The sequence below is a fragment of the Engystomops pustulosus genome, chromosome 4, assembly GCF_040894005.1.
Source record: "Engystomops pustulosus chromosome 4, aEngPut4.maternal, whole genome shotgun sequence".
Taxonomy (NCBI): domain Eukaryota; kingdom Metazoa; phylum Chordata; class Amphibia; order Anura; family Leptodactylidae; genus Engystomops; species Engystomops pustulosus.
In genome coordinates, this window is record NC_092414.1 from 144,883,065 (window position 1) to 145,027,243 (window position 144,179).

Below are 144,179 nucleotides of genomic sequence, written 5' to 3' on the forward strand. Positions count from 1 at the left end.
GCAGAAGGTTGTTTTGATGTAAGTAGAGAGTTAATGACAAAGGAAAGTGGATGGGGTTGATTACTGGAGACTTAGACCAGTGACTACGGACGGACGGACCAGGGCAGAGGGACAGGAATCCTAAAGAGTGCTCATTAAAAAAAAAAAAAAAATCTTTTGGAATGCAACCAGCACCCTCTTAGACTCCACCCCCGTATCTGGGGGGTTAGAGAAGATGACACGCCCTACCATCTTTTAGTGGTGGCCATCTTAAGACAGTATATTCTTTTCAAGTCCCTGAAAGTTAATTGCCTATAACTCTACACTGTAGGCTGGTTGTAGGATAGCAGCCGAGTCACCCTTGAGGCGTCCTGGCGGACGTTTGAAATATAAATAAAATGCCGGCAGGTAAATATTTTTACCAATTTCAAACATTTGCTAAGGGTCTTGAGTGTGCAACGCTGTTTGTTTATTTTGTTTATTTTATTTTTAAACTTATTTGATCTTGACAATTGCAGAAAAATTAGTAGAAAAAGTGTTGCAATGTCTCTGGTACCTGCTTTCTGGAGTTGAAAGAGTTAATCAGGGGGAGATCTCTGTGCAGCTGGGCTTTGTCTGAGCTGCCTTATCTATGTCTGTGAGAAGTGGCCTTGAAGCGCACAGAAAGCATCTGTGTTGAGTGGGGGAAACAGAGCTGACAATCTAAAAGACGTAAAGGAATTTGCTTGTGATAAGAATACAAAGAGACACAGTCTAGGAAACGTAGACGGCCCCAACAGGGCGGGACAAAGGGGGTGGTAATGGACAAGGATGTCAGCAAGAACAGTCCCCCTCTTCTGAAAGCCCCCCCAAATAGAGTTAGTGCCTTTCATTGTAGAACTCTTCCCTGTTGGCAAATGTTTTCCTCTCTGTGCCCCTACATGAGGATTACCAGGACCTATTTGCCTTTACCAGTGTAGTATTCCAGTATACCTGATGCAGATTCCCACAAGGGGGGTAAAACTCCCCCAGCCAGTACTCCATACAACACGGCCCTACAGGGAGTAGACTGGCAGACTAGCCCCTTACTGGATGTTCTCCTTTTCAGTATGCGGAGGACCTACTGTTGTTGTTTGCCAGGTTGCATTTATTGACCTTATGTGTTTTCTGTTCCAGAAGGGTTGCAAAGTTTCCTGAGACAAACTCCGGTACTGCCAGGAGAAGGTGGTCTTCCTAGGCCACTGCTTCTCAGCCACAGGCAAACACCAGAAAGAAAGCTGGCAGTCCAGAATGTGCCCCTGCCCCGAGGCCCTAAGCCTCTTCACATGTTTCTAGGACTGGCCAGCTCCTGCAGCCTGGGATAAGGTCTGCTGCCCCCAGCCTGATGTTGCCCCTTGATAATTGAATTGCCTCTTCCCCAATTGCCCTTAGTCAGGAGGCAATTGATGCATTCTATAGCCTTAAGCTGACAAATTCTGTGTGCACTGGCCCTAGGCACATCCCATTGGATCACATTGAGTATCTAGGGCACGCCACAGGTGTCGAGTCCAGGAACGTGGTGGCCTCCCCAGTGGCCCACTATTAGGCCCGGTTAGACTCAGTCGTGAGGGGAGCCCCTCATGTGTCAGTAGCTGCAGCCAGCAATCTGCTCAGCAAGACCAGTGAGCTGATCCTAGACCCTAGATCACTCAGTTACTGTGCAAACCCCACATACCTTGCACAGTGTCCTCACCCAAGTACAGCCCAAGCATCTGAGCAAAGGAATCACAGCTCAGACTCCAGTGTGCACTCCTGATGCCCCAGGATACACTGATAAGGTGCACAGCTCTGAATCCTTCATTCTATCGCCAGTCTTTCAGGATTCAGAGAGGGGGGAGAGAAGGGTGATTAACAGATGTTGAGTTTTTTCTCATAGATGGCTCCAGGTCTGCAGGAGAAGACAGACGGTTCTACACTGGATATACAGTGGTCAGTGGCGCACATGAGGTAGTACAAGCAGAACCACTCCCTCCACACAGGTCAGCGCTGGAGGTGAAGTGACGGCACTCAGGGAAGCGCTACAGCTGGTGGAAGGTAAAAGGGCAAACATCTATACTCAAGGTATAGGTCTGGGGTCTAAACACGACTATGAACCCTTATGGAAGGCTAGAGATTTCCTCACCTCTGCAGGGAACCCCTTTAAGCATGGCAAGCTGGGTATAGAGCTCATGGATGCTCTCTTACTTCCATAAGAGGTGAGGATAATAAAAGTTGAACCACACACAATTTGGTAACTCCACAAGCCAAGGGCAAGTATGTGGCTGACGGGATGGCGAAGGCAGCTGCACAGATGGAGCCCGGAGACTGTCCTGAAGTCTCAGCAGTGAGTTCTGAGCTAAAAGTTTGATCCACAGGTGTTCCAGTCCCTGGTGGCCCGAGAGTCGTCAGAAGTGAAGGAAGTGTGGAGGAAAGCTGGAGCCCAGATACCGATGGGACCTGGATGCTGGGAGAGAGGGTGTGCCTGCCCAGAGCCCTGCACCCGACAGTAAGTCAAGTAGCCCACGGACACACACATATCCAAAATGGCCATGCTAGTGCTCATAAACCGCAAGTGGTTTGCCCCGGGCGTTACTACCACTGTCACTAGACTAGTGAAAGCCTTTATAGTCTGTGCCTGCCACAACCCGGGTAAGGTGGTAAAGACCCCACAGAAGGTGACACCCAAGCCGCTGTATCCCTTCCAGAGACTGCAGATGGATTTTATCCAGCTACCAAAAAGTGGTACGTAGGAATACGTGCCTGTGTGCATTGATCTCTTTCCAGGGTGGCCAGAAGCTTCTCCCATGACCAAGGCTACTGCCAGAGCTGCAGCCAAGAAGTTGGTGAGTGAGATTTTTCTGCAGGTTTGGACTTCCAGAGACCAAAGAGTCCGGTCGCAGAACCCACTTCACTGGACAGGTAAAGACCTGAAACCTTGTCCCTCCTGGGTGTAGAAGAGGCCCTGCACACCCCTTCCCGAATTAGTTGTCGGTTTGAGAGACTAAACGGCACTCTTAAGTTAAAGATCCGGGAGGCCATGGAAGTAACAGGGAAACCATGGTGCGAGTGCTTTCCTGTTGCCCACCATTCAGTTAGGACCACACCCACCAGAAAGATGGGATTGTTCCCCTTTGAAGTATTTTTTTTGGCTGTGCACCCAGACTAGGCCCCTACTAGGAAACCAAGTGGAACATGCCATACAGTTGAGCCAGGCCTTGGAAAAGGTCCGCAAAGTGTTTCTGATTACTTTTTCAGATCCAGACAGAGACCTCAGGACGCATAACCTGAAGCCTGGAGACTACGTGGTGGTAAAGAGACCAGAGAGAGTCTGGAGCCTCGCTAAGATGGTCCTTTCCAAGTCCTGCTGACCAGTGCCACGTCTGTGCAGCTAGAGGGAAGTCAGCACGCTTCCCACACTTACTATTGCAAACTTATTCTTCTTGCTAGCTGGTCTCTTCTGAGTGACTGTATGCTCAGGGACACCCCAACCATGACTATCACTGTATCTATAGGGCTGACCAGGATGCCCCCAGGGTAGGAGACTTTACCTACGGTTGGTGCAACAAGACAATGACCTTCTATAACACTGACAGCACAGGCAACCCTGTATTAGCAGTGTCTGATGTGTACTGTATTTGTGGGGATAGGAGAGTCAGGTCAGGCCGAGAGGCTGGGAAGGTGAGTGTACGGTGATAAGATTTGTGCATTCCTTCCTCGTGATCCCCAGGGATAAGGTTGATCAGACACATAAGAAAAGGTAGAGAATCCCAAAGGATTCTGGAGGTCTGGGAGGAGCACCTAGATGACAACGTTTATATGGATACAGTGGGAGCACCAAGGGGGGTCCCAGATGAGTACAAGGCCCACAATCAGATATGGGCAGGTCTAGAGTCCATTATTCCCCAGAGAGCTATGAGCAAAGATGTTGGTTGGGTTAACTGGTTTTATTGTAATCAACAGAGATTTATGAATTATATCGGAGATGCTTCCCAGAACCGCACGGCTTTGGACATGATCCTTGCTGAGAAGGGAGGAGTCTGTAAGATGGTGGGAGTGGCTTGTTGCATGTACATCCCGGATGACATCGCTCCCTATGGATCCATTACCCATGCACTTGAAGAGATTGAAGGACTGTCCAGGGAACTCAAGAGAAACTCTGGGGTGGACACTTTGTCCTTCACTTTGTAGTTGGGGGATTGGAAGGGTTTCCTTTAAGTGGGGGTGATATTGGGGATTGTGATTTTTGCTCTCGTCACTTATTGCGTGTTGTGTGGTCCCCCTCATCAAGTCCACCATGTCCCAGATGGCCGTCCAGGTGGTAAGAACCACGACAGGAGAAGTGCCCGGAGCGGAGGATACCGTCTTGTTGAAGAACCAGCCTGTTAATAAACCCATAAACTATGGAAACACAATGATGTAATTTGAGTATGCAGGCCTGTAACCCCCGAGTGACTGGCCTCCAGGGGATCTGGTGAAGAGTTAACAAAGTCCAGCAGGTAAGGGCTTAGCCTACCTGTATGTACCTGGAGTTTGAGGAGGTCACTCTGGACAACAGTTACAGGCCATTCAAAGCTCAAAAGGGGGGAAATGTTAAAGATATTACACTGGACTCAGACGCCATCTTACATACTGTCGGACATTTTAAAGATTCAGCATTATTTCACATAACTTTGTGTACTGATAACTGAAGTTTGGGTGGGTTTCATTTCTCAGCAAGCAAACAAAGACTTAGTGTTCGCTAGCACCACCTAGTGGAAGGTATCCAGGTGAACACCTGGGAAGTTTCAGTATTTGCATGTAGCCAATAGTATCAGACTCCTTTGTGTGCTTACATCCAATAGTGTTACATTTCCTGGGTGAGAACATCCAATTATAGTTGTTGCTTTCCTAATTACACGCCTTATGTAAAGTACCTTATGGTTTTCTATAAATGTGTCAGTCCCACAATAAAGTAGTGGTCTTGTTGCTAACTTCCTGCAAGGACAGGTCTTGTCTTTTCATTCAAGTTAGTCAATTCCAGCGCTGGACACAGACTCATTTAATTTGAAAGTCACCTTACAATGATTAGGGGTTTGAGCCCCAGATATAAATCTATAAGACTAGTTGCATATTTTAATTAAATGTAGATCACCCAACTACAGGACGTTTTATGCAAATAGACATTGGGGCACAATTACCTACTCGTCCTGACGCGTTACCTGAAAGTGCATTGTGTGTCCGGAATGCACTCTGCCGAGCTTCACTAAGATCATGCGTCCCATATCCTGCATGTGTGGCTTCCCCGCTCAGGTCCGCCGGAGTTCACCTTTTTCTTCCTGGTGCATGTAAGTGCTTGGTCTTGCGACACAATTTGAAAATTAAATCCTGCGCTCAGTCGGATTGTCTGACGGCATGGCCCCCATTTCTGACGCATGAAAGCCAGAGCAGCTGCACCACAATCCGATCGCGTGCAACACAATCCCCAGTTAAATACCTGTCAAAGCGGCGCAAATCCCAAAAACGTAGGAACAACCGTCGAGAGTGCAGCCTCGGACCCTTAGTAAATAAACCCCATTGTTCCTCAAAAATGTGATCTCATTTGGATGAGATGGTGTGAAACTCTGCTGACCGCTGCCAAATAACTTTCATGCAGGCCCTTTAGCTTATGCCATTACAATTGGAACCACAGTTAAAGCACACATCACACTAATGCAGAACACTTTATTCATAAAAGTTATTACTATTCTTAAAGAAACTATGGAAATTTGCTTGAATTCCTACTGAATTAAACTTACTTTCATAAAAAAAAATCAGAAAGGGTATTTAACTGCATAAAACAGCATCTATAGCTAAAGGCACAACACGTGTATCTGTTCTAAGACTACAATTCTTTGTGCGCTCGTATATTTGAAATTTGTATGTAGTAGATCCTTTAGATTTACCATTTTTGAGGGTATATCACTAATGATTCTGGACTGCTGTTGGTTTCCCTTTCAGAAGGTTCTGTGCTCCTGTTTGTTGGTTGATGTATATCAGAATTACTGTTTTCAGATTCCAGATATGACACATCCCGGCTGCTATAGAAACTTTGCCTACTGGAAACTTCCAGTCCATGGAAAAAGGTTACTGGAGTTTCCGGGTGCTTTATTGAGGTTTGGCTTGTACTTGATTCCTGAGATGACGGGTCATGGCCCCTGTATACATTATGTATACATGAAATCTTAGACTTGCGTGAGGACCCTAATGGCCTCTCCAAACTTCTTAGAGAATTTGAGCTATTTATTGTTGGTTTTAGGTTGATGCTTAAACTTGAGGATGTTTCTGAAATTGAAGACTTGGAAGAAGATGGAGAATATCTCTCTTCAGAACCTTGAAATGAATAACAAGAACTGACATCGGATTCCTCCTGGGAACTATCAAAGGTTTCATCTGAACCTTCATAGGAAATAGGTTTTCTTGCATTTTTCAATTTTGTTCCACGATCATTATCCGGCTGAGATCTTTCGCTCATGCACTCTTCTTGAGAACTGTCCTTTCTTTCTCTAATATCATCTTGTTCGCCTCCTTCATTATTCACTTCAGAAACACAATTTTTGGATTTACCAAAATGTATCTGCTCTGCAACAGAATTCCCCTTGTTTTTACACTTTGTTTTCTCCGATGTTGCACTCATGGCTGTTTCTCTCTTACAGTAGATGTAAGTAGACCCCTGACCTGTGAAGCACTGGACTTTATCTTCAGTCTCTGTCTCAACAACTTTTTTAGCTTGAATTGGTGACAGTTTTCTTTTTTCTGTGTGATTTAATTGTTGATTTTTTCTGATATATACTGCTCTATTTGGGACAATGTCAACTTTCCTTGTAGATCCTAAAATGGAAAAAAGAGTTGATTATGTTTGATAAGAAAGCATTCAGAAACATACGTTCTACAGCGATGCCAATATATTGATGCTACACATAACTGTTGCCCCTATTTTACAAAAGATTTCAATTTAATATATCAAGAACACAATAAAGGATGTGCTTTAGATTTGTTTAGTGAAAATCTTGCTTAAAAGGAAACAACATTTTTGTCACAACTGTGGTCTGATCTACAGGCCGCTTGCTATGGAGCAGGAAGCACTGAGCAAATGTGCATATAGGATTGTATAATAAAATTCTGAATAAAGTATTTTTTTTAATTGAGACCTCTGTTTTTAGCCTTTGTGAAGCACTGTGCTCCCCCATCAACCCTGATCTGTAAGTAAACAGAGATAACAGAAGTGACGTCACCACCACAGCAACCCCTGTGCAGCCTCTGCCTGCAGCCTTTGTAAGTGTTAAAGGAAACCTACCACTTGAAGTGGCAGGTATAAGAAGGAAATACCAAGCACCAGCTCAGGGTGAGCTGGTGCCGGAGCTCATTTTTGTTAGTGTTTTAAACCGCTGTATAGCGGTTTAAAACACTTTTTAAACTGTATGGCCGAAGCTGCTTCGGCGCAGAGAGGTACGCGCTCGGCGCTTACCATGCGCGTGACCGTGCGCGTGGCTACATAGGAAGTGAAGGAGAGCCGCGCGCATGGTAAGCGCCGAGCGCATACTTCCCTGCGCCGAACCAGCTTCAGCCATAAAGTTTAAAAAGTGTTTTAAACCGCTATACTGCGGTTTAAAACACTAACAAAAATAAACTCCGGCACAAGCTCACCCTGAGCTAGTGCTCGGTATTTCCTTCTTATACCTGCCACTTCGAGTGGTAGGTTTCCTTTAAACTGACCCTGCTCTGGTTGTGATGTTGCTGCTGCGCCTCTCTATACATACAGACCAGGGGTGAATAAGGGCACAGTGCAGGACCGCAGCACCAGAGGGGGGGTGTACAAACTCTGTCTTGTTTTTACAGCCTCCTTGCTCCACTAGTAAAGAAAAAAAATACAAGCCTGGACAACCCTTTAATCGTTTAATCATGAAGGCTTTGTATGTGTATATATTGGGGCACATTTACTATGTTAAGGAGGTCGCACTGGTTTCGGACGCCATCTTGACTACTGTCCGCCATCTTAGATACAGCGGCCATGTTCCCTGACCATTGTCCAGTTAATGTCATGATTCAAACTTCATTCTATGTAACCTGTTTGCTCGTCTGTCAGCAAATACCCTTTGACATTTAATAAGAAGCCAGTCTGTCCCTGATTATATTATGATTCTGGAGCCACTTATCTTCTTCTTAGTATAAACAATATCTGTGTACAAGGTCTCTGAGAACTGAGCACAATTAATTAACTTTTTTCCCCAGAATGTGCTGATGTCCAATGGAATCGAAGTGCCTTATCTCCTTTCATACAACACCCAAAATGTTGATTTCTCTGTATTAAAATACAGCTGGGGTTTTTTGAAATAAACAGTGTGATTTGAGTGCATCGGAAGACCGGACTGTGTCTTTCATTTACTCTGTCATCTCGCTGCCGGCAGCTATCTCATCCTCCCTCAAAGGGTTAATTAGGACTCACCTTACAAAAGTCAAGAGGGCTGTTGGGGCCCTGCATAAAAATCCCTATCAACTAAGAAAGTAGGAAACTGCACTAAAAGTGCTCTTTCTGTGTATAATGCTGTGTGCAACCGATTAATTAAGATTGTGTGCCAGAAATCAGGAATCTGTCGCTTCAACGCACAGGCCCAACAGAGTTCACCAACTTTTTTGTGGTGCACCTTTAACATAGGGCATGCAACACAATTTGCATGTTAAAAACTGTGCTCAGACGGAGCACCTGCACGTCCGCTAATTTATGTCATATGGAGGCTGTGCCACGTGTGCGACACAATAGCAGTGCAGACACTTCTTAAATATCTGTGCAAGCCGTTTTAGCGTACAAGAACGTGCAAAGTCCGACAGAAGTGTGGGGTAAAGCCCTTAGTAAATGTGCCCCATTATATATATGGGGCATGTAACTTTATTTTCATCTGTTTCTCTTTTTTGCAGGTTTTTTTGATATTTTGGAACTATTTTAGGTGCATTTTTGCGACTTTTGCAACCAAGGTTTTAAGAAGTTAGCGAGAGGGAGTGGGACGATTGTTTCCTGATCACAAGTGTTTCACTGTAATGCAGATGTAATCTGGAGAAACTCCCCCGCGCTGTGCTAGAAATGTCTTTGTAAATGTAATTCAAGCCGAGTGTGAACACAGCTGGAGGCCACATTCTGATAATGTGTTTGCAATTCAAATGCCTTGGGCAATGCATATGTGTTATGTCTTTTAACATTAAAGGGTTTGTCGGATAGGGCCAAATTTGCTGATTTTTGGGGTCACCGTGATGGGACGCCCATGGATCATGAGAACAGGGGTCTGATATACATCCGTCAGTCCCCAAGAATTCTAGTAACGTGCTGGGGGTTATGGGCAGTAGTGTTAGCTTGACGGCTCCGATTGGGGGTGTAAGCACTGAGAGTGCCTAGGGCAGCACCTACACTAAATACGGCCCTGAGCAGGACTCAGTACTTCTGGTAATGTCCTAGGCCTGATCAAGGAAGCCGTGCACTCATCAGTGTATACACACCCCTCTTGTGAACAACACTCATATGTCAGTGGTTGGTGGTGTGTGTGGAAGTCCTGTGTTCATCTGAACTATAGTTTATTACGCTCTATTAAAAATAATAGAAAAAGTTGTTGGTCAGCTGTGATTGTACATATAAATATTGTATATGTACATTAAAGGAAGAACATAACCTCCATACAGCAGAACCTATGAATTTATATCATTCATCTCACCATGTGACCAGTAAATCATACATCTTCTGATAAAAAATCAGGTATTTGCACCTGACACAAACCATTGAGTTTTTTTTTTACCTTATCTGTATAATCATTTATGTAGTTACTCACTGCTTATTGTGCTGTCTGTCTCACTTCCCTCAAATAAATTCTGGATGTCTGTATTACTTTCATTGTCCTGAAACGTGACTCTGTGCTGTCCTGACTGGAAAATCAAAGTATATTTATTTTTTACACAAATAAAAACCACCTAAGAAATCAATTACAAAAAATAACAAACATACTACTAAGCAGCAACAATACATGTGTGCCTGGCATATAAGCATTCAATCTAAGCAAAGAAACAAAGCAAAAAAAAGAAAGAAAGGTCCTTATGGACAATAATAATACCACCACACTACCATTGTCCTTATTGACCAGTGATTTTGAGTTCCCTAAATATAAGTATTATTAATGTATTACAGTAACAAAACTGGGCAAGAGGCTTTGGTCGAATCGAGGATACTATGGACATTAATTCCTGTGTCGACAATGGGGCACATTTACTAAAAGAAGTGCAGTTTGCACTATGTGCAGTTTGCCTGTGTATAGTTCAGAGTGTGCCAGATGCATGAATCTGGCACCCTCTGCACTGCTCCGTCAGAGTGCATCAACAGTGTTTGGGTGCACCTTTAATGTGGGGCGTGCAACACACTTCTGTCAAACTTTTTGTATATCAAATGTTGCCCATGGTCCAACTGTGCACCGGGACGGCCATTTCAGTGACGAAATTTGTGCTGCGTGAAGAATAGTGCAGCTGTGACACAAAAAAGGTCTGCATGCGCCACATATATAGTGCAGACACTTCTTAAATACATGTTCAAGCTATTTGCAAATGAAAGAAAACTGGCGCAAGGTCCTAAGTAAATATGCCCCGATGTGTGCTTCTCCATCTGCAGATGCCAAGAGCATCCGGTGAGTTTCCTCTTTTTATATTTTAATATAAACCCAAGCAATGTTGGAATGACCTACCGGAGACCTGCAGAATCCTCATGCTAATATTGGAACCAAGAAACAACTTTATCTGGAGGTCAGTGGGTCTAATGTTTGGTTTGTTTTTGTTATGTATGTACACCATCTGTACTCTAGACTATGGGGCACGTGTATCATAGTTTTTCGGCTGCCACTTTTTCAAGTTTCCTGAAGTTGACCTACTTTATAATTGCAATGTATCTTAAGTTTTTCCCCTTTGTGATACATGTGATGAGTTGCCTGTTTATTCTCACTTTTGGGACTTTTTGTAGTTTGGGGCTAGCATGCTCTGTTCTGGGAATTATTAAGTGTAAGAATGGGACAATTTCAGAGCCCAAAAGTCTAACAAGTTGAAGAAACATCTGGGCTACAAAGATAAATATGGCACACTGCATGAAATCCTAGAGGCAGCTAACTTTGGTACGTTGTTTGATTCTGCACCCAAAAAGTCTCACAAAATAAAGGGAAAAAAAAATATAAAATATGTTGGAAATAACATTTTCAAAATGGGAAAAACGACTCACTAGTGTAGGCTATGATTTGAGTCAAAATTGCTTTTATATGTTTACTAGCTGAAGCCCCCAGCGTTGCCTGGGATAGTAAATTAACCCCCTCTTCTTGCCCCTCTCTAGCTCTTCATATCTATCATATTACCTTACACTTAAGATGCCTTATACTCATGGCAAAATAGAAACTGAGCTGTGATTGGTTGCTCACTACCACAACAGCCAGCAGACAAAGGCTCCTGTAGTTGGTGAACAAAGCTACGCAAGGTCAGACCTAGCATAGTTTTGCGTAAAAGACAGCGAACAAAAGTTCTCTGGTTCTGCAAAAGAATGTAGGCATGGGGCGGAATGGCTGTGCCCTGAGGATTGCCCCCTCCATGCCCACTTGGTGTGCAGGTGGCTTCTAGCGCAGAAACAGTGAAAAATCTCCTGCAAAGTGTCTTTTGCATTGGATTGAGGTAAAGCATTTCTTATAAAAACATGAACCCTGTTTAAGTGTTTCTGTCACAACAATTTACCCTAACAACATGCATTCACCTCTTACCCAGGTCACTTGTGGATATCGAGATATATTTGCTTGAATCTTCTTCACCTTTTCCCACTCCGACTCCCACCGTCCATATTCAGATTCTCTTCTTAGGATCCGTTCTAATATTTTGCCATTCTCATAGGAAATTTTATTTAAATTTAGACGCTGTTGCACTGCATTGAGGCTGCTCATTCATAAATATAAAAGACAAAATTTATTAAATCTGACTGACTTAAGGAACCTAATCCTTTTATACAACATTCAGATTGATAGGAACCTGGGTTACAGAGAGTAGTGTAATCCAGCACTTTAGGCATATGGAGAGAGACGGGGTTCAACCGGAACACACACATTAAAGGGTTTCAATGACAATAAGACATTTATAACAGGTGCTCTGTCCTAAGCTCAAAAGAATCCTGTGGGACTTCTGGAACACTACAACGGGAAAGTCAGGGAAGTCTGGACTCCACTTTGAATGGAGCAGATAAGGGTACATTGTGGTTCCTTTGTTCACCACTTGTAATGGAAATCTGAATTCCAGTGATAAAACTTATGCCCCCTAACTGGTAGATAGGGGGATACAGGAATCTAATAATACAATTGTACAAGAAGGTATGATGCTCTGTAATACACTTTTCTCTACACCAAGGCCTGAAAAAGTTTATACCCCGCTATATTTTTTCAGCAATCCGCAATTTGCTTTGCTATCTCAGGCCATGGTCATGGTCTGCATTTGAATAGCGTTTTGATATACATTTCAAAGTCGTCAGGGGGTAGCTAGCAATGTAAACACATATGCAATCTGGAATGTAGACCACTTCACATTGTTTATATGCAAAACACATGCCGTTTGTTCCCTATAACGAGTGTTTCAGTGTAAACACATATGTGACTGGCCAAGCTCCTCTCAGGGTGCAGTCACACGTTGCAGTTAAAACTGCATCGCAATCAGTTTTGAGGTGGTTTTAGGTGCAGTTTTGTCAATTTCACAGGTGAAAGACATGAACAGAATGGGTGAATTTGATTTTGGAGGAGAAAGTTGTTCCACAAATGTCATTCACCTGTTGATTTGATGTCTTTCACCTGTTAAAATAAGTTATACCACCTAAAACCAACCCAAAACTAATTGCTATGCAGTTTTAACTGCAACGATTGACAGCACCCTCACAGAGTAGGAACGCAACATCAATGAGAAAGAGCTGCACGTAATTATTCTGATTTGGACAACCACCACCCCGTTCTGTACTACTGAGGGCAAAAACACTGAAGTACTACTGATATAACACAGTATCTATGTCCAGGGCCGCATCTGCCATGAGGCGAGATCAAAATCTCACCTCAGCCGGCAGAATGCAGATCCCTGAAAAGGGCGGCGCTCGCTCTAAAGTGGGTGATTCGGGGGCCCGTTAACGCCCGAATCGCCCATCAGCTAAATAAATCGCACCTGTCTCTTTAAGACACAGGCGCAATTTATATGCGGAGCGACACAGCGCCTTTCCGGCTGCTGCGTTGCTCTGTTCTAAGCAGTGACACAGGCGTCATGACGTCATGCAGCCTGTGTCACTGTGTGAAGACCAGAGCCGCGCGCCGAGGGAGCAGCTACCTGCAGGTGAGTATTATTTTTATTATTTTTAATGCACCTTCATTAAATCTATGTGGGTAATAAGGGAGAGTGGGGAGGTGTCATGTTATCGTGGGGGGGGGGGTACTGTATATATTATATGGGGCCATAATTGTTTTATACTGTGGGGGGGGGTGTATATATTATATGGGGCCGCCATAATTGTTTTATACTGTGGGGGGGGGGGGGTGTATATATTATATGGGTCCATAATTGTTTTATACTGTGGGGGTGTGTATATATTATATGGGGCCATAATTGTTCTATACTGGGGGGTGCTGTATACATTATATGTGGCCATATTTGTTTTATACTGTTGTGGAGGGTGTATATATTATATGGGGCCATACTTGTTTTATACTGGGGGGGGGGGGGGTATATATTATATGGGGCCATAATTGTTTTATACTGTGGGGGGGTGTATATATTATATGGGGCCATAATTGTTCTATACTGGGGGTACATTATATGTGGCCAAACTTGTTTTATACTGTGGGGGTGTGTGTGTGTATATATTATATGGGGCCGTAATTGTTTGATACTGTGGTGGTGGGGGGGGGGGGTGTATATATTATATGGGGCCATACTTGTTTTATACTGTGGGGGGGAGGGTATATATATTATATGGGGCCATAATTGTTTTATACTGTGGGGTGTATACATAGCTCCCAACCGTTTTTCTTACCTCTGCCCTGCGTCCAGGGCAGCTATGAGATTGTCACGGATTTTCTCCCCAGGTCCCGCTGTGTCCCGGCGCTGTGTCCGCATAGTAAATACTTTGAAAGCCTGAACTCACAGTACAGAATGGCTTCTACAGACATCGGGAGGGAATCCTTTTCAGAGAAGTGTCGGGCTTAGCGGAGAGCAGGGATCACGTCATCAGCATCTGTCCATATATGGTCACTGCATCTCCTAGGGTTCCCCAGAGCAGACGGTCTCCAGGGCTTCCCCAGACACAAGCTGTTTATTTAATTAAATTACATAAAGTTTTGCCCAGGCTGAGATTTGAACCTGGGACCCTCTGCACTGCAGACAGGAGCCTTAACTAACTGAGCTATAAGCCCAGTGATACAGAGCTGAGGATTTCTGGTAACTAAGAAGTGTTATCTGCCACTGTTACATTGTGACACAGACTTACTGCCCTGATTATATAGAGAGGAATCTTCTCAGAGATTATTTATGTTAATTATTGAAACTATTATTATTATTATAAATTGTATTATTTTTATTATGGAGACGATTATTAATAATAGTAAAAATAATAATAATCATCTCAATAATAATAATAATAATCTCCATAATAATAATAATAGTCTCAATAATTACAATAATCTCTGAGAAGATCCTTCCCTATATACCAAAGCATTAAATCTGTCTCACAGTGTAACAGTAGTCATAGTTCTTAGTTACCAAAATTCTACACCTAGATAATCTGAGGTTATAGCTCAGTTGGTTGAGGCACTATGTCATTATTGTACATGGACACTGCAGGTTCTGGGTTCAAATCCCAATGAGGATAATTTTTTTTTTTTATTGAGATGATTTTTATTATTATAATATGGCTAAAATTTGGGGCGTGGCCAGGGAGTGATTGGGGGTGTGGCTTAGGGGGATCGCCGCGGCACGTTACGAGTGCCGCCATTTTGTCCCTCTTTCCCTTTCACAAATGTTGGGAGGTATGCAGTTGTGTTGTGAGGGGTATAAATTATTTAGGAGCACAGTGTTGTTATCCAGGAGACTTCATACTGTAAGTGACTGTGGTATTTTTAGGGACCCCGGGTGGAGATGTGCTGCATGGAGCTGAAGATATCTGGCCGTGAATTCAGCAGTGATACGTCATGGATTGGAGAACCTGGAATAAAGTCCTCCTGATGGAAGAGATTGTCATCTATAAGGTACTAGATGCCACCAATGCCTCTCAGATCCTGTAGTCAGTCACACAGTGTCAGTGCGCTGCCTGTGGGGATGTTAATTGTTAATAAAGTTTTCAGCATTTACTTAACAGGGAGCGGGCAATGGAACAGGAGTGGGGGGGGGGGCAGCATTTTAATATTCGCCTCAGGCAGCAAATATGCTAGAATTGGCCCTGTCTATGTCCAAACTTTCTCTTTACTCACTATCTGCTTTCTCTCTTTATAATTGCACAGTAGTCACCATCTATTAACACGTACCTCTACTGAATTTGACTCTTAGTTACCTGCGCTGGGGGTAAAAGTTCCAGTTGTCTAGTCTTCCATGAGATTGACGTATAGCGCTCAGTTTGTTGGAATGGATGAGGTTTTGCTTTTGTATGACGGTTTGTAATTCTTTGTTCATCTAGGTTGTAATCAAACATGATTGGTATTGTAAATTATGTATTCCTGATTATAAAAAATGAACTAGTCATTAAGGGGATAATGACCAGACATTGTGCACATTTGTTAAAACATTCTAAATTGGTTGCTCTTTTTTTTTACCTACATGAAGCAATTTTTGTGATAACAGCCCCTCTTACCATTTCAGGAGTTGTCTAATTTCACCAAATAATTGCGATGGTTGGTGTAATGAAAAGTTATACAATTTTCCAATATACTTTGTATATCAATAACTCTCAGTTTTCTAAATATCTGCTTGCTGTCCTTCTACAGAAAGCTTCTATGTTTACTTCCAGTGGATAGAAATCTGTGGTGTCACACAGGTGCACAAGACGTTATTATCACACAACTCTGATTTCTCTCTCTTTGAGGGGGCGGGATTTATCAAACTTGATGTTATCCCCACCCCTCCGGATATATCTAGAGGCTCCAGCCTCTACACGAGACAGGACCTGCTACAGCCTAGTGATGTGTCCTTTGCAATCGAGCCAGCTCTTTAGATTGAACGATGGGAGTTCTCTCCTGAGAACCGATTGCTCAGTTAAAGGGGTTGGCCACTTTTCAATAAATATGTTCCATTAGACATGTCTCTGCATGTATATGTGCCTGCTTCCTTGCCTGCCTGGATCACTTGATGAAGAATCAGGGATTATTATTAAGGCGGTAAAGGCACATGGCTAACTTATGTAACAGACTCAACCCCTTTAACCACACCGCTAATCGACCAACTATGCCTCTTTTTAAAATCTGGTTAAAAGTGGAGCAGGGATGTGTGGATAACCACATACTGATCCAACTCTCTAAGAGACGGACTTCCCATCACTACTATAGTTTGCACCAAGAATGGAGGTAAGCTATAACTAATGCACCAGCGTAGGAATGGCCCAGTCTACAGTTGGGCAGGGCCCACTCAATGTCCCGCCATGCCAACCATGCAGGTGGTGTTTGGGAGAAAAAAGGGGAAAGTCAGAATTCCAGGTCTTGCACCAGGAATTGTGACTTTATTAAGGGTTGTATGCCAGCACAAACCTTGATTCATTCCCCCTAGGCTTTTGTTTCCCTTTTTTCTCTTTTCATAATTTAAACAATAACATTTATTTGCTGAAATGGGATTACCCATTTAATATTTTATAGTTTTTTGCTTTTCTGTACACCTTACTGAGCTAAGCAACTAAACCAAATAAGCTGGAATTGAACTTAGGGTACATTCACACGGCGGTATGCCGTGACCCCTCCCCCCTCCATATAAAACAGCGGCGCACGGCCGCACACAGGAAATAGCACGCTCTATTCACATCTGATATTCTTTTCCATTGTTAAATAAACAAACTAGAGATATCGAATACTGATGGTAAACTGAAGCAGCCTACATATTTTTCAGCTTTAACAAATTGATGACAGAAGGTACCCTTTTATACATTCAAGTCAATGGTAAAAGGACCTGGGTATTTAACCCCTTAGACCAGGGGTAGGGAACCTGTGGCCCAGGAGCCAGATCTGGCTCTCAGACAGATCTTTAATAAATAGTGATGGCTGCTGTGTGTCTCTTAGACTGATCAGCAATGTTACCGCTGCCTACGTCCTTTGTACGACCCAGGCGCCGTCGTCTAAGTCTGAGTCAAAGAAGAGAGTGGGAGCAATGAGGAGCTGGCTGCAAGGAGCGCTGGCATGTGAATATTCTTTTTTTTTTTTTTTTTTGCTGTGACTACCTATCTACTGTGGGACATGTGCTGTGGCTACCTATCTACTTGGGGGCATGTGCTGTGGCTACCGATCAACCTGGAGTATGTGCTGAACCTTTCTACTGGGAGTATGTGCTGTGGCTACCTATCTACTGGGAGTGTGTGCTGTGGCTATTTATCTAATGGGAGTATGTGTTGCGGATACCTATATACCAAGGGCATGTGCTGTGGCTACCTGTCTACTTGGGGGCATGTGCTGTGGCTACCTATCTTTATAGGAACCCAGAAAGTGGGCAGTGCCCCTTTAAAGCCGCAAATGCAGGTGCACGCGCTGGCCAGCTGGGACGGGAGACGGAAAGTGGTGAGTTGAGTGAGCTCAGAAAGGGGCGCCGCCACAGAGAGGGGCACAGGTGTGCCTGCGATCCTAGATTGCAGGGGCACCCGTAACACTGGCACTACCTATCTACTGGGGGGCATATGCATATGGTACGGCTCTTCCGGAATAACATTTTAAAATATGTGGCGTTCATGGCTCTCTCAGCCAAAAAGGTTCCTGACCCCTGCCTTGGACGATGCAATCACCTATGGAATCAAATTGGTTTCAAAGGAAGGTGTCAGTAAAGCCAGGTAGAAGAAGTTAATCAAAGAGCTTCCATTTACAATCTGTACTCTGATTATATTGGTTTAAGGAAATGTTTTGTCTTAACTTTGGGAGAATTGCATAAAATATATGATACCTGGTTCACCTACTACATCTTACCTGTAATTTCTTTGTATTGACAAGGAGATGTGTGGGTGTCTCAGGGCCTTTAGTAACTACTGCAGGAATAGCCAATGCTACCTATTAACAAGAAGCAACAATTAAAAATCTTAGCATTTTCCATAACGGTTTATCAATTTGTGCACATTCTGAGATCCATGATTGTCTTTAATCCAAAAACGGCTTTAGATGGGTCTCCAAGCTTCATAGTTATATATTATGCAAGAAGTCCTTTCTTTGGCCTCATGCACATGAAGGTATGCTTGCTCAGGCTGTAGCCAGGGTGAGCATTGAAAGCAGAGGAGCTCGGACACAGTGCTTACGGCACTGTGACCAGGTGCCATAGACCTCCACCCTAGGGTGCAGAAACACACAAAGTTGTGAAGTCTCATGGATTGGGATGAAGGTCCTGAAGGGTACAGGGGAGCCGCCACACTTCATTTTTGCAGGAGACCTCTGCATCTATATTTAAGGCTATCCTGCTGGGTACACAGAGCAACATCACATGATGGTCTCCTGCTACAGACCTAGCAGGGAGCAGCAGCTCCTCCCCAACTCCAGAGTCTTGTGTAAATTCTTCTGATTAACTTATAAAAATGTAGAGTAAGGAGATAAGAAACCACATGATCCTGCTTTGATGGGCTAAATTGAGGCCGATAACAAAGAAACTGTTAGAAATAAATAATGAAAGTATTGATATAAAAATAAATAGGAAGATGCTTTAGAGTGCAGCCACATCTTCAGTTTTTCAGATTTTTTTAAGCCAAAAGCAAGTGTGGATCATATTGGGTGATGACTTATCATTAAGAAGAGCTACTGCTCCTTTATTTTCACTCCACTCCTGGTTTGGGCATCAAAAACTGCATCTGAAAAACTGAATGTCTGGACACACCCTCAAAGGCTTTATATTATTTTACTGGATCACTTGCATTCTCTAATTCATGTTTTGCATGCAATGTTAGAAGCCAAAACCAGTGTTTGTTAAACCAGATAGCAACAACCAACTGTATTGATGGTGCAGGTTTCCACACTCCATGGATCACTGGAGCCCCTTAGAGAGGGGCTCTATGTAGTGAATAGAGGCAGTGGTTTTCACTGTGCACTAACATTGATCATTATCCCCCACAGACTTATACAATTAAATCATATTTTGTTTAAATGATTGCATTGTGGCCATTTTACATGTTAATTCTAACAAACACAACTTCTTACCTTTTTTCGGTGTGTCTCATATCTATTTCTGTCCCACTTATCTTGCAAATAAAGGTTTGCTGTAGGCAAAATGGGCTGATATGCTCTGTACATTGCGGCCATACAAGAAGCAACTGCAAAGGTTGGGAAAAATATTCAATAAACCCTTTGCTCCTATGACAGAGGTTAGGATTATATGTCACTAAACAAAGATATTACTGCATGGAAGAAACTGAGTACTCAAGAGTAGGTCATCTGATATTCTGCAGATGCACTTCGTGTAACCTCCTAACATTACCTCTTGCTAAATAGTTAACTAGCTCCTGAGCAGTGGTTACCTACTATAGAGTAAACATGTTTTTACCAATGCAAACAAGGCACAAAGAGGGAATTTTGCATCAGTAAAGAAACTGTTCTCTAAAAATTATATACTGAATAGTTACTATTTGCCATCTATGGGGACAACACTCACAGGCAGAGATGATGTGGGTCCCCCATGCTGAGGGCACAGGATAGGGCCTAACTTGCTGATCAGTGGGGGTCTCAGTGATGAGACCCCCACAGATCCCAAAAACTCTACAAAGTCTGATGCCCAATTTCTCCCAAGTAGGACAATACCATGCGAATGGTGTTAACCTGCTGTATGGGCTCACGGCAGTGCATAGAATGGAAGGAACACCATTAAAAGGGGTTTGCCCGCAAATACAAGTTAGGCCGGTGGCACATGTGGCGGTTTGAACCCATTTTTTGGGCCGTTTTTAATCAGTCCGTTAAAAAACGCATGCGTTTTTAAAAAATGAGTTTTTTGAAAACGCATCCGTTTTTGACCGTTTTAATTAAGATAATTGGTAAAACCGGTCAAAAACAGATGCGTTTAAAAAAAACACATGCATTTTTTAACGGACTGCTTAAAAACAGCCCAAAAACGGGTTCAAAACGCCATGTGTGTTGCCGGCTTTAGGCCCTATCACAGGATAGTGATGAGACCGCACAGATCGTAAAAACGAGGGTTCCGATGGGGTCCCATGTACCTCAGTCGGACCCCTCGTTGCTCCATGAGAGTAATGGAGAAGACGCCCACACATGACCTTTCTGCTCCATACATCTCCCTTAGGGTGGTGGCACACGTGCCATCTTGGCTGCGTTTGCAAATGCAAGGCGATCAAGATGCAATCGGGCCACGGCCCGCCCCGGTGGGTGCGGCTTGGTCCGCGTTTGCGTCACCTTAGGGTGATGTCACACATGGCGTTTTTAGGCCATTTTTGGGCCGTTTTTACCTTCTGGCGTTCTCAGATCATAAACAATGCATGCGTTAAAAAAACATCCATTTTTAAAAACTGCGTGCGTTTTTTGAAAACACATGCGTTTTGTCAGTTTTTATTTGTGCAAATTTGGAAAACTGGACAAAAACTGCATGTTTTTTTAAAAACGGATGTGTTTTTTTAACGATCTGAAAACGCATTAACTAAAATCGGACCAAAAACGGCCATGTGTGACATCACCTTATGGTAACACATATGGTAACTCATAAAATTTGTACGCATAAAAAGGCTAGTAAGGCTCTGACTGATTCACTGAATAGGGTCGCTATTATGACAGAACAAATTAATCTCTCAGACCTGACAGGTGACAATGAGCAAACATGGCTTTCTGTACAAGTTCAGTACACAGATCACATTCAGTATATTTCAGAAAATAAGCACTTCTTTACCAAGCAGAGGTATTTTTTATCGAAGGGGAGAGCACAGGGCACCTGTTAGAGACTATTATCAGGTCTCAATCAGGCCCCTCCTATATAACGGGTTTACAGGACGCAGAATACTTTAAATGCAGATGAAGAAATCATCATGCATAGGTTATATGTTTTCTTTAAAGACCTCTATGGGTTACAACTAGTTGCTACAAGGGAAAACTTAGATGACTATATATCAGCAATCTCCCTTGCAGCATTTGCTACAGAAGATCGATATAAGCTAGAGCGGCAGATTACAATAGAGGAGTTGGAGGATATGGCAAATGATAAGGCACCGGGGTAGCGATGGATTGCCTGTGGAGCTATATAAAATACATAAGGAACACATGCTCCTCCATCTTTTAAAGGTGTTCCAGGAAGCCTTAGATGAGGGCAGTCTACCGCAGTCTATGAGTGAAGCTAATATATTCATGATTCCGAAGCCAGGTAAAGACCTGACAGATCCTGATGCATACCGCCCAATATCACTACTCCGTATAGATGTCAAATTACTGGTAAGGTGATGGTCTGCCGCCTCCTCTTGGTGATCTCTATTTTGATCCGTCTGGATCAGTCAGGCTTTATGCCAAATAGGTCCACTGCAATCAATTTACGATGGTTATACTTAAACCTTTGCTTTTGACAGCATTGAGTTGGAATACTTGTGGACAGTTATGAGAAATATGGGGTTTCCACAATTTATGGCCTGGACGAGGCTACTTTATACTGTGCGTCAGCATCAGGGGCAAATGCAGGTCTATTGGAAGTGTCTATCGGTCTGTGGGGAGAGGCACACATCAGGGTTGCCCCGTTTCCCCTCCTCTCCGTGATCGCTATGGAACCTTTGGCGTGTCTATTAAATGCTTCACCAGAGATTAGGGGTTTCCCCTGGGGGATGCGGAGGAGAGAATGCCCCTATACGCAGAAGACATGCTTGTATATTTAGGAGACGTCAGTGCATCCATGGGCCTGGTCAGGGATCTAATTCAGGCATTTGGGAAAGTGACAGGTCTCAGAATAAACCTGCTCCCTATGATACCCCTCTGAGTATTGTAGTATCTGGGTATTATGGGATCTCATCACCCCTGAGATTATGTGGAGAATAATTTGTTGCCCCTTATGAAAAAAAGCAGGGATAAAGTGAATGTGTGGTACTGTCTGCAACTCTATATGGTTGGGTAGAGGAAATTTCATAAAAAAATGGTACTAATGCCACAACTAATATACATGTTACACGGCTACACCAGAGTGTTCCAGAGATACTGAATAAACCATTCTTCCACAATACATTTCCCGTCTACATGAATTACCTGTGTGCGCCAACCGTGACAAACATCCCCCTCTATCTACCAAACTCAATTCCGACCTGTGTGGCAACTGTGTTTTGACGACCCCTGTCTGAAGGCAGCACATGGAGGCATTGACACTAGTTCCAACATGCCCGTAATAGAGTTGTGCCTAACTTAGCACAACCAGATCTGGTGAGCCACTTTTGAATCCTTCCAAAATGCCACCACTGGCTACAGCAATAATACTATAGGAGCGCTATTTGGTCTTCCATTGTCCACCTTTCTATATGACACAACAATGGCACAAGTAAAGGTGTGATCTCCTAGAGCAGTGATGGCGAACCTTTTAGAGACCAAGTGCCCAAACTCAAAACCAAAGTCCATGTAATAATCGCAAAGTGCCAACACGTCTATTTAGCCTAAAATACACACCATACCACTCTATAAGGGACATATAATACTGCTATATGATGACAATTACCAGTACAACAAGATAAATACCATCATAATGATAATAAACAGACCACTAAAGAAAGTCCAACTTAACTAATTATATCACAAAGCAGGAGCAAATACAGCGGAGAACACTACCCCCATCCAGTGAGGAACACTACCTCCATACAGGGGTAATATGAAGGATTGTTGAATTCGGCAGGGGGTGTGTAGGGTAATGTGTATGTTGTAGGGTGGAGGGTGGGTGCACTGAACACATGAATCTACATGGAATCAGGCAGGTGAATTTACCATCAAATCACCACACATGACACATGTCTGTGGCCACACACATACATATATATATACATACACTTCCCTTGGTCCGGAGCTCTGGGCACCTGTGCCATGCTGTCAGTGAGGGCAGTGTAGTGCACCCCAGGGTCACTGGCAGCATAGCACAGTGACAAGAGATCTGTGCCAAGGGCAGTTGTGTCATACAGGGCAGTTTGGGACACTAAACAATAAGCACCTATAATTGTTTAGTGTCCGAAAGCTGCCTGCCTGCTGCTTGTTTTCCCGGGCTGAAGGGGAGGGAGTGGAGGGGCGGGCACTGACCTGCTGCTGTGTCTCTAGGCAGCACTGTGGTGCACAAAGCAGGTCTGATGCAGCCCACAGTAAGAGAGATCGCTGGAGCTCTCGGCGATCGGCAGCTTTTCCTGCCTGGCCAGTACTTTAGAGACGGCAGTGGAGATGGTGCGTGTGCCCTCTCTGGCACGCGTGCCATCGGTTCGCCACCACTGTCCTAGAGGAGTATCTGAAAAGGCATCCAGTTTCTATTAAGGAAAAGTGATAGGCAGACCTGGACGCGATCACGGATGAGCAAAGGGAAGAAGTCTTGGAGAGTGTCCTTTTGCCTTCACCATCAGAGGCCCAAGGAGTATATCAAATAAACTTCTACAAGACCCACAAGCTTACTCTATAGGATAAGGGTTTGTCCAGATACTAATTAGCTCCGGTGTTCCATGCCAGAGGCCAAATCTTTTCTTATGATGTAATAGTGTAGATGTGTGGGAAGATTCTGGAGGGAGGTGCTTCAGGCAATTAGAACAGTATTATCAGTGGACCTCAAGCTAGATGCCAAATGATGTTTATTGTGCATGATTGAAATGGATAAGGTTGACAATGTAACCAACTTGAGTGGAGAGTATTTGAAACTGAAGTGTCTGAAGAATCAAGAGAAGCTGTGGGGGAGATGGATAGAGACGACAGGCCTATGGAGTAGGGTACTCTTAGACTTGCAAGGGAGCCTTAGCTATTGTCTACATTCATTAGGTCAGCTCTATAATGGAGCTGAATTGTTCCATGTATGTGCCTATTTGTGGCAACTACCTTAATCTTGTAAAATGTGTGGACATATGCATTAATGCCTATATTTCCTGACATGTATTCACATCTGCACAGTTGGGGGGGGGGGGGGGGCTAGGAAGTTATGTACTTAGGAACATGTTTGATTTGTGTTTTGCCTTGTACAAAAATGGACAAAAAAATATTTTATTCAGAAAAGTTGATATGTTTCTAGGTGAAAAAAAAAGGGATAACTGATAATATATTAAAAGGTAGATTCTCTGAAATTGGACAACAGGATTACATCTTTCATTTTTAAATGGATCAGATTCCTTTGAATTAGATTTGTTACACAACTTTTCCTGTTTACAAAACTAAAAAAAAAGTGCCCCTTGTCTCTAAGAATGCCATCAAGGTTTGGGACTCCTTTCCAGAATTTTCAAATGGCCACTAAATTTTCAATAGGCTCAGCATTAATTAAAAACACAAGCAAATTCACAAGCAAACTTTAATCCATCTTCAAGGGGAAAAAGCACATCTTTCTGTAGTTTGGCTCTTCTCTTCCTAGCTTTCTAGTCTTTGCACTATGGAAGGTCCTCCAAATACTTCTGTCTTTAGAAAGTACAGTAGCTCACCAATGTCAGATTGCATAGGGGGGGGGGGCACAATGTTTGCCTGCCATTGTGCTCCCTTTAAGTCAATACAGTTGGAAAAGTATTAAAAATGGAGAAGTAATTATCAAAACTTTAAACACCCGTCATCAGGTCTGTCACCACCACCTGTTAAAGCTTGGGATAAAATCCTTGTGAGCTGCTCTATCTAGTTAATACAATTTTAGAATGATTGCTAGATACAGACCTGACATGCACATGGCTGCATCCTGTAACAGTTGTCTCTCACAGGCTGCAGGGGACATGGCCTCCTGCACCAGAAAACACAGAGGAGCCAACACCACGAGTGTCACATCAGTATACAGGCAGTAAAGCAATAGGGGTGTCGCTGTGCCTCACATTGAAGGGGTTTACCCGAGAAAATTCTCAAATTTCAATCCCCTAGTGAGGTTTAGGCAATAAAGATCATTTTTAACCCCTTTACAATTTTACTCAGTTTTATTGCTATTTAGCTCCCATCACTGGTCAGTGTAAAATCCCAGAGTGTGGGCAGGGACTCTAAGCAGACACAATCCCTGTAGTCCTGTGAGATTGTCAACACACTATGTGGTTAGATTTGGGTACAACTTATCTGCCTGTAGCTTTCCTCAGGAAGTCAGTGTGTCAGCCGTGTCCTGGAATGCAAAGGTGGGTGCAGAGAAGAGCTCCGCTCCACAGTGTCAGACAAGATGTCTGCTAACCCTAAAGTCAGAAGATCCAGGTTTGGAAACCAAGAGCAACTGAAGTTGTATACACCAGGACTGATAAACATGTTGGAATTATATACGTGAATTGCTGTATTTTTGTCAGTGAATTCGAGAATGTAATTTTGTTGAGTTTCTTTAAGAAACTGTCTTTGTGGGAATACCCCTTTAAGAATGTATATTCACCGAAAAAGTTTGTATCTTGGCCAATAGCTCCTAGGATTACAGTAGATTCACTGTGAATTGAAGTATTTTTCTTTGAAATTAAAACGTAGCATTTATTTCACTTGTATAACAATTAGTGGACAAAATTGTGTTTACAGTGGGCACTGCTGGACCAGTCAGCTCCGCGACGACTTCCTCTGACCCGGGCCATGTGTGCCGATACTCAAATGTATGGACACTATTTACCTGCCCTACAACATATCAAAAGTTTTTTGAAATGACGGTTACAAAGTACCCGGTGTATGAACGGGTATCTCTAAACTCGATCATAAACAATACCATACCAGAAATATGTATCCTTTGCCTATAGTACAGAACGGAGCAGATAGGAGGTGGGCGGGATTCAGTGATGGTGCCTCCCAGCAGCCGCGGATAGGACATGTTGGTATGACCCACAATAAACTGGACTGCAGAATATGATAATGACTCATTGGACCAGTCTCAGGTCATTTGTATACAGCTTTAGGATCTGTTTGTTTAAGTTTACAGGCATGTAGAGGGGCAATGCTTTCTAATGGCAGTTTATGAAAATATATTTAGTTTTTGGGTGATGAAGAGAACCTTTTAGGTAAATCAAAGTAGGTTTGTATAACCAAAACAGTGGATGTTTACATAATTTCTGATGTAACCAGGAGGCTGAACCACTGCTACATTCTAGGACATTCTAGGTCCCCATTCGGGACACAGCAAAATTGATTAAAAAATATTAAATCCAACATTGACAAAGCCCAGTGACTGCTTCAACGTGTTTATTATGTGCCAAACAAAATGAAAACACCACATCTGTAGGTTAAGTGCATTTTCAGCTTGCATAACTACAATGAGGTAGAGACTTTACACACGCAGCTTCACAGAAATGCCCATTTAGGGCAGCTAGTGCATATTTAGCTCAGCATGTACTGGGAAGGGGGAGGGTTACAGAAAGTGGGATCTTTGGCACAGAGCTTCTAAACAGAGGGGGGTACTAAAATAAAAAAATGGACACAAATTTTAAAGGCTTGCAACAATTTGCATAAGTCAGCTGCTTCCTAAACAAAATACTCCACCTAGAGCATGGGCACATTCCCTCCAGGAGAAAGGTCTCATCTCTTGCCTCTACCCCACTCAAAAGAAAATATATTACAGCCCTTTTCTGTCCAGCCAACCAAACAGGAAGTGATTAAAAACTCTACCATCCCCTGAAGTGCAAATTAAAAAAGTGCAACATCCTTAAAACTATATTCACACACACTAATAATCTTGTTCAGCCAAGGCCCAAAGTCTGCTTTGTTGCAAAATTCTGTTGTACAAATACAGTAATTTATTTTAGGTTATTCTTACTAGCAGCTCTCAGAAACAGAACACTTGCAATAATGTTAAAAGCTGCCAGGAAAGAAAAATGGACTTAAAAACCATCTTTTTAAGAGTGTAAAAAGGAACTGGTAAAAATCCCCAGAGGGTAAAATATGAAATATGATTTGGTTAAATTAAGAGCAGATCCTGCCATTGTTGTTTCAGTAAAAATGTCAACTGAACAGCCTGTTAATGTAGTTCAGAAGAACATTAAAGAAATCAGAAGGCACTGTATGGCAACGGCAAAAAACTGGGCAACAGCTTAATGAGATGCATCACCCGCAGTATTTGCAAGGAATGTAAAAAAAAGCGCCTGTAATAAAAAGGAGGGGAGAAAAAAAAAAAAAACAGAAAAAAAAAAAAACCCAAAGTCTCAAAAAACCATCAGATACTGTCCACACATTGCTTACATTCAGCAAGTGCTGGAGCTCAACATGGGTACAACTACTGGAGGTTGACAATTATACCCCCATACCATAAAAAGCAACAAAAAAAAAAAAAGCCCTCAAAAACAGACAGTATCCCTGGCAAAACTTCACTGTGCACAAGTGCAAAAAACTGTTACATGGTACAGCAAACAGTAAGTGCCAAACAAAAGTGATTTCCCCCCACCATCTGCCGATTTCCACAATAGTCCATAAAAGATGTATAAATGCTCCTCGTGCTGTCTGGAAGGACACCGGGTGCAGCATTGTCTTCAGCACATTCTTTGAGTTAAATTTCTTTGCTGGCCAATATTTTTAACTGGAGTCACGGCTCTTCTGGTTGCGCATAAGAGGGCGGTGGTGACGGAGAATCTCCATGGAGTGCTGCCAGTGCCAACAAGAGCGGCAGAAGTACTTGAAGCAAACCTTACAAAAAGAAGGAAAAATGTGAAGACTCAATTTCCATTTTTAATATGCCTTAAAAGTTTAAGTTGGAACTACAACATTAAGATTCCTTATCTGTATAAAACCATCCCTGGCTCTACATAACAGAAAACCTAATGGAAATGAGAACTGGGCCCTTAATTTGACCCTGTTAAAAGGTGGGGGTTTAAAGATATTTGTTTTAAAGTACATTGTGCCCCAAACAATCTGCCACACCTCAGTTTCACCCCTGCATGGAGATAAAGCTTCCCCACAGGTCAGAAAATAGGTTAAGGCATTATGAATCAGGCTTTAAGTGTTTTGAGTAGTTCCCAGATTTCCCCGACTGGTCCACATGGATGTAGTTTACGGGTTCAATTCATATATGGCAATAATGTTACATAGCACTGCTACTTATCTAGCGATGGGTTCAATTACTACATCAGACCAATCCCGAGCATCACTGAATGACTGCTCAGGTTACCCGAAGTAAAGTGCTTCCCAAGGTGTGCATGAGCCCTAAGGGCGTGTTCAAACACGGCATGTATACTGCATGTCAAAACTCAATTCAGCTGGAGAGTTTTGCCTAGTTGCATTTACGAAAGTGCAATGTTAACTGCATGCATATGCCACTGAATGCACTTGTAGGACTCATGCAGTCTGTGGATACAAGCCTTTGTTGGCCTAGCCCTATGAACTGCACAGAAGGTCTAGCATTATATCAAAGTAAGGCAAGCACTGCATTAACTGTTAGCGCTGGTGCTGCAGTCCGGCTGGCAGGCTAGTCCTTGCATCAGAAGGATTTCTGTCTTTTGCAAAATGTGCAGGGGCCAAAACTGTAAATTTCCACATTGGTTTCCCAACACATCAGTTTTAGAAGCTAAAAGTACTAGTGGTCATAATGGGCAATTGAGAGATGCTATTCTTTTACATAACTCCTGGTTTGACATCTAAAACTGCAACCAGAATGTGGGAATGTAGCCTTACAAGCAAGATATGTTAGAGTAGCAACCCAACCACTGTCACCCTCCAAAGCAAATTTTGCATGTTTAAAGGTATATTCTCATCTAGGCATTCACATGCAAGTCAATTAAAAAAAAAAAAAAAAAAAAAAAAAAGTACCATCTTTATTTCAGATGAATTGACTTAAATGTGAGATTTCCTCTAAGCATTGCAACAGACAGACATTTGGAAATTTGCATTAATGCTGTTATCCTGTGCAACACGGCAGGTGAGAAAAAGAATTGATACCCCAACAATTTCTGGTGTTCTCATTGCAGCTTACTGCAATACTGTTATAGGAATAAAATGTCACTTGTACTATAAACTCTTGCATACATATTTCTATGCAGCAAATAATTTGGTACTACCTGGTCTCTGCAGAAGAAGGGACCCGGCTGGGAATTGCAAACCTGGCACACCGAATCTTCAAGGTAAGGGTCAATCTGAACCTTAGAGGGGTGAAAAGAGAAAAAAGGTGTAAGCAGACAATGTGGTTAAATGTAAAATAGCTATGGTGTAATAATCTTGAAATGAATTAAATTATATGTCCATCTGACATTTCAGCAAATCTTGTGTAGATGTGCTGCAAAGTCATTACAGGCAATACAGGGCCACTGCGGACCAGAAGATGCTGGCTGCCTGAGGCACTAAAGCAGAACAACTTGCTAGTTCTCTGTAAATTCCAAAAACAAAAATTAATTTTATATTGAACTTTACTTTGGGTGGGACCCTAGTCCAGAGAAGTGCTCATTAAATAACACGAGGAGGGGGCCACACAATTTTGAATTGGTTCTCTGTAAAAGACAGGTCATGCAAATTGCAGCTCTCCCAAACTGAACGATTAGTCTGTTGACATCAGAATAACAGCAATTTGTGCTGTCTAAGAAATCCTGACCAAAGCAAAAAGTATACCATTTAATTTACCTTCTTGGTAAACTTGGCAGTTTTTATCTCCACAAATGCAGCACTAACTGCTTTTAGATAACTGCGCTGGTTGTTGAAAGTCACACGTCCAGAACCTGTAAAAAATAAAAAAAATGTATAAAACATGTGCATGTAGAGGACTTAGAACTAATGAAATAGTGCAAGTTTATGGCTACACACCAATCGGGTACTTGTGCTTATCTGTATCAATGCCAGCATAGACCACACCACCGAACAAGTCATTCATTATAGAGGCAAGAGCTTCGGCATTCAGCATTCCATGCAATGCGCCAACAAACACCGTTTTACTTGGATCCAGACGCTGAGAAGGACTACGAACAAAGTTGCTGTCTGCGAGCACCCAAGGAATGACCTGCACCTACAAAACAGAACAGCAGTTTGACACGGATTACTGGATGAAAACTCAAATATAATTTTGCCACAAACTAAAAGGGAAAGCCTAAAAGGGAAAATCTTTTTTACCCCCCCACTAGGTATTATTAATTTACCATTTAAAACGAATATATTTGGCAATATTAAACTATATGGAGCTCCAGCAACAAAATTTATAGGTTTTTTATATTGAGGAAAATATCTGTAAACACCCCCCCCCCCCCCCCCTCAAGCCACCTCATATTATAAAGGACTGAGGAAAGAAAAAGGGGGGGGGCACTTCAACAGCTACCAAAGCTACTATTTAAAGAGTAACATTTAAACCTGGTGCAAATATCTGGGGAGCTTACTAGGGCCTGGTCATTAAAGTATATGGCAGCAAGCGTAGCTTGTATATGGGTTCAAGCGTAGCTACATTAGGAAGAAAAACTCAAGTCAACATGGGCAATAAACCTACCTCCTTGCAACGCATCCTGCGACTTGACATCTTGAAATAGTGCTCACTCAGACCATCCTGGCTTAGCAAGTCCTGAGTGCAGGCCTGAAGAAGCGCTCTTACAGATTTTTCAGATTCAAACACCAAGTACACATAGCCTGCAATATCAAAATAGCATTTATAAAATTGGAATGCATCAGCAGACAAAGTGAACGCGTGCACACGTCAGCACACTGGAGAGGAGGGATGAGCGCTGTCCCTATATTTCTCTGTGCATGGTCATGGTGCAGCAAGACTGGTGCTATATGCGTCAATGGGGAACGACATCCAGCCACAAATTGTGCAGCCAGATATCAGTCCCCATTATGGTCAGCTGAATGAGGCCTAAACACATTGCACAGGACAGGAATTCTTGATTCATGCACCAGATGTTACAGTACCATGTACTACCTTTTGACTGGCAAATTGAGTCCTTGCATCAAATTTCTGTATGATGCAAGGATATCCTGTGCATGGTGTTCAGTCAGTGGCATCAGACCAGCACTGGACCATTTCCTGGTCTTTACACAAAATAGCTTCTTAAGCAGTCGATTCAATAGGCTCCATCACCAAGCGCAGAATTTTATTATGACGTCAAGTAACCATTGACATTTTGACTACCAAGCCTACATGAAAAAGGTTACTTCGTTAGCATATAGTGACCATGTTTCAGGCCAAAATGTTGAACCACCCACTTTAGCCCACCTTTAAAGATGATTACAAGAATTTACTATCCAGACAGTGTTCCAAGGGATCTGCATATTTAGTACTCATACCACTGGATTTTTCCTCTGGGCTCCGGCTACATTGCCTTGCAGCACTTTTATCCTGCATGCTACCTCCTACATCCCCCCCCGATGTCAGCTGGCTCTGGACTGCAGAAGGGGAGAACTGGTGGAGGCAGCAGGCAAGTTCGAAAGTGGGGTATTGGTAGCCCAAGCACCAGGCTAATTTAAAAGGACATCTTCCAATGGTTTTACTGATGTAGACTAGCCCTACACCAGTAAAACTGATTGTAAAATGTTATTTAAAAGAGTAATGACCACCATTATCTTTGTAGAGGATAAATAGCTACACACTGGCATGCCATTAACAAAGTTTCTACCGCTACATTGTTTCTTGTTCAAAGCTGCCATCCAAGTGTTCCTGTTACACAATTAGGTTTGTAAAAGCAACCATTCTATTTCAGTACAGTACAAAGTCTGGAAACTCAGGATTTGACAAACTAATCTTTAGTGATTCCATACCTGTCCCCGTCACCGTGCCACCAGCTATCAGTCTTGTGTAAAACTAAATCCCAGTGCACACCCAGGAAGTGCTAAAATAAAAATATGCTCCTACCATTCTGTTATTACCTTTAGGCATATTACCTTTAGGAGGACAACGGGGGTGTTTCCCATCCTTACCAGGCCACTCGACACTTAGAGCACCAAACACACGGAAGGTGTTGATCAGTCCAGCTGGATAATAAAAGGTACATTTCAGACTGCAGGCATAATAAATCCATAAACTGAAAACACCAGTTTGTATAAAACTGCAAATGGCTTTGGTGGACCCAACTTGTCCTTGCCTTGTCAGTATGCAATTAAGCAGCAGGTCTTGATTACCTTTAATTCTTTTAAAGGCGTTCATACATTAGACAACAAGTGAAGTGCAAAGACCGTTAACTACAATGAACTACAAAAAGTGGGAGGACCCTTCCCATTAGGGTTCATAATTTACATGGTGGGTAGAAGGAAACATCCGATGAGGCAGCAGCGCTACATTAAAAAAAGGGTTTCCAGTTAGTACAATTATATCTGTGCAGGGCTTTAACCCCTTAATGACCTGGCCCTTTTGTTTTTTTCACTCCCCACCTTAAAAAAAAAAAAAATCTACAACTTTTCATTTATTTGTAAAGAGGTCTGAGGGCTTGTTTTCTGCATAACAAATTGCACTTCATAGTGACTATTATTCCATGCAATGTACTGGGAAGCGAGGAAAAATTCCAAATGCAGTCAGTGGTAAAAAGTTTTTATAGGTTTTATAAAGTTTTCATACATATACAAAAAGTTTTGGGGGATTCTGTCATCTTCTGGTGCTAATAAGTTTTTCATACTTTGGTGTACAGAGCTATGGGTGGTGTCATTTTTTGGGACTTGTTGACGTATTCAATGCTTCTATTTTTAGGACTACGACCTTTTGATCACTATTGAATTATAGATTTTTCAAAATGGCAAAAAGGGCCAATTTCAATTTCGGGCGCCATTTTTCATTATGGGGTTAAACGCAGTTAAAAACCCATTCCATTTCTAGGGAAATTGGGGGTGATTTGAATTTAGTTTTATTATAAAAATAAAGGTGAAAAAAGTTATTTACCATTTTTCAGACACCCTAGAGTACTTTAACCCTAAATTGTCTGGTTGTTCCTACCATATACTGCAATTCTGCAGTATATGGGGATTTTCCAACCAATTCATTACAATGTGCAAATCACACATTGTAATGAAATTGTCAATAGGAGCGAAAATTGTCACCAATATGACGCCCCTTTACTGGTGGCGATCGGCGGGATAACATACGAGTGTTACCGGTAAGTCTTTACTGCAATATGCAGCATAGACTTACTGGCTATGGAGAGGGCTCAGCCCGTGAGTGCTCTACAAGCACCCTCATATGGCGCGTATCGGGAATGAGTTAAAAATCAGAAGTGACCATACAGTGTTTGTCTGTATAGAGGCTGGTGACACATCTACAGTAGGGTGCTTGCTACAGCAGAAGCCTTTCAGCAGTGGCACGAATGGGGGGAGGGGGTTTGGAAGAGATTGTTAGTTCGGACTTACTCTCTGTAATGTCCCATGGCACACCACCAAGAAACACTTTGCAGGAGTAAACTGGATTTTTATAATTGCGAGGAGGCAGCTGGCCACTCCACGTGCAGGTAGCTTCATTCACAGCTAGAAGGGGGGGGGAAAAAAAAAATAAGTTACTGGAACAGAATATAGACATATGCAAGGGAAGGTACTTCCGATTATTGAAGAAATGGGATCCATGACTATTCCGACAACTGTAAAGTACCAGAAATTGTATGGTTTCCCCTGTGGTGCAGGTTAGCTATATAAGGGATTGTTTACAGGTAAAGTAACTAGCGCACCGAGTTAAAAAGCTGCGCAAAAAGTGGAAATTCGCAGCACATCCTCCTAAAAATGTTTTCCTTGTTAAAAGCATCACAAATCAGTCAGTATAAAGCCTAAGCGTTTTGAGCATTACTGCGCTCCTAGTCATGGTGGGGAAAAACCAACCCAAAACAGGTTGTCCTTTAAAATAAAATAACATGCTAAAGATTCTCATGCGGTGATTTATACGCGACACGAATAGGCTTTCAACTGACCGGTTTATCATGCCTAGGAAATAGGATACATTTTTAAGAAGGACATGCTGCGAATTTCCTTACTTCCATGCAAGTAGTTTGTGACCACACCTGCAGTTCAAACAGGTTTCGCTTGTGCACATGGTGGAACACATGTCAATTCACTCCACAATTTAAAAAGAGTTCCAGGACTTAGACATAATGGAAAGGTGAGCCACATTAACTTCTTACTCTACAAATGTGTTTCAGGATTTTAGTTACCTAGGCAGGTTTGATCTTTGCATCGAACAGGTCAACATACAGAATGGGTGCTTGCATTGATTGCTACTTAGCAGCTGATGTTTACTGATGCTTCTTTGCCCTCCTTATATTCTTAAAGAAATTGGCCTAATAAACCACTAGCCATATATTGTCAAGTAGCTGCTAGATGTTTCTTTCACAGCCCGGTGTTAGGGCTTCATCCAAACAAAAACACACACAACTTTGATTTTAACACTCAAGACAAGCTTTCCCAGTCTTAGAACACCCCGTTCACTGTAATTGATGGTGCTGCGTCCAGGGACATCAATGATCAGATCTCCTGATGTCAGTCACATGGGAGGTGTTCCGAGAGAAAAAAAAAAAAAAAAAAAAGTGACTTCAGTTTAAAAATCTTTTCCTGACTTTACATATAACTTACATCCTACTTGTAAGTTGATTTACTGGATGATGCCACCAAGCTGGGCCATAAAAGAAACATGAACTAGATGCTTTTCAGCTTCTTGACAACATACTGGTAATATTTATAGGGTCAGTTTCTGATGACAGGTTCCCTTTAAGGACATTGGTCTGAAATGCAGAAGATGTTCCCGAAACCTGCTCTGTTTAGTAACAAAAGCAGACCTGTGGTCCTTTGTTTATGGCCCATGTGTCACCGGTATAAAGTTCTGCTCATTATGCCAATGACAGATTACCCAAGCTGCAAACGCTTGCAGGAATAGGACTACACTTTGAATTTTGTGTCTCAGCCATTACATAAGCCCAATAATACATGGAGTGCAGGCAGCCAATTCCTTTGTTACCTAGATCATTGCTTGCAGTCATTCTATAGGAAGCATCAAAGTATTTCAAGTGATTAAAATAAATGAGAGGTATTGGCCAACTCCCTCAAACTCTGGGGACATTTAGTTTGTGAACCTTTAAAGATAGGACTAGAAATGGGTTCGAAACTGCCTTTGAGGGCAAAGCCAATTGTTGAGCAATTTTTAATTTCTTCCTGGGACCTCCAGGAGAATTAAGGATAAACATTAAGGAGGTAAGCTAGCAGTGGTTATAGAGTAGGTGTAAAAAAAATAAAATATATTATATAGCTACATCTCAGAAGCAGAATGGTGAGAATGAGTGCGGGGAAAGGGGGCACCCATCCAGTGTGTGAGCTTGCATATAACCTATGAACACCAGAGCCTGCCTTCAACTGAAAAAGCAGCTGCCTGGCAAATCTGCTCTATGGGTGCGAATGCCTTCTGCCTAGGATATAGAACTTCCCCTGTTGGTACAATGTTGTGTATTCCAGCAGGCTGACAAGCCAATTGATAGATATGGAGAGGTTAGCCGATTCATATATCCATGGTGGACTTGCTAGCTGTTGAACCTATGTGCTGCCCTTGGAATTGAGACTTTCAAATAGGAAGAATTCTATATCTGAAAAGTATGCAGACAGGCTAGATTGTTGCAAAATGAAGGGAGAACAATCCATTGCTGATGAAATTTGCAGACCACCTTTGGAAGCAATGCCATTCCTCCCCACACCTAGCATCACTTCAATGGCCTTCATGTCACCTTCCTCCTGCAATCTGTCTGAAGGTCGTTATAAATGTGTTAAGAAAATGTATACTTTTTAAAATAGTTTTACCAGAATGCCAAGCTTCTATTCTAAGGTCTTAAGAGGATTCTGTTATGAATCACCAAATAAGGATCTTTGCAAGAGAAGGCCCAAATTTCCCCATTTTTTTCTGGCTATAGTTCTAGCTAGTAAACATCTTTAAAAATAGGCATTAATGAAGTTTCCTCCAAGGGCTCAAAGTGATGTTTGATTAAACCTACTAGGACCACAGAAAGTTCCCAAGAATGGACTGTAGGATGTCCGAGACCTTTAAGAATCTTAACTGCCACTAAAAACTAAGTGTACTGGGTTTAACCCCTTATCTTCAAAAAGGAAAAGGCAGACAAAGTTCTGGCTATATTTTTTAAACTAGCAAAATATAGGTAGTTACCTTTTTTCTAATATTTGAGAATGTTGACTCTAGAGTAGAAGTGACTAGGTAAGAGACCTCTCTATAAGACGGACTACTCAATCTTCAGGCTATCTTGGTGGAAGACTGGGTTTTGGAACATTAAGTCAGATTCTGAAGCATCCAATAGTCCACACTTGACATCTTTAATACAGTGGAAAACCAGAGCCTCCTGATCCAAAAAGAGGCCTAGATAGATCACTTGATATCAAGCACCATCCAGACAAATCCAATTTTTTGGGAGGGGGGCAGGGTTGTCAGACAAAAAAAACCTTGAGGCCAGGTCCCAGTTTGTGCATTTCCCCTTTGAGGGAGGTCTGCTGTAGAGAACAAAAGTTTTAAAAATCCATTTGTGCTTTCTGGACTGGATTTTTTAGAGAGATTCTTTTAGGTACCGATTTCTACTCCAGTTAATAAAATGCAGCCTAGGGATGAAAAATTTAGTCTAGGTCTTTTGAGTCAGGTTCTGACCAATTACCAGAAAGTAGTTGATGTAAGGCGTTATACTAGATTTTGTTCAGATGTCCCATGACTTCCACCAACATCTTCATAAAAGATTCTTGATGTTGTGTATAGGCCAGGCAAATACTTGAAATGGAAAATGTTGCATGTAGTCTCAAGATAACTGGTGAATGAAACCTTATTGTGATGGTACAACTGACTATCCAGTAAAAAGTTTTTTGCACTTCTGGCAAGTTATGTAGAAGTCAACACCTCTGCAAGTTTTATTTTAAAACATACGGCCCTTGGGAAAAGCAACATTGACCGTTGGGAAAAAGGCATCTTAAACAGATTTGGACCTTTAACCACTTGTAAGGCAGACATTTTGAATACAGTTCTTGTTGGGATTTTGATTCTGAAGGGAAAATCATTGTTATAGAATGTCATGGAAACTCTTTTCCCCTGACACTCCAATATGCAGTTTATTCAGATCCAAAACAAGCAAATCTCCTTCACAGGGGATGGATTCAAATTTTTTGAATCAGTCTGCAGAACAAGCCCTCATCCAGGTACACCTCCTGGTTGTGTTGAAAGTGTTGCTCTGGCAGACATGACATTTGCTGATGCATCAACTAGAAAGTCAGCAGCCTTCCTGAAAATGGACAATGAAGCAATATCTTCTCTGGGAGTGGTACTAGATAAATTGTTGGTCTAACCATATGGACATCAATCTTTCGGTGCAGGTAGCCATTACAGTTTGTCTTCATATGTAGCTGTGTAGCGTATTTGCCCTTTGCCTTTTTGAAGATGCTGGTGTCCTCAAAGACCCAGACACTTCTGAGACACCTGAAATTGGGGCAACCGCTTTTGGGGATTTTATTCCAATGTTTTGAGTTTCTGAAGAAGGACATTGGCTTTTAAAAATCTATTGGTGATACTTAAGGTATTACTGATACATTTTGTGTACTCTAAAAATCTGGTCTTATGATCTTAGTCCCTGAAACCACCTGTCTTTAACCCCTAGGGGACTCAGCCTCTTTTGGCCTTAGGGCAGATTTGAAAAATGGGGCCGCGTCCTTGTGTCACTACAAATGGTTATAGCTTTGGAACGCTATAAGATATCCAGGGGATTTTGAGATTGTACTTCAAATTAAACGCAAAAGATTTCATCCAAATTTTTAAACTAGTTATGGAAAAAAATAAAAATTTGGCAAAAATTTGGAAAAATTCTTTATTTTCAACGTTCTAAATTCTCTACTTTTGATGCAGAGAGTCATAACACCAAAATAAATTCATAACTTGCATTTCCCAAATGTCTGCATTATGTTGCCATGGTTTTTTATTATTCCACATATTTTACTAGAATGTTATGAGGCTCAGAATTTAGGCATTTTTCACATTTTTTGTAAAGTCACCAAAACCTGCATTTAGATGGACCTGCTCAAATTCTAATTGACAGAGGCCTAAATAATAGTGAGACTCAAATTATGGAAACTACACCCCTCAAAGTATGAAAAACCACTTAGAAGTTTGTTAACCCTTTAGGTGTTTTATAGGGTTAACACAAAATGGAGGTGCATTTACAATGGATTAAAAGAAAAAAGGCTCCACAAAGTTTGATACCCAATTCCTCCCGAGTACACCGATACCCCATATGTGGTGGTAACCTGCTGTTTGGGCGCACGGTCGGGCATAGAAAGGAAGGAGGCGTCATACAGATCAGATTTGCTATGTCACATCGTACAGGCTATAATTTTTCTTTTTTTTTAATGTGGACCTATAGGGGCTTATTTCTTTTGCCACATGAGATACACTTTGCTGGTAGGTAATTTTGGGGCATCTATAGCTAATTGGTGAGATTTTATCAACTGTTGGTGGAGGAAATGAAAATCAATTTTTTAGGAAAATTTTTATGTTTTTTTTGGTCATTAACCATACCATAAAAATAGTATATTTTTTTATTCTATGGGTCCCTACGATTACGAAAAGACCTCATTTATAGATTTCTACCCCCCATTTTTTTTGGAATAAAAATTTGGCAAAAATGTTGTTAATTTTAGCATCACCGTCTTTCATATGCATAACTTTTATTTTTCGCTTCACAAATCTGTTTAAGGACTTCTCGATCATAGTATATAAGGCTGGAAGGAGACGCAAGTCCATCAAGTCCAACCTTTAAGAATTAAATAAATGTTTTATCCCCGTAACCCGTGATATTTTTTCTCTCCAGAAAGGTATCCAGGCCTCTCTTGAACATGTACATAGAGTCCGCCATTACAACCTCCTGCGGCAGAGAGTTCCACAGTCTCACTGCTTGTACAGTAAAGAACCTTTGTCTATGTTGATGGTAAAATCGCCTCTCCTCTAAGCGTAGAGGATGCCCCCTTGTCCTGGTCACAGGCCGAGGTATAAAAAGATCTTTGGAGAGATCCTTGTACTGTCCGTTCAGGTATTTGTACATTGTAATGAGGTCTCCCCTCAGTCGTCTTTTTTCTAAACTGAATAATCCCAAATTTTTTAATCTGTCATTGTATTCTAGTTCCCCCATTCCCCTAATAATCCTGGTTGCTCTCCTCTGCACCCGTTCCAGCTCTACTATATCCTTTTTATACACTGGTGCCCAAAACTGTACACAATATTCCATGTGTGGTCTGACCAGGGATTTGTATAAGGGCAAAACTATGTCTTTATCATGAGAATCTATTCCTCTCTTGATACATCCCATTATTTTATTTGCTTTAGCAGCAGCCGCCTGGCTCTGGGCACTAAAATTAAGTTTACCATCCACCAATACCCCCAAGTCCTTTTCAGCTTCAGTTTTACTAAGTAATTGACCGTATAGAACATAATTATACTTTTTGTTTCCATGGCCCAAGTGCATAACTTTACATTTATCTACATTAAACCTCATAAACCATTTCTCTGCCCATCCCTCAAGCTTCCACAAATCCCTCTGTAATGCTAAACTATCGACCTCAGTATTTATTACTTTACACAGCTTAGTATCATCTGCAAATATTGAAACTTGACTGTGTAAACCCACTACAAGGTCATTAATAAAAATAATAAAAAGTGGCCCCAATACTGACCCCTGTGGCACTCCACTGGTAACATCAACCCAATCTGAGAATGTGCCATTAATGACCACCCTCTGTTTTCTATCACTAAGCCAATTACTTACCCAAATACACAGATATTCTCCTATTCCCAGCAGTCTCATTTTATATACCAACCTTTTATGTGGCACGGTGTCAAATGCCTTTGAAAAGTCCAGATATACAACATCCACAGCGTTCCCCAGATCCAGTCTTGAACTTACCTCCTCGTAGAAACCAATCAGATTAGTCTGACAGGACCGATCTCTCATAAACCCATGCTGACGCTGGGTTATAAGGTTATGTACAGTGAGATACTCCAGGATAGCATCTCTAATAAACCCCTCAAATATTTTCCCCACCACAGCAGTTAGACTCACGGGTCTGTAGTTTCCAGGATCGCTATTTGATCCTTTTTTGTATATTGGTACCACATTTGCTATGCGCCAGTCCTGTGGAACATAACCAGTCCTCAGTGAATCTTCAAATATTAAAAATAACGGTTTGTCTATCACCGTACATAATTCATGCAGAACCCGGGGGTGTATGCCATCTGGCCCAGGTGATTTATCTATCTTAGTGGTTGCGAGACTTATTTTTTGCAAGAAGGATTGTTCTTTTTAGTGGTCTTATTTTAGAGTGCATTACATTTTTTAAATCACTTTAGAGCATTTTTTTGGGGTATTAATTGAAAATTATCTTTTTTTGGAGCTTTTTTTTTTTACGGGGTTCACTTTGCATAATAAAACAATTAGAACCACAAAGTGAACCCCATAAAACAAAAAAAAAAAAAAAAAAAAAAAGATCATTTTCAATTAATACCCTATAAAAAAATGCTCTAAAAAGTGATTTAAAAAAAAAATTTTTATGCACCACTAAAAAGAACAATCCTAGCAAAAAATAAGCCCTTCAACAGGATTGTGAGGCGGAAAATAAAAAAGTTATGCATATGAAACATGGTATCCCTGCGTCTAACAGTCTGCATAATAAAACAGAATCATTATTAGAACCGCAGATTTTTACGGACGCAGGGATACCAAACATGGTGTTTTGTACTGAATAAAAACTAATTTGGAGAAAATCTTGTTCATTTTTGCATCACCATCTTTTCATATGCATAACTTATATTTTTGGGCTGACAAATCTGGTTAAGGGCTTATTTTTTGCAAGAAGAGTTGTTCTTTTGAGTGGGCTTATTTTAGAGTGCATAACATTTTTTAAATCACTTTAGAGCATTTTTTAAAGGATATTAAAAATGATCTTTTTTCGGATCTTTTTTTGCGTTTTCCCCTCCGGCCTTTACCGTGCGGGTCCAGTAACGATTCTGTATTATACAGATTGTTACGGACACGGCAATACCAAATATGTGGGTTTGTGTTTTTTATACTTTAAGTGTTTTTATGGGAAAGTGACATTTTAGGGGTTATATTTTAATGTATTTATTTTTTATTCATTCTAATGTGTAGTGTTCAGTGGTTTTCACTTTTTTTTTTACTTATACATACTTGAACCAGTGATGCTCTGATCGCTGGTTCAAGTTCAATACACTGCTCTACAATACTATTCTATTGTAGAGCAGTGTAATCTGTCTGGCATGCTCAGACACTTTGCAGTCAGACCTGGAAGGAGGTCTGACTGCCAGGGAGATCGGGCAGCTCCGGGGCACTTGGCAGTCCTCGGAGCTGCCCAGAAGTGGATCGGATCCCCCGGTAAGCAGTGCGGGGGATCCGATCCATAGCGCAAACACCCTTACACGCCGCGGTCATGCTCAAAACCCATTTTCACTTAAGTCTTTTTGGACATGCCTCTTCATGATAAATCTGAGAAGTGTCATCTAGAATCAGTTAACTTTATTGCCGCAGAGACTATTCATTACATTTAAGCTTTTTAATAATGACAGCAATTCATTTGCCAACATTTTTTGGATACATTGAGGAAAAGGAGGCGGAAGACAGTAAAGGAAGAGGGCATCTGGTTTGAGCAGGCTCCTAATGAGAGATCAAACAAGCCTTATATTATGGTCACAGTTTTTAATCAAAGAATGACCCCTTCTACATACCTGGCCACAGGAATTACTGGGTTCCACAAATATGCAAGGCTTAGGCTCAATAGCTTAATTTAGACAAGGCAACCATAGAAGCAAGTACCAAAGGCAGCCAACGTCTAAATTTTGCATTTGGCACCAACCCAACACATCCCAAGCCCCACCTTTTATGGTGGCCAGTCTGTCAGCAACCAGCGGTTGGACACTGGAGTGAGCGGGGGTGGGAGGGTTATGAGTGAATGTGTGGAATCTACTCCTGCAGAAGGACAGATAAGTTTAAAAAGGGACCCCTTTTATTGCTTTCACTTTGTTTTCTGTGCCTGGGGAGGTGGGGAATACCCCCAGTCAGTACAGTGAAAATCTGTATGCATGTGTCCACCTCTTTAAAATTAAAGTACGGTATCTTGTGTTCAAATGGTGCATTTGCTATGAGTTTAGAAACTTAATTGGAAAGAAAAAAAAAAAAATCAAGAGAATGTTTTTTTTTTTTAAAGTAGGAACAGTTGTATTGTTAAACATTTTAAAAGGAAAACAAACGCATGCTGGAAGATGGCAATGGAGTTTCCTGTAGAATAATCACAAGCAGACCTAGAAAAACCAAGGGGGCCCTGGATAACTACAGAATTTCATAAGCTACTCATTAGTAAACAAAGAATATAAATGAACTTTAGTGATTGTTCAACACGCAAGCTCAATTACTGCCTTAAGGCAGTAAGCATGTTATCAAAGTGCTATAGTGTAAATACATTACAGAGGAAGCAATTGTGAAACATGGTGGGGAGTTGCTCTTTTTTGTAAGGAGGAACAACATTTGTAGAACTGGACTAACCCTGTAAAAGATCAAAGACAATATTTATATAAACTGGTTATCTCACCTGCAGCTTGTCTATGTAGACGTGCTTCTCTTTCAATGCTGAATGGATCATCTGCCGAGTCTAGCAAATCCCATGATGGCCACACAGAAGCTCCGGGCCACCTTTTTGACATTCCTATGGGTGAAGCAGTGGCTGCTGCAAGAGCAGCATGATCTGGATCAAGCCTTGAGCCAATGCCAAGCTTTAGAGGGTCACGGGAAACTCCACTTCCCAATGGAAGGAATGGTAGGGGTGGTGAAATACGAAGACTAGACTGGAGGAGAAAGTGGAACGCCATAACAAAGTTTTAACCAACAGTACAGGTATCACTGCTGAAAAAGTATTTCTACAAACTGTGCATACAACTAGGTGAAACCAAAAACTAATCACAACAATTTGGAAAAATGTTAACTTACAATCAAATCTGAAAGGTGGTCGGAACCAGAGCTAAATCCACTAGTATCTGAATCAGAGGGGCTGCTAGAGCGAGAGTCTAAAATAGAGCGGCTGTCTAGTCGAGAGTTGCGCAGCAAAGGAGAAGAATACTTTTCAACCAAGTCTGAGCCAATTGGGTCCAAGGGCAGGAAGCCAAGAGGTGGAGGTTTTCCAAGAGGGTTGTTGAGAAGGTTGAAGACTGGGGAAGGGAAAAAAAAAAAAAAAAAAAAATTATTTACACACAAGAATTGATATTCTAGAAACATCTTGACCTAAAAGTATTGATAGCATGGCAACTTAAGGGAACAGATAGTCAGGATCACACTTTCACAATAACAGGTCCCTATAGCATTTTTAAAAGCAAATCCCAATTTGCTTTTATAATCAACATAACTGCTTCCACTAACTTTAAAAGTATACCTGGCTCCCGGATTGGAGTCAATCTACTCTGCTCGATCTTCTTTCCCTGTTAGCTGACCCATGCATCAAGCTAATCTGTCAGCTCACATCTGCACAAGGGAGAGAAAGCTAGGAGGTGCCCAATAGGAGATTAAATGCAACAGATTCAAGATGGACAAAGCCTTGTTTACTGTAAGTGAACCCTTGGCATGCCTAGAAAGCCAAAGCTCCCATTAACCTTGTAAATTTGGAAAACCATGGTCTAAAACCCAAGGCCCAAACTCAAATACAATCTACAACTGCATTTAGAAAGCCTTCAGCACTACATGACTGGATATCATATATAAACACTAATCTCTGCAATATCCATTTTTGGACTTGGCATTGTAAGACCAAGGGTTGCATTTTGCTGAATCATTGCCTTAACTGCATTAGTATACAGGAAGATTCAATACTAGCCAGTCTTACAAGAAAACACTTTCTGCATCAATAGTACTTGCACAACAGTGGTGTGGGAAGAGATTGTCCCAATACCAAAAGTAAATTTATCCAAATTTATGGTTAAAGCACTATTTAAAGTTGCAGTTTAAATTTAGGAACTGCTCATTTGTGCCAATGATGCCTGTACCCATGCCCCTCTATCAACTCCAATGAACAGATATACAAGTTGCAGGAGTCCAGAATCATAATTTCTGAACAGCAGGAGTTGGCGGCCCATTATAGCAAATTAATGTTTATGATAAAAGTATAGAAAAATTGCATAATTTATGCATCAATTCCTCAGTCTTAGATCTCCGCTTGCTGTCATTCTATAGTAAGCTTTTATGTTCAATCTGACCTTGGTCACACAGGTGCACGGCTCGTAAGCCAACACAACTGATACCAATGAACCTGTGTGATCGTGGTCAGATTTCTATGCCCTGGAAATAAACAAGCTTTCTATCTCAGGACAGCAAGCAAAACTGTCTAGAAAACTGGAATTGATACAGAAAATATATCGGAAAATTATATAAGCTACCATAAACACTATTTGTCAAAATAAGAATACCCATTTAAATCTCATGTATATTAACCCCTTCCCGATTCCACATTCAAAAAAACCAGCTTATTTTTCCATGTTCAAATAGCTGTACGAGGGCTTATTTTTTGTGTAGCAAATTGCACTTCAGTGACTAAATGGTTCCTGACCACCCGCTGTGTATTCACGGCGCTTGTTGGGTCCCGAAGCATGGAGAGGGCTCACGGGCAGAGACCTCCATGGCCAGTAAGCCTTTGCTGCATATTGCAGCAGAGACTTACTGGTAACACCTGTGATCGGTGCTAGCACCACCATCTTGTCGAGGATAGTTGCTCCGTGACATCCAAAGTCGAAAATACTACTGCCATTTTGAAAAAAAAAAAAAAAGATCAAAAAGGTCTTCTACTTCTAAAAATTAACTAATTGAAAACTTCATTGGATGGAGCTGTGGATGGTGTCATTTTTTTGCAACTTTTGATGAAGTATGAAAAAGCCAGAAGATCGAAAAAAAAAAAGTTTTAATTTTTGTAGATGTATGGAAACAAAACCTATACAAATTTGGTCTCTTCATAATGGTACCGACATGTCATGTGGCGCACAGTGAAAGCCGTAAAATCCAAGCCCACAAGAAAACGGCGCCAATGCGGTTTTTACCATTTTCACTGCATTTGGAATTTCTCCCGCTTCCCAGAGCACAGCATGGAATATTCAATACCATCACTATAACGTGCAATTTGTTAAATTCTGAATGCAATGAAATTGGCGAAAATAAGTGCGTTTGCACCATTTTCTTGTAGGCTTCGTTTTAAACAGTTTAACTGTGCATCCTAAATGATAGGTCTTTATTCTTTGAAACCTATATAAAATTTAGTATCTCTGATCATACCGACACAATGCCTTTTTAAAAATTGGCAGTGCGCCATATTCCTTTATGGAGAGGGGCGGGGGTGAGCAGCAGTGGCAGTGTGAATGTAGCGTTATTTCAATTCAGCAATTAGATTTTTTTTCTAGCTTGCCTGTAATGTACATTGAACAGACTTAAATGGTGCAAATAAATACAAATTTCAAAGGGCATGTACCTGAAAAGGTCAATACTTCAGGGGAAAAGAACCCTTAAGATATTACCATATAAAGACCTTCAACTTTAAAAGGTGTGGTCACACATTGCCGTTAAAGGAAACCTACCAATTCAAATGGTAGGTGTAAGCTGTAAGTACCGAGCACCAGCTCAGGGCGAGCAGGTGCCGGTGCTTACCTTCATTAGTGTTATTAACCGCTGTATCGCGGTTTTAACACTTTTTAAACTTTATAGCAGAAGCTGCTTTGGCGCTGCGCGTCTCCAGCATTTCCTATGTAGGCAGCTTCTGCTATAAAGTTTAAAAAGTGTAAAACCGCGATACAGCGGTTAATAACACTAATGAAAGCAAGCACCGGCACCAGCTCGCCCTGAGCTTTACACCTACCATTTGAATTGGTAGGTTTCCTTTAAAACTGCATCGCAATCAGCTTTCTGGTTGTTTTAGGTGCAGTTTTATTAACAGTTGAAAGACCTGAACTGGCAAATTGGATTTTGAAAGGGAAACCTGTTCCATAAATGTGATCCGCCTCTTAAAACTACACCTAAAACCACCTCAAAGCTAATTGAGGTAGCCCACAAAACAACTCATTTTCTGTAGAGAATTGCTCTGCATGAGAGAGTCAGCAGCTCGTGTGAATTATAAAGTGACTGGAATTACATTTTAAAATGTGGCATTCATGCCTCCACGCCAAAAAGGTTCCTGATCTCCGCTCTAGACAAAAGCCATCCCAAAGCCAACAGCCTTGGACTAAGAGTGAGTGACTCAAGAATACTGCCAGTATTTTGCGACTCTTGATTTATGGACACAAGATAATCAGACATGTATATGGGAGACATGAATTTACCTGGGAATGGTAGGTTACTTGGAGGACTTTGATCTCCTTATGGAGGAGTGTACAATTTGGATTTCTGGAATCTTCAGTTTACACTTCAATCTTGAATACATATTGTATAATCTCACAAGTCTAAGTCTTCTCTCCAAAGCCTATACTCCCTGTGGTGGATTTTTGGGTAGCTATTGTAGCAGGCAGATATTTTCCCATACGCCAACATGGGGGGTTGCCATCAGAAACAATTTTTTCAGTAACACCTAAATCAATATTCATACTATAGACCAAGTTCACAAGAATCTCTGGAAGGAGGGAAGGAGGTTCTGATTACTTTGGTCAATGCCAATACTCATGGCCAGGTGAGGACTGGAGCAGCACTGTTCTTTTGGCTGTCCAGTTAGAGACTGCCCTGATGTCAAAACGCCTTGCAGCTTTTAAAATGTCCCACTTCTGCATCTATCCTTTTCAGGAACCTTACTGAGGTTTCCAGTGGATTCCCACCAGGGCCAGGAAACCATTGTGGCTGGTAAGGGAGAAGTCCGTTTTTATGACCAGGCTTTCAGTCCCTGGAGGGAGAACGCCTAATTTCATCATGATCATGCATTGACTGCAAAGTGTTCATGAACTATACAGAAGAATAAACCAACAACCCATCTTTTTTTTTTTTTAAACTGCAGAATCGAGTAGTTGCCAGTACAAGAGAACAAAAGCATTCAACTTTCAAACAATGTAATGGCTTTTCTAATTTATTTTGAAAAAAAAAAAAAAAAAAAAAAAAAAAAAAAAGACTGACTCCAATACCAGGGAACATTAACATTTAATCACATGCTGTAACCCAGTGCTTGATTTGTGAGGTTTTTTTTTTTCAAAAATGAAAAAGCAGAAACGTGTATCAAGTAAAATTTCTCTTCTTCAGTTGGTACTAAGCCAAGTCTCATGGTATAAAAGAATTGATAAAGAAAGGAAAAAAAAAAAAAAAAAAAAAAAAAAAAAAAAAGTGCCTCACCAGACTGAGCAGCTGATGGTGTGCTGGACTGTCCAGAAATATCCGAGTCCTGGGTGCTCCACGGCCTGTCCCAACCAGTGAGGCTAAGGGATTGCAGACCAAGGCACAAGTCATTTGTATCAGGAAGGCCACGAGTAGACTGATCGTGTGATGTAGGGAAGAGCATCCTGCTTGCTGCAGCTCCCTCCGGATCTGTAAAATCTGCTCAGGAAAACAAGGACCAAAGTAGTGTTAAATACAAATGAAGCTCCACCTGCAGCAGGTAGTAACCACTGCTAATCCATTGCATGGTCACACCCTTTGCTTGTTGTGTTCAGATTTTAATGCAGTGGAGAGATGCAGAATCACAAAACAATTATATTTATGAAGACTCGTGCGCACAAATGCAGGCACTTTGCTTTGAGTGGCCCTGCCTTCATCCCTCACAGCCCTTCCAGAATCCCTCCCACAGATTTTTGGACAGACGCCAAGCCTGAATCAGCAAAAATGCAAGGCTTCATCATTGTGCTAGCATAATCTGTTTGCCTGGTATATAGACAGGAGATTGCTCCAAGTTCCCGTTTATCAGGAAGCCATAGGGAAAACCCAAATGAATTATGATGTATACTAGAATATTTAACATGCAAGTGACTAAAGGATTAATTAGGACATGCAACTAAACAGCCTGTACACATTAAGCTATGAGAAAGTACAACTGCTGCTGATTAGACAGGGCATTCATGAGAACGGCCTGGCTACCATATACACTACACTGCATTGTTTGGATCCTTTAGTTTTCTCCCTGTGGCTACCAACACTTAGTGTATATAGCGTTTACCACTGGGTATAGATGCATCACTATTAGATAAATAGTGTGCCCCTCTAGAGCTATAAAGGGAGGATGGCATTTAATAAAGGGGGCACAGTATGACTTAAGGGGGACTGCATGTAATAATTCATTAAGGGGCACTGTAAAGATTTCAATTAGAGGGCTCTGTACATATGTATAGTCATTGGGTATACTGTGGGATACAGAACCGGGAATTGGTCCTGGTGCTGCATTTCTGTATGAAGCTTGGTCCTATTACAGCACTTATGTATTGAACTCCATACTGGCACTATATGTGCCAAGCTTTGTTCTGGCGAAGTATACATTTAAATTGCTATAATTCAAGACAGGCACAATACATTTTAATTAAATGGGACACTTAAATGTTAAAATTAATTTGGGGGAGTAACTTAGTTGGATAGGGCTGCATACGCTATAATCCAAATGCATATCATATAGATACATATTTATGCCAAAATCCAGGGTGCTTTGTATACATTAATAACCTCTGGGGAGGGAGGGGGGGGGGGGGGGGGTGTCATTTTTTGAGATTCACCGTATACAACAAATTGCTTGCCCTGAGTGTAGGTAGAATGCCAATGTCTTTGCACAGATTGCATTTTAAAAGGAAATTACAATGAGGAAGTAGATCAGATGGTAGATTCTACCTGCCTGTGCCCTAATCTGCAATTTAAAAATCCTGGAACCCAACTTGTTAAAACTGGAGTTAATTTTACATATAAACTAAAATAAAGAGGCTTCTGGGGTGTGTACTATCCTTTGCTCCCAGTGTGCAGGCAGGCTAGCATACACACCATAGTAGCCTCTGCAGTTAAAACTATCTTTGTTAAATGTACTGTATATACTGGCGTATAAGACTACTTTTTAACCCCTTAAAATAATGGCTACAGTGGGGGGTCGTCTTATACGCCGGATATACGGGGGCCGCACTGTGTGAGGTGTTTTTTTTCCCCGTCAGCGCGCAGAGAGCCGCTTCCTGGGACCGCCACGCATGCGCGGCAGTCCGCCTCTCACAGTCATTAGAAGAGGCTTAGTACGCGCTGACGGGGCAGTGCGCTGTATGCTAATGCAGCCGCCCTGTCACAGCGGTCGGCGTCACAGAGCTGGGGGGTCACAGGCGGCACTTACAGAAGCATGTCGGATCTTCATTAATATCGCAGCTCACAGTTATGATCACCAGGCACTTGCTCTCTTGTTTGTTTTGCAAAGTTTTAAGCAGACTTTTTTTCATTTGGGAGAGGGGTAGTCTTATACAGTGAGTATATACCAAATTCTATATTTTTAGGGCAGAAGTTGGGGGTCGTCTTATACGCCGGCATATACGGTAAATTAACAAGTAAGGATTCAGGATTATTAAATTACAGATTAGGACAGAGGCAGGCAGAATCTACCACCAGATCTACTTATGGTGGTTTCCTGATGGTAGGTTTACTTCAATTACAAGAGCACAAGCCAGATTTTAACATTTTTTCCCCATTTTCATAGTTTGTGTAGCCGCCAGATTACAAAAGGTGTACCTTGAAGATGATCACATTTACCCTTGGCATTGGGGGTAGTGCAGACCCCAGTGAAATCCAGGGAGTTATCCAGCATGGCGTTTATCCTGCGGAAGATGTCAGCATTGCTACACGTAGAGAGAGCTGGGGTTTCAGGGCATCCCCAGCAATCCTTGCTTCTCCCTAGATCATCTTTCTAAGCAAGAAAAACAAAAAGCACACAATTACAGGAAGCCTTTTTATTTGACAGTCAGAAGGAAAAAATAAAATCTGAGTTGGAAAGCCTATCTAGGGAAGGTGTAATCCATTTTATTATGCCTTTAGTCTGTTTTGGTGGAACTTATCAGTATAGCTTTTCAATCTCTTACTACATACTGTGGCTTTAATATTTCTGGCCAATACGATTACAGAGAATTTTCAGAATTGCTGTAAAGCAACAACTCATTCACAATGATGCTCTTTACTTTTGAGCCCACCAACCAGAAGCCATAACGGTCTTTGTTTCCAGAGCTGTATTCAGGCTTATCCATGGGATAAATTGTACTTAAGTATTGCATTGCAATTGATTATATATTCCAGTGCAGTAAACCTCATTACCAAGTAACAGGCCAGGTCGCCTCTGAGGCCATCATCCCTTTAGTGAAAGCATGTGTGGTGATTGAGAGATGGCAGCATGCATGTGCCACCACATGGTTAAAAAGTTAATTGTGCCTGCAGTATAATACAGCAGATATCTCCCCCTGCCCATTCATGATCAACAAATGTAAAATTACGTTAACCAGTGGTGAACCATAGCTTATTGTGTACAGAGCTATGTGAGGGATAGTTTTCTGCAAAACAAATTTTATGTCCCCTTGGCAGTGTTAAATAAGCCATGCAATGTACTAGGAGGCTGAAAAACAAAATGTGGCAAAATTGGTAATGCATTAGTGTAATTTTCTTTTGTGATCCCACTATCCAAGCGAACAGTTGCCATGACAGCTAGCAGCATGTAGGAGGTTCCCATTGCTGTCTTTCAGCATAGTCTTTCCCATGCTGTGAACAATGCAACCATATACAATTTAAAAATAAAGAGAAATGTCTTACACTTTTGTCCCCCATAAAAATTAGAATAATGTGTTATCAGAAGGAGGTACAGTTGTCATAATTATATTAATGAAAGTCATCAAAAGTTACAGGTGTCAGACTTTGCATGAAGAAGGCTTACATCACTAAAGTTTAAAAATTCTTTTCTTCTTGACAAAATACATTTGATATTGCCACAATTGTACTAACCAAGTTTATGCCACACTCCCTGCTCCCGAGGAGTCAGCAGGCAAGTCATAATTATTTTGATCAGGACAAGGCAACTTTTTAGTTTGTTGCCATTTCACAACTTAACCAAAAATACAGCTCCCTTTTCCATTAAAAATCCTGTGTTAAGAAAAAAAAAAAAAAAAAACAAACAAAAAAAAAAAAACACCCATGCAGGTAGAAAAGGGCTACATTTATACATTTATGGAGTAAAAACAACAAACACCAACATTTTGACTATGGCTAAAGTCAGTTTCCTGAAGTTTGTATGATGAAACTTGAACAATTTCCCAATACCTAGTGTTTTATAGATCTCATCGGTGTCACTCTACAGGAAGCTCCATTGATTACTTCCCATGGATAATCTGTGTTAGATTATGTAGAAGAAACACCCTTTTATTTATTTAGAAGCACAAGTTATTAAGGGGACATTATATTGTAAAAGAAAATGGTTTAAGTGGTGTGGGGTGAAGATCTGATGCAAGGAACAGAAGACAAATTCAGTAGCAATAAGTCGTTATTGGTCAGGACTACACAACTTCTGTTCTGTGTGACAAAGTGGTAAACTACTGTATGCCATGAAGGTCAATTCTTACATAAGGTGCCAACTGTGCCCTAAAATTCCTGATGGCACTCCTGTATACAAGGAACGTAGAAATGTCAGTTGAGCATTTCAGTTTGTATTCTAGAGCAACTATACACCGAGTGGCATTTAAGGGGCAGTGCAGAGATCAAGGTAAGCAAAGGCTTCACTGATCATCCATGAAACATCACCAGCTGCAACATTCTAAACTGTACTTGTGACAGATCAGTACTGTAGTCACTCATCCACCTATCAGACATCTCGCCAAGCACAGTCAGGAAGTCAGTTACCTACTGTTCCACTGGACAAGGAGGGCGTGTTACCTACTGTTCCACTGATTGTATAGGGTCTTCATAACATGGTGGAATGACTGAGGTTGTGGTTTGGAGGTAGTATTTGGGCTCTGTATAGTCCCATTGGCAACACTAGTTTGGACACTTATAAAGACACTGTACTTCCCCCAAACCAAATATCACATCTCCTGGGAATTAAAATAAGTTCTGCATTTTAAAACGAGTCCATGAAAACCATGTACTGGGAACTTTTCTGCAAGAATACAAGTAGTTTTGATGCAATTTTGGTTACCTAAACATGTTTGAACCCCATTTCTCTGCTGCAAAAAAAAGATTTTCTTGCCGACCAAATACCATCTACTTTTTGTAATTAAAAAAATCTGAAAAGGTTCTCATATCTCCTACCGTTCAATGCAGCCTTTTTAAACCTACACAGCATATCTTCACAAATTGAACTATTGTGTTTGATAATATTTTACAGGGTTTGACAAGTTACTATAGATGTTTTCCAGAACACAAGCTACAATATATTATAGCAGAATGGCTGCCTGGTATTTGAGCATCTTTGTACTGAGAGGTATTATGCAATATATTTAGGCTATAGTTAAATTACATGACCCAATTTCTTAGGTTTCTCTGTAACGCAATGCCCGAGATTAAGTCTATAAAGTAGATAACCTAACCATTATTGAAGAAATCAACAAAGCAATACCGTGAATAGCACACCCTGCAATTTTGCACATAGTATAATCCAAAGCAGCAGCTTTACTGCAGAGTAAAAGCTCACAAATAAGCGTCATACCATCATTCCACATACTGTTCAGACCGGACATTATCACTGTCAGTGTCTAATCACAAAAGGCTGCTGCAAGGAAGACACATTGTAAATCAGACCTACCTCTCGTCTTACTGAGTCACTATCGCTGCTGCAGATGAATCCTATGCCAGCATGAGGAGCAACTAGTGGCATCAATGCCTGCACAAAGCACCGCCCTCAGAGAAACCTCATGCTTCATCTCCATGACTGGGCAGGGTCTGCCTGCACTTCCAGCTCCAATACAAATTCGCTTCGGTATGTGGACAGATTTACAGACATTTGGTTTCAACTGGATTAGTGGACAGTTTACAAGCGGGCAACACTCACCCAATAGTATATTATCTCATCTACAAGCCATGACTTAATATATACAATAATTGATTCCTTATAAGAATAGGTGCAGTTCATGCAAGCCAATAACCATCCTATTATCAACCGTTATGTAACAGGATAGAAGCCTTTTGATAGTTTGCTTGCACATTTAAAAAGCATATGTAGCACAAGATATCCATATACTAACAGAAGTAAGGCAGCCTCCCCTCCATCTAATAATAAATAATACTCCCCACTTCATCTGCACAGTATACAGCAAATACTGTTGGGAACAGGATGTAAAGATGAAACAACCCGCTTCTTTCCATCCTGCTCAATGACATATGTACAGCAGTGCTCATTGACCTATGGGGTACTGATAGAATATGGGGAACAAAGTATGGCATGCATTCTAGTATGGGGTACATGTGGTCAACCCAGCCTTGGGCTCCATTCACACATCCGTGTGGACAAACATGAGCCACAAGCCAAGTGTAGAGCTCTCTATAGTTTAAGAAGCTGCACACCTCAGACAGTTTTTGCTCAAAGCACCATGCATAATACTCCTCTCTATGGCAGGCGTGTGCTAGTAGTCTATGACCCGGCCCAGTTAAACCCTTACCTACCCTATGTACATCAACAACATCCATGGTTAAAGTAAATCTACAGGATAACCCAGGGACACTTACTCAGATCCAGGCACAGTGACTGGTAATAGTTGTACATTTGTTATCCATGGCATTCCTACTTCTAAAATAAATTTTGAAAATTAGACTGAAGCTCTGGAGGAGTTACAAGAGCCTTTTAGAGCTGCATTTCCACACTGAGCATAACATGCCTCAACAAACCCCCTGCCCGCGTAATCTAACAGCAGCAGGAAGCTCAGAGGGAGAGGAGACATGCTCTGCTCATTGTAACAGCTTGTGAATCTGCAGCACTCTGGAAACACCCCCCCCCCCCCCCAGGCTAATTAGCATCATTTTCAAAGTTTATTTTAGACAGAAGGAGGTCATGGATAACAAAGATTACCACAGTCTATAACCGTCCACCACTATGATCTGACTTTAGACACAAGTTTCTTTTAAGTAGATTTCTTGCACAATAATGGTGCAGTCACACATACGGCTTTGACTCAGTTTAGAAACTGCACCAAAGCGCACAATGGCATGCCACGGGCCAATTGCAAAAGCGATTCTATAGAAACACATGTGATCGAACCGTGGCATGCTGCCGTGTGCTTTGGTTCAGTTTCTAAACTGAGTGAAAACAGTATGTGTGACCACACCCTATTCGCAGTAGGACCAGGTCTCCCTCTGGGTGTCAGAGGCAGCTGGATACCCTAGAGCAGTGATGGCGAACCTTTTAGAGACCGAGTGCCCAAGTTACAACCAAAATCCGCTTTTTTAATCGCAAAGTGCCAAAATGGCAGTAACGTATTGCTACTTGTTCTTCCAATCGTATTGGCCCCCTGAGGCAAGCAATACAGTTGAAAGAAAGAGTATAAATTCAGACTTTTGTTGTAGCTTCTCACCAGGGTCTCTCTGTAGAGAAAGAATGAAGGGTCCAGCAGGGGGACCTCAAAAAGATACTGCAACCCTGTCCATGCCTTCTCACTTTTCCCGCAGTACCAAACAGCCAATGAATTGTTCCTAAAAAATAGCGCTGAGAGCAGCATCTCTAAAGATGCCTGGGACTGCAGAAAGATTTGATGGATTTGTTTCTGTCTGGTGAACTCTGTCCTGGGGTGATAACCTGAGTGCCCACAGAAATGGCTCTGAGTCTTGTCTGGCAAACTGTTGGTATGAAGGTAAAAGGGCTCTAAGTGCCACCTCTGGCACCTGTGCCATAGGTTGGCCACCACTGCCCTAGAGAGAAGGCAGAAGCAGTAACATCTCCACTCCTTACTGCCTAGTGCTGAGGTAGTGGCAGCACATAAGTTAATTTAAGTCTTAATGTGTGTGTAAAAAAATTAAAAAAATCCTCACTACACTAAAAAAATGTTTTGAAAAAGGAATATATACTATACATTAAAAATGTGTATTTTTGCTGTCTTTAGCGACTTCCACCCTTCCAAAAATACAAAATGTCCTTTATCACATTTATAGTATTTAACATAATAAAATGTAGTTAATGCCCTTAAATAAGGGTAAAAATATCCATCATTTTAAGGCCTAGTCAACATGGGGGTTATACAATTTCTCAATAGCACTTTTCTACAGAAGATCCACATTCTCAACTGTGGAAATGGAAGATACCCAGCGGCCTCCCATTGAGATTAAGGTGTAATGATACATCCGTGTGAGCATTGTCAGTTAACCCAGTCACTATTTGCGATGATTCTGACACTTGTAGCAAAGCCACTAACGGCAGATGTTACAATTCAGGACAGCGCCCCCTGCAGGAGCCCCTCCATAGGGCAGGCTGTATGCGCGCAGCTTTTACTACAAGAACCCTTCTACACTTGCGCGACACCAGAGAGCAGAAGCCGCGGTCCCCGTCTGCCCCTTCCCGCCAGCTCCAGACATGGGCGTGGCCCGTGGAACCCTGGAGCAGACAGAGCGGCCGCATCTCACTACAGTGACGAGCACCTGCAGCACCCCCCCCCCCTTGTCCTGTACAGGTGACACCCGCGTCCTGCGGCCACTTGCACACGTGTCAGAGGATGCACAGCACTGCTACCATCACTGCAGCCACTGACCTGCAAAAACAGCCCTCCCTACTCCAAGCAAGAGCGACTACAAGGATTCAAAATCACCAACCCTCCATTATAGCCTATGCAACGGTACACACCCAGCAGAGACCACCGTGCACAGCCCCTTACCAGTGGAAAAGCCATTGCACTGCTACAGGCTCCCCGAGGGCGGAGAGCAACTTGCGTCAAACTTTTTTTTTTTTTGTCTAAAAGCCAGTACCGCCGGAGCTCGTTATTGCACTCTATACGTTTTCGTTTTGCACCGAATTGCGCTCGGTAGCAGGTGACTTATATGCCCCGCCAAGTGCTGGATATCACTTCCACCTGCGCTGCCCCGCTGCACGCTGCCGGCCTGCGCAACTGCGGCCGCTGCTACATTCATGGAGGAGGGGCCTGAGGAGCTGAGGGCGTGGCGGAGGGGGACTGTGAGCAACAACAACTTGTATCCCACGGGGATGTACTATAGTAGTGAGAGCAGAGACCTAGAACCGGGGCACCAGCTCATCATGGCCTGTGCTCATTGTGTGGAGCCTGGTACAATGAAGAAATGTATATATATATATATATATATACATATATATATTACACCAAAAGCACAATGAGGCTGCACTGATCTTTTGCTAAACACGATCAAAACAGAATGTTAGCTCAACATGTGATCACGGGTGAAGCCCTGGATTGTGCCTCAAAACGCAATGTGTGAACGCGGCCTACACCCCATCTTTTTGTTTAATGAATGGTTTTCTCTAAAAATATTGGCTGCGGTCCTTAGGCTGTGTTCACACATGGAGTTTCCATTGTGGTTTGAATGCAGTACAACACCTGTTGCTGTTAACATTTGCATTTACAAAACAATGTAACCACAAATGTTAATTTTTGCGTTGTGTAAATGCAATGTTAACAGGAATGTTAACATGATGTAAATGAATTGTGTTAACATTCTGTTTTGTAAATGGAGATATTAACATAATGTACGGTAATTAGGATATCTCTTCTCAGCTGTGTTTCAAAATGCAACATTAACACAGGTTGTGAATGCAGCCTGTCAGGAGTCAGGCCATTGGGAGATGCAGGACTGGGAGATACAGTTATACAGTAAGGTCCCATTCACACCACCATAATAGTGACTAGCATGGGTGCACAATTTGCGGTCAGATAACAGCCACAATAGGGGACACATTTTTCAGGGCTGGTACGTCTGTAATCTGGCACACAGACACTGAAATAGGTGCAGTTCCAGGTGCTCTGCCAGGAATTGTGCCTAATTCCCCCATAATTCCATCTCCACGCCAAGAGGGTGTGAGGAGGATGTGCTTGGCGAATTAGTGCGCTGGCTCATGGTGTTCCTGCCCCTTGCCTGTGCATTGTAAGTAGCCTGCACCCGTTCAGGCGTAGGCTGTGGTGAGATTCTACACCAGGTCTGATAGACCCAGCAGTGGTGCCATCATACGCTGGCGCTAAGTGTGCTAGCGTAGGATTGTGCCTCCTAGAAGTCTATGGCACCCTGTCAAGTGTCTCACCGCACCATGACCGAGCCGGTCGGAGAGGGAAGGGGTGAGGAGAGCTTACTCCACTTCCCTTCTCCAACCTGTGTGCCGGATTCCAGTCTGGATGAGCACATGGCCATGTGAATAAGGCCTTATCATATATATATATATATATATATATATATATATATATATATATATATATATATAGAAAGAAAAACAGCAACACAGTCCTTTTAACGAAAAATTGTAATGGGTGCTGTCCTCTACTCTCAAAAGCCAGAGTCCAATAAATATCCAAAAAGATGAAAAACAGCAGCACTCCAATTTAGTGAAAAAACCTGGAGGTTGAATAAACAGTCCGTCAAAAAACGCATGAGTTAAAAAACGTTTCCGTTTTTTAAAAACGCATGCGTTTTTAACACATGTGCTTTTGCACAGACTGCCTAAAAACGGAACAAAAACGGGTTCAAAACGCCATGTGTGGCATCACCCTTATGGTGGTGGCACACCTGCCGTCTTGGCTGAGTTTGCAAACGCATATGCAGACCAAGCCACACCCACTCGGGTGGGCCGCGGCCCGATCGCATCAGCGTTTCTATTTTTTGGACATTTGGGCGTTTCTATGGTAACGCCTGCGACCGGGAACAAACCACCAGTGTTTTGCGTTAATGTAAAACACTGACGTCTCATTCCTGATCGCAGGCGTTTCCATAGAAACGCCAATGCTATCGGGCCGCAGCCCGCCCCAGTGGGTGCGGCTTGGTCTGCCTTTGCGTTTGCAAACGCAGCCCGAATGGCACGTGTGGCACCACCCTGAGGGTGATGCCACACATGGCATTTTGAACCCGTTTTTTGACCGTTTTTAAGCAGTCCGTCCAAAAACACATGTTTTTTTGAAAAACATACATTTTTTGAAAATGCATCCGTTTAATTAAGGTAATTGGTAAAACCTGTGAAAAACGCATGCATTTTTTTAACAGAACGCTTAAAAACAGACCAAAAACGGGTTCAAAACGCCATGTGTTGCATCACCCTAAGGCCCCTTCTCCACTGGCGTTTTTCACGCGCGAGTTCTGCGCGTGCATTTGACGCTCAGAACTCGCATTGCACTCTGTCCCATTGTATTCAATGGGTCTTTCTCCATTAGCGTGGTTTTTAACGCGCGTGCTTGCGTTCGTTTGCACGCGCGTCAAAATCGCAGCATGCTCTATTTTTGCGGGTCACGCGCGTTTTTCACGCCCCATTCAAGTCTATGGAGATGCATCAAGAACGCATTGCACTCGCAATCATTGCAAGTGCAATGCGAGTGCAATGCGTTTTAAACGTAAGGGTTGCTAGGTGACCAGAATAACATTATTTCCCCTGCTCGCGATCGAGCATTTAATTAAAAAAACACAATGAAGAACAGTGAAGAATAGAATAAAATCATTGTACACAGTGAACACAGTGACCACAGGATCATTTAAGATAAAAACACAATGCAGAACACAGTGCAGAATAGATTACAGATGTTCGGCACATCTGCTTACTTGTCGGGAGATACGCGCGGAACGGTGCGAACAAAATAGCATGTGAAGAACAATATATATGTGTGAAGAATACATTGCAGATGTATGGAAACATCTGCAATGTGTTCTTTACACACATATATATTGTTCTTCACATGCTATTTTGTTCGCGCCGTTCCGCGCGTATCTCCCGACAAGTAAGCAGATGTGCCGAACATCTGTAATCTATTCTGCACTGTGTTCTGCATTGTGTTTTTATCTTAAATGATCCTGTGGTCACTGTGTTCACTGTGTACAATGATTTTATTCTATTCTTCACTGTTCTTCACATCTGCTAAATTGTCGGGAGATAATATACGCGCGGAACAGTGAAGAATAGATCGCCGATGTTTGCAAATTATCAGAAGACATTATTTTTCAATTAAATAACACATTTTAATCCCAAACCATGGTCCCTTTGAAATATGCTCGAGTCTCCCATTGAATCGCGCGTCAAAAATGCGCCGAAAACGCAAAAAAAACGCAAATTACTCCAAGGAAAAATGCAACAAAAACGCAGCAAAAACGTCAGTTTTTCACGCATTGCACACGCACGTGAAACGCAACGCTAGTGTGCAAGAGGCCTAAGTCTTTTTTCACTAAATTGGAGTGCTGCCGTCTTTCATCTTTTTGGATATATATATATATATAATCGCCATTTGAACCATTTAGTGTTTTCAAAACATCAATATATATTATACTCGAGTATAAGTCGAGTTTTTCAGCACTATTTTTTTTCAGCAGTATATATATATATATATATATATATATATATATATATATATATAAAAAATTAATAGTCACCTTTTCCAATTCCCCCGGGCAGGTCTTCTTCTTACTTCATGTGTGCCAGGTCAATGACAGGTCCGTCATGATGTCAGCTGCTGTCAGCTACACGTGAAGTAAGAAGAGGAGATGCCCGGGGTGTCAGAAAGTACTCAGTTTATTTTTTTATGTGCTGGGCATACAGGAGGCTGGCAGGCTATATACCAAAGGGGGCTGACTGGCTATATACTAAAGGGGCTGGCTATATACTACAAGGGGCTGGCTGGCTACTACAGGGGGGCTGGCTATATACCAAAGGGGGCTGGCTATATTGTACAGGGGGCTAGCTATACGAAGGATTATAAACCAAACACACTGACATACAGGTGTGTGCCCCCCTTTGGCAGGATCTGCAGTTCTTTTAGCTTCTTATGCCTTTATTCTAAAGAAAAAAAAGGCTTTACAAATTATGCAAATGAGCCTGAGAGGCTCCAGGCTCCATTAACACCTATGGACCCAGGAGCCCATATATCTCATTTGCATAATTAAAACGCCTTTTTTTCAAAGCCAGGTCATAAGAAGCTAAAAGAAGAGCAGACCCTGTCAGATGGGACACTCCAGTATGTCAGTGTGCTTGTTTTATAATTCTACAGTCAGGTTGTAGATGTCCTTTAAGGTCCTTAGCACTTTGTGCAGCACATTTACAAGACATTGATGGCCCTGACTCAGGAGTTGAGCAAGTGCCATCAGCAGAGGTTGTCAGCTGTAAAATACAGCTGATACACAGCTGCAATAGCTGAGATTGCAGATAGCCCTGTTCTCGTTGTTCAGCTATTGATGCTGCAGTCAATGAAAACTGTCATTTAAATTAAATTTGGGGAGAAGAGGAACTTAGGAACTCAAGTGTGCATTAGGTAAGTAATGATTTAATTTCTTTTTTTTTTTTTTTTAATATCCCGCAGTATTGGAGCTAATAGATATAGTTGAAACCAAAAGTGTACATACACTTTATTAACCCTTAAGGACGCAGGTTTTTTTCGCTCAATTCTCGCTCTCCACCTTCAAAAATCCATAACTTTTCATTTTTATGTGTACAGAGCTGTGTGAGGGCTTATTTTGTGCGTAACAAATTTTACTTTTCTGTTATGTTATTTATTATTCCATGCAGTGTACTGGGAAGTTGGAAAAAAATTCCAAATGTGGAAAAATTGAAGAAGAAAAAAACGCATGTGGGTCACGTTCTTGTGGGCTCAGTTTTTATGACTTTCACTCTGTGCTCCAAATAACACCTCTACTTTATTCTTTGGTTCGGTACAATCACGGTGATACCAAATTTATACAGGTTTTATTGCGTTTTAATACATTTTCAAAAATTAAATGAATGTGTACAAAGAAAAAAAAATTGACATCTTCTGACGCTAATATCTTTTTCATACTTTGGCGCACGGAGCTGTGTCATGTGTCACATTTTTTGCAAAATAAGCCGACGTTTACATTGCTACCATTTTGAGGTCTGTGCGACATTTTGATAATTTTTTATTCCATTTTTATGTGATGTAAAATGGTATATAAGTCGTGTTGTGGACATTTGTGCGCCATTTTTCCGTTTTGGGGGTCACCGGCGGTAATAACAATTTTTATATTTTGATAGATCTGGCATTTTGGGACGCGGCGATACCTAATGTGTTTGTGATTTTTACTGTTTATTATGTTTTATATCAGTTCTAGGGAAAGGGGATGATTGGAATTTTTAATATTTTATACATTTTTTAAATTTTTTAAAATTTTTTTTTCGCTATTTCTTAGACCATCTAGGGTACTTTAACCCTAGATGGTCCGATTGTTCCTCCCATATACTGCAATACAACTGTATTGCAGTGTATAGCGTTTTTGCATAGGATTCATTACAATGAGCCACTGGCTCATTGTAACAAATCTTCATAAACCAAGCAGCCTCGGGTCTGACAAAGACCCGCGGCTGTCATGGCAACCGATCGCCGCTTGGGGGAGTGACAATCTCAAGAAAGATGGCAGCGCCCACGTGCCGCTGTCTTTTACCGCCATTAATAGCCGTGATCGGTGCAAACAGGTGAGCCCTATGCATACACTCTCCGCACCTCTGCGCTGTAGAGCTATGGCGCAGAGCGTTAAGGGGTTAAAAGACATATATGCATAATCTGAAATTAAATCAGAATAAACCTTTCCTGGTTTGGGTCAATTAGGATTACCAAAATTATTTGTAATTGCCAAAATGCCAGAATAATTGGAGAAAAAAAAGTTTTAAGGCATTATTCCTTTTTGTGAAGTCAAAAGTTTACATACACTTGAGCCAGTAGGTGGGTATTTCCAGAACCCCTAAGTGCTGTAGCTTTAGGCCACGGTCACACGCTTCGCTAGGCGTCCGTTCATAACGCGACGCTAGCGCACAGGGGCGGTCCTCGGCCCGAACGCACATGCGTTTCCAGGGAAACGCATGCAATCGGCTTATCAATCGCAATCGCCCCTGTGCGTTAGCGGCACGTTATGAACGTACGCCTAGTTGAACGTGTGACCGCGGCCTTAAAGGCTGTTGCACTGAGCAGAACAGGTCTCACCTCCCACTGCAATTCCTGCTGCTAGATTGCTCATCGGACCCAATGCGATCAGAAGAAAGTGGTATTTTAAGTTCCTCTGATCCACTCTTACCAGTCAATGGAGCACAGGATGATCCTCTAAGTAAATAATCCCATGTCCACATTGTATGAAATATAACTAAGGGTACATTCACACGTACGTTCGCCGTGATGGAGAGGAGGAGTGGTGACCTCTCCCCTCTCCATTGCCATGCATGGCGCACATGTCCTATCTTTTCCCCATGTTTTAACGGTATGGTGCTGCATGTGTACTGCACCGTATCGCTCCATGCGCCCATTGCCGGCCAACGGGTGACATATGTATGGCCACAAGATTGCAGTCATATAAACGTCCCCCTACATAACTCTAAAACAGCGATGGCAAACCTTTTAGAGACCGAGTGCCCAAACTACAACCAAGACTAACTTGTTTATCGCTAAGTGCCAACACAGAAATGTATTAGTGATTTACACTCCCTGCTCTGTCACAGCTACAATGATAATCCAGATCTGTCCACACCTTTCCACTCCTCCAGTAGTCCCAGGTAGCGCTGTCACTTTAAAATAGCTCTGTGCACAGAAAGTCCTGGGCTGTCTGGGACTGCAGGAAGATACCTGGAGTCCTCTTTGGTGATGGCCTGGGTGCACACAGAGAGGGCTCCGAGTGCCACCTCTGGCATCAGTGCCATAGGTTCGCCACCACTGCTCTAAAGCCTCTTTTTTGCAAACACCAGGGCATGAGAAGCTAAAATAAGAGTACTTCATGCCAGAGGGGCAAACACCAGTATGTCAGTGTGCTTGGGTTACAATCCTTGATCCTGGTGATAGATGTCCTTTAGGTCAGGTAAATTGGTTTTTACCATTTATTTGAGAGATTTGCACTTTGCCTTTGATCAATTATTAGGATTTACTCTGGGAGTCCAGACACGAAAGTGAGTTGACCTCAGCAGTGATACCGTGACATCGGATGCTCCCGTACTGGATTATGAGCGCTAGGGTGCAAACCTAATCTTTTGGAATATAATCCTCTTTGAAAAAATGGGACTGGTGAGTCTGACTATTCTAAGGCTGCTGTTCTTGGAGATCAGTGGGAATGAGCAGTAACATTTTAACAGTTTTATTTCAATGCTGTTCCTGCAGTTTAGCAAGGCCTGCATCTCAGGATTGTCCCATGAAGATTACATGGCAACATTTCTTTGTGTTTAGAACAAGGATGCTTTTTAACTCCAGCTATAATACTTCTTTACAATAGAGAAATCCTGTTGCCTAGAAACGTTACTGTACTTACATTCAAGTTCACAGATTATTATACCCCCTCGGTCCAAAAACAGTAACCCTTTAATGAATTTAGATTTAGTACCTTCACATTATTCAGTCCCAGTCTTTATTACTTACATTTAGACTTTCCCCATTATTAATTTATATATAGCCCTTCCCACCTACTATATAGGTAAAATTAATAAAAGTTACTTACCTCTGTGTTATCACACAGTGCTGATGCAGATACCAGTGATTCTTTTTTTGCCCTGTATGGATCTGCCTATAGCTTTTGGCAGATCCACACTTCTGGTGGGCAATTTCTATGGGGCATGTGGGCCTCATGTCAGTTGCTTGATCAGCCCTTGTTGTATGTTTTTGATTAAATATGCAGTTAGAATTTTACCTAATTTGCCATTTTTGTTTTTTCTTTTTGTGAGCTTGATTAAAGTGCTTTGTAAAATAGTTAATTTATTAACTGTTTGCACACGCTTGCTAAATGAGTGTTAATTTATTTGCTGTTAGTATGTCATTCTTATGCACATTTATTTACTGCTTGCATACTGTAACTTTGGTGCCGTTATGGTTGTCTTGCAATATATTTTCTGCTTCCAATGAATATCTCTATTTCTACTCTAAATTCCCTACCACCTTCCCATTTTATTCTAGATTCTCTTATTAACGGTTTTCAATTAATTTTATTGGTCCTAATAATTATTTAAACAAACTTTTGCAGTAATATCAGTCCAGCTACTGCTGTGCTTTACATGCTACTGGAACGACTTCCTGATAGCAAAAAGGGTCCCACCGTCACTTTTTGATGGCAGCAAGGCAAGTGATCCTTCAACGTTGCAAGCAGGGCCAGCGCCAGCAATGGGCATAGTGCCGGGGCCCAGAGCTACTTAGCGAGCCCACATAAGGCTGTAAGTAAGGAATCCATGGGAGTTAGGGGGGCTGTATCAAATGAATCTATGGGGTGTGAGGGGGTGCTTATATAAAATAACCATGAGGGGACTGTTTGGTATGATAAACTAGGGAATTTTTGGTATGATAAACTAGGGAACTGTTTTAGTTTCTGAATTTTTAATGTCACCACATGAGATTACTGCAAAGGGGGCTCACTGAGGCTCTGTTGCCCAGGGTCTTACAGAAACCTGGAGCCAACCCTGGTTGCAAGTCAACATCTTCCCCAACCAAATTTGCTTCCTCTTTTTGGCTCCAGGGAGTTGGCTCTGTATGATTCGGAGGGTGATCCCCTCACATTGCAGTTAGATAATGACTACCTCACAGAGGTGCAAAGATTTCCCATTCCATTCTCATTTCTTTGACTATTTACTCCATTTCTGTTTACACTTGATGTTTCACTAAAATTGTAATTGAAAAACAGAACAGGCTCTTCTCTATGTATAAATATAGTAACTCTAAATAGGTGCCGATTCATTTTGTAATACATCTTTTTAGTAATTTAAGATCAATTTATTTTCTAATGCTTTCTTTTTACCCCAGCATTATTTTCTTATAACCTCTTCTCTGGAGAAGTTTGCTGCGTTGTCCTTCATCCAGCAACCTTTAATCTGGACCATACATTTACAACAGCACAGAACCACTTATTGTAGAAGTTGTACAGTCATTAAGGGATTTTCCAGCAGAAGTATATTAATGATTTAGTAGACTCCTATAGAACAGAACTCTTCTACTGAGTCAGTTCACATGCTTAATTCTGGAATTGGTGAATTGGTTGGAATCCTTAGTCTTTGCTCCTAATTATTTATTCTAAGGACCAATTATTATTCTAATGACCAATCCTATAAAAAGATCATCAATATATTTAGGCCGGAAATCCCCTTATAACAGAAGCATAAACAATATAAAGGAAAGGTATCAGAAGCAATAGTAATGGCGTATGAAAGCCTTTTTGTTACTTCTTAGAGTTTCATGCACGTACGGGTCCCTGATGTCATGCTTCCCTTTTTATAGCAGAAAAAAATCATAGGGGCTGCTAATAATAGGACCCACTGTTCATGCAACTTTATAGAAACTGTTGGCAAGTGGAAGGGCTTCCATTTACCATCAGTATTGGACTTTCATCAAAAGAGATGTGAACTGAGCATTCGATAGCTTTCAAACATGGAAATGTTAATGGTTTAATTTTGATGCTAGATTTCCTTTAAAGGGGTTGTCCAAGCATTTTGAAAAATAAATATATACTTACCTTGTCCGGCACTCCTGGTGTCCCACACCACAGTCTTCTGCTGCTGTGCATTAGTTTCAATTTGTATCAGACACTAGGAAATCAGCCACAGGTCTAGGGGCATGGAAGGGACAGACAGCGGCATAGGACACCGGAAGTGTCCCAGATAAGGTAAGTATACGTTTATTATATTGTACAGCCCACTCCAGGCCACCTATATATTTTTTTTAACATACTTGGATAACCCCTTTAAGACAAGTGGGTGGTGCTTAAAGGGTTTCTGCAAACACAGTGCCATATAGTACAACCTTTCAAGCAACACTCTCTACCATTCGACTGTGCTTGACAACTGCAGCCAGCGCCTTCACTCACCCATTACTGTATCTTCTTAATTTTGAGGCTTGGTGGACGATCTAAAGGTTGACTCCAAAGATAATAGAGTGATGGTGTATCCAAGCAACAAGTTTTTATTTTATACTGAAAGGACACTATTACAAGTACAAAAAACACACAAAACACTTCATCATGTTAAATTTATGCAGAGACTTTATAGATGTAATAAATAAAATGAGATCTTCCCACTGAAACAGTACACAGGACTAGTAAACAGTACAAAGCCACAGTAGTCACTCCAGAGGTAAACAGTGTTATTCTGTCATATTGTCATATCCCATGAGTGTGTATTGATCAAAGAATCAGAATGCAGGTGCCTATAGTACAGAGAGCACAGACTGAAACACAAGTAGATCTCTTTTTTTAACAGCATCTAAATGCTAATTTATTCTAATCTTTACATATCATTTAGTTAAGCTAAAAGATAAATTACCTAGTAATTTGACAGAACCAAGTCCCACCTAGATATATTCGCAATAGACTTATGTATCCATATAGTTTGAGGTCACCTATGATAGGGATTCTCTATTGTAGAACACGGAAACACTGTAGGGTTGTAAACATAATATTATTTTGTGGGGTTTTTTTATCCTATCATTTTTTAACATATAAATAATAAAAGAAAGCTGCAGATCTGTAACATTATTTCATAACAATATTTAAGGTTCTACCCTTTGTTAATAATCACATTTGTGGGGCTAAATAATATTCAGGCCATGCGAGTGCTGTATCTTTACTTCTTTCAGTATACAAGTTTGCTTTTTTATTTATGGTTATGAATGAACAACAATTAGCATTTTCTCATGATGACTTATATGAAAAAATATTAATTTATCAGCAATGGCAGATGTTCCACAGGTCACGCAGCATCTGATCTTTACAATGATTTCAGTGCAAATATATAAAACCAATACCACAAGCGCACTCTCTATTACTGTCTGATCATTGTGTCAGGGCCTGGACAATGTCCTTTGCTAGCATAGTGGCTATCACCATTTTTTCACTATTGATAGTCAGCAATCCAGAAGTAGCATCCTTTAGAGTCAAGGTCACCAGGACGAGGGTTCCACTGGACACGGTTTTAGCTGCAAATCTGTGGGGGCAAAATAAATATTATTAACACATTTCTGTGCTTGTACAAATATATTTTTCTAAATCATTTTACTATGTTAAACAAATTATAGAAGTAGGGTATGAAGAGAAACATAGGCCCAAATATATTATTGTGTCTGCATCAGTTTTTTGTCTAATTTTGCACCCGTGTCTTTGAAGCTTGCACATGTATTTGTGCCACTTTTGTGTCATGTTCCACTTTCTCAGAGACTTTATAAAACTGTACACCTAAAGGAGCCCTAATTCTGTTGAAACTGCATGACGCAAAGTGCACCAAAAAAAAGATGCAACTGTGCCACAACCTGAAAACTGTCTGAACATGAGCGAGGCAAAGTCACAAAAGACAGATTGCACCCGTTTTCATATATTTGGGCCATCGTGTGAAACAAGCAAAAGGCAGCACTCAAAATATAAGATTATTTCTAAAGCCCTATAGACAATTTAAAAAATGAGCCAATGATTGTTCGTAAGAGCTGTTAACAATCCTGGGCCATTGTGATAGAGCTTTAGTTGCATTACTGTAAGAGATTAGAAGAGAAAAATGTATTCTGTCCCCTCATTTGTTTAGTTTTTTTTTCCCTGGTACCAGCAAGCCATCCCATGTGGTCCAGGTGTTTTTAATTCTATACAAACACACACACACATGTTGCAATTAACAAAGAAATTTTATTTAAAATATTTTAACTGTATTCAAATCCTAATTCCCAAATAAAAAAAACACAACATATAGCTGAATGTAGGAAACCAGAAGAAGAATGAAGTGTCTAAAGACTGAACACACCATGCAGGCACTACCTTATACATTTGGGGTCTGCCTCAGGAATATCTGTATCACTGTATTAGGAAAACAACTAGTTAACACATGGTAAACTGTAGCAAGTGTTAAATATTGTTTTGAATATGATACAAGCCAAAACATGTGGAGAAAACTGTAGATTATTCAAGAGACATACACTCACCGGCCACTTTATTAGGTACACCTGTCCAACTGCTCGTTAACACTTAATTTCTAATCAGCCAATCACATGGCGGCAACTCAGTGCATTTAGGCATGTAGACATAGTCAAGACAATCTCCTGCAGTTCAAACCGAGCATCAGTATGGGGAAGAAAGGTGATTTGAGTGCCTTTGAACGTGGCATGGTTGTTGGTGCCAGAAGGGCTGGTCTGAGTATTTCAGAAACTGCTGATCTACTGGGATTTTCAGGCACAACCATCTCTAGGGTTTACAGAGAATGTTCCGAAAAAGAAAAAACATCCAGTGAGTGGCAGTTCTGTGGGCGGAAATGCCTTGTTGATGCCAGAGGTCAGAGGAGAATGGGCAGACTGGTTCGAGCTGATAGAAAGGCAACAGTGACTCAAATCGCCACCCGTTACAACCAAGGTAGGCAGAAGAGCATACCTCCCAACATTTGTGAAAGGGAAAGAGGGACAAAATGGCGGCACGCTACACGTGCCGCGGCGATCCCCCTAAGCCACACCCCCAATCACTCCCTGGCCACGCCCCAAATTTTAGCCATATTATAATAATAAAAATGATCTCAATAAAAAAAAAATATATATTATCCTCATTGGGATTAGAACCCAGAACCTGCAGTGTCCACGTATAATAATATCACAGCGCCTCAACCAACTGAGCTATAATCTCAGTGATTATCTATGTGTAGAATTTTGGTAACTAAGAACTATGACTACTGTTACACTGTGACACAGATTTAATGCCTTGGTATATAGGGAGGGATCTTCTCAGAGATGATTGTAATTATTGAGACTATTATTATTATTATTATTATTATTATTATTATTATTGAGATGATGATTATTATTTTTACCATTATTAATAATCATCTCCATAATAATAAAATGTATAATAATAATAATAATAATAGTCTCAATAATTACAATAATAATCTCTGAGAAGATCCCTCTATATATCAGGGCATTAGTCTGTGTCACAGTGTAAATGGCAGATAACACTTCTTAGTTACCAGAAATACTCAGCTCTGTAACACTGGGCTTATAGCTCAGTTAGTTAAGCTTCTGTCTATGGTGCATTTATGGTGCATTTTGGTGCATTCTGTCTATGGTTAATTTAATTAAATAAAGAGCTTGTGTCTGGGGAAGCCCTGGAGACCATATATGGACAGATGCTGATCTGAGCTGATGACGTGGTCCCTGCTCTCTCAGCTAAGCCGACACTTCTCTGAAAAGGATTCCCTGCCTGATGTCTGCTCTGGGTAACCCTAGGAGATGCAGTGACCATCAGTTCTGGCTTTCAAAGTATTTACTATGGGGACACAGCGCCGGGACACAGCGGGACCTGGGGGGAAAATCCGTGACAATCTGACAGCTGCCCGTTTCGCGGGGCAGAGGTAAGAAAAACGGGAAAGTCCCGTCAAAATCGGGACGGTTGGGAGCTATGGAAGAGCATCTCTGAACGCACAGTACGTCGAACTTTGAGGCAGATGGGCTACAGCAGCAGAAGACCACACCGGGTGCCACTCCTTTCAGCTAAGAACAGGAAACTGTGGCTACAATTTGCACAAGCTTATCAAAATTTTTGTGGATTTACTGGACGGCTGATGATGTCAGTAGCTTTTCCCTTGGAGTGTCACATGATTGTGTAACCTAACAACTGATCCACAGATATGAATGGCACATGGATGACTTGTTACATCTGCAATGTCTACCCCATGTATGTATCCGATCACATGAAATCACAGCATGCCTCCATGGAGGCACAGGTAGGAGAAGAGGTGTAGGAGAAGAGGTCCATGGAGGCATGGTGAGGAGTAGAAATCCATAGAGGCATGCTGTGATCAGGACTTTAGATGACATCACCCTGAGCACATGACATTAAGTGTCCAGAGCTCTCATTTTCTGCATAGCATATCATAGCAGTGCAGAGCAGCATATCATAGCACTGAGACCTGCCAATCAGAAACAAGGAGGCAGAGCAATGCAGTAACCACTGAATATGCAGGGCCTCACTGAACTCATTTAGTGTAATTGGACTCACATCAGCTTAGCTGCATATAAGTTAACCAACTGATTTGTTAACATTCCAACCATGGAAAGGAACCATTTAGGGATAAGGGCAATGCTTTTTAATCAAAGTTTTTAATAGTATTTATTTGGGTGGGTTATTTTAAATGGAAAGTTGTCTGTGGAGTCTACTTTAGACCAGCTATTAGTTGGTCTAGTTTAAGGAGGCCACACCCCCTTTCCAGGCAAGTCAGAAACTAAAAATGGTCTAAAACCTTTAATACAATGTTGAACAAGGCATTTCAGGTACAAGTTACTCCAGTATTCTGATATAGAGAGCGTGTCTTTAGTATTTTCAAGATTTCGAGCCATATGTCCACAAAAACAGTGCGCCCATATTTCAACAGTTTTTGTGGATCTACTGGACGGCTGATGATGTCAGTAGTTTGTCCCTTGGAGTGTCAAGTGATTGTGTAACCTAAGAACTGATCCACAAATATGGATGGCACATGGATGACTTGTTGCATCTCTATTTTTCACATTCCAGTAGACTTGGGAGAGCACACGGGCAAGAATAGGACATGCTCTGAGATTTATTTATTTAGGAGCACTAGGCTCATACACATTGCTGAGGAAACCACATCTGGTGTTCCATCTGTGCTGGCCATTAAGCTGAGCCACTGATGGTAATACATTTGTGTGATCAGGATAATCCAGCAGCACTCTTTATGAAATCTCCTCTCATCTATTTCTTCCTTGCATTTGTATTTGTTTGAAATACTGTACAGGACAATGCTCTGTGTGGCTAAAAGTCAATTCTTATGGTACACAGATAACAAGCATAAGAATTTTGAACACTTCTTACCTGTATTCTTTATCTGCACCACAAGGAACACGATTCATGTTAGCAGCAGATATAACTCGCTGTACAATGACATGATCACTTTGATATTTCCCAGATACTGACAATCGTTCTGTGATCTCATTCATACCAGTTAGTTTACCTGCATTACAGAGAGGCAAATTGTAATGTACCGTACATGCTGTAAGATATTTTTCATTACTACTATTGTAGTGTAAAATGGTGTCATTGTGATGCTATCACTGTGCTCATATAATTTCTAAAATAAAATAAATAAATGACCCAACAAAATAATCAAAGGGGTATTCCAGGAATAGGTATCATTTATATACAATTGGGTTCTTAAAATATAAGCTAATATTTAATTATTTGTTATTTAAAATTTTGCTCCCCTGAAGAATTAAAATGCTACTGACCCTTTGATCAGTCCAGACACAGGACAGAAGATGGCGGCTGGTCACATATCGGGAGCAGGTCATGTGATTACTCCATGCCTGAGCAGGTCATGTGATTACCACTATGTTTGGCTGTAGTTAGTTGGTTTGGCGCATCCTGTATGATCAGTGTTGTGGTGAGACATCATCTCAGTGAGGTAATGTGCAGTAATGGCAGATACACATCATTACTATGTTAACAGAGCAGGACAGTCTGTTACATCACCACTAGGAGCAAAGCATTAGATGGAGGAGGAGTTACTGAGAACTAAAGGATCATGGGACTTGTAGTTTCCAGTGGCGGACATTTTGATGGTAACTCTGAGGCCATAAAATTTTGTGAATCATAAAATAAAACTATTTAGCCCCTTACCGACATGTGACGTAGTACTGGATTTAACCCATTAATTACAATGTGCGACAGTAGTATGGCAGTATATGGTAGGATTAATCAGACAACCTAGGGTTAAAGTACCCTAGGGGGTCTTAAAAATAGTAAAAAAAAAAAGTTAAAAAATAAAAATTATATAAAAAACCCTAAAAATTCAAATCATCCCCTTTCCCTAGAAGTTATATAAATAAACAGTAAAAATCATAAACAAATTAGGTATCGCTGTGTCCGAAAATGCCAGATCAAAAATATAATAACGGTTTTTCATGGCCTTTAACCCTGGAATGGAGAATAGCGGCCAAAGTCGAAAATGGCACTTTTTTTGAAAAAAATAAAAAATTCAATGGTGATTAAAAGGTCGTATAGTTCTAAAAATGGTAGCATTGAAAATGTCATCAGTCACAAAAAACGTCACCACCCTCAGCTCCGTACACTGAAGAATGAAAAAGCAACGGAAATGGCAAAAAAAAAAAAAATTGTACAGGAGGTTTAAATTCTTGTAAATGTATGAAAACATTATACAAATTTGGTATCCCTGTGATCTTAACGACCCAAAGAATAAAGTAGACATGTTATTTGGGGTGCAGAGTGAAAGCCGTAAAATCCCAGCCCACAAGAAAACGGCACAAATGCGTTTTTTCACCAATTTTACTGCATTTGGAATTTTTTTTCCTGCTTCCCAGTACACGGCATGGAATATTAAATGCCATCACTATGAAGTGCAATTTGTTATGCAATAAACAAGCCCATACACAGCTCTGTACATGGAAAAATAAAAAAGTTTTGTGACTCATGACATTCAGGTTTCTTAGATTATTTTATTTATAGCATCATGGGTTTTTGTATCAGATGTTCATATTCTGGGAATACCCCTTGACACAAGCTACATTTTCTTTTGCATTTTGATATTTCTTTTGCAGTAAGTTATGTGTGTGTGTGTATATATATATATATATATATATATATATATATATATATTATATAGCGTTAGAAAAACAAGGTAAACTATGTGGATCTGGCAGGTGAAAACCACATCCAGTATTATATCTCCTTTATATTATGTGCCTGTCATATCTGCACATCTTTACTCACCCTGCTCTCTTTTGAATTCATTTTCACTCATGAATACAGGAAGCATTAGCTCTCCCACTGGCGGCTGGATGGACACATAGAACTGGCGCATATGCGTGCTGAAAAATGAACATATTATATACATTGTTATTCATTAACTATACACAAAATTTACAAACATAATTATTGAAATAAATATAAACAAAATGTATGCTCTCACCATAGTTGGAAGTTGGCAGCTTGTGTGGAGTCACAGAAATCTATTCCCATGATTACAGTAGCACTATCTCCTGGCGCCAGTGATTCTGTGAAATAAAATGCATATACTGACAACTGTGCACACATCAGACTATGGGGCAGATTAATCAAACTGTTTGCAAGACCTGGTACCACATTTATGAAAAGGCTGCCACCCCCTAGATACTTTTGTGAATGGTCCGCCAAAAGGGTCATGTCCTCTGCAAAATGTGCAATGTGTGCCATTGGGTTTAAAGGGCATGGCCTAAATTGCAGCAAAAAATGAAATGCAAAAAAAAAGGGCAGATTGTTCTGCACCAACCTATAGACGGTGCAAAGTTAGATTATAAAAGTCTTAAACTATGCCAGATTTCTCATTCAGCATAAGAAAGAGAGATTTATCAGAAGTATCTGAGGTAAAACTGTTCTAGATGCCCATGGAAACTAAACAGAGTTCTGCTTTAAAGGAAACCTACCATTTGATTTGATGCACTACGAAGCAAACATGCCTTGAGAATGGTGTTGCTACACTGATGCAGGATCTTATCTTGGTTAATCCCTGAGCTGAGTGGTTTTGGTGAAAAAACAATTATACCATTCTGGACCTTGGGAAAGCTGGGACAGACTGGCTTACACATTAGATGGGAGCTTGGAATTGCAAATGGCTGCTATGTAAAGTATGACTAAGCATGACGAGTCAAACACTAATCAACCTTAGCTGAATGACTCATACACAGCAGCTGGGGGATGGTTCAGCAATTGATTTTTCTGTCTAGCAGGAAGAGAAGTGCAGGAGATGATGATGCAATCAGAGAGAAACTTCCCTGCTATGAGAAGCAGCAAAGCAAGCGCCAGAGCAGAGATAGAAGCCACAGAGCTTCATTATCATAATGTTATATCTGTTTTATCAGCAAAACCACTAAGCACAGGGATTAACCAAGATATGATCCTGCATCAGTGTAGCTACAGCATTCTCAAGGTATGTTTGCTTCATATTGCATCAAATCAAATGGTAGGTTTCCTGTAATTTTATAAACAGCTGTGGGAAATTGAAAACTAAGCTCTGATTGTATACCATGGGAAACTATAACACTTCTGCTCTCAGACACTTTTGATAAATCTTTTCTATCATACATTCAGTGGCGAGAATTTATCAGAAGTTTCTTGGGTAAAACTGTTCTAGTTGGACATGGCACCCAATCAGATCTCATCTTTGATTTTACAAACAGCTGTGGGAAAAGGAAAGCTGAGCTCTGATTGCTTGTTATGGGCAAATAGAACAGCTCTTCTCTCAGACACTTCTGATAAATCTCCCCCAGTGTATATACATGTTTGTAAAAGTTTTTAACATATACAGGCACCGTGTGGTCAGTTGTGTTGTATGTATATGTTACTTAGGAGCTCAGTGTGGGACATAGTTATTATCCAGGGAACACTCAAACCTAAGTGACTATGGTATATTTAGGGGGACAGTGTATTGTGCTGTAAAAAGCTGAAGACTGCTAGGTGGCAAATGGTAAATCACGACAGGAAAAAGTTGTCATGACTTTCTTTACCTATATCTTTAAGTTTCTTTACTCCACTTCTACCTGTGCTTGATCAGCACTGTCGTCACTAGCTAACCTTCTAGTGTGAGAGACAATGATATGCAAGGGATATAGTGCATGATGGTAAAACGTATTTTGGGCTAAGATGGGGGAGATGGGGCACATAAATTAGCCTGCACAAGACCCCAATATTCTCCAGGTTCTTGACAGAGGCTCCTTCTCCTACAGGTTCATGCCAGAGATGTTGAGTTTATACACAGTTCTATTTTATGGAAAAAAAAAAATTAAGATATTTTGTGTACTGAACATGCAGTTAGTGAACAGCACTTGCGCCCTGTATACTTTCAGTCAGCATAGATAGTAACACAACACACTGTTAGTTGTGTTGTTTATGTAATATTTTAAATTTTACTGTAAATTACATACTGTAAATTACAAATGTTTTCTTACAAGACATACAAAAACATTAACTTATCTTAATATAATGATATTTCAAATAGTCAAATGTTATCTAAGCCGTAAGGTGAATGATGCAATGGATGTCAGCTGTGAGGTCTGTGAAAAAGCAGGAGGGAGGAGCTGTACAGGAGCACAAAGGTGGGGGCCAAGAGCTGAGCAGTCTGCAGCATGACAATTCACATGTTGTTATTTGATATACATCCAAACCTAAGCCCAATCCCTAGGACTACATAGAATATTTTGCAAGGTAAGTTATAACACACAATTATATTGTAATGCAAATGCTTAGAGAAAGCAGAAAGGAATATTTGCACTACAGCTGTAATGGGCTTTTCTGTGTCTTTAGTGAAAATGAGGTCCCTGGTGACAGGTTCCCTTTAAACATGCAGGGCATAAGGTAGCGAAGCAAATGAGTGGTAGTGCTATAGTGCAATAAGGTAGTATGTATATAAGAAGTGCATTATACAGTCAAGTAGAGGGTGCAGGGATGGAAAGATGTGTTTAATAATAAATAATAATAATTCTTTATTTATATAGCTCACACAGATTATACAGCGCTGCACAAAGCTTGCCAAATCGGTCCCTGTCCCCAATAGGTCTCTCAATCTAATCAACATACCAGTATGTTTTTGGAATGTGGGAGGAAACCAGAGGACCTGAAGGAAACCCACGCAAACACGGAGAGAAAATACAAACTCTTATGTACCTACATTAAGTCATTAGAGTGTTTAGCAAATCTGTTCTCTCTGTAAGCGCCTGCTGGGCTACTAGTTATATTGGTGTTATATTATCACCATGCTATTCATTTACAAAAAAAAGATTTGAAAGGTTTACCTATTTCCTGAAACTCTTGCATCCTCATGCCACACAGCAGCTTGGGCTCACTTGTACGGATATTTTTCACTTCACTGTCAGTGTTGTTTGAGATCTTTATTTGAACAGAGACCATGCGCTGATCAGGTGTAAAGGGCTGGCGGCTGAATATATACTCCATAGAGAGACCCTCTCCTGTCATCCGATGCAGCAACTCAAATGTGCGCCCAGAAGAAAATATAGGACTGATAACCTGAAGATGTAAAATGAACAGGGATACAGGATCATATGTTGGAATTAACTAGAATTGGTACTATCCATCACTGCACAGCACAATGTTACTTACTGCTGGGGTTAGAGATGTGTCTGTTAATGATAAACCTTCAAGGTCACTCACGAGGCTGGATGAGACAATACTTCCTGAAGTTGTAGGAGGAGCAGAGGGAACTGAGACTATGAGACAAAAAACTTTTAAGTCAGCTTAAATTACCGCATATAAAAGGTTTTCATATATATCATGGAAGAAATTATACTACATAGTGAGGCTCATTTACCAAGGGTCCGCGATTCGCGCCATTTAAAAGGGGTTTGTGTCGCACGCAATCAGATTTGGACGCATTGGCGCCGGCTTTCATGTGACAGAAATGGGGGGGGGGATGCCGTCAGGCGATCCGACTGATTCGAACTAAGCACGGAATTTAACTTTTATACACAGGGAAGAAGAAGGTGAACTCCGGCGGACCTGAGCGAGGAGCGACACATGCGGGATATCGGCACAGTGCATTATCGTCGGACAGTCCAGATCGGGGATCGCGACTCAGACGGGTAAATAAATGTGCCCCAGTATCTGCATTACATTAATGGAAGTGGGTTGTTGATGCAGTCATATATTTCCGTGCTATATTTGATAGAAATGATTTTCCCTAGTCAATTATTCATAGATGTACGTCACAAAAGAACTTTCTTTTAGCCATACATACTATTATGTTGCATACTAAAAAAAAACTATAATCTTGTATGCCAAAAGTTATCTGTGTAAAGCCATAAACTAAGGCTATCTGCCTACAAATGTTGGCAAAATTAGCTATAAAAACAAATCTTAATATCAGTTTTTCCAGGTTGATTTGCTTCAGTCTGGCATCTGTTTTTAATGGATCCTATAGATACATACTGGGGAGGGTTAGAAGTGGAAAAAAAGTACTTCATGTTTTATTTTTATAGTGTTCATCCTGGTATTTGTAGGCAAGTGGAATCCCATAGTTTTTTTTAGTTTTTACTGTGTTTAAGTTCGGTTAAAAAAAATGTTTCTCAGTGTTACCATATTCTGAACCTATATATATATGAAGCTATTTGTTGGAGCAGTTGTTTAAAATTCTCCTGGGCCGGGTTTATATGGAATGGATTCGCAGGCTGGTAGTGGGGCGGTCCATTCCACCTTCCTATTTGGGCTAGGTTAGGTTTTGTGTCATCCAGCACTTTGGAGTTTTGTTTGGGTTTTATGCCTGAATGTGAAGGCTATACTTTTGTATAAATAAATGCAGACAAGACTTGTTTTGGACTGAACTTTGGTGTCACTGTCTTGATCTGTACCGCAAATCTCTGTTACTGGGTCTCTACTGGGCCAATTCCCCACAATATTTTTACAAGCGTTTTAAAAACGTTATTTCAATGTTTTATATAATTTTTATGTGTGAGGGGTTAATAGCAGGTGTTAGCAGTTGGCTTCTGTGCTATGATGTAGCAAAAGCTGCTATATATCTGTAGTCAATGGGACTGAAAATAGAAGGATGGGCTCATATTATAGTTCATAATGCAACAGGAAGGCATTAAGTCAATGCAGTCTCCAGCAGAATTGCCTTCAAATAGACCCATGGGAATGTATCCCACACTATATATGTTCAAAACAAACAAAACCTTGCATTCAGCATTGATGATATGTTTGAGGCCCAAAAGTAACAAACCATGCTGTTCATAAAGATGCCAGCGCAAATTATCCACATGTCCACATTTTACGTACAGTCATCTAGATCCAGTAATGACATCTCCTTGCTCTCTTTGGGCTGCTTCACTGCTTGCTTTGTTCCTGCAGACTAAGTATAGAAAAGAAAATAAATGCATATGCTCCCCCTGAAAGTACTGCATCAAACATAAGAAAAGTCTGTTGAAGTATTGCTATTTATACTTTTGATAGGGATATAATTTACGCATGACGTTAAAAATATACATATTAACGTAATGGGGGCCTTTTAGGCCCCCATGCACATAATATGGAAAGACACACTTAAATAACCTTCACAAATTTATTTCAAAATTGCTCAATAAAATATGAATAGTGGACAACATTTTAATTATAATTTTTCACAGAAATTTTTTTTTCCCCCCAAATTTCATGCAAAGAAATTAAAACACACAAAATTGAATATAAATCTATAGGAAACTAGCTGCAGCTACATTTTTATTCTAACTTTCTTTTCTATTATATTAGTCTTCCAAACAATTCTGACATGTTATTAATTCAGAAGAGTGTTCTTTGCAAACAGTTTCCTTACAAGTGGAACAATATCGCTCAGTTTTCCCCTCTATGTTTCTTGGACACATGAAACAACGCTTTTGTTTTCTTTCTCCTGGCTCTAGAATAATCTGAAACTGTATACAACACCATTTCATTGCTTCTTTAGTTTGCTTTGGCAAGCATTTCAAGTCGCTTTGCTCTATCATGTGAGCCATTACAGTACCAACAAGTAATAGCTTTTGCAAGCAGAAAATTGCCTAGTTCAACATTGGTGAAATAATTGTCCATAGTGATGTTTCTACCTGAATTGAATATTGGAATAGCAAGAATTTTGACTATTTCAGACCCCAGATACTTCTGTGTATACTGTGTATTCAGTCTATACTGTCAGTGTACTTCAGTATAAAATAAAGTAATTTGAGACACAAACACTTCTGAGAACATGATAAAAACAGCGTTTAAAAAACAAGCATTGTTACACCATAATGCCTATGAAAAAAAATTATATAAACAACTGGATATTATCAACAATTACATACTTGAGGAATACCTGGAGTTTCAAAATTCTAACAAAAGTAATTTTGCAGATAATAGCAAAAATGTAAGCATGGGGGCCTAAAAGGCCCCCAATATGCATTCTAGGGTTAAAATATTGTCGTTTTTATTGTTTCATTAAATCAGTTATAAAGTGCATACATATGAATAGCATCAACGTGATTCGCGCACAACAAACTGTTCTTCTTGGCTAACGGAGACAAAGAGTGCGCTGCACTCAAAACGCGTTACTGCTATTCATATTTATGCAGCTTATAACTGATTTGATGGAAGAATAAAGACGACAAGATTTTAAATAAGTGCTGGATTCCTTTATTATTTATTGGAGAGCTGAGTATTTGCAGAGTCTGTGGTCTGTATTAGTGTGACTTGCGCTTGTTTTATGAGATAGAATGGAGACTTACATGCTTCTTTTGTTTAGGTTCAGGCTGTGGTTGTTCTTTCTCCTCTTCTTCTTCATCATCCTCTTCTGATGAAGATTCGCTCTCAGATTCACTCTCTGAGGTGCTCTCTTCTGAAGCTGATTTTTTTGATGCTCTTAAAGGGGCTTTTTTCCCTTTTGTTGTTGCTTTTTGTTCTCGATCACTCTCATCACTGTAAATTGATCAAGAATACCCCTTTTAAGCTTAATCATTATTTCTTTGTCCACAAACCCATTTACTTATTAAGTTTATTTTTAGTTATACCTAAGAATATGTTTATTGACACAACGGCTGTATAAATATTAAATCCCCTACTGAAGGCCAATAGTACAGAGTGTTAAACTTTCCCACAATCTTTATGGATTGCTAAGAAACAGGACTGACTTGGTTTTAAAATGTCACAGTTCCCAAAAAGTGTCCTGTGCTTTTATGTCTTGATGTGTATATCAGAAGAATTATTGCTCATTTTTTTTTAACAGTTCACTGTACCTCCCCTCACTCTGTGGTTCTTTCTTCTTTTCCTTTTTCTTCTCCTCCTTTTCAGACTCATCTTCTTCTTCTTCACTTTCTTCCTCCTCTTCACTTTCAGACTCTGAACCGCTACCACTGCTACTCCCACCACTCTCTGACTCGCTCACTGATTCTGGTTCTGTAATAAAATGAAAGGGTTTGTCAGCACATGTGAATTTTAGGTGTGTATGTCCTAGCCCTCCGTTTTAAGGGTAAATAGGTAATCCTCCCCATGTACCCTTTCAATGGAGAGCAATGATGTGATGTGAGCCAAACTAGCTTTCAACTAATCTCTCACCACTGTCTGCAGACTCCGTTGGTCCTGATTCGCCTTCTGAATCAGAATAGAATGGTTTTTCCTCCCTCTCTTTCCTCTTCTCCCTGCTTGGGCACTTAGTCCATTCAGGTACCTGGAAGGGTCAACTGCATTACTATATGCAAGAAAAGGTAAAGTAGAAATAACATGCCAAAGCAGAAAAAAAATTAACAAAAAAATAGAAATAAAGCAGAAGATCAAGAAAAATAAAATCAAAACGTACACTGCATTTTCACAACAAAACCCCACAAAAATTGGTTTTGAGGAAGAGGAACCCATCTGTATGTTAAATTGGAAGGGCTCCACTCACCTGAAGATTAACTATTGAATTGAATCTAACTAACCAATATCCAAACTTATACACAAGGCTGTCCGCACTATTTAGAACAGGGAACAACTTGGCACTTTTGGCATGAGATACTTTAAATTGACCAATCAGCTAGACCCCTTGGAAGAGGAAGTGCTGAGAAGGATCAGCACTGGTGTCTTGAGATTTGACAACTATGTTCCTTAAAAAATATTAGTAAATTATATATGTTTCTATTGAAAACACATCTTAAGATTTACTATACACATTACAAAGTTGGATAGAAAGAAGCCAAAAACAAAATAGGTGCAGTGTTAGCAAGGTTTACAGTGTAAGGGTTAGGATAAGCAATAAGAGCACAAAGCAGAAAGCCGATTTTCATGCATTTTGAGTTCAGCTAGAACTGATGCAGTGACAATAAAAGGAGAAATCTACCACATCACTGATATAATGTGAATTTCCGAGTACAATATATTTTTTAAACAATTCTCCTTTGAATCATATTATAGACAGTTGTGATATCAAGATTGTGAGATGAGGAAGTAGGTCACTGCACACTGAAGAGTCCGTGCACACTCAATGACACACAAGTAACACCTCTTTCCACTCGCCCAGCAGGCTGATGTGACACTCTGTTGGTTCAGAGTCTTCACCTTCCTAAATACAATGGAAGATAGTAGTTTATAATACATTATTATATCTGAAAAGTCCCTACACTGCAGACAACATTGGTGTGTGATAATGTATTTTATGATTTATAACTTGGACCCAGTGGGGATGAAAAAGGAACCTTCAGCAAAAGCACAAGACAGTGATGAAAAATAAAGCAAGCGCTTAGAAAAGGACAGTATTTGTGCAGGATAAAAGGCAGCATAACACTGCAAGGGGGATAGCGGTGGGCAATGCCCACATCCCTATATACTCAGGTTAGCACGCACAGCTTCCTTCACCTCCACGTTGCGGACAGACGGATCGGGAGCATCTTCTGGCCAATCTGGTAGCTCCTGATATCCAACAGCTTTGGCATTCAACAGGTGAGAAAGTGAGCCCAACTGAAAGTGATCCCGATCTGTGTGCAGACCAAAAAAATCTGTTTCACTCATCCTTTTTTACAAATGTATGCAGACAGGCGTACAATCTGTTTGTATCCATTATACATTTAGTATAATATTAGAAATCTGTTATTTTAAGAGGTCACAAAAGCCTTCTTAGACAGAGACGTGAAGGTGCTAAACAAAAGGTAAAAGGGAGACTATTTTTTTAATCAGACTCTATAGATCTGTTTGTTTATGAAAACATGTCAGATAGACTGCAGAACAACTCCAGAATGACCCCTTACATACTCATAATGGCCCACATTTATCAAAACTAGTGTAGTCTGTACTATGTGCAGTTTGCCTGTGGAGTGTGCAGAGTGCAGCAGATTCATCAAAACTGGCACATTCATCTGTTGCCCCCTGCACTGCTCTGTGCACTTTTTTATGCTGCAGAATTGTGGTGCAAACAGAATTGTAGCTCATGTCAGTAATTAATGAGCCCCAAACTCTGACTAAGCGTTAAGTTATAGACCCCGGCTGGGAACAAGGCATCACTGATGGGTATGTGCAAGGCATCTTGATTCTGTTATAGAGATATGGAAATTATTCCTCTATTATGTTATTTGTATAGACACACTATATTTGTGATACTTTCAGTGAATATTACTTGTGAACGAACTCATATGCACTTTGACATTTATATTATTTAATATGCATTCTTGATTACTGTCCCAGCCCTGTGGCAATATACTTTTGGAGTCCTACATTTTTGGTTTTATGATTTGTTGCAATATGATCTTTTAACGTATTATGTTTAATAAAAATTCAATTGTTGGACCAAAATACTCTCAGTGCTGATATGTGTAAAGAGAGCTGGTCATGATTTATTGTGGGAGGGGCATAATTTTCCACCTAGCCTAATATTTGGAATTGTCTGATGCCCCTTTAGGTGCACATATTTTCTGTATTGTCGGACACAGTGCAGCCGTGACACAAAACTGGCACAGACACTTTAACACTTCATAAGTACATTTGCAAGCAGATTGAATGTTCTTTTCAGTGGAAAGTCAGACAGAAAACTGGCGCCAAAACTTTAATACATGTGGCCCCTGATGGTTGATGTCTTTTATATATATATTTTCCATTGTATCACAAATTTCCACTGAAAGGAAATGCTGGAGTTGTAAATTATTCTTAAAGATGTATAAATTGCTAAATTAGGAAAATGAAAAAAAGAAATACTAACTTTCACAACCCACAGCTATATGTACCCTTTGTGGAAGTGGCCATACAAAGTAATAATAATAAACTTTATTTCTATATACTGTATATTTATTTCGCATAATCGCTTTCCAAAAGTAATCCTTTTTGCAAGCTTTTTGTGTGGGGTGGGTTATAAGAATGGCACACTTTTGGGGTACATATAATAATGTGATGAATACCTTTAAATGGCGACTCCAAAATAGGTGCAGGCTTTTGAGCCAGAAAGAGCTTCTTGGCATGCTTGCTAAGCGCTCCACTTTTTTCTGTGGGTATGATCAACTGGCGAATGAATCTTGTTCTGTCTCTGATGTCATAATTTTGGTCATACTTGGCCAGATTCAGGACATACTGAGTGAGGAGCTTTGTCTAAAAACAAATAGTATAAATAAATAATTTAATAAGGTCAAATACACATCCAAAAATATAGTAGGGATATCAACATCTAAAAAATGGAGAGAAACAATGGGGCACATTTACTTACCCGTCCATGTCGCGATCCCTGATCCGGAATGTCCGGCGATCATGCATTGTGCCGCGATTCACGTAGATCGTGTGCCCCATATCCTGCATGTGACGCTTCCCCGCATAGGTCCCCCGGAGTTCACCTTCTTCTTCCCGATGTATGTAATTGCATGTCTTGCGACACAATTTTAATGTAAAATCCCACGCTCAGTCCGAATCCGTCGGATCTTCCGACGGCCCACCCCCGATTTCTGTCGCATGAAAGTCAGTGCGATTGCGCCAAAATCCGATCTTGTGCGACACAATACCCTTTTAAATACTTGTCCCAGCTGTGCGAAATTTGAAAACGTTGGAATATCGACGAAAGTGCGATCCGCAGACCCTTAGTAAATAAACCCCAATATGCATTGAAATGTCAAATGCATTGTTTCTAGAACTGGCTTATGGGATGAAAGCATACTTTATCAGTTTCCCCAGTCTTCCTGAAGATGTCTTCTTCTAGAGATGCTTCTAGAGATGGCAGAACTCTCTGAATGGTTTCTAAGCTTGCGTTCTCAGCCCCCCACACCATCGGCGGATCGCTGAGCGCGGCGCTCTGCAATTTCCATCAGCTCCATAGGGATTAATGGAACAGAATGGCCATGCACCGGCGTCTGCTCCATTAGTCTTAAGAGCAGTGAGGGGTCGTTCGGACCCCTCGTTTCCGCGATCTGCGGGGGTCTCAGCACTGAGACCCCCACTGATCAGCAAGTTAGGCCCTATCCCGTGGATACAGCCTAACTTGCCTTTGTGGGAAAACCCCATTAATAACTGCCTGACTTCATGCAGGGGCTCTGATAGACCCCCTGTCTGCAACCAGGCAGTTATTCATACTTATAACCTGCTACACAAGGCTGATTCTAGCCTTTTTGCTGCCTGAGCCGAAAAATGAATTGCCACCCCACCCTAATCATAATATTAACTAGCCGTAGCAATGGCTGCATGATACATCCACTGCTAAAATACTACTCCTATGAACAAGAATATAACTTTATAATATTCATGGCAAAACATGATCAAATCGTGGATTTGTATCATGGCACATGCGGCCCTGCTGCTGCGCTGGGATCTGTAGGCAGCAGTGTGCGGGCCCTACTGTAGACAATAAAGAAGTAAGAAACGGGAAAATATGGACATCATTCCTTTGTCAGGTTTGTAGCCATTTCTGATTAGGTGGTATGTGAACCACATATCTACTGTGCTGGAGTGTACATTCATAGCACAGTTAGTTGCTTAGAATTTGTGTATTTTTACAATGACATGATGGAAGTAGGCAAAGATTACAGAAATCGAAAATGACCCAGACTCACAATTGTTAAATGTGATACTGATATCTTAGTTACAAATATTTTAAGAAAACTGTTTAACCCATTGTAGGAGAATGTAAAAATCACATACCTGCTTTGAATTAGTTAGATACAGCTTTGCCGCAAGGTTTATTGTCTGCAGTTTTACAATGTCTTCTTCATTAGTAAATGACTTGGCCATCTTCCTCAGCACATCAGGAGCTATTTTGGGCACATGTTCACAGTACTCACCAATCAGCCACAAGATACTAGCTCTAGCCATTGGCACCTGAAATAACAGCAGCAACAATGTTTTACTTTCTTAAAAAGTTGCTTTTCCGCACACAGAATAATTTAATTATGGGAATGAAGTCATTTCAGTGGTTAGAGCTTCATTTAATGTAGTTGTACATTTAGATTATATTTTCATCCTTCCTAGCTGTTACTGTACTGTACTGTTACTGTTATTTGATGAACCATATACTATTTGATGTAGTTTATTTATTTAATGTACCATATATTCCGGCGTATAAGACGACCTGGTGTATAAGACGACCCCCCTACTTTCCTGTTAAAATATAGAGTTTAAGATATATTCGCCGTATAAGACTACCCCTTTTCCAACGCATACAAAACACCGGTAAAAATTAAAATTATGCCCCCCTCCCAGAAGCCATAATTAATGTCCTGCCCCCCCTCAGTAGCTATAATTAATGTCCTGCCCCCCCCCCCCCCCAAGTAACAGGCAGGCCCGCGGCTGTCACAATTCAAAACATCTGCCCGCTGTGCTGCGCCGAGTTATCAGCGCAGCGCAGGGGTCAGGTGCGGGCCTCTGACTGACTGACTGACCGGCAGCGGAGCTTCGGTGGATCGCGGGAAAGGTGAGAAACATTACCGGCGTATAAGACGACCCCAGACCAGACAGAAGATTTTTCAGTCTTCAAAAGTCGTCTTATACGCTGGAATATACGGTATTTATATAAAAAAATATACTGTTGCAGGTGCACTTTCTGAATAAACTTTGTTTGAAATTTTATATATTACAGTACAGGCGGTCCCCTACTTAAGGACACCCGACTTACGGATGACCCATAGTTAAAGACGGACCCCTCTGCCCACTGTGACCTCTGGTGTAGCTCTCCGGATGCTTTAGTATAGTCCCAGACTGCACTAATCAGCTGTAAGGTGTCTGTAATGAAGTTTTATTGATAATCCTTGGTCCAATTACAGCAAAAAAAAATTAAACTCCAATTGTCACTGGGGCAAAAAATTTTTTTGTCTGGATCTACAATTATAAAATATGCAGTTTCGACTTACGTACAAATTCAACTTAAGAACAAACCTGCGGACCCTATTTTGTATGTAACCCGGGGACTGCCTGTATATTAATATTTCTGTACATTATAATTAATATCACACCAATGTAATTTTTGTATTTTTACTTTTGTTTCATATTTGCTACCCATCCCATAGGTTATATATTCTTTCCTTCAGTTAATTTTTAAATTAGATTTCTAAAGTATTAGCACCGTAGATACTCGAGTATAAGCTGAGTTTTTCAGCACAATTTTTGTGCTGAAAAAGTACCACTTGGTATATGAATAAAATAAACTCTGTACTGACCTTTCCTATGCCCCCCACCTCTTCTAGATCCCTACCGCCGGCAGTGCCATGTTCATGTACGCTCGCGGTGTAAAGACTATGACTTTGGCAAGCTTTTCCACCCAAGGCCTAGTCAATAGGTTTACACAGGTTTTTGTGGTAAAATTAGGGGCCTTGGCTTATGTTCGGGTCGGTTTATGCTCAAGTATATATGGTTTATGGTTTTTAATAAAACTTTAATTGATATATTTTATATTTTTGGCTAAATGTTTGATTTGGGTAAGAATGTACCTAACAACCTCAAGATGTTAATGCTATAACTGAAAGCACAGAGTTAAAACAACATAACAAGGCAAAACATTGTTAAAACAACGATGATTCTATTTATGCATTATAAGCATTTACTATATTACATAGTATAAGGCAGGAAAAAGATGCCATCAAGTCCAACCTTTAAGAATTAAATAAATGTTTTATTCCCAGAAAGGCATCCAGACCTCTCCTAAACATGTACATAGAGTCCGCCATAACAACCTCCTGCGGCAGAGAGTTCCATAGTCTCACTGCTCTTACAGTAAAGAACCTTTGTCTATGTTTATGGTAGAACCGCCTCTCCTCTAGGCATAGAGGATGGCCACTTAATCCTGGTCACAGGCCTAGGTATAAAAAGATCTTTGGAGAGATCCTTGTGCTGCCCGTTCAGGTATTTGTACATTGTAATGAGGTCTCCCCTCAGTCGGCTTTTTTCTAAACTGAATAATCCCAAATTTTATAATCTGTCATTGTATTCTAGTCCCCCCATTTCCCTAATAATCTTGGTTGCTCTCCTCTGCACCCGTCCCAGTTCTACCATGTCCTTTTTATACACTGGTGCCCAAAACTGTACACAATATTCCATGTGTGGTCTGACCAGGGATTTATATAAGGGCAAAACTATATCTTTATCATGAGGATCAATTCCTATCTTTTGTTACATCCCATGATTTTATTTGCTTTAGCAGCAGGACTTGGCTCTGGTCACTAAAATTAAGTTTACCATCCCCCCAAGTCCTTTTCAACTACAGTTTTACCAAGTAATTGACTGTTTAAAACATAATTATACTTTTTGTTTCGATGGCCCAAGTGCATAACTTTACATTTATATACATTAAACCTCATCAACCATTTCTCTGCCCACTCCTCAAGCTTCCACAAATCCCTCTGTAATGCTAAACTATCGGCCTCAGTATTTATTACTTTACACAGCTTAGTATCATCTGCAAATATTGAAACTTGACTGTGTAAACCCACTACAAGGTCATTAATAAAAATAATAAAAAGAAGTGGCCCTAATACTGACCCCGGTGGCACTCCACTGGTAACGTCAACCCAATCTGAGAATGTGCCATTAATGACGACCCTCTGCTTTCTATCACTAAGCCAATTACTTACCCAAATACACAGATTTTCCCCTAGTCCCAGCAGTCTCATTTTATGTATCAACCTTTTATGTGGCACTGTGTCAAATGCCTTTGAAAAGTACAGATATACAACATCCACAGCGTCCCCTAGATCCAGTCTAGAACTTACTTCCTCGTAGATTAGTCTGACAGGACCGATCTCTCATAAACCCATGCTGACGCTGGGTTATAAGGTTATGTACAGTGAGATACTCCAGGATAGTATCTCTAACAAACCCCTCAAATATTTTCTCCACCACAGAAGTTAGACTCACAGGTCTCTAGTTTGCAGTTTGATCCTTTTTTGTATATTGGTACCACATTTGCTATGTGCCAGTCCTGTGGAACATAACCAGCCCTTAGTGAATCTTCGAATATTATAAATAACGGTCTGTCTATCTACTTTTTTTTTTTTAGTTTCCCTATCATTTATATACTTGAAAAATAATTTGGGATTATTTTTGCTCTCTCTGGCAATATTTCTCTCAGTCTCTATTTTTGTGGCCTTTATCTGCTTTTTACAGGATTTATTTTTCTCTCTATAATCCTGTAATGCCTCAAAGCTACTTTTACGTTTTAGCACCTTAAACACCTTATCTTTCTCGCTTATTGCTTTCCTAACAAGACTAGGTAACTGTCCCCCATTATAAGTACTTCACCATGCTTTGAAGCCGCATCCATTTGACCTATCAGCATTTCCTCTGCTGCCTCCATTATATTTGGGGCCTTATAACAAACCCTTGTAATATTTTATTATTCTTTTTCCCTCCTCTTATCTCCACCCATAGGGACTCCACATTTTCACTGAGGTCATCTCGCAGGACATGGATCATCATTCATGGATTTTCATAACTCCTGTATACCTGGATATTATCAGTTAACTTGGCCATGTGTTTTATTATTTCACTGTGCTGTGCTGGCTGCATTTGGAGTAATTTCTTGATAACCACCACGGATTCTGCAACAACCAGCTCTGTAAGAAATGCAAACAAAGTTAATTATATTTGGCTAAAATTTACTAAATTCAAGCTTTATTTTAAATACAGGACTGCAGAAAATCAAAACATATGCATAAGTTCTATATTAAAGTGTCACATCCTTGGCGCGCTAGAACTACTGGATGAGGCAGAAGGTGGGCACTTGCTTTACCTGAATCTATGTTAATGCTGCTGTAATAACAAGATTTTATTGACTCGTATGTTTGACTCGCCCTTAGAAACACCATTCGACTTACCGTCCCGATTTGACAGTAGCTGAACGAGCCCATTGAGACAGGTATCACGGACTTTGCCAATGTTGGTAGCACATCGGCCAATGGCCTGTATTGAAGCAGCCACAAAATCTTTATCCATGCTGCGAATGTAAGTCTGAAGGATAATCATAAATTTATTGTCGGTCTCTGTACATTTTTAATAAATATATACAAAAAGACAGGAAATAATTCACAGAAAAATATCTAACTTTTATTTAATCACTAGTTTTAAAATTTATATACAAATAGGAACAAACCACAGTGGAACAAGCAGCAAGAATTCTAGGGAACATGTCTATTAATTCATACTAAATATAGTGGTCATTAATGTTATCATTTACAGAAAATCTACTATTTTATTTGATGGATTATTAACCAAACATACCTTGAGAATGCTGTAGCTACACTGATGCAGAATAATATCTTGTTTAATCCCTGAGATGAGTGGTTTTGATAAAAAAACTATTATAACATTCAGGATAAAGAGTCGCTCCTTCTCTTCTTACACTGCTCTGGAGAATGATGTAATCACGGACAGGCAGAAGTAATCAATCACTGCACCATCCCCCTGCTGCTGTGTATGAGTGATCCAGCTCTGCTTGATTAGTCCTGTCTGGAACAGTGCAGGCAGCTCATGTAATGTGTTTATGTACTGTAAGAAGCATTCAATCCAGCTTTCCCAAGGTACTGAATGTCATAATTGTTTTTTCAGCAAAACCACTCAACTCAGAGATTAAACAAGATATGCCGCTGCATCAGAGTAGCTACAGCATTCTCAAGGTATGTTTGGTTCATAATGCATGAAATCAAATGGTACATTTCCTTAAATGCAAACTTTCTAAGCATCCAAAATATAATCAGCAAATAAAAATATATCAATCCAACATTGGATAAAGGTTTTAAGAAATAAATTGTGTTAATACAAGACTCACACTGCACAACTGTTTGTTGACCTAGATACTCTCAATTGATTACATAAAATAATTAGTGACATGTGAATTCTGCCCCATGCTTACTTGGAATTCTCGCAAAATGATGGAAATGTTGGTCTCATTCGCCAGGTTTGTCAGGACTTCAAGCTGCATAGGATAAAACATTTCATTGTTTTAATAAAAACATAATGGCTAAAATAGACTTTTGTAATATTAAAATCTTTTACTCTTCGGAAGTGTGAGACTTGGTACGTAAAATTACTCAGAGGAGGATTCTGCATTTCTAGCTCCCATATGAAAAATTCATATGATCAGTTCTACCTTACTATAGAAGTTGCTGTAATCAAAGCAGGAGATGTATTGGAATATGTTTGTACTGTATACAGAAGAGAGAGGCACATAAAGGGGAGGACGCTGTTATTTTGTATAAAAAATATTATTACATTTCCTATTTCTCCTTGAAATGTATTTCTTCTTCTTAAGGAGTAACTCCAAAGTGCAGCTACGCTATACCAAATCAGTATGTATCAGATGATATTAATGCAATACGTCTAAATTACCTTCAAAATCTTTATCTGTGTTGGATCAGTAGATCGGATATAAAAGCTTTTTAGGTATGGCTCAAACATTCCCTAAAAAAAATATCAAGAATTAAAACATAATAACATTTAGCATTACTGTTTTTAACCCCTGCTGTATGTGGACTCGAGAAAATTTTAAGCAACACTGCTTAGGAAAGAGAAAAAAAATGGGACAGAGATGCTTTTTTATTGCACTGAAGTCACCTGCACTATTATTATTTTTTTAAATAAAAAAAAAATTATCACCCTTTTGCCCACTGGTAAACCCTCTTAACAAAAAGCCTACTATTTTTAAATGCAAGCACTGGATTTAAAGTGACTAAAACAAACCAAAGAATTGATATAACTAATTTTACAGATCGTAGTATCTTTGACTTACCCTTCTCTTGATTGACATAGTGGCCACATTCTGTAAAACAACAAACTGGACCTCACTGGAAAGGGAGAAAATAATTTTTAAACCAGATTTAGATGACGGAGAAGTTGAAGATATCACATAGTTAAAAAATATGTGACTCTTTGTAGCAATATGTGTTCTCTTTGGGGGAAGAAAAAGACACACATTTTGTATGACTGTCACAGAACCCACAGAACACAGAAATGTTTAATATAAGATTTTGTTACCTGTGACTACGTAACAAGCGCACCAAGGCCTTTGCTATGACACCAACTTCTGCTTTTGGTGCAAGATGAAAATACAATTGGGCTACTGCCATAACAACCTGTAGAAATAAAAGATGGCTTTGGTAAAGACATTTTTATTATAAAGAAATATAACAAGTATAACATGATAGAAATTATGATTATAACCAATTTATCATATTAAATTGATATACTATGAAAACTTTTATTAATAAAATATCAGATCTCTTTTTATGAGATGTTAATTTATATATAAATATGATAGTCACAGTATTGTATGCTTAAAAAGATAAAATTATCATACAGCGGCATTGCGGCTCTGCAAGAGGGGCTTGGTGTTGCGGAGAAGAAGGCGATGGTCTGGGTCCATAATGTAAGGTTTGCGCTTCACAACAGATGATGGTTCTGCCTTTTCTTCTTTGCTTCCTTCCTCCTCATCTGAGCCATAGAAAGCTTTTTCTGGATTTTCTTCCAGAAGAGACTCCTGCCAGAAAAAGCAAAGTAACATTAAAGAAACATAATAATATACCCAGGGATGATTTTACAACCATTCATATAAACATTAAAGACGAAGCTGTAAGTTGTAGCACTTACATTTTGGTTAGGATTCAGAAACTGGGTCCTTGCATAACGTGTCAGCATGTTGATAATGACTACCTGCCCCCATTCCTCCACATCAATCAGAAGGTTACACAGCTTCCGATAATTCTTATGTATCAGGTCAATACGTTCAGGACACACTTCTTCAAAAGCCATCACGACACTTCCTGCAACCAGCTTTGGAAATACAATGAAGCACCTATTATAATTTTGTTTATGCCATGCTCACAGGGCCGGATTATAGGCGGGGCTCCCGGGGCTCGAGCCCCGGGGCCCCCACCATCTTGCCCCCCCAGGGGGCCCCCACCAGATCGCGCATCCCGGGCCCTTCTTCCTCAGCCGCCAACTGCCTGAGCCGTCCGCCCCGGCACAAGTTACCGCCTCCCCGCCCGCCCTTCAGCTGCATGGCCGAGCCGTCCGCCCCCTGGCACAGGTACCCGCTCCAACCCCGTTCGCGCTCCCTCCTCCCCCGCCCGAACAAGCAGACGTCCTCCGCTGCCCCCCCCCCACGCCCGAACAAGAAGCTGCGCTCCGCTCCATTCCCCTCGCCGCACGAAGAAGCAGCCGTTCTCCGCTACCCCCCGCCCGCGCCGAACAAGCAGCTGTCCTCCGCGATCCCCCCCCCCCGAAGAAGCAGCTGTCCTCCGCGATCCGCCCCCCCCCCCCGCCCGAAGAAGCAGCTGTCCTCCGCGATCCCCCGCCCGAAGAAGCAGGTGTCCTCCGCGATCCCCCGCCCGAAGAAGCAGGTGTCCTCCGCGATTCCCCCCCCCCCCCCGAAGAAGCAGGTGTCCTCCGCGATCCCCCCCCCCCCCGCGAAGCGGCAGCCGTCCTCCGACCAAACCCCCCCCTGCCCGTACAACCCCCCCTCCTGTCGGAACAAGCAACCGACAGACCCCCCTAACACCAGCCTGACGCCACAGCCGGTCAGCATAAAAGGGTAAGTATATACATTACATACAGTATGTATTTATCTGTGTATATATGATGTATATTCTGTGTATATATGTATATACAGTGAATATATGTATATACAGTATATATACTGTGTGTATATACTGTGTATATTGTGTATATACTGTATATATGTGTAACTGTGTGTATACTGTATATATGTGTAACTGTGTATATGTGTATATATGCATCTACTGTGTATATAATGTGTATATACTGTGAATATGTGTATATATGCATCTACTGTGTATATAATGTGTATATACTGTGTATATATGTGTATACATGCATCTACTGTGTATATAATGTGTATATACTGTGTATATGTGTATACATGCATCTACTGTATATATACTGTGTATATACTGTGTACATGTGTATATATGCATCTACTGTGTATATAATGTGTATATACTGTGTATATGTGTATACATGCATCTACTGTATATATACTGTGTATATGTGTACACATGCATCTACTGTGTATATAATGTGTATATACTGTATTTATACACGCATATATTTGTATAAGCACATATATGTGCACATTTAAATATATATGATTATGTTTATATGCTGTGTATGTGGTATGTATGTATACGCTCTGTGTACTGAATGTGTGTGAAAATGCTGTATATACTGAATGTGTGTGTATTTGCTGTATGTGTGTATATTCTGTGTGTATATGGTGTTTTTATACTCCATGTATGTGTATATATGGTCAGTGTATATGTGTGTGATGTATATATACCGTATGTGTGTATATACTTTATGAGTTTGTGTATACTCTGTGTATTAGTGTATAAATGTATATGGATACATAAATGTGTGTGTATACTTGTATATATATGGGTGCAAGCATACGAGTGTAGAACTTTATGTGTGCATATAAAGGTGTGTATATATCAGTGTATAAATGTGTGTAATTGTATAAACTGCAGGACTGGGTGTCTGGTGCGGGCTGAGGTGTATGTTAAATGGGACTGCATATCTGGTAGGGCTGAAGGTTTATATAAAGATGTGTTTCTGGGGTCGAGGCGGCTGTGTGTAGCGGTGTTACTGGGGATGAGGCGGCTGTATGTAGCTGTGTTACTGGGGGTGAGGCGGCTGTGTGTAGCTGTGTTACTGGGGGCGAGGCGGCTGTGTGTAGCTGTGTTACTGGGGGGAGGCGGCTGTATGTAGCTGTGTTACTGGGGCCAAGGCGGTTGTATGTAGTGGTGTTACTGGGGGCGAGGTGACTGTATGTAGCTGTGTTACAGGGGATGAGGCGGCTGTATGTAGCTGTGTTACTGGGGGTGAGGCGACTGTATGTAGCTGTGTTACAGGGGATGAGGCGGCTGTATGTAGCTGTGTTACTAGGGATGAGGCGGCTGTGTATAGCTGTGTTACAGGGGATGAAGCGGCTGTATGTAGCTGTGTTACAGGGGATGAGGCGGCTGTATGTAGCGGTGTTACTGGGGGTGAGGCGGCTGTGTGTAGCTGTGTTCCTGGGGATGAGGCGGCTGTGTGTAGCTGTGTTCCTGGGGATGAGGCGGCTGTATGTAGCTGTGTTACTGGGGATGAGGCGGCTGCATGTAGCGGTGTTACTGGGGGTGAGGCGGCTGTATGTAGCTGTGTTACAGGGGATGAGGCGGCTGTATGTAGCTGTGTTACTGGGGACGAGTCGGCTGTATGTAGCTGTGTTACAGGGGATGAGGCGGCTGTATGTAGCGGTGTTACTGGGGGTGAGGCGGCTGTATGTAGCTGTGTTACTGGGGACGAGTCGGCTGTATGTAGCTGTGTTACAGGGGATGAGGCGGCTGTATGTAGCGGTGTTACTGGGGGTGAGGCGGCTGTATGTAGCTGTGTTACTGGGGACGAGGCGGCTGTATGTAGCTGTGTTACTGGGGATGAGGCGGCTGTATGTAGCTGTGTTACTGGGGATGAGGTGGATGTATGTAGCTGTGTTACTGGGGGTGAGGCGGCTGTATGTAGCTGTGTTACTGGGGTGAGGCGGCTGTATGTAGCTGTGTTACTGGGGGTGAGGCGGCTGTATGTAGCGGTGTTACTGGGGGTGAGGCGGCTGTATGTAGCTGTGTTACAGGGGATGAGGCGGCTGTATGTAGCTGTGTTACTGGGGACGAGTCGGCTGTATGTAGCTGTGTTACAGGGGATGAGGCGGCTGTATGTAGCGGTGTTACTGGGGGTGAGGCGGCTGTATGTAGGTGTGTTACTGGGGATGAGGCGGCTGTATGTAGCTGTGTTACTGGGGGTGAGGCGGCTGTATGTAGCTGTGTTACTGGGGATGAGGCGGATGTATGTAGCTGTGTTACTGGGGATGAGGCGGCTGTATGTAGCTGTGTTACTGGGGGCGAGGCGGCTGTATGTAGCTGTGTTACTGGGGGCGAGGCGGCTGTATGTAGCTGTGTTACTGGGGGCGAGGTGGCTGTATGTAGCTGTGTTACTGGGGGCGAGGGGACTGTATGTAGCTGTGTTACTGGGGGTGAGGCGGCTGTATGTAACTGTGTTACTGGGGGCGAGGTGGCTGTATGTAGCTGTGTTACTGGGGGTGAGGCGGCTGTATGTAGCTGTGTTACTGGGGATGAGGCGGCTGTATGTAGCTGTGTTACTGGGGGCGAGGCAGCTGTATGTAGCGGTGTTAGTGGGGGCGAGTCGGCTATATGTAGCTGTGTTAATGGGGGTGAGGCGGCTGTATGTAGCTGAGTTACTAGGGATAAGGTGGCTGTATGTAGCTGCGTTACTGGGGGCGAGGCGGCTGTATGTAACGGTGTTACTAGGGATAAGGCGGCTGTATGTAGCTGTGTTACTGGGGATGAGGCGGCTGTATGTAGCTGTGTTACTGGGGATGAGGCGGCTGTATGTAGGTGTGTTACTGGGGATGAGGCGGCTGTATGTAGCTGTGTTACAGGGGATGAGGCGGCTGTATGTAGCTGTGTTACTGGGGATGATGCGGCTGTATGTAGGTGTGTTACTGGGGATGAGGCGGCTGTATGTAGGTGTGTTACTGGGGATGAGGCGGCTGTATGTAGCTGTGTTACTAGGGATAAGGTGGCTGTATGTAGCTGTGTTACTGGGGGTGAGGCGGCTGTATGTAGCTGTGTTACAGGGGATGAGGCGGCTGTATGTAGCTGTGTTACTGGGGATGATGCGGCTGTATGTAGGTGTGTTACTGGGGATGAGGCGGCTGTATGTAGCTGTGTTACAGGGGATGAGGCGGCTGTATGCAGCTGTGTTACTGGGGATGATGCGGCTGTATGTAGGTGTGTTACTGGGGATGAGGCGGCTGTATGTAGGTGTGTTACTGGGGATGAGGCGGCTGTATGTAGCTGTGTTACTGGGGGCGAGGCGGCTGTATGTAGCTGTGTTACAGGGGATGAGGCGGCTGTGTGTAGCTGTGTTACTGGGGGTGAGGCGGCTGTATGTAGCGGTGTTACTGCGGGGATAGTGGATAGTGAGCAGGAGGACGAGTATGCACGCTGCACTCAGTGGGGGCCTCCACCAGATTTTGCGCCCAGGGGCCCCCACCACCCTTAATCCGGCCCTGCATGCTCAGGTGAACATCTGAATGCTACAAGACACAAATCAGTAGGAAATGGATCCATGGACATGATTACAGTTCTGAGCTGATACTTGACAAGGAAGAAGGGACTCCCTGCATGATAAATCTCTATGATGTCCCTTGCCCTGCACTGTGGTAGGTCTGTAAATTCGAGCCACTGCAGGTCAGTGAATCACAGACCTACCAAGTTTGTCTGTTTTATCCCTAACATGTAGGGATTATCCAATGCAGCAATAGACTTACCGTGGTTTTGTCAGATAAAAGTTTCTCAATCACTTCAATAAGTTGATCTTTCTGGTCTGAATCCAAGCTGTGGAAGAATTATATGGTGAGCAATAAAAAACACAGTGGCATAAAGAGTTTTTTAGGGACATATTGTTTTGTACACACAAAACAATAGTCTTCATAAGACTACAATACATTTTTGACATAATTTTTGATTAATCTACACATTTTACATGGTGTTACATGTTTATGCTTGGGTGAAGGAGTCATGAATCCAATCCTGCATTTGAAACCATGAAATCTACAGCTAACATCTGCTACAAGTCCACAGCACAATTGGCATGCTATGGATATGGAAAATTCACAGCATGCCCTCAAATCTGGTAATTCTCTTATTTTAGTTTTTTATGTTCCTATAATTTAACATTAAAAACTACATTAACAGTAGAGAAATCCTGTTAGACTTGATTAAAGGGATGCTGTAAGCAGTATTTTACATGGTGACTCCATGACTGGAGGTGCTGCTTCAGATGCCCACATGACATGGGCTCCAGATGTCTAAAAGTCAAAAACAAATGTAATTTCTCAAAAACGAACCAGCAGATATCATAGTCATATGCATGTTTGTGTTCTGTATAATGGGAGCTACAGACACAACCCTGGATTACTCTTTATGGCCTCATACACACGAACGTATGCACGTACGTCGGTGAGCGGGAGAGGAGGAGGGGTGAGTGATGCTCACCCCCGCCCCTCTCCATAGAAAATAGAAGCTGCACAGCCATTGATGCGGCCAAAGATAGAGAAAAATCCATCTTTTTGAGGCTATGGCTCAGAATGGTGAGCATTTGTTGTGCTCACCATAACGAGCCCAGGCGCCATAATCGTCTATGGGGGACGCACATAAATACGTCCTCTAGACAGACGTGTGTATGGGGCCTTATATGAATGCTCTATACAATACTTTTTGAATAGTGCCAGACCTGCTTGTTACTACTATTCTAATTTACATTAGGAAGTACCAGGGTTCTAGCGATAGTAGGTACACCCAATAAGGATAGAGCAGAGCATGCACATCTACCTTAGAGATGTACAGTGAGCACTGTTATAACTATGGATTGGCAGAAACTTGTTTTAATGCATTTGCATATCCACAGTATAGGAGCTGATTGGTGGCTCAGTGGAGGTCTCAGTGATAGGAGCCCCACAGATCCCGAGAACAGGGGTCCAAGATTAAGAGAGCAGACTGTCGCTCATGCGCCGACTATACTATTCATCTTTATGGCGCTGACAGAAATTGCTGAGTGCTATCTGCACACTGGATAGGGGTTAACTCGTATGTTGCTGGATAACCCCTTTAAGAACATTGATATTTAATGTATACTGGCTTATAACAGGGCATGACTGTGTCAGAAAAGCTCTTCAATAAACATGTAGTCGCACAGTACAAAAAAATATAGGAAAACAGCAACAGAAAAAATGAAATCTGTATTCCAGCTACAATCCTGGAATATAAATGCATTATTCACAGTCCTGCTGCTTCTACTAACAACACACACAAATGAATGGTTACGCAGCTCTCTGGGGCTACTACCTAACACTATCTGCAACTTTGTATCGTCTAAACTGCTGGTAGGGAGTCTTAAGAGCTATTCTATTTAGGTACAGCCTCTTGGAGCTAGTAACTCTAATATCATTACATAAGCAAAACCATATGAAGTAGCATGGTGTTACCTATATAGTTTCGGTATAGCATGTGCTGCTGTCTTTCGTACATAAGGAGACATGTCTGAAGCAGCTTCTTTTATTGCGAGCATCATAATTGGCACAATGATTGGCACTCGAATACTGGACAGAACACGCAGAGCACTGGCGCGGATCAGCTGGTTAGGATCCTGCAATAGAAAACATAGTTAATGTCAAAACACAGGATATAGCTCCATTTGATTTCACAAGTTAAAGGGGGGGTTTAGAGGGACATTGTCACCAGATTTGACAATAAACTATCAGCTCCCTCAGGTATAGTATGAAATATAATTTATAATATTTCCTTCTCTTCTTTGTTAAAACATACTCATTTCCTATACAAAAATCATCTTCAAAGTCAAAAGCACAAATGAGAACAATCACTTTTGGAAACTGGGAGGGGAAGGCCTTCGGGTGTATAGCAGATAGAATCATTGTGTAATTATTAAGATACAAATTTCATCTTTCAAAAAAAATCACTGTATGGTCAAAGACCTCAGGGGCACGTTGGGCAGACTCAGGGTATGATGGCTCCTGGATCAGGCTGATCCTTAATAAAAGCTATTTTACTGTCTGGTTCCTCTATTGATAGATTTTGTGTGATATCTAGTATAGCTGTTCCAGCAGTTCCCTCCTTCCTCTGCCTGACTTAATCTCACTGCAGCAGAAGAAATTTCAGCACTCAGTGGGGGGAAGTGCTCCTGCATAGTGTAACAGCTTGAAAAGCTGCAGCACGGAGTGGCTCTAGTAACAACCCAAAGCCCTTCTGGCTCATTAGAAAAATTTCAAAAGTTTACTTTAGAAGCAAGGAGGCCATGGATAACAAATATAAGAAGATTATTCATGGTTATTGTATATTCATTATTATATTCATGGTAACTGGATCTATGAGGAATGTCCCTGGTTTATCATGCCTGATTTTGATAGACGTCCTTTAACTGCATGTATATCCAGTTGTGTAGCTAACAAAACCATTGTAGGGCACATTTACTAAGGGTTTTTCGTTAGTTTTCTGGTGGACTTTGCATGTTCTTTCTAGTGCAAATTGCTTGCACAGGTATTTAAGAAGTGTCTGCACCACAAATGTGTTGCACACAACAGTTTTGTGGTGCAGCAGTACAAGGCTTCATGCAACACAAATTAGGGGGCGCTCTGGTGCACAGTCAGACAATGCGCCAGATTTATCTTGCAACTCTGACAGAAGTGTGTTGCACGCCCCATGTTAAAGATAGACCAGAAAAAAAGTGGTGCACTCTGTCGGGCCAGTTCAGTGAGCACCAGATTCATGAAGAACGCGTGCCATAAATCATCTGGTGCACCCTGCATTATACACAGGCAAGCCACGCTTAGAGCAGTTTGCACCATTCTTAGTAAATGTGCCCCACTGTGTTTTAAACAATGGGATTCTCATCTTTACAATGACACCAGATCCACTACTATAGAGGGAGTTAGGACATACCTACTTTAAGTAATATACGATTTTTGAATGATAAATTGTGTTAAATAGGGCAATGAAGAATAACATTGCCAACCTTTAACCCCCTCTGAAAGGTAGAAATGGAGAGAAGAGCCAGATCCTGTTGTTCCTCCGCATATCGAACCAAGTAAACATACACCAATTTCTTCACCTAAAACAAAAATTTAGAAATTACATAATTTTGATAGCACACTGTAAATAACGGATTGACAGTTTTACCATTTATCAGAACCAGATGTTAAAATATGAGTGTTATCTATAGATACTCGATAGAAGCAACCATTGCTGACAGTAATAAGAGGGATTAATGACAGGAATTAAAAAGGGCTGTCCCATTTCCATTTAGTGTTGAAAAAAGGTTTGTTTAAGTGTTGTGAATGAATAGAAACCCTTTCTCTATGTTTTGTGTTCATTTATCCTACCACCACTTTACCTCTATGTTCTTACAGGCCACATTTTTCACAACAGCTGGAAATAGGTCGGATGTATTCTTTCCTCGAGCTATCATCTAATAAAAAAAATAAATATATTTAGATCATTTTTGTTATAAATCCAGTAAATCAATAAATGCTAAATTATTTAAAAAACACTTACGGCAACTATCCTCTTCATAGCCTCCAACTTCAAGGAGTCCTTGTTACTGTCCAACATTTCTTTCAAGTCATCGTGTCTGAATTAAAACACAAAGAAAATAAATGATGTATGAAGCACATGTTTGCATGAAAAGAATAACCAGTGATCAGTAGGTAAAAAAGTGTGGAGTGTGGGTGGGAAATCTAGTGGGAAACTCCAAAACCATCCGGGAGAGGGAGATTCATATGATTTCTGCGCCAGAAAACTGTCGGAGAAGCAATAATGAATCTCCCCCTCTGTTTTGTGCAAATGCACTATAAAGTTTGTGGAGGCTTTAACTTTTGTGGAGCTAAGATTCGAACCCGGGATGGCCTATATAGCTTAAAATAAATATACTGGTTTGGCTTTAGTTTCCCATCATGTCATTACGCTTCCTGAAAGTCATGCTTGGTGGTAAGGGGGCTGCCTTACAAGGTAGCAAGAGGCTTGGTTTTCCTTGTCCCATCTAGGATAACTTCTTTGCATATTTCCTAGCTTAAAATAAAATACAGCCTTTGGCTCACCACATACAATTGCACTGAGATATGTCCTTCTCAAGATGGCCAAGACACATAATGTACGTGCTGCAGCCATGTTAGTGGCTCCATAAGGTCTCAGCGATGAAGTAGAACACAGAGCCTGTATAACAGTCTATTTCTGAAACACAATTACATATGGTGCCTCTATGTGCTGCCATACTTCTAATGCCATGCAACATGTGTCTTATTCACAGCTGTGGTAAGACTATATGTATGAATGCTAGATGTATGAAAACTTAGAATTTTTTTTCCACTTAGCCTACATGTAATCGTAAATGGCAAATTATGCCATGAAAAAATGGCAAGTTATGAGTTATCTTGGGTTCATTATTTCTCTTATTGTCGAAAATTGTGTTTACTCATCCAGTTTTTTTATATATTTATTCAAGCCAAATTAAAAATGCTCCAATAAATAGCCCCATCATATGATGATCTACTAAAGAGTTGCCTAAAAAAACCTCAATGTGGACATCCAGCCTACCCAAGGTCTGCATGGAATGGACATGACTTTACTTTGGGCAAGATAACTTCCTTTTACTCTTATTTATTAAAAATGTTATTAGTCATAGTAAATAAGGTTAGAAAAAGACATCAAGTCCAATCTATTAATTTTACATTATACAGTGTTGATTGAGAGGAAGAAAAAAAACTCTGCATGGCACATTTGCACAAAGTAAGGAAAAAATACTTCCGACCGACAATATGGTGGTCACAATAACACCCTGGATCAACAGAAACTACTTACAATAAGTTTTATTCCCTTAAGATGTGATATTATTGCTCTACAGAAAGCCATCCAGGTCCCTAACAGGACTGTAGTTTCCATGATCTCTTTTTAAAATACTAGTACCACATTTCCTATGTTGAGTCCTGAGGAATAAAACCTGTCCTTTTAACAACAATTTCCCAGTCTATTCCCACAATGTCCTCCCTTAGCTATTGAAAATTTGCCTTTCTAAAGTTCTAAGAGTTCCTGTTGTCCCTATTCTAAAGGTCATATTGAACCTTCAACCTGTAATTTTGATAACCTGTAGGGTCTATTGGTGAAGATAAGGTCCCCCTTCGTGTTGGGTCTTGTACCAGTTGTGACAGGCAATTGTCTTTTGCTAATGCCAAAAACCTTCTTCTTTTGTAGGACCTACATGTTTCTTCCCCCAGTCTGCTTAAAGTCCCCCATGATAAGTACTTTACCCTGTTTTGAGGCTGCATCTATTTGACTTATCAACAGTTCTTCCGTATCCTCAATTATACTTGGAGACTTATACCAAACCCCTATATATACTATGGCATATGAGAATATTTTGCTTTATAAAGGAACCCATAACTTTCTGCACCTTACGTTTTACAGCTCCATAATTAATGGATGGAAAGGAAAGAAAGTGTTAAGTGTCATCAGTCTGTTGCTACTATAAAATTTGACACTAAGTTTTGAAATATTTATTAGGAGTTTCTTATTACACCAGCATAAAAGAAATGCTTGACATGGTATCCACAGCAACTATGGGTATAAGATTCCAGAAAATTATGCTAAAGTATATATATAGTGCTGTAGCCAGTAATACTTGAAATTAATTCATAGTATAAGAAAGTTACAAAACCACATTTTTAAAGAATACATAAAGAAATGCGCTGACAACGCTGACTATTATTATTAAAAACATTAGTGAAGAAAGTTCAGTGAAGGCAAGGACCTAGTTTTGGCTTTAGATTCATAGCATATCAGGTCATTTGAGTTTTGTTATGGAGTAACAATAAGGTTTGAGACTGTAAAATAAGAAATTTATTGGAAATTCTGAGTCCTGTTCAGTGAACGTGGCTGTCATGCAGCCCCGTTAAGATTACATTCCAGTGAGTCTGACGCTTCCATTGTGGAATGGACATTACTGTGTGAGACTTCTCACCTCTTACTATTAAGAAATTTAGAATGCCTTCATTAAACCATACCATCCTTAGGATACGCCATAGGATAAACCAGTCATTTTAATGCATCTATGACTATGTTTAATACTGTGCCCACAGCTTTTCTGCTTCTATGTCACTTACACTGACAACATCTAAACTATTCCAGCTAATAATAGGTTAGGCTTCTGATTCTGATTTCATGTCTAGCACTGCCATCAATATTGTAAGATCAGTCACCAGAGAGCTAAATACTCAATATCATCATTATTGGTATCAGTGTTTAGGATTCTTAAAACCTGAAGACAACTTTTTGGTTATAAATACATGTTTTATTGTATTTGTTTATTAAAAATGTTCAACCATTTGTCCTCTCAAAATAGTTTAGACAGCTGAATCTGCAGATCATATTTCAACTCTTTTGACCAGGAAGCTGTCATGCCTTTCCATAGAAGTTAATTTTCATGGGTGTTAAGAAGCCAACTTAGATTTTTAAGGGGGGCACTGTAGACAAGGGCAGGCAGAGAGTTCATATGGCAGATATTATATAAAAGAGGACTCACCAGACAGCCTGCTATATATGGTAATACAAAGTCAAACTGGGCAACATTTTTAAATGACCAAAATGTATCCACAGCCTTTACACCTACTTGACTGCCTTCTACCTGATTCTGACAGATCTGGAAAGATCTGCTTTTCAACACTTCTGTTTACTTTCCAGCATAGAAGCCATTGAAGGACATGTCCGGTTTATTGCAACAAACTGCAACCTTCATTCTTAAAGTAAAATCTTAGCAAAGATGTGCTAAAAATTTGTATCTCTACATCAGTGGAAACATATATAACAGACTGGGTATTTGGTGTACAGAAATGGGAATAGAAGAGTGAAAAAACTGAGAGAAGAAGACACCATCTATAATAGTATGGTATCATATCACTGGCAACGCTACTATCTAAATTATGTTTAAAAGCATATAAAAGCACAAGATATGTTGCATCATTATGTTACGTAATTTATCTAATATTTACTTTAAATAAACTGAATTGCATATGACATCTTAAATACTAATGCACCAATGCAAACAAATGTTACATTCTTTTTCTTAAACATTACAAGTACAAAGAACTTCAAATGCTCCATACCGCAAAGGCTGATTTTGGGAGCTGGATCCACTGTTTTCGGCGCTGGTTTCGGTCTCTGGAGACTTTAGCAGTTTTAGCTCATCTGCTTGCAGTGCATTGTAAAAAGTTTGGACTCCTCCATCTGGTGTGAGGACAGGACTTTTTGCCTCTTCTGATCGGTGGTTCTTTACCATATTCACAGCTGTCACTGGCAACTGCAGGAGTTTCTGCATTGGCTTCATATCTGCTTGGTTGATTTTTGAGGCGTTTTTTTAGCCTGCACTAAATATTTCAATATATTGCAGTACCTGATAAAATGTGCCACATGGATCAAGGGAACATTCACAGAGATCAAAAGTTTGTGTAAATTTTTTATCTAGGTCCTGGTGTATATGAAAAGGTGTATATGATTCTTACGTCTGGTAAGATATATAACGGAGCCTTCTTCAGTGAGATCCAATATAATCCAAAGATGACTGAGTATATTTCTTGATAGATGCAATAGTATAAATGCTACTATGAAACCTGAAATAGTTCTGCACTGAACCATGTGCTGCCTTAGAGCATATCTAATGCTGTCCTCTTCAGAGTGACATTACCGTCTACCTGTGCCCCACTCATCTCTGAATGCAGGGCTATGCACAAGCTCCACATGTCTTTATACTGAGGGTCAGATTACATTGAGTCCCCTGCCTTTCCTATCCACTCCTTACCTATCTCATTTCATTTCTGTCAGTATCCTTCCTGTAGCCTTGTCATTTCTTTCACTACCTTATACCTTACCCTTTTCTCCTAACAAACCAACCTCCCTTATTTATTTTACTGTCCCTCTTATTTCTGTGTATTCCCTTTCTCCACAAACAGTGTTATTGTTATCTGACCTTGTTGTCCTGATTTTCTTTCTTGCTCTATCTTATATGTTCATTTTTTGCCATATTGTATCCTAAAACTGTGTTCCGTTCCTTTCTCCTGTTTCACCAGCTGATCCTGTTACAGTCATTTCCCAGCCACGTTTGCAGGTCATTCCCCTCCTCCTGCTTTTCCCACCCCTCCCACACATGCACACATCTCCGAGAACATGACTCAGCCGAGATGATGTGCTGCACACAAGGCCTCCTACAACTCCCACCTACAGCATCCTCTCCATACCCACGCTGAATAGTCTATCCTCCTCTACATAGCTGATTACTAGACTAGACACACATTATCACTATGGTTGACCACTCTGGTTGGACTTAGGTACAGAAAGTGTGATGCTAGCCATTGACATTATAAAACATTTCCCAGTCTTCAAGATTATTGGCACATCAGACGGAAAACAATGCTATAAATATATGTATATATCTTTTTTTTATTCTAGGAGTTCGGACCCTTATCCAGAGCTGATAATGGCACTGCGTTCTCACGGGTCCTCCCTGTTTATATGAAAATTATATGGAATTTGTTGGAAATGGTGTACGGTTCTACCGTGTTGCCAATTTTATGAAACGTACACCTTGTTTTTAAAGATCCCAGAAATAAAATAACTTGTGACCAGCTTATTGTCAGGGAACCTCGCTGGTTTAAAATAGGTTAAAAATATAATTTTAACAAAATAAAGAGAATATAACATAAAACATTCTGGTAACAAAATGACTTTCAAAGGGAATTAGTGATCATTATGATCATTAAGAAAGCTACTGTTGTCAATTTGGATACCTCTCAGAACTTCTGTTCACAGCACTATTGAAGACTCTTACATGTATGTTGTGAAATCATTGTGGTGGAAATTTACTATGCCTTGTAGGGAATGTAATATGTCCCTTTTCCGACAGTTTTGTCAGAATTTCTCACAGTATGCCACTTTGGGAGTGGTAGGGAGTAAGTAGGTAGCGGTGGGCGGTCGGTGGTGGTGCCCTGCCCCACTGTATTTACTATAGTCACCTTTGGAAAAATGGTGAAGATTACAGCTGAAATCTCTTACAGGTCTGGCCTGGTAGAGATTGATTCTGAATCTACTAATAGGCCGGAGCCTCTAAGTATATCCAGGTTCAGTGGAACTCAAAACAGCAATCTTAATCAGTTTCCCCCTGCTACTCTTGACTCTGAAAATGGAGCACCAGAATTCCTTGAGGTGTAATTGAGGAAATTCAACCCTATGGTATTCTAAAGCTGCATTCACACGTTCACATTTACAGATGCAGTTTTAGAAGCCATAAACAGGAGTGGGTGAAAATATATATTTGAGAGGTGATACTCCTCCCTTTTTTATTCCACTCGTGTTTTGGACATCCTGCATCAGAAAACCTCAGGATAGTTTTAAGGAAGCCAGAAACACAACTAAAAATCCAACCAAGAAAATAGGAGGAATGCATGGAGCAATGTGTCCCAATAATCTCTATTTGAGACTTTGGGAGGCTGCAGGTTTTTTCTCAATTGTAAACAAGTTTATATTTTGGGCATTGCACTTATTTATATGATATTTATGTGTTTTATGGAGGAAGTATCAGGAGGTTTAAAAGTGCTTTGGGGGGCAAGATACTGCCAGTAACCAATATGGCGCTATTGTACCAAAGACATGTATTCTGCCACAGATATACATTGGAGAAGGCCCTGATAGGTTGTGAGTGCAGTCTCTGTATGCACTGGATGGAAGATAGTAGAACTCACTGACATTCATTCCACAGCGTTGCCATTTGCATGAAGGGAGGATGCAATGGATGTGCTTTAGGTTCAGTTTAATGTCTTTACCTTAGAAATGACATGCCATGAGGTCAAAACACATTGCTACTGCACAGTGAAGATGAACATGTCTGCTACAGTCACAAATGGAGGACAGCATGAAGAAGGAGGAAGTGATGTCACAGAAAGAGGAGGAGAAACTGGGCAACAGTGCATGATGGGATAGCTAGCTTACAGATACAGCAAGCAAATGATCAAACAATAAAAACTTTGACCACTAGGTGGCAGCATGCATAACATGAGTATGAACATATCATTGCAGACTGAATGTACAATACAAGACCAATAACAACATGGGCAATATGACAGGCTGTCACAGCATAACATGCTTAATGAGTGAATAGTGATCATATGTTAATGATGTCACTTCCAGTTTCAACTGGGATTGTGGAAGTGCATGTCTCCATGTACAGTAGTCTAATCAGATACATATTTCTGCTGATTGGTTTATGTCATGTATGGGAGGGACTAGGGGTCTATTTAACCCCTTAATGACCGCCCTATCGGGAATCTACGTCGGCCATTAATGGTACTTCTTCTGATGCGACGCCTTTCTACGGCGCCGCATCAGAAGAAGATTTCGGGACACCGGGTAAGTATAGTGTCGGTGTCGGGCTGTGATATCACAGCCCAGACCCGGCACTAACACCCGGGATCGGAAAAACTCCGATCCCGGGTGTTTAACCCCTTACACGCCGCGGTCAAGCATGACTGCGGCGTGCAAGTGTGTCCCCCGTGGATCGGACCCCCCCGGTGTGCTTACCGGGGGATCCGATCCCTCCTGCCGCTGCCCCGGGTCCCGACGAGTGACCCGAGGCTGTCGGCTCCTCTTCTCGCCGGGTTCTCCCTTCCTGGCAGGACCCGGCTGTAAGTAACTGAGCATGCGCGGCATGCTCAGTTACTTACACTATACACTGCAATACAAGTGTATTGCAGTGTAAAGGCTTGAATAAGCGATCGGATGATCGCTTATTCAAGCCAAAAGGTTGAAAATATGTGAAAGTAAAAAAAAAAAAGATTAAATTGTTTTATAATAATAATTAAATAAATAAATAAAATAAAGTCCCATAATCTCCCCAGTTACACATATAATGCAAATACAGTAAATAAAACACAAAAACACACAAAAAATGTACATATTTGGTATCACCGCATCCGTATTAATCTGTACAATAAATCTAAATCAATATTGAACCCGCTCGGTGAACGATGAAAAAAATAACTACGAAAAACTTCCCGTAATATACAATTTTTCATCAAACACCATCACAAAAAATGTTCTAAAAAGTGATCAAAAAAAGCTACGTTCCATAATATGATACGACTGAAAAGAACAACTCTTTTCGCAAAAAATAAGCCCTCAACCAGATCTGACAACAGAAAAATACAGAAGTTATGGCCCTAAAAAGTTGTCCATAGTAAAAACAATGCGATATTCTCCAATATTGGTTTTGCTCAGGAAAATTGAGCAAAGATAAGAAAAACTATATAAATGAGGTATCACCGCAATCGTAGTGAACCAGAGAATAAAGATAAAATATTATTTTTACATTACGGTGAGCGGGGGAAAAAAATGCTAAAAATCCAAAATAAAAATTGATGATTTTGTTTGTGTCCCCCTTGAAATAGTTAATAAAATCTCATGAATAAGCTATAGACCCCCAAAATGAATTATCTATACATTGTATCTCATCCCGTACATAATAAGCCTCATATGTTCTCATTCCAAAAAAAAAATAAAAATGTATAGGTTGTACAATGTGACAATACAAATCTGCAGTGAATGGCGCCTCCATTCATTCTATGCCCAGCCGTGTGCGCCCGTACAGAAGTTTACCACCACATATGGGGTATCAGTACACTCGGGAGGAATTGGGCATCAAACGTTGCAGTGCGTTTCATCATTTAATTTATTCTGAAAATGTCAGTTTGGCCTAAATGAATGTATGTTCCAAAAAAATTCCATAGTTTCTAAATCGCAGGTCCATATTGTTTTAACCCATGTGAAACACTTAAAGGGTTAATGGACTTAATAGAAGTTGTTTTACATACGTTGAGGGGTGAAGTTTCTATAGTGGGGTAATTTATGGGGTTTTACTATTACTTAGGCCTTACAAAGTCACTTGGAAGCTGAGTTGTCCCTCAAAATGTGAGTTTTGGCAATTTTCATGAAAATAAGAAACATCGCACCTAAAGTTCTGCACCTCATAACATCCTAGAAAAGTGAGAGGATGCATAAAATATCATCCCAACATAAAGCAGACATTCCGTAAATGTAATTTATCAAGCTTTTTGGGTAGTTTTACTTCCTGTCTGGAAAGCAGAACATTTCAAACTAGGAAAATGAAGAATTTTTACAAACTTTTGCCAAATTTTCACTTTTTTTCAGAACGAATCGCAAAACGTATCACTTAAATTAACTAACATGAAGTACAATGTATCACGAGAAAACATTCTCAAAATCACCGGGATATGTTAAAGCGTTCCGAAGTTATAACCAATTATCGTGAGACATGTCAGATTTGAAAAATCGAGTCTGGTCATTGAGCTGAAAACTAGTGTCGGTGATAAGGGGTTAATACTGGATTTAATTCACTGAGGGTGTACCCTTGACAAAGCACCCTACTCAAAAACATATCGTGGATCGGCTGTATACATACACTTTCATACTGTTCTCTTGCTCCCCCCTGTTTGATTTTGTCTGCCTAGCAGGATTTCTGCTGATATATACTAGGGCAGTGATGGCGAACCTATGGCACGGGTGCCAGAGGTGGCACTTAGAGCCCTTCTATGGGCACCCTTGCCATTACCCCAGGGTAGAGTTCGCCACACAGGACTCAAGGCCTCTTGCAGTCCCAGGACCCCAGAAGGAAGCTACAATGATAATCAAAACTTCTTCTCCTTCTTTCTACTGTATTGGTGTCCTCAGGTAACTATACAATTTAAACCTGTGAAAGAGCAGGGAGTAATAAGTTCCTGCTTAAATTGTCGCATTGGCAATTTGCGAAAAATATGTGGGTTTTGGTTAAAGTTTGGGCACTCGGTGTCTAAAAGGTTTGCCATCACTGTACTGGGGGATCTGGCTATTGGATTCAGTGTAGTAGGAGTGAGGCTCTACATATATTTTGTTAGTATACAGTGTGACCTGATGTGAGCCCTTTATTTTCTTTGTGTTGTTTCTCTTTTTTAAGTGGTTTTAGATTTGTTATCTAATAAACATATACTTTAACTGTCAATGGTTTTAAGTGCTGTCTTGGATTTCTTTGGTTGGGTATGTTATTTGACTTCTACAAAGCACTTGTGGTGCTTTGTAGAGGCTAAATTAAATGGTAGGTTTCCTTTAATGCTTTTTAGAAGCTTATTAGCCTTTTTTAAAATGATATAGAAAAACTTACATTTCCTGATATAATATATATATAATAACCATGGGATATGTTAACATACAACCTATGGTACCCCCTATTCTACTTAGGACTAGAGACCAGAGTCACTTGCCATAGAGAAAATTAATTAGCTGATGGCTCAGTTTTGTCTTTTTTTACATGCCCCAATAATTAAGTTTATAATTTTATGGACTCTATTATTCCTTGCAGAAATTCAGTGCCTTGCTCGTAGCTGCAGTTCTGTAAACTACTCGGGAGAAGAGTAGGTTTTATGTAGAGTATCTAAAGCACCACCACGTGGACATTTTGGTCTTTATATTGAACTGGAAGAAGCAAAATATCTTACTGTTTGTTATGGAAATTATGGCAATGTAAACTATATCTAGTTGCAAGTAATCAAACCTCTTACTAAAGTAATAAATATCCTCAATTTAAAACGAACATTAATGTACATGTAAAACTACATAAAAATGTAAGTATACCCTGATAATAGCAAATATGTGTTTATGAATGTATGGTATACTGTGGAATTTATAGTCATGCAATATTATCCCTAAATCTCCCTGGACCAGTGATGGCAAACCTTTTAGATGCCGAGAGGACAAACCACAATCAAAACCCACATATTTTTCGCAAAGTGCCGATTTGACAATGCATGTTTAAATTGTATAGGCACCTGAGGACACTTATACAGTAGAAATAAGGAGAAACAGTTTGGATTTGGATGCCTAAGCTAACTCTCAAATGGCAAATCACAAGCTTTTGAAAAGCCTTCACTAATGAAAGGTATATTTAGCCTGTGTTAGCAGTCTCAGTGCAAAGCTGATTTGCATAACTATAAAAATAGAATTCTCTCTGCGTTGCTCTTATCAGTTAGTGGACAGTATGGTTTGTTTCTGCGCATATTTAGGCCGCTGCATTGATATTTCAAAGATATTTTGGACCTCACAGACTCTATCTATACTATTCATCATGTAGCTTCCATTTCATTGGGGCTTATTTACTAACGGTCGCGGATCGCACTTTTGCCCGGTTTTTGGGATTTGCGCAGCTTTGACAGGTATTTAACAGGGTTTGCGCTGTATCGTCGGACAATGCATTTTGGGTGAACTCCGTCGGCCAGGTAAGTAAGTGTGCCCCATTGTGTCTCTTATGACATGCACTCTAAATCCGGAATAGCATCTATCTGAATACATCTAAACCATTCAGGATGTCACAATAATTTTTATAGACCCATTAAAAGGATATACAGATATTGTGAGCCAGATTTTTAAAAATGGCAGGGGCACTATGGGTCCTGGGCTGTATGAAAGGTATGGGCAGCTTACATCCCAGAATTTTGACTTACAAAACAGACCAAAGTATCTTCTTTTTCTACTGCATTTGTACAAAAAGCTTTGTTTAAATGAAGTTTTCCATCACCCACCCAACATTAATAACTTTTACAAACTTTTATGGCAGTTTTCTAACATTGACCCCAACAGGACTAAGCCATTTTAGGACCAAGCCCCCATTTATATCAAGTGACAGCTCCGGTCCGGGCCCATCCCTACCAATGGGCCCGGTCGCAGTTCCACCCCCTGTGACCGCGATCGTTACGCCCCTGTCATGAACCCAGAATATCCCTTTAAGTTTGGAAAGGAAGGGAGTAGATTTCTTCTTTGATATTACTGACAATTGCTTAATGATTACTTCTCAAACACAGAATTATACCTGGAAACAATGAAGGATCATACCCTTGTTTCTTTTAAGCTCCTTTTGTTTGAACTCCTATTCATTTGCCATCTGTTTCCTACTGTCCCCTTTGTTTATCCACAGTGATCAATAACTGCAAAACACCTCTGGGTAAATGTGGTTCCCCTAGCAGCTGTCTTGACTGCAATCATGGCAGTTACCTAGGGGGAGTCTCAAGCCTAAAAAGGGCCCAAAGGAACTAATATTGGTTAGATCATGGATGAAGGTCTGGCATTTGGTACCCCTGCCAAAACTGTCTGCAGTTTAGTGAGCACCTCATCTACATTTCTGTGTACCCCTACATACATTAGCAGCCAGAGGCCGCACTAACATTTTTCCAGAAGGGTAATAATACTCCTCTTACTAATTTTGGGGAGTATTTAATTTTCTGTAATAAAAATATTTAACTCATAGCTGTATATAGTGTTATATAATGTATAATGTTAACAGATGCTATTTATACACAAAAATCATCTACACCGCACACTCACTACACGCAGCACACTCACTGCACACTCACTACATGCAGCACATTCAACGCACACTCACTACATGCAGCACATTCACTATACGCAGCACACTCACTACCCGTAGCACATTCACTATACGCAGCACACTCACTACCCGCAGCACACTCACTACATGCAGCATATTCACTACATGCAGCCCACTCACACTCAAGTGGTATGGAGTCAAGTGGTAAGGATGGGGATGCAATAATACCACTGTACAAGGCATTGGTTCGGCCTAACCTGGAATATGCTGTCTAGTCCTGGGCACCAGTCCATAAAAAGTATGCCCTGGAGCTGGAGGGGGTACAACAAAGATCCACAAAAACGATAACAGGTATGGAGTGTCTCAGTTATGAGGAAAGATTAAAACAACTTCATTTATTTAGTCTTGAAAAGAGATGACTAAGAGGGGACATTAATAATTTATATGAATATATATATTGGAAAGTTTTTCCAAGTTAAATCAAATCAAAAGACAAGGGGGCACTGTCTGCGTCTGGGGAAAACTAGGTTTATTCACCGGAGGCGGCAGGACTTTTTTTTACTATAAGAACTGTCAATCTGTGGAATAGCCTGCCTCAGGTGCTGGTCACAGCAGGGACAGCAGAGAACTTCAAGAAGGGTCTAGATGACTTTTTTACACCTAAATAACATTGATGGTTATGTTATATAGAATTGTTTCCCTTAAATCCCTTCCTCATCCAATCCTTTCCCTTCCTTGGTTGAACTTGATGGACGTGTCTTTTTTTCAACCATATTAACTATGTAACTATTGTGGCTTTGTACCATTCATCCAAATTGTGAAAGTTAGGTTCCTGATGAACTATGAACCGGTTCATTTTATCAGTTTTTTTGAGCCTATTGAACATGTTGAAATCTTTCCATAAAACCATATATGTACTGTATGTAGTCTCCACTCTTGGCTTTGACTCACAATAAAACTGAAAAAACTAAAAAAAATTATTAAAACATTTAGATGGTGTGCAACTTCTCACCATGTGGGAGCCATGGTTCCTTTTTCAAAGCAATCAGGATTTATTTGACTGAATTGATGCTCTTATGGGTCACTGATTTGCTATGTCTATTTCTCTTCTTTTTCTTCCCCCCTCCCCTTACTTTATGTGATTCCCCCTCTCTGTTTCTTTCTTCTTTTTCTTTCTGGGACCCCGAGGTTGAGGTTGCCTTTTGGTAGTTTGGGGACCATAGGCCTCCCTGGGTAATTTTCAATGGCCTCTGAAATTTCGTATATGACCAGATTATTTTGGCAGATGGCCCCTAATTCTCTGCTGCTGCACAGCCATTGCTTCCTTTATGTCTTATTATATATCAGCTATATGCTGCCTGTGTGTCCTGCCTGTATCTTGTGTTTTTGTATTACTTCCCTTGTTTTGACATGTTTCTGTTTCAATTGTTATACCTGAAAAACAGTTTAATAAACTAAGATCATTCAATCTGAGATGTGAACATGTCATGAGAGATAACATCCTGGAAGCCTCATTTAAAGGGAATATATTAGCAAACACTTTGAAATCACCACCATTTGCTACTTGTCCAGGGCCAAATGTGAGACTAAGCTGCATGTTTGTAGATAATAGCCCCCATAGAGCAGAAGGACATGGTGTGATATCTATGTGAGATACCTTTGTGCCATCTGTAGGCCTGAGCCAGGGATGTATGGAGCCTCCTCCTGCACCATCCCCCTACCGCAGGCGCATCACTAGCCCGGCACAAGCCGCATTGTGTGTGCGGGGACTAGGAGCTGGCTGAGCTGTAATCAGCACCTCGTGTTACATGTAGCATCCAGTGTACTGGGCTGTGCCCGCTGCCCCTATGCCGGCCATGGCTCTCTCTGTGCACGGTACCTCTTGTAGTCGCTGCTGAAGATGCCCCCGCTGGCCGGGTCCTGTCCATATTCGGGCTCGCCGAGGCTGCCCCCCTTCTCCTCGCTGTACCCCGGACTGGCGGACATGGCTCAGCACTGTGTATGTGGACAGCGCCTGGCAGTATACTGCCGCTGCTGACGTCACCAGAGGAGGAGATTCCTTCCAAATCCCCCCCCCCCCATTGGGTTAACCCTATTAGTGCCGCACTGTGATATGGAGCGCGTCACAATTACCTCACAGTAAGCTCCCAGGGCTGTGTACAAGACTATAGAGGGGGCACGATCCCTAAATAATCTACTATTCTGGCTTTATATCCATACAAGTTGTGCTTCTATGGGTCACATGTAGTAAAAATCTCATTCACAGCATTAGTAAATTGTAACTTGTCCATTTATACAGCTGGTTTTCTCATATTTGGAAGAGACCCCCAGGGATGTGGCACTCCTAGAAGTAACACCCCAGGACAAATTACCCCTTTAGTGAAGGGTCATTTACAGATGAACCACGACAAAAAGCCGACTCTTTCGCTTGCGCAATGGGAAATTGGCTTATCACCGCCCCAATAACCCTATAAAATTGGGTTAAAATTAGTGTGGAGTGGGGTGACTGGCTGGACTTAGGCTCCCTATTATGTATTTAATAGTCAATTGTCTTTTGCTGATATTCAAGAATGTGGGGGGTCATGTACATGCACAGGGGGGTAGTGATGGAAAGTCCGTCAGTTGGTTCATTAGGCTCTGCTCACTAAGAAGAGCTGGCTCGGCTTCCATTCACTCAGATGTTGTTAAGGTCCATTCATCTGAACATAGAATGTTGTACACCCCTGACACAGTTTTGATAAACGGTAATGATTTCTGCAACAAAATCTGCTGTGTGTGAACATTGTTGAAAACTAATTCTTTTTACAGCAATATTTGCAACACCAAAGCAAGAAGTGGATAGAAAAAAAATAGTTGTGTTCCCAGGGTGCGTTCACACGTTTAGTTTTTCAGATTTCTGATGTCCAAACCAAGAATGGAGTGGAAAAAAAGAAGAGGAGTAGCACCACTGAGGCTGCGGTGACACGTTTCACTAGTATTGTGTTTCCAAGCATATAAAGTGACTATTAGTTCGGACCATCAAGTCTAAGTATATACTTCCTATCCGTTAACATATTTTGAGTTAAAGGGAACCTGTCACCAGGGACCTCATTTTCACTTAAGAAAGGTTACAGAAGCCCATTACACCTGTTGAGCAAATCTGCCTTTCTGCCTTTTCTAAGCATTAGCATTACAATATAATTGTGTATTATAACTTACATTCCACCCTGACAGAATCCTATGTGTAGTCCCAGGGGTTGGGCTTTGGTTTGGATGCATTTAAAAAAAACGTGACTTGTCTGTGCTACTCACTCCTCTGCTCTTGGCAACCACCTTTGTGCGCATGTAAAGCTCCTCCCTCCTGCTTCTTCAGACCTCACAGCAGTGGTGAGTTGACATCAGTGGGGAAGGGAGGAGTTTACAGGAACACAAAGGTGGGGCCAAGAGCTGAGTAGTCTGCAGCACAGACAAGTCACATGTTGTTTTTTGAAATGCATCCAAACCAAAGCCCAACCCCTGGGACTACACAGAGGATGCTGTCAGGGTGCAAGGTAAGTTATAACACACAATTATATTGTAATGCAAATGCTTCGAGAAAGCAGAAAGATATATTTGCACTACAGCTTCTACACATTGTCTTTAGTGAGAATTAGGTCTCTGGTGACAGGTTTCCTTTAAAATGTTACAACAAAATTTAGGCTTGATGTGGTGGATGAAAGTAGCAACTTTTTACAATGAAGTTACACCCATATTGGTCTCAAACAGGGGTGTTATTACTGATTAGCAAAACTGATAGTGGAACTTTGACTGCCACATTACCACTTACACATATCTTATAAAACTAGATGCAGCAAGCTAAGCTATATTTTGACACATTTTCCACGTAGGTCAGGGTGCAACTAGTGTCATAATATTATTAGTTCACCCAAAAACCTTTCTATGTCTGTAGAAAACCAGACACAGTAAGAGGTCATATAATCAGGCCGTGTTCACTCGTGGCATTTGTGTTGCATACTCCTCTTGTGATGACCAATTGAAGTAAGATTGCCTTTGTACAGTGTTTACAAACCATGATGCAAACGCAATCTTACTTCAATGGGTGATCGCAAGAGAAGTCTGTGCATTGTGTTTGGCAACATGAACCCAGCCTCAGGTTTTATACAGAACCTGTCACCAGGGACCTAATTTTCACTGAAGACGGGTTGTAGAAGCCCATTACAGCTGCATATGTCTTTCTGCCTTCTCTAAGCATCTACATTACAATTTAATTGTGTGTTATAACTTACCTTGCACCCTGTCTGTGCTGCTCACGATGATGGGATAGCCCCCCCCCCCCCCACCCACCCCATGCCATGGCGGATTTATCAGGAGGCTTAGACTTCCTGATGAATCCTGCTGGTGGCTGCACCGCTGGGAAAATCTGTGGCGAGCTAGATTTTAATAACAATATTTCCTTGTTAAAACAAATAGTTATCAGTGAACATTCACAGGCACCAGCGAGTGCTCAGATGGCCACAGAATTTATCACTGAAGACAAGCTCTCACTGCCTCAGGGTGCCTCCTTGGTTCTGATTGACACCATATTTTAGGAGAGTCAGTTACTGGAAGCAGAACCATCAATTACAGAGAAGGGGGTGTTCTGAGGAAGAGAGTTCTTGACTTCAGTGCTAAACTTTCCACCCCATAACTTTCTACAACACATTTACATCTTACCTGAAAGTTGATTTTATGAATAATGCCACCAGACAGGACCATGAAAGAAACATAAACTGTTAGGGTGCATTCAAACACATGCATTTGTTTATGTTATGTTAACACATGTGTTCTGTAAATACAATGTTGACAGCAATGTAATTAGGCAAATTTCCTCTTCTCATCTGCTACGCTGCGTTTGAAAACGCATAAGTTAACGGCACGTGTGAACGCACGCTCATAATGCAGCAACTGGTGACACACTACAGCTAGATAATGCATAGCATTGTCATGTATCAGATGGAACCCAGGACCCACTTCACCAGCGTTTGGACCCATAAAGGGTCCAAACATCTCATGCTGGTACTTAATGGCAGTCAGGGCTATTCTCCGCTACAAAGAATTACCTCCCCACGTAATTACTAACATGTCATGCTGAAGGATGTTGCAGGCAGCAGAATATTCTCCACATTTTCAGAAGTGCTTAGTGTGAACCTGCTCTCATCTGTCAAGAACAAAGGGCGCCAATGTCGAATCTGCCAGTCTTGGTTTTCTATGGGAAATACCATTTACCCTGCACTTCTGGATGTCTGGCCCTCATACTATCCTCATGGAGTCGATTTCTTACCGTATGAGCAGAAACAAATATCCAGATAGTTGGATAGTGATATTTACTAATACATATTCAAGATACAGTTATAAAATAAATACATCGGCTGCGGGTGTTCGGAGAGGGGAAAAAGTTAGCGTCAAAAGGTGGCAAAATGAAGATTTTTTTTTTTCTACAGGAACTTTTAATTTTTGTACATGTATAAAACCTACCGTATTTAAATTTGGTGCTGTGATCATACCGACCCAAGGAATGAAGGAGTCATTTGAAATCCAAGACCACAAGAAAATAGTGCAAATTAATTTTGTCACTATGAACTATGCAATTTGTTACTGTGAGAGAGAGAGAAAATTTCCAGATGCTATGTTGTTCACTATCAGACATCTCCTGATTCAGACAACACCATTTTGTGTAAACTATTTATAAATACTTTGTCCTTACTGCTGTCTTCCTTGTCTTTTTCTGCAGTTCCTCTGGTTGAAGGCCATATTTTGACGAGAGGGGCCTTCACAAGAACATTAAGTGAAAACATTCTGTTTCCCTCAAGTCTAGTGTTTTTCCAGTAGAAAATATACATAACGTTCATTTAGGAAAATAGTTTAAAGGGGAGATTCTGGTATATTTAAGCTAACTTATAACATTTCAGTATTTTATCACCTTTTCACACCCTCTGCAAAGCATTTTTATCTTCGATATACACGACTGCCTGTTTGAAATAAAGGGCGACTCACACATTGCGCTAGCCGTCTATTCATAATGTGACGCTAGGGCACAGGGGGCGGTCAATCGCATGCGTTTCCCTGGAAACGCATGTGCGTTCGGGGCGAGGACCGCCCCCTGTGCGCTAGCGTCGTGTTATGAACAGACGCCTAGTAGAACGTATGACCGTGGCCTAACAGTCACGCAGAAAAAAGGCCTTACACACAAAAAAATTATAGATTTTTGAAGGTGGGGAATGAAAAATGAAAACGGAAAAGGGCCTGGTTGTTAAGGGGTTAAGTGCAGACTCCTAGCTTTAATTTGAGGGTATTTGCTTCCTAATTGAAGAAAGGTTTTAGAAATCTTCAATATGGAGTTGCCTCTTTTTACGCACAATGGCCAACATTTATTAAAGTTTTTTTGTCTTACTTTGAACATTCCTTTTTTAGTGCAAACTGCTTGCACATGTATTTATGAAGTGTTACACATCTGTGTTGCAGCACTGAAAGGGACATTTTGAGCAGTGCCAGACAGAATTGTGTTGCACACCTTTTGTTAAAGGTGCACCAAAAAAAAATTGGTGTACTCTGTTGGAGCAGTGCAGGGATCACCAGATTCATGAAGAACGGGCGCCACAATTCATGAATTTGTTGCACACTGATAAATGTGGCATTTGCATTTCAATTGCAATCAACGGAAATTTAGCGAAAAGTTTGAAAAACGATGTTTTCAAAATTCTAAATTGTAAATTTGTAAATCAAGATGTAAATCATCAAAACCTACTTTTGGAGCCAATTTAGTTAGAAGTGACGTTATAAGGCCTACATGACAGAAAACCCCCACAAATGACACCATTTTAAAAAATGGCACCCCTCAAAGAATCCAAAACAACATTTGAGAAGTTTGTTAACCCTATGAGCATTTCATGAAGGTTAAAAATAAATGAAAGTGAAATTAAAGAAATAGAATTCTATCTTACAATATATTCATTGAACACTAAAATGTGCACCTTCACAATGGGTTAAAAAGGAAAATGCATTTTAAAATATTTAGTGCAATTCCTCCCGAGTATGCCAATACCCATTTTGTCACTGTACTCTGCTGTACGGGCACAAGGGGGCACTTGGAAGGGAAAGAGCGTTGTTTTGCTTTTAGAGGACAAATATGGCTGAAAATGTTTTCATGTGTCAGGGTGCATATAGAGAGCCCTAGAGGTACCTAAACAGAGGAAAGCCCCAACAAGAGACACCATTTTGGAGAGTACACCCCTTGGAGAGTTTAGCAAGGTATCATTTGTGTATTTGCCCCAACAGGTGTTTGATTTAATTATGCCCCATAAAAGAAAAGAGGTGAACATTTTCCTTTATAAAAATCCCCAAATATATGTAAAACTATTTCTCCCTAGTGTAGAAGTACCCCACATGTCTATATAAAATGGTGTATGGGAGCACAGTAGAAGGAAAGAGGGATGTTTGCCTTTTAGAAGCTAAATTTGACAAATCTTTTACATGCATTTTGGGAGCCCTAGTGGTATAAAGCAGAGAAGACAAAAAAGTGACCCTTATTTTAGAACGCACACCCCTTAGATAATTTAGCAAGGTATAATATGTGTATTTGACCTTACAGGTGAATGATCCAATTAGACGCTAAAAATTAAAATTAAAAGTTTTCCCTTAAATGTCACTTTTACCCCTATATTTTGTAAGCCACAAGGGATAAAAGATGAAATAACCCCCAAAAATGTGTAAAACCATTTCTCCCAAGTGTAGAAGTACCCCACATTTGCATATAAAATGTTGTTTGGGCGAGGGAAAGAGGGAGGTTTGCCTTTTAGAACCCAAATTTGACAGAAATCCTTCACATGTGTCAAGATGCATTTGGAGATCCCTAATGGTATAAAACCCAAAAAGTGACCCTAATTGTTGAATGCACATCCCTTGGAGAATTTAGTGTAGTGTAATACATGTGATGAAAAGACCCTTTTGATCATACAGATGGTTTCCAAATATGAGGTGCAATGGATGCCCAAGATGGAAATTGAAATTATTCCTGGAAAGTTTGGTGCCCATTATTTGGCGCCCAGTTTGTGCCACTGTAAAATGTCAGGTCTCTGATTAGGAAGCCATGTTTCCTGATGCGGGAAGGACCCTACATGTGATCCTAAATGCTATCCGGAAAATACATCAGGGCTCCGCAATGATAAAGCACTTGGAATATAAATAAATAATAATAAATAAAGAACTTGGAGATATATAAAGGATCTGCTAACAAATCCAGAGACGTGGTGGGGAAATAGAAAACCTAAATAAAAACATAAAACCCAAGTGTGACTCTAGTTTGCAATCTACATCCCGCAATGAAACGAATGAGGGGTATAGCGATCAATTTGACCTAGCAGTTGTTACAATAATTCCTTTTACCGAAACGAATTCACAACAAAGGTTGGACATGAATTGTGAATGCGCAGTGTACAATGAGGTGGAATATACCAGGGGGCAACTAAAATTTTGTCACTCTGGACTCCCTTTAGAAGCAGCAGAATTCACCGGGAAAATGCTGTCCGGGCAAAAATACGGGGGACATCTAATCCAGAGGTACTGGTGCCCTGTCCTTGTCCAAATATTAGTTAACTAATATCTGCCTCTTGAAAATGGAGAAATGATACGGCAGGACCTGCACATCGGAACAGCACCTAAGAGTTGTATAGCATCATCTGTACACTGTACTCGGCAAGCATTTTTGTACCACATCTTTTTTTTTGTACGGTCTCCGCACTTGATCTGACAGGTCAAACCCGCCCATGTATTTACTGTAAGCCAGAATGCCATCTGGCTTGGGGGGCAGTGGAGGTACCTCATACAGGGGTGAGGGTGCTGGAGTCCCCATGAATTGTGGTCAGAACAAGGCCATCGCTTGTGTCCTTATATTTGACCAACACCATGTTCTGATTGCTGAGTGCCTTGATGTCCCCCCCCTTTGTAAGTGGCTGCACAACAAGGGTTCCAGGGTACCACTATGGGTTTTTTGCATTTACTACCTCTGAAACTGAGGGATTGGAATAGGGGAACGCTGGGATAAAATAATTATCCACATACAAGTGGTAACCCTTATCCAGCAGTAGGTGCACAGATCGGTCACTCGGAACTCTGAGAGATGGCATGATGCCACCAGACATTACCAATACAACTGATTATTGTGGCTGTCCTAGACAGCAACGATTGTCACCATATGTTGCCCTTATTCACCCCTTTGGACCGAGAGGCAAAATTGATGGCCGGCAATAATAGCCGCAATCTTGACCCGATCACCGTGTCTGAACCATCCTGGCAAGCCACTACCTGCTGCACCATACTATGACAACGTGTGTCAGGAAGGTGTTTATAGGCTATACAATCTTTTTTTAAAAAAATTTGGACAAATAAGGGCAAATAAGATGCACTGTTTTTGTGACTGTGTTTTTTGTACTTTATCACTTGTGTATAGGGAATTGTGGTGTTTGGGGGACTTTCACTTTCTATCCAGCTTTAGCTTTTTTTTTTTTTTTTTTTTTTACATTTATTTAGTGACATGTTAGCTTGAACAAGTGATCTTCTGATCTCAAATCACAAAGATCCATGGCGTTTTTGCAGACAGCACTAAAGTAGCAAGAATGCTGAATCACCATGAACATTCAGGGATTATTGTTAAGGAGTAAAGTCAAAACCCTAAAAGCTTGATCTGCCTCCATGTCTCTCCTTTTCAGCCTCCAGACGAAAATACTAAACTTACCAGAATGAATCAAAAAAATGGTTTTCAATCCACATTCAGCAGAAGCTTTTCCTCACAAACCACAGCAAAAAAGAGCTTGGGGCAAAACAAAGTAAAAGTTGCTAAATCTTTAATAAAGCCCTAATGTTCAAATGGCTTCTTCCATAAACATAAGTGTTTGAATATACAAATAGTAGGGAATTCAAATGTGATCGAGTTCTTGGGTTGTCTGCCCAATAAATATATATTTAAAGTGGAATAGCAGAATAGAAAAATTCCTACATTGCCTACCCCATTATGATATTTACTGGGTCCCTGCTATATTACCACATCCTGTGTTGACTCACAGGAAATGCCAGCTCTGCCAGTTATTGCAAAAAAAGCGTCTTACATTAGTTCCTTTCAATTTTCTATCAAAATAGACATGCACCCTTGGCCAAACAACCATCAGATAGGCATTCAGCCAACATGCATGACCAGCATTCAGAATGGAGACAGAAAAAATACACCCACAACAGCTTGGCATTTAAGATAAGTATTTTTTTCATATGCAGCTTCAACTACATTCTGAATATATGTTTGTGAACACAGACTGCAAGGTGCTTGAAGTTGATGCTTTTAAACAAACAAACAAAAAAAATTGCAGAAAAAGTCGACAACAAATCTTATTCATAAAACTGAAAGAAAGGCCAAAAATATCAGTCCATCGCATTACCATGCGCGCTTGTCCTCCCATGCTCAGGGAAAATAAATGCGAGAAATTCGCAACAGCTACTTGGATACACACTAGGAAAACAAAAACTCAAACAAAACTGAGCTACAAAGAACTACATGTCCTCTTTAGATCATTCCTCATCAGATGAGCTCTGGTCAAGGCTGTACACCATAAACAGAACTTCTGGACGTGCAGGAACACAGGGGTGCCCTGGGCGCACTATCTCAAAGCCCAAGAAACTGAATGTCTTGAGGAGTGGACCTATGTTAAAAATAGAATGGAGAAAAGAAAAAAAAAATGTCAAGGCAGGTTTAAATTGATAACCAACTTATTAACATCTTCCTTACGGGTGGAGAAAAGCATGTTCTGACAGCTACGTGTCCAGATAAACCCGCTTCTTTTGTCAAATTAGCCATGAGATACTTTGAGGTAACCCAGCTATTCCTTTGAGTATTTATAGAAGCCTTGTAAATTATGCAATACCCAGAACCAGGTCATGGCATGGCATCAAGCCATGCCAAAGCTCATAGCTGGCAAGATCTGTAATATATAATATCCAATTCTTGCCATGTACATGAGAAGTTCTGTTATTCCGCATAATGAAAATACTAGACACTAACTGTATATACAATGTGATCTGACACAGTCACTGCAAATAATGCTCACATCTATTGATGTATTTCAAAATGTAGCAAGAATTTTGGAAGCATAGAAGTTATAATTCTAGACAACAAGCTTTTTATAATCCCAAGGTTAGCCAGCTAAAGATGTGGCAGGTTATCTTACTTACCTCTGTCTTCTCTACTCTTTCTGAAGCAGATAAAGACATATCTAACTTTCATCTTTTCTTCTGCATACTCAAGTAGAGCCAGCAACCTAATAAGAAAACAATAAACATCAGAACATTTAGCAGCACTAATGGAGAATTTAGTAGTGAAATGTTTACATTAATGTGATAAATTTAAGGGGTTTTCCAGGCCCAATCCATGGATAGTCTTCATCAGGACAAGTTATCAGGCGGGTTTAATGCTTTGTAACCCCAATGCACAGCTGTTTGAAAGGGCTTAAATGCTTGGCCGAATGCCGCAGCATCTTTATTAACATCCATTCATCATCCTAAATATGTGGGATAATGATAAGTTGAAAGGCGAGAGTACGACAGCTGGGACCCCAAACGATCAGGAGAACTTGACTCCCAGCTCTCGGGAGAGCAGTGATCTTATTATCCAAACTTTAGTGATAGACAGGACATGTGCCATTCAATTGTATGGGAAAGACAAATACTACACGCACAGCTATAGCAATCGCGGAATACTCAATAGACAATGAATAGAGCAGCAGGGCGCATGCTCATCCTGACATCCCACCCATTAGTGAGAGCTGGGAGTCCCAGGAGCATTGTTATGCATTGTGAATCAAACATACCTCGAGAATGCTGTAGCGACCCTTATGCAGAAACATATATATTGTTTAATCCTCCAACGGAGTGGTTTTTCCTCAAGAAACAATTATAAAATTCAGGACCTTGGGAAAGCTGGGTGCCCCGGCTGCCATACATAAACACATTACTTCCATGCACACAGGAGTTGCCCAAAATGTCTAGAAAGGACCAATCAACCTGACCCGGATGACTCCTACACAGCAGCTGGGGGATGGTGCAGCAATTGATTACTCCTGCATGTTAGGGACAACACAGCGATTATGTATGCTCTACTTATTTTGGGCGGGACAAGGCTGGAGCAGCGCATAATTAGGGAAGGAGTAGAGCGCAGGGGCAGCCACAGGAGCAATAGAACCTCATCATAATTTTATAATTGTTTTTTTGAGCAAAGCCACTCAGTTCAGGGATTAAACAAGATATGTTTCTGCATCAGTGTAGCTACAGCATTCTCAGGGTATGTTTGGCACATAATGCATAAAAACAAATGGTAGATTTCCTTTAAAACCCATGAGTGCACTCTGATTCTGCCACATACACGATTGTTTGGAGGTGGTAATGTACCGTATTTTCTGGACTATAAGACGCACTTTTTTTCCCCAGAAAATGGGGAAAAAACAGTAGTGCGTCTTATAGTCCGGATGTAGCCTGCAGGAGGGGATGGAGCTGCGCTCTGCCAGCTAATGCTGGCAGTAAGCGCAGCCCTTCACAGTGGAGCGCAGCGGCTGTGCAGAGTGCCGCTACGCTCCTCTCCTCCTCTCAGCCCTCCACTGCTGGAGGGAATGGAGGGCAGCTAAAGCTGGCAGAGCGCAGCGCTTTGTAACTCATGTATATATCGATGTCCTCCAGCTTTGTGGCAGAGCAGCAGCAGTGGATAGAGAGGGGGAGGAGAAAGGCACAGACTCTGGCCAATCCCCGCTGGGCTTGTAAGTAGCTCAGAGTGAAGAAGAAGGTGAAGGCTGCCGGCAGTGTGTGCAGAGGAGCCTGTACTGTGCTGTGTCTGACCTGTAACTTCTCTCCGGAACACAGGATCAGATAAGTGATAAGTGCTCCCTTCCCCCGGTCTCTGCTCTCACAGTCTTAACCCCTTGTTGCCTGGTATGTAGAGGCTGCTGTCTTTTGAAGGTACCTTACCCCACAGACCAAGCTCTTGTGACCATTGTACAAGGACTGTCACCTCCTGTGTCCCCTCCCCATAGATTGTAAGCTCTTGTGGCCATCGTACAAGGACTGTCACCTCCTGTGTCCCCTCCCCATAGATTGTAAGCTCTTGTGGCCATTGTACAAGGACTATCACCTCCTGTGTCCTCCTCCTCCCCATAGATTGTAAGCTCTTATGGCCATTTCACAAGGATTGTCACCTCCTGTGTCCCCCTCCCCATAGATTGTAAGCTCTTGTGACCATTGTACAAGGACTGTCACCTCCTGTGTCCCCTCATCCTCCTCATAGATTGTAAGCTCTTGTGACCATTGTACAAGCACTGTCATCTCCTGTGTCCCCCTCCTCATAGATTGTAAGCTCTTGTGGCCATTGTACAAGCACTGTCATCTCCTGTGTCCCCCTCCTCATAGATTGTAAGCTCTTGTGGCCATTGTACAAGGATTGTCACCTCCTCTGCCCCCTTATCCTACTCATAGATTGTAAGCTCTTGTGGCCATCATACAAGCACTCACATCTCCTGTATCCTCTTCCTCATAGATTGTAAGCTCTGGGGACCATTGTACAAGCGCTGTCACCTCCTGTGTCCCCCTCCTCCTCATAGATTGTAAGCTCTTGTGACTATTGTACAAGCACTGTCATCTCATGTGTCCTCCTCCTTCTCATAGATTGTAAGCTCTTGTGACCATTGTCACATATGCGCATACCTATACAGCCCTGGTAACTCTTGAGACCCCCTGACTACATGCCAGCATAATTCTATCTAATGATAGACGGCGGTGTCCGGGAGAGGAGGAGGGGGTGACCGCTGCTCGCCCCTGCCCCTCTCCAAAGAGGAACATGGCTGCACTGCACCACCCAGTTACTTTACTGTTACTTTATTAAAATGTTTTAGCATACTATTTGGGGGAAAAAACATTTTTTCTTATTTTTCCTCCTCTAAAACCTATGTGCGTCTTATGGTCCAGTGCGTCTTATAGTCCGAAAAATACGGTACATAGAAAAGTAAAGTAAAACAATACTCTATAAGGTCTTCATCAATTTAAAAGTAAATTATCAACTGCAAAGCAATTGAAAAACAAAAATTAAGCCTACCCAAAATGAAAAATTTTCATTCTATTGCTTCCTTTCGTCATTACTTTTGTTATTAGCCTGTAATATCATCATCAGGTAAGGAAACGTTACTTTACATTATTGTGACATACCCCTCTTTGCTCCCATCAGCTAAGACGCCCTCGGGTATTTCCACAAAGAGGCTCTGATTTGACAGCATGGCCTTCCATGAGGAATGTTTCACCTCGGTGACCTTATATTGAAAATGGACGAGGTGGGGCTTCCCATCATTCCCCGAGAGATCCTGAGAAACCGTAAGCTTCTCGTCCTAAACCAAGAGATAGACAAAACATATTAGACAAATGGGAAGCCTGCAATGAAATGACATGGGCTTAATGCATTGTTTAAGTTATAATGTGAAATATGTACAGTATATAGATGCCTTAATACAGCGAAAGAAGTAATTCTGCTATTAGATGAGCGCAGAAGACAAGGGATTAGCAGTAAGATGATGCAAGAACCCTGTAACAGAACACGGTGTACTATTTGCAGGACTTAAAAACATCTGGGAGTCCCAACACAATCATAAAGGGAGAAAAAAAAAACAATAAGATTAGTGTTTAACACAGGTTCATGCAGCCATTTGCACACTATACAACTAAATTGTAGTTTCATTGTAGCAACTAATTTTTCACATTACTTCTAAAACATTTTGGGATCAAAGATTACATGCCTATTGGTAAAACGGCCTGTTAAGCTGTGTGCCTATACCCTTAGAGCTGCTTTTATTGGCCAATAGTCACATGATATAACACTATTAGGCCATGTTCACATGTTTCACAAACAGTGTGTCATTTACCCTATGGCACCAATGACAGTCTTTATTGTAAGGCCCTACAATGTTTAAAAACGTTTGTACAATAAAGTTTTTTTTTGCATAAGGTAAATGGCAGTTAATTTTTTGCAAGTCGAGAATCAGTTCTCACAAGGACCATTTTGTAGTACATTTTTATTTTTTGGGATGGGGTATATAATCTGGAGAAAACCCCTTGTGTCCCTTTAATACAGGAAAATGCTTTATAATAAAGAGTGGACAAGTTGGTGGGGAATTACTGTACATTAAATTGTGGGTGACTTTGTAACTATCGCCTTATCACGTACAGACCCCAAGTTGCAGTCATATCAGGGTATCTGTCCATGTAGTGTAAAGGATGCGGAATTCACTCCACACTGCTACTGTATTATGCATAAAAATGACAAAAGTAATAAAAATAAAAAATTGTAAAGGGAACATGTCAGGGGAAACTAAAAACACTCAATGGTCCTTATGGACTGATTGTTGAGTATCTCAATTTACCCTTTATCAATTTTTCACATGGGGTCATTTAAAAGATAAAAAAAAAAAAAAAAACCCAAACCAAAAGATTGGCACTCCTCTTGTACCGCTCCAAAGCTGCATGAAACCAGGGTATAAGCTTGGCTTCATTGAAGTAATGCAAGAGGCGCTGGCTCCAGACTCACATCTAGGGGAGTATAAATGTATGTTGTGTATTTTGTGTTATGTTTTTAACATTTTGCCTACAGACAGCCCTCATACAGGGATATTTAGGACCCTAAACCACAAGCCCATAAGGACGTGTAGTCTGTTTATGTGCCCAACTCAACCTCTTTAATTTTTACAAGTATTGCATAAGAAAAACATACATAGATCGCTGCATCAACCTGCACAAGAGAACAGGTTATTGGCAGCCTTCTTCTGCTTTAGTTGCAAACCAAAAGCAACTTGTTTGGAGAACCTTGCTGGATGTGCCCTGTCTGCCCTTGTAATATAATAGTTTACAGGCAGGCGACACATTTGTATACATCCCTATATTTAGATCTACAGTAAACACTTTAACCAACTTATATTAGCAGTGATGTTCACACGGAGAAATGACTTGACCTCGCCCGCACCATTTTGTGTGCATCATCCAAGGTTAGGTGGTAAATACCATTAGAGCATTAGACTAAAAAGCTAAAATGGGAGAAATGCATCTCTGAGCAGACTCAAAGAGTTGTTCACCACTTCTCTACAGCAGATAAGAAGAAGGGAGTGAGAAAAAAAAAGTTTCAGACGGTGACTTTATAAAACAAAAACTTTAAAACAGGTCTGCTACACCTTAAAGGACATCTACGACCAGGATCAATGCTTGTAAACCAAGCACACTGACATACTGGTGTGTGCCCCCTCTCGCATCTGCTTTTCTTTATTTTCTTATGCCCTTGTTTTTAAGGAAAAGGCTTTGAAAATTATGCAAACGAACCCGAGGAGCTGCATTGACAGCTATGGAATCCAGAGCCCCTCAGGTTAATTTGCTTAATTTTTAAAGACTTTTCTTTCATAAAAACAAGGGCATAGGAAGCTAAAAGAATAGTGGATCCTGCCTGATGGGGCCCACTCCAGCATGTAAGTGTGTTTGGTTTACAATACAGTACTTGATCCTGGTGGTAGATTTCCTCTAAAGGCTATCACACCTTTAACAAAATAGAATCAATAAACAAATCTTATAATGATTTACAGAGATATTTGTCAAGATCTGCTCCTCCTAAAATGACAATGCTAGTGGGACGGAAAGACTGAGCAGTGAGGGAGGAGCATGGCTGAGAGACAGGAGCAGCAGGACACGCTTTACAAGACCAAGCAGTGAGCGTTACACAAGGAAGGAGGTGGGAAGCAGCAGGATAGGATTTATCAGATGGAGACGCCTGCTGTGAGGGAAGGGATGTTGCTGTGGGTAGCAGGGACTCCTGAAACTGGTAGCAAAGGCACATGAATGAGGAGAGAGAAGGTGTTGCCCATCTGAACTTTAAGAGTAACGTACTCATAGATCCAGGCACTGGACTGTGGTAATCTTCTTATATCTGTTATCCATGGCAGAAGGCTATGTATAACAAATACAAGATCACCATAGTCCAGTGCCTGGATCTATGAGTAAGTGCCCCTGGTTTACCATGCTCGATTTTGATGGTTGATTTCCTTTAACCACTATGTGGTAGCAAAACTAAACATACTTGCTATTGCTGTCTTCTCTTGGATCCCAGCGCTTGTCTTCATTAGGCTATGCCGGGATCATGGTTAAAAAAAAAAAAAAAAAAAACTACTAGAAAAAGTAACTACACAGCGCCGGGTGCTATGTCCGGCACTCCAGGTTGTTAATTATTCATGCCTCCTGCGTGATAGATACCCACCTCTCATGTTAGAGGCATGAATAATCCACAGACATTGTGCCAGTGTAGCTGTTTTTCTGATTTCTTTTTTTTCAGCGTTCTTGGAGTGTCAAACTTCATAAAGACCAGCGCCGGGATTCTGGAGAAGACTGTGATAGCAAGTATGTTTACTTTTACTACCACATGATAATTTTCCTTTATTGTTTTCCTAGTGGAGCTGTGCTGTGTAGAGCCATATATAAAACTGCAAATACAAAAAAAAAAAAAAAACTTTTGCTATAAAAATTGAGAAGCATTCATACCTTATAAATCACAGCTGGGAGTGCGGGATCCCTGCTGTCCCCTCGCCCACCGGGGATCTTCAACAGTGGGTGAGGGGCATCAGGAGCACCACAGAGGCCCGGGAATGAGGTGCCTGCAGCATTGAAGCTGGGGATTGCTACTCAAAGGTAAAATACTACTGCAAAAGAAAAAAAGAAAAGGGTGATTAATATTAACATTTTAACAAGGCAAAACAAATGCTGCCACTTACTGAATGCAAGCGTTTTGGTTATCACTCATGTGCATTTGGGGAGAAGTTTCTCCAATGCACTTGCAATGCTTTTCAAAACGCAATCCAAGCGCACTGTGTGAATGTAGCCTGACGGGTCCTTGATGTCTAAGATGTTAACATACGTGCAGTGTGATCCATGGAGGTAGCACAAAATTACTGATTTGGTCACATCATTTTCAGCACAGAAGAGGTCTGATATCTAGCAAAAGCCTTGGGTTATCAAGAAAGAGTAGCTTTTTACTACCCACGTATTCCCACGAAGGCAAGTTTCTTATATGTACTCAGCACAACAAAATGAGAACACATTCTCTAATTCACTGTTATTAACAAAAATACAGCATTTCACGGATATAATTCCAACCTTTCTCCATCAGTCCTGGTGTACACAATTTTAGTTTCCCCTAGACTAGGGTTCCCCCAGCAAATTCTCACTTAGGGTCAGGTGGCCGCCATCTTGGTTGAGACTGTGCAGATGAGATTACTGTCTGTAGCCCCGCCCTCTGCATAGAGCTCAGAGACTCACTGATCACTTCCTGCCAGGAGATCGTGAGCAGAGAGAGAGGCTGCAAACTACAAGCTATAAGGAAATAAGTGATCCGGGGAAAGGCAGGCACATGTCAGTGAGATGTAGCAGAGCCCACAGTGTAACAGTCTAATGGTCTATCAGCCTCTGTAATCATTTCATGCATCACTGACCTGTCTCATCCCCATCTCTATGTGTCAGTGTGTTAGTACAATGTCAGAAGCTAGATGAAAGTGTATAAACACCTGCACCCTCACACACCTAGATGCATAATACAGTAATGTGTCTGCTCAGATAGTCCCCACCCACACCCTGGGATTTTGCACTGAGCACCATAGAGCAGTGGTGGAGAACCTATGGCACGGGTGCCAGAGGTGGCACTCGGAGCCATTTCTGTGGGCACTCAGACCATCAGGTGGCAATCCACCAAAACTTCCTGCAGTCCCAGGAAACTTAAGAGATTCTGTTCTCAGCACTATTTTAAAGCGTCACTTCTTGGCTCTTTGGAATTGCAGGAATAGTGAGAAGGTGCTGACAGAATTGCATTATCTTTGGAGGTCCTTCTGCTGCACCTAACATTCTTCCTCTACAGAGAGACCCTGCAGAGAAGCTACAATGATGCCTTAATTTTCCCTTCTTTCAACTGTATTGGTTGCCTCAGGAGGCCAATACGATTGAAAGATGTGGAAGAACGGGTATCAATAAGTTACTGCTTCAAATGCCATGTTGGCGCTTCACGGTAAATAAGTGGATTTTGGTTGTAGTTTGGGCACTCGGTCTCCAAAAGGTTTGCCATCACCGCCATAGAGAGTGATAGCGATATTATCAGATATATACAATAGGAGGACCCTGACTACAAATGTACATATTTGTAAGGCAACGATTATATGATTTAAGGAACCTTATCAATACAGATTTTTTAGTTAATTAATATAAATAATACTACTTTATTAGAAGTGTTAATGTTAAGAAGATAAAATTTATTTTTGCCTGGCCAGTGACAACCAGTAATAAGCCTAACCGTAAAGGGTTCTTCCCATTTCAGGAAATAAATGTTATTGTTTGTATAATGAAAAGTTATATACTTTTACAATATACTTTCTGTATCAATTCTATAAAAAGCTTCTATTTTTACTTCCAGATGGTCACACAGATTCACGGGGCACCTGTGTGTCCATGGTCAGATTTCTGTCTGCTTGCCGTCATTCTATAGAAAGCCTTATGGTAGAGATCTAGAAAACCAGTAGGAATTGTTACATGAAGTATATTGGAAAAAAAATTATAAATTTTTCATCATGGAAAAAATAATTTGCCAATATGAGAATACCCCTTTAAGAGAGCCCATGACTATCATAATATGGGACGATATGATTACCCTGTTTTTCCAAAAATAAGACCTAGTGCAATTTTCTTTAAGCTTAGAAATATAAGGCCTCCCCTGAAAATTAGTACCATATATATTTTTACATTAAGGCGCTCCGGATTATAAGGCACACCTTAAATAAATTTCTGCTATAACATCTAGGTTCATATATAAGGCACATCTGATTATAAGGCACACCTGATTATAAGGAAGAATAACCAGCAGGTGGCAGACCTGTGCACAGCTCAAGGCAGCAGTTGTCTGTAAGTACGGTTCATATATAAGGCGCACCTTTGATTTCTGAGAGAATCAAAGAATTTTTTGTGCGCCTTATAGTCCGAAAAATATGGTATATCTTTTAGATGCTACAAGAGGTTGGACATGGGTAAAGGTTTCATGGGATAAAATCACTGACTGATGCGCTGCATATGCGCCACAAGCAGGTGCTACCTATACATGAAGGGCTCATTTAAGGAAAGTGCTGAACATGAGAGATTGGGCCGAATGATTCCAATAGAAATTGAGTCACAAGAAATTCAGAGTTTGGGGAGTTATAATGTTAGAGAAGATGTAGATTTTTTTTGTTCAACAATAAATGTGAATTCCTGTTCATGGGAAAATAAGACCTAGCGCCACATCACATCCAGAGCTGAAATTAGCCTTAGATGCTCTTCTCAGACACGTCCTGTTCAATGAACATAGCCTAAAGGAAAACATTTACCATGCTTTATATGGAAGAGAGCTGCAGTAACAATCCCATACACCGAGGGCCTACTCATATGGGGAATGACAGTCATCTACTGTATTTTATTGGTTGTAGTGCAGAATTTATTCAGCAGGTATTCCCACCTTTGCTATTCATGGTATGTGCATTTCTTATGCCATAGATCCATCAACTACACCCATGGAAAAGGAACAATTAATGATAAAAATGATGGCGGTTTTCACATTTACTTCTGAAATGTACAGAAGCCATCTGGCCCTTGTTCTTCAGAAAAGGTGTACAAAGTCCCAAACGTGGCTTTTCAGGTAGTTCTAGCATGTCCAATTGAGAGAAGGGAATGTCCACATGGATATTTATGTCAGGCTTTGAATTACATAACTGGTTTGCCCTATCCACAAATGTCATATTGAGAATACCCAAAAGTGTCAATTGCTGGAGGAAATGCCAGTGCTATTCCAGCCTGTTATTCCTTTCTTCCTCCTAAGAATTCCATTCAATCAGGGAAATGTGCACTGGGAAGGTCACCAGCTAATCCAACCAATACTGATTACCGTCCAAGGAAGATTATTATATTTTGACGCACACATCAAGAGCAAACCCTCTGATCTCCTGCTCATACAGCTCCCTAAATTCTCCCTCCAAGGTTCCTGAACCACTTTATCACAGTGTCAGCAGCATGTCTTCAAAGCATGAATTGATACATTACATTTTATTTAGGAGTTAGGTTTTCTGATGCAGTGTTTGACACCAAAACCAGGTGTAAATTATAACAGGAGGAAAAAAAAAAAAAAAAAAATAGATGGCAGTCTGGGCATCTAATTAAACGTCCATGAGATCTGTGACTGTAACAATACACTGACCCCACACCAACAAGAAAGCGATATCGGAACATTAAGTTTCAGGTTCTCAATCTAAAAATTCCATCCTGCCCTTACATAACTTTTCCGTCATAAGGTCACAGGGATAAAGGACATCATCCATCCAACAATCCCCTCAGAGGCTGCATGTGAGCTGCTTATTACATTCAGGCCTAATCCAGACACAGGGAATTAGCAATTCATCATGTACAGAACATCCATTACCATCTAACAGTAACTATACCTTCATGGGCAATTCAGCTCCTCTATGTCCTTACTCAGGTTTAAGCCCAGAGCTTCATGGTGCGTGCTGATCAATTCTATACATCAGAGGCTACATAATGGGCCAGTTGGAGTGGAAACGAAGGCCATTGCTTCATTGTATAGCTCAATATTGTGTTCAGGTCTGGACACCAGAAGAGGCCATTTGTTGGGGCGAGCCAAGGTGTGTTTTGTACTTAGAGGAAATGAAGGCACCAATCTAGATAATGTATTGGAACATATACACTTCATAAGGAGGGGATCAATGAAGAAACCACTACAAACTACACTCTTATGTAGGGACAGCATATACTGCACTACATTCACCTAAATAGGGTGATGTGCAGAGCCAAAGGTCATTTCAGTTGAATAAATGGGTGACATAAACACATCTGTTTCCATAATTTTTTAAGAAAATATTTTATTCCCTTACCATTGTTCAAGTATAAGCTGACCTAGGCACAGTTTTACCACTAACCCCCCCCCCCCAAAAAAGGAAATTATGTCATCACGAGGCATGCATGGGGAGAGTGCGTGGACCTGTCTATTCCTTCGCTTTTATACAGTAAGCCAAGAGGGAAAAGGAGCTGCTGGGAGCACCAGAGGGAAGTTCATTTTTTTATATACTCCAGTATAAGCCAAGTAGGACTTATACTCGAGTATATATGGTATATAACTTTATGCAGGGGCACATCAAAAATCACAAGAATGAGTTAGCGCTCTTGTCCTTACAAAGCAGCAGAGATTGTAGCAACCTGGCAATGCAGAACACAGCATCTATGCAACTGGGACTGGGATGCAAGGTTAACTGAACAGAGATTGGCACCAGCTATATGCCATTACATTTCGGATGGAAATAACCCTTTAAGGGTTATATCCAGCAATTAAAAAATATTCAGAAAAAACGTCTTCTGCCACGTGGTAATTGCCATCGTTTCCCATCCATGCATCTTCCCCTATGGATGAAACAATAATATATAACCTACATGAGTGAGCCATTTTTGTTTTTTCAATCCTTTAGTGGAAAACCCCTTTAACATAAGCCTAGGGGTTACTTCTCTTCCTGTCCAACTTTATATGTACACATAGTGTATGTACTACATATGGCGGGAAAAAAAAACAACAACCAGAAGACCTCTTTTAGAATAACTCCAATGATCGGTAGCTGGACTCTAATCTCTTTCTTAGTAATACGAATACCAGCGGAATAGATCTGTGCTGCTGCAAAAACCCAAAGACCAATGTGTGACAGAAAATAATGTACCAGTCACAAGTATGTCTCTGGTATCATGACATACTGGTACACACTACAACTAGTACAGTACAACCTAAATAAGGGGAAAAAAACCTACAACTGATACACGCTCCATTTTAAAAGAAATCAGCCATCAAAATCAAGCATGATAAACCAGGGACACTTACTCATAGATGCACTGTGACTGTGGTGATCTTCTATTCGTTATCCATAATAATAATTCCTTTATTTATATAGCGCACACAGATTACGCAGCGCTGCACAGAGCTTGCCAAATCAGTCCATGTCCTCGATGAGGCTCACAATCTAATCAGCCTACCAGTATGTTTTTTATTTAGTGTGGGAGGAAACTCACGCAAACACAGAGAGAACATAAAAACTCTTTGCAGTTCATGGCCTCCTTCCTTCTAAAAATCAACTTTTAAAAGTATACTAATGAGACCGAAACTCCATGGGGGTGCTACCAGAGTTTGTCTGTGCTTTGGATTCACAGGTTGTTACACTGTACAGAAGCACAATCCCCCTCCCATTGTGTGAGATTACATCAGGCAGAACCTATAACAGCCTGGGAAGCTGCAGCAACGAGGGGCCATGGATAATAAATATAAGATTACCACAGTCACAGTGGATCTATAGCTAGTGCCTGGATCTTTGAGCAATTGCCCCTGGTTTACCATGCTTGATTATGATGGTAGATTTCCTTTAAGAGAGCGCAACAAAAACTAAAATCAGAAGATGAACAGAAAGTCTTCCACTGACTTAAATACACTTGAGGTTACCTCGCATTTCTCTTCCATTATTATTGGTACAAAAAAGACAAACTATTATTTTAATTATTTAAAATTGAAAAGGGGAATGGAACCTACCAAGGTGTGATCTCTGCTCTATAGCCACAGTATCTAAACCCGGCCTTCGCTGTCATTGTGGGTGAGCCCTTTACCTAGATGTGAGGGGTGGGCTGTATATTAGAAAAGTATATTATGTTATATCCCTCTGTGTAGTTAATGATATATTCACACCAGACGCAGGGACTACACAAGACGCTCCCCCTATATGGGCCCTACAATGACCCCGTGTCAGGCGTGTGGCATGTTCGCCTCATATGTCTCTTCTGCTTAGGCCATGATGAAACACACCCAGGAAGACACAAGTCCAGCAGCAGATCAGATTGCACTCCTGTGCGTCTGCCAGCACACAGCTCTGTCCCTTGTATTACGTTACCTGCAAGTTGTTTATGTCCCAGGCTCTATATATACACGGGCAGTCACCTGACACAGGTCACCGCCTATTGTGCGGCTGCACACTTATCATCCTAAGGACCCCGGCCCTCCCCTGCTCTCCGCACCTGTCCTGCGGGTCTATCATTCTCCCCGCGCCGTGTCCTGATCTGTACGGAGCGTTGTGTGTGTCTGGGCCCGGAGCCTTCCGCTGTGCCGTCACCCGTGCAGCGCTCAGGCACTGGATTAGTTTTGGGAGTCTCTGGTAGATAATTGCGCGTCTTCTGTGCTTTCCTGGTAATGCACAAAACCCGCATCCGGCCCCCGATAGTTCCCGGTGCTGAGTGGCCACTAGCCGCACTCTCCTGCGCTCCTCTACAACTCCGCTCGGTTACTGACCTTACTCCGCCCCCTGCGCTCCAGAACCTTCCCAGACCACGCCCCCTCCTCACGTCAGGTGACCTGGAACCTCTGATTGGACGTGTGGTGACGCCGGTTCTCGCTCTCTCTCTCGAGTTGCTATAGACGTCAGCCTCGCTCTCGTCCTGCGCTTCCGTTTTTTCTGTTGTTGTTTTGCGTTCCGACATCTCAAGGCCACGCCCACCCCGACGACCCCGCAAAGGGGCGGGGCTATTGAGGCGAAGGTCCTCAGTGATATGTGATGTTGTTTCTTCACTGACACAGATGATAGGGTCAGAGTAATCCTTCCTCTATAGCGAGCGACATCATCATCATCACTGCCTGATCGTTCTAGTAAGGTCAATTCACCCCCATGTATAGTGCTGCAGTAGTAGTGCAGTGCTGTGCCCATACATATACTGGATGGGAGTAGTAGTGCAGTGTTGTGGCCATATAAATCCAGGGTACTAATAGTAGTACAGTGATGTGCCCATATATATACATGATGGGAGTAGTAGTATTGTGCTGTACCCATATATATAGAGGATGGTAGTTGTAGTGAAGCACTGTGCCACTATATAGAGGATGGGAGTAGTAGCGAAGTGCTGTGCCCATCTAAATGGAGGGTACCAGTAGTAAGGCAATGCTGTGTCCATATGTAAAGGATGGGAGTAGTAGTACAGTGCTGCTCTCATATACATATATATATATATATATATATATATATATATATACACACACAGGATGAAAGGAGTAGTACAGTGCTGTGTCCATTTATATAGGATGGGATATATATATATATATATATATATATATATATATATATATATATATATATGAATGAGTACTAGTAGTATAGTGCTATGCCCATATAAATGCAGGGTACTTGTAGTAATGCATTGCTGTGCCCATATATCAAGGTAGGAGTAGTGGTACAGTGCTGTGTCCATATGTATACAGGATGGGAGGAGTAGTGCATTGCTGTGTCAATATATACAGGATAGAAGTACTGTGTATAAGTGTTGTGCTTGTTTGTAGTGTCGGATGGATGTGGCAGTGTTGAAACATTGGGGCAGATTTATCAAGCTGTCTGAATGTCAGAATATTTCTAGTTGCACATGGCAACCAATCACAGCTCCCCTTTAAAATATTCATGAGCACTGGTAAAATGAAAGCTGAGCTGTGATTGGTTGCCATGGGCAACTAGAAATATTCTGACTTCAGACAGCTTGATAAATCTGCCCCATTGTGTAGTGTAGGATAGGTGTAGTAATAGTGTAGATAGAAACAGCCAACCTTCCTCTCAGCAGTGCTGCACAACCAGGACTTGTGGATGACGTCATCTCGCATCTCGTGTAATAGCACGTCACGGGTCGGCCGCGGGTGCATGGAGAGGGCTCATGCGCTGAGCCCTCTCCATAGCAGGTAAGTCTTTGCTGCATATTGCAGCAAAGGCTTACCGGTAACACCCGCGATCGGTGCTAGTACCGATCGCGGGTGTTTTCACCTCGATCGCCGCCGGCAATGCTGCCGGCGGCTTCAAAAGGCGCCGCCGCCATCTTTTCGAGGATCGCCGCTCCCCGTGACGTCATCGGGGAGCGGCGATCCGTCGCCATGGTAACCTCGGGTCTCGCGAAGACCCAAGGCTTCTTCGGGTAAACCCATGCATTAGAATGTGCTATCAGCACATTGTAATGTATGAGTAGCAAAATCCCCATATACTGCCATACTGTAGTATGGCAGTATATGATAGGATCGTGCAGACCCCCTAGGGTTAAAGTACCCTAGGGAGTCTGAAAAGTACTAAAAATAAAAATAAAAAAAAGTTAAAAAAAAAAATTATAATAAAAAACCCTAAAAACTCAAATCACCCCCCTTTCCCTAGAACTGATATAAATATAAATAAACAGTAAAAATCATAAACACATTAGGTATCGCTGCGTCCGAAAATGCCCGATCTATCAAAATATGATAACGTTTTTTCACTGCGTTTAATCCCGTAACGGAAAATCGCACCCAAAGTCGAAAATGGCACTTTTTTTGTCATTTAAAAAAATTGAAAAATTCTATAAAAAGTGATCACAAGGTCGAACAGTCCTAAAATTGATAACATTGTAAACGTCATCAAAATCCGCAAAAAACGACACCACCCACAGCTCAGTACACCAAAGTATAAAAAAGTTATTAGCGCCAGAAGATGGCAAAATCCCCCAAAAAATTTTTGTACAGAAGGTTTTAATTTTTTTAAATGTATGAAAACATTATAAAACCTATACAAATTTGGTATCCCCGTAATCGTACTGACCCAAAGAATAAAGTAGACATGTCATTTGGGGCGCACAGTGAAATCCGTAAAATCCAAGCCCACAAGAAGGCGGCACAAATGCGTTTTTTTACCTATTTCACTGCATTTGGAATTTTTTTCCCGCTTCCTAGTACACGGCATGGAATATTCAATACCATCTCTATGAAGTGCAATTTGTTACGCAGAAAATAAGCCGTCACACAGCTCTGTACATGGAAAAATAAAAAAGTTATGGATTTTTGATCATGGGGAGTAAAAAATGAAAATGAAAAAACAAAAAAGGGCCAGGTCCTGAAAGGGTTAAGGATTAGAGATGAGCGAGCACTAATCGCACCATTATGCCAAAATTATGGGCAACAGCATGGCCATGACAGAGTGACAGAATGAAGCTAGATAGCATCTAAAACATGCAATAATTGACCCTGACACTATAGGGGACGGCATGCAGAGGCAGCGGCAGCAGGCTAGAGAGTGGCATGGTGACATACCCTAAATGGACTCAGGCTTCAAACCAATGGGTGGCAGAGAGGAACCAAAGGAGGTGAGCAAGAAGCGCTCAAATAATATCGGTACATGATAAAAGTTTGCCAGTATATTTTGTGGATTACACAGCAGGGTGGCGACAAAGTTAACATGGAAGCCATGAAAACAACCCAAAATTCTGCCTGACACAGCTTGTTTGATAAGGGGACCATGTATGGAGGCAGTGAACTAGTAGTAGATTAAAGGTGCTGCAGTTAAAACTATGTTAGTTGGATCTTGGCATGGAGCTGGCGCTCCGCTGCCAGGCGAGCTTTCGCCAATCCAAGCCCCTGTCTCTAGGCTACTCCCCAAACAGCACTTCTAAGAACCTTTTGTATAAGATCAAGTGTAGTAGCGTTCTTATAAGTTTAGGATATGCCGGGTGAGGGGAATGTAAACAGATGCGCAAGAAGCGCTGAAATAATATCGGTAAATGATAAAAGTTTGCAAGTATATTTTGTGGATTACACAGCAGGGTGGCGACAAAGTTAACAAGTTTGATGTGGAATGCCCTGTAATAGCTCTTGGGCGGTGTGCCTTTTATCGCCTAGGCTCAGCAGTTTGAGCACCGCCTGCTGTCGCTTAGCGACGGCACTGCTGCTGTGCCTAGAGCTACCGACTGATGGCGCCATGCCCACGGATGGTAATTCGGAGGAGGAGGAGGTAGAGGAGGGTTGGGAGGAGGTATAGTAGGCCTTTGAGACCTGGACCGAGGTAGGCCCCGCAATTCTCTGCGTCGGCAGTATATGACCAGCCCCAGGGTCAGACTCGGTCCCAGCCTGCACCAAGTTAAGTGTAGTAGCGTTCTTATAAGTTTGGGATATGGCGGGTGAGGGGAATGTAAACAGATGCGCAAGAAGCGGCTGATGCGCATGGAGCTGGCGCTCCGCTGCCAGGCGAGCTTTCGCCAATCCAAGCCCCTGTCTCTAGGCTACTCCCCAAACAGCACTTCTAAGAACCTTTTGTATAAGATCAAGTGTAGTAGCGTTCTTATAAGTTTAGGATATGCCGGGTGAGGGGAATGTAAACAGATGCGCAAGAAGCGCTGAAATAATATCGGTAAATGATAAAAGTTTGCAAGTATATTTTGTGGATTACACAGCAGGGTGGCGACAAAGTTAACAAGTTTGATGTGGAATGCCCTGTAATAGCTCTTGGGCGGTGTGCCTTTTATCGCCTAGGCTCAGCAGTTTGAGCACCGCCTGCTGTCGCTTAGCGACGGCACTGCTGCTGTGCCTAGAGCTACCGACTGATGGCGCCATGCCCACGGATGGTAATTCGGAGGAGGAGGAGGTAGAGGAGGGTTGGGAGGAGGTATAGTAGGCCTTTGAGACCTGGACCGAGGTAGGCCCCGCAATTCTCTGCGTCGGCAGTATATGACCAGCCCCAGGGTCAGACTCGGTCCCAGCCTGCACCAAGTTAAGTGTAGTAGCGTTCTTATAAGTTTGGGATATGGCGGGTGAGGGGAATGTAAACAGATGCGCAAGAAGCGGCTGATGCGCATGGAGCTGGCGCTCCGCTGCCAGGCGAGCTTTCGCCAATCCAAGCCCCTGTCTCTAGGCTACTCCCCAAACAGCACTTCTAAGAACCTTTTGTATAAGATCAAGTGTAGTAGCGTTCTTATAAGTTTAGGATATGCCGGGTGAGGGGAATGTAAACAGATGCGCAAGAAGCGCTGAAATAATATCGGTAAATGATAAAAGTTTGCCAGTATATTTTGTGGATAACACAGCAGGGTGGCGACAAAGTTAACAACTTTGATGTGGAATCCATGAAAACAACCCAAATTTCTGCCTGACACACCTCGTTTGATAAAGGGACGATGTATGGAGGCAGCTATATGGACGACTTTTGGAGGTAGCAATGGAGACAACGTGTGGAGGCTGCTATGGAGACAATTTAATTTGGATAGTGCCTGTATGTGGCAGTCCCAAAAATTTTTCAAACCAGAGGAGCAGGTAGGTGGCCCTCCAGTAAAATGGAATAGATTGAGTGCCTGTATGTGGCAGTCCAAAAAAATTTTCAAACCAGAGGAGCAGGTAGGTGGCCCTCCAGAAAAATTGAATAGATTGAGTGCCTGTATGTGGCACTCCCAAAAATTGTTTAAAACAGAGGACCGGGTAGGTGGCCCTCCAGAAAAATTGAATAGATTGAGTGCCTGTATGTGGCACTCCCAAAAATTGTTTAAAACAGAGGACCGGGTAGGTGGCCCTCCAGAAAAATTAAATGCATAAAGTACTATAGCTAGAGCCAGTGGGCCCTGTCAAAAAATAGCCAGTTTCCTCTGCTTTACTGTACAAAGAGGAGGAGAAGGAGGAAAATGAGGAGGAGGAGGAGTGGATCAATTATTCAGGTTGAGCTTCCTTCACCTGGTGGAGATTGGAAATTATGAGAAATCCAGGCTTTATTCATCTTAATAAGCGTCAGCCTGTCAGCGCTGTCAGTCGACAGGCATGTACGCTTATCGGTGATGATGCCACCAGCTGCACTGAAAACCCGCTCGGACAAGACGCTAGCGGCAGGGCAGGCAAGAACCTCCAAGACGTACAGCGCCAGTTCGTGCCACATGTCCAGCTTTGAAACCCAGTAGTTGTAGGGAGCTGTGTGATCATTTAGGACGATGGTATGGTCAGCTACGTACTCCCTCACCATCTTTCTGTAAAGATCAGCCCTACTCTGCCGAGACTGGGGACAGGTGACAGTGTCTTGCTGGGGTGACATAAAGCTGGCAAAAGCCTTGTAAAGCGTACCCTTGCCAGTGCTGGACAAGCTGCCTGCTCGCCTACTCTCCCTCGCTACTTGTCCCGCAGAACTACGCACTCTGCCGCTAGCGCTGTCAGAAGGGAAATACTGTTTCAGCTTGTGCACCAGGGCCTGCTGGTATTCATGCATTCTCACACTCCTTTCCTCTGCAGGGATGAGAGTGGAAAGATTTTGCTTGTACCGTGGGTCCAGGAGAGTGAACACCCAGTAATCGGTGCTGGAATAAATTCTTTGAACGCGAGGGTCACGGGATAGGCAGCCTAGCATGAAATCTGCCATATGCGCCAGAGTACCAACGCGTAAGAATTCACTCCCCTCACTGGCCTGACTGTCCATTTCCTCCTCCTCCAACTCCTCCAACTCCTCTTCTTCTGCCCATACACGCAAAACAGTGAAGGACTCAACAATGGTCCCCTCTTGTGTCTCGCCAACATTCTCCTCCTCTTCCTCCTCATCCTCCTCCACCTCCACCTCCTCCGATATGCGCTGAGAAACAGACCTGAGGGTGCTTTGGCTATCAACAAGGGAATCTTCTTCCCCCGTCTCTTGTGACGAGCGCAAAGCTTCCGACTTCATGCTGATCAGAGAGTTTTTCAACAGGCCAAGCAGCGGGATGGTGAGGCTGATGATGGCGGCATCGCCACTGACCATCTGTGTTGACTCCTCAAAGTTACTCAGCACCTGACAGATATCAGACATCCACGTCCACTCCTCATTGTAGACTTGAGGAAGCTGACTGACCTGACTACCAGTTCTGGTGGAAGTTGACATCTGGCAGTCTACAATCGCTCGGCGCTGCTGGTAAACTCTGGATAACATGGTCAGTGTTGAATTCCACCTCGTGGGCACGTCGCACAACAGTCGGTGAGCGGGCAGTTGGAGGCGGCGCTGCGCTGCCCTGAGAGTGGCAGCATCTGTGCTGGACTTCCTGAAATGCGCACAGATGCGGCGCACCTTCGTGAGCAAATCTGACAGATTGGGGTATGTCTTGAGGAAACGCTGAACTATCAGATTTAACACATGGGCCAGGCATGGCACATGTGTCAGTCTGCCGAGTTGCAGAGCCGCCACCAGGTTACGGCCGTTGTCACACACAACCATGCCTGGCTTCAGGTTCAGCGGTGCCAGCCACAGATCAGTCTGCGCCGTGATGCCCTGTAATAGCTCTTGGGCGGTGTGCCTTTTATCGCCTAGGCTCAGCAGTTTGAGCACCGCCTGCTGTCGCTTAGCGATGGCACTGCTGCTGTGCCTAGAGCTACCGACTGATGGCGCCGTGCCCACGGATGGTAGTTCGGAGGAGGAGGTGGAGGAGGGGTGGGAGGAGGAGGAGGCATAGTAGGCCTGAAACACCTGGACCGAGGTAGGCCCCGCAATCCTCGGCGTCGGCAGTATATGACCAGCCGCAGGGTCAGACTCGCTCCCAGCCTCCACCAAGTTAACCCAATGTGCCGTCAGCGATATATAGTGGCCCTGCCCGGCAGCACTCGTCCACGTGTCCGTGGTCAGGTGGACCTTGTCAGAAACGGCGTTGGTCAGGGAACGGATGATGTTGTCTGACACGTGCTGGTGCAGGGCTGGGACGGCACATCGGGAAAAGTAGTGGCGGCTGGGGACCGAATACCGAGGGGCGGCCGCCGCCATGAGGTTGCGAAAGGCCTCGGTCTCTACTAGCCTATAGGGCAGCATCTCCAGGCTAAGCAATCTGGAGATGTGCACATTAAGGGCTTGGGCGTGCGGGTGGGTTGCACTATATTTGCGTTTCCGCTCCAGCGTCTGGGGTATGGAGAGCTGAACGCTGGTGGATGCTGTGGAGGATCGTGGAGGCGACGATGGGGTTTTTGTGGCAGGGTCCTGGGCAGGGGGCTGACTATCAGCTGACACAGGGGAAGGAGCAGTGGTGTGCACGGCCGGAGGTG

At 41.4% G+C, this 144,179-nt stretch overlaps 4 protein-coding genes across 12 annotated transcripts; all 4 read right to left on the bottom strand.

Moving 5' to 3' along the window:
- Nucleotides 1-5,751: 5,751 nt before the first annotated feature.
- Nucleotides 5,752-19,477, bottom strand: LOC140125663 (uncharacterized). Its single transcript, XM_072144528.1, has 6 exons — nucleotides 19,371-19,477; nucleotides 18,159-18,239; nucleotides 15,560-15,678; nucleotides 11,757-11,925; nucleotides 9,807-9,900; nucleotides 5,752-6,822 (listed from the first exon to the last, which is right to left on the bottom strand). Exons 1-6 carry the CDS (start codon nucleotides 19,470-19,472, stop codon nucleotides 5,894-5,896), a joined length of 1,494 nt encoding a protein of 497 aa, XP_072000629.1. The 5' UTR covers nucleotides 19,473-19,477; the 3' UTR covers nucleotides 5,752-5,893.
- A 6,983-nt stretch (nucleotides 19,478-26,460) lies between these two features.
- On the bottom strand, nucleotides 26,461-56,150 carry CPEB1 (cytoplasmic polyadenylation element binding protein 1). 5 transcript variants are annotated; one of them, XM_072147950.1, is made up of 12 exons: nucleotides 55,966-56,150; nucleotides 49,868-50,042; nucleotides 47,522-47,722; nucleotides 43,172-43,389; nucleotides 42,777-43,029; nucleotides 33,525-33,638; nucleotides 32,073-32,162; nucleotides 30,685-30,821; nucleotides 30,015-30,213; nucleotides 29,835-29,929; nucleotides 29,279-29,359; nucleotides 26,461-27,911 (listed from the first exon to the last, which is right to left on the bottom strand). In XM_072147950.1, exons 1-12 carry the CDS (start codon nucleotides 55,978-55,980, stop codon nucleotides 27,801-27,803), a joined length of 1,689 nt encoding a protein of 562 aa, XP_072004051.1. In that variant the 5' UTR covers nucleotides 55,981-56,150; the 3' UTR covers nucleotides 26,461-27,800. The 5 variants fall into 5 exon arrangements, with proteins under 5 accessions (XP_072004051.1, XP_072004050.1, XP_072004049.1 ...); XM_072147949.1 differs by having other exon boundaries at nucleotides 32,058-32,162; nucleotides 55,966-56,148; XM_072147948.1 differs by lacking the exon at nucleotides 55,966-56,150 and adding an exon at nucleotides 52,914-53,064 and having other exon boundaries at nucleotides 32,058-32,162; nucleotides 49,889-50,042.
- Nucleotides 56,151-66,142: 9,992 nt separating this feature from the next.
- Nucleotides 66,143-114,300, bottom strand: AP3B2 (adaptor related protein complex 3 subunit beta 2). Of its 5 annotated transcripts, none has more exons than XM_072147955.1 (27): nucleotides 114,102-114,300; nucleotides 100,312-100,387; nucleotides 100,151-100,225; nucleotides 99,773-99,868; nucleotides 98,229-98,389; nucleotides 96,513-96,579; nucleotides 91,754-91,936; nucleotides 91,464-91,643; nucleotides 91,142-91,239; nucleotides 90,897-90,951; nucleotides 90,497-90,568; nucleotides 90,021-90,083; nucleotides 88,987-89,119; nucleotides 88,616-88,725; nucleotides 84,824-85,000; nucleotides 83,104-83,290; nucleotides 81,563-81,693; nucleotides 80,300-80,411; nucleotides 79,981-80,140; nucleotides 79,474-79,663; nucleotides 78,020-78,092; nucleotides 76,349-76,455; nucleotides 76,024-76,255; nucleotides 73,167-73,251; nucleotides 72,968-73,065; nucleotides 71,054-71,192; nucleotides 66,143-67,184 (listed from the first exon to the last, which is right to left on the bottom strand). In XM_072147955.1, the coding sequence occupies exons 1-27, from the start codon at nucleotides 114,206-114,208 to the stop codon at nucleotides 67,034-67,036; spliced, it is 3,318 nt and encodes a 1,105-aa protein (XP_072004056.1). In that variant the 5' UTR covers nucleotides 114,209-114,300; the 3' UTR covers nucleotides 66,143-67,033. The 5 variants fall into 5 exon arrangements, with proteins under 5 accessions (XP_072004056.1, XP_072004057.1, XP_072004053.1 ...); XM_072147956.1 differs by having other exon boundaries at nucleotides 81,575-81,693; nucleotides 114,102-114,299; XM_072147952.1 differs by lacking the exon at nucleotides 114,102-114,300 and adding an exon at nucleotides 103,911-104,884.
- An 8,168-nt stretch (nucleotides 114,301-122,468) lies between these two features.
- OAZ2 (ornithine decarboxylase antizyme 2) lies at nucleotides 122,469-136,667 on the bottom strand. The gene is given in 6 exon segments (XM_072147957.1): nucleotides 122,469-122,925; nucleotides 123,455-123,540; nucleotides 126,467-126,642; nucleotides 129,824-129,904; nucleotides 129,906-129,981; nucleotides 136,403-136,667. Coding segments are annotated over 6 exon segments (570 nt in total). The 5' UTR covers nucleotides 136,423-136,667; the 3' UTR covers nucleotides 122,469-122,794.
- Between the last annotated feature and the right edge of the window lie 7,512 nt (nucleotides 136,668-144,179).

Bases quoted from the DNA above. Each gene is read 5' to 3' on its own strand.
- AP3B2 (XM_072147952.1), bottom strand. From the start codon at position 104,131: ATGAAGCCAATGCAGAAACTCCTGCAGTTGCCAGTGACAGCTGTGAAT. The intron at 100,388-103,910 runs GTATGGAGCATT...GTTTTAATTCAG, and splicing joins TCCCAAAATCAGCCTTTGCG to ACACGATGACTTGAAAGAAA. The intron at 90,952-91,141 runs GTAACAAAATCT...CTCCCTTTCCAG, and splicing joins CGCTTGTTACGTAGTCACAG to TGAGGTCCAGTTTGTTGTTT.
- LOC140125663 (XM_072144528.1), bottom strand. From the start codon at position 19,472: ATGGCCGCAATGTACAGAGCATATCAGCCCATTTTGCCTACAGCAAAC. The intron at 11,926-15,559 runs GTAACTAAGAGT...ATGAATGAGCAG, and splicing joins AACTTTTACCCCCAGCGCAG to CCTCAATGCAGTGCAACAGC. The intron at 6,823-9,806 runs GTGAGTAACTAC...TTTCCATTTTAG, and splicing joins GACAGACAGCACAATAAGCA to GATCTACAAGGAAAGTTGAC.
- CPEB1 (XM_072147946.1), bottom strand. From the start codon at position 52,985: ATGCCACTAGTTGCTCCTCATGCTGGCATAGGATTCATCTGCAGCAGC. The intron at 33,639-42,776 runs GTGAGATAACCA...CCCCCCTTCTAG, and splicing joins TCTACATAGACAAGCTGCAG to CTGTGAATGAAGCTACCTGC. The intron at 30,822-32,057 runs GTAATAACAGAA...TTGATATTGCAG, and splicing joins TAAAGGTAATATGCCTAAAG to GCTATGTGTACTTGGTGTTT.